This window comes from Amblyraja radiata, chromosome 1, assembly GCF_010909765.2.
Source record: "Amblyraja radiata isolate CabotCenter1 chromosome 1, sAmbRad1.1.pri, whole genome shotgun sequence".
In the NCBI taxonomy this organism is placed as follows: domain Eukaryota; kingdom Metazoa; phylum Chordata; class Chondrichthyes; order Rajiformes; family Rajidae; genus Amblyraja; species Amblyraja radiata.
Window position 1 is genome coordinate 34,462,715 of NC_045956.1, and position 144,179 is coordinate 34,606,893.

At 45.9% G+C, this 144,179-nt stretch overlaps 3 protein-coding genes and 1 long non-coding RNA gene across 5 annotated transcripts; 3 read left to right on the forward strand and 1 right to left on the reverse strand.

Moving 5' to 3' along the window:
- Positions 1-10,519: 10,519 nt before the first annotated feature.
- On the forward strand, positions 10,520-11,806 carry LOC116972569. The gene is made up of 2 exons (XM_033020390.1): positions 10,520-11,305; positions 11,488-11,806. Exons 1-2 carry the CDS (start codon positions 10,525-10,527, stop codon positions 11,502-11,504), a joined length of 798 nt encoding a protein of 265 aa, XP_032876281.1. The 5' UTR covers positions 10,520-10,524; the 3' UTR covers positions 11,505-11,806.
- Positions 11,807-25,847: 14,041 nt separating this feature from the next.
- Positions 25,848-80,642, reverse strand: LOC116972577 (ubiquitin-conjugating enzyme E2 D3-like). Of its 2 annotated transcripts, XM_033020397.1 has the most exons (7): positions 80,311-80,641; positions 71,832-71,895; positions 57,232-57,263; positions 57,074-57,151; positions 55,931-56,036; positions 51,626-51,719; positions 25,848-27,462 (listed from the first exon to the last, which is right to left on the reverse strand). In XM_033020397.1, the coding sequence occupies exons 1-7, from the start codon at positions 80,332-80,334 to the stop codon at positions 27,417-27,419; spliced, it is 444 nt and encodes a 147-aa protein (XP_032876288.1). In that variant the 5' UTR covers positions 80,335-80,641; the 3' UTR covers positions 25,848-27,416. The 2 variants fall into 2 exon arrangements, with proteins under 2 accessions (XP_032876288.1, XP_032876294.1); XM_033020403.1 differs by lacking the exon at positions 25,848-27,462 and having other exon boundaries at positions 51,622-51,719; positions 80,311-80,642.
- Positions 62,542-70,195, forward strand: LOC116972593. The gene is made up of 3 exons (XR_004411831.1): positions 62,542-62,554; positions 62,955-62,956; positions 70,139-70,195. It is a non-coding gene; the product is annotated as an uncharacterized LOC116972593 (long non-coding RNA).
- Positions 80,643-104,572: 23,930 nt separating the features above from the next.
- Positions 104,573-132,469, forward strand: cisd2 (CDGSH iron sulfur domain 2). The gene is made up of 5 exons (XM_033020419.1): positions 104,573-104,578; positions 106,195-106,202; positions 117,900-118,015; positions 129,274-129,488; positions 132,190-132,469. The coding sequence occupies exons 3-5, from the start codon at positions 117,913-117,915 to the stop codon at positions 132,277-132,279; spliced, it is 408 nt and encodes a 135-aa protein (XP_032876310.1). The 5' UTR covers positions 104,573-104,578; positions 106,195-106,202; positions 117,900-117,912; the 3' UTR covers positions 132,280-132,469.
- Positions 132,470-144,179: the final 11,710 nt, after the last annotated feature.

Here is a 144,179-nt window from a genome sequence, read left to right on the forward strand (position 1 = left end):
TATTGAGGGGGTATCTTATAGAAACGTACAAAATTCTTAAGGGGTTCGACAGGCTAGATGCAGGAAGATTGTTCCAGATGTTGGGGAAGTCCAGAACAAGGGGTCACAGTTTAAGGATAAGGGGTAAATCTTTTAGGACCGAGATGAGAAAAACATTTTTCACACAGAGAGTGGAGATTCTCTGGAATTCACTGGCACAGAAGGTAGTTGAGGCCTGTTCATTGGCTGTATTTAAGAGGGAGTTAGATGTGGTCCTTGTGACTAAAGGGATCAGGGGGTATGGAGAGAAGGCAGGTACAGGATACTGAGTTGGATGATCAGCCACGATCATATTGAATGGTGGTGCAGGCTCGAAGGGCCAAATGGCCTACTCCTGCACTTAATTTCAATGGTTCTATGTTTCCCTCTCTGCACCCCTCTCCCACCCATCCCTCTCTCCCCCACCCCCCTTCCCTCTCTACGCCACCCCTTCCTCCTACCCCTCTGTCCCTCTTCCATCACTCCCCCTACCCCTCTCCACCTCCCTCCCACTCTTCCACCTCTCCCCCTTCCCCCTCCACTCTCCCTCTCCACTCTTTCCCCTCTCTCCCCCACCCCTCTCCCCCTCCCTCCCTCCTCCCCTACCTCCCCATCCTCCCCCTCCCCCACATCTCTCTCCCCATCCCCCTCTCTCACCCCCTACCCCCGCTCTCCTTTCCCTCCCAAATCTGTCCCATTTCCTCCACCTCCTCTCCCCTTCCTCCCCTCTTCACATCCCCCCCCCCTCCCCCACCTGTGTGTTTGGGGTTGGTTAATATGAGTTTGATGCCGCAGCCCCCCCTCCCCCCCCCTGCAAAACGCCGTTGGGGAAACAGACCCAACGGGTCTGCACTTGGTCTAGTATTATATAAAAGTCTCGCCTCATCCGTCCGGCTGGCGTCCGGATCCCTTCCTGCCTTTCGATTCGTTCCCCGCCGTGCGATGTCACAATGCCCGATGCGCGCAGATGTCCAATCGCAATGCCAAATGCTCGCAGATGTCCAATCGGAATGGATCCATTTACATGTACGGCTTCCGACTGCATTTCTTCCTTTGATTCCCTGCAACTCCGAAACCAGACGCAGAATCGCCGACATCTTTTCCATTTCGGTAGAGATTTCACTTTTCTTTCTAAGTATCCGTTCCTCATTACATTTCGTCGTGTTTAAGTACACGTTTTTAATTAAATCCTTCCCCCCCCCCCCCAAAATTTCAAACATAAACTGGCTTCGCACCCATAGAAGCAGCACCAGCCCCAGCCCATGGTGAACGTTCCATTATGTGATGTCACAATGCCCGATGCTCACATATGTCCAATCGGAATGCATCCATTTACATATGCCTTTGCAGGAGCCCCAGCCCACGGTGAACGTTCCATCGTGTGATGTCACAATGCCCAATGCTCAAATACATCGTTGCCATAGAGGGAGTACAGAGAAGGTTCACCAGACTGATTCCTGGAATGTCAGGATTTTCAAATGAAGAAAAACTGGATAGACTCGCCTTGTACTCGCTAGATTTTAGAAGATTGAGGGGGTATCTTATAGAAAAGTATAACATTCTTAAGGGGTTGGACAGGCTAGATGCAGGAAGTTTGTTCCGGATGTTGGGGAAGACCAGAACAAGGGGTCACACTTTAAGGATAAGGGGGAAATCCTTTAGGACAGAGATGAGAAAAACATTTTTCACATAGAGAGTGGTGAATCTCTGGAATTCTCTGCCACAGAAGGTAGTTGAGGTCAGTTCATTGGCTATATTTAAGAGGGAGTTAGATGTGGCCCTTGTGTATGGAGAGAAGGCAGGTACAGGATACTGAGTTGGATGATCAGCCATGATCATATTGAATGGTGGTGCAGGCTAGAAGGGCCGAATGGCCTACTCCTGCACTTAATTTCTATTTTTCCCTCTCCTCAACCCTCTCCCTCTCCCACCCATCACTCTCTCCCCCACCCCCCTTCCCTCTCTAACCCCACACCCTTCCCTCTCTCCCCCGCCCCCTTCCCCTACCCCTCTGTCCCCTCTAACCCCTCCCTTCCCAACTCTAACCATTCCTCTCCCCTTACCCCAGCCCCTCTCCCTCCGTCCTTACCCATCTCTCTTCCCCTCCTGCCCACCCTTCCCCTCCCCCTCTTCCCTCTTCCACCACTCCCCCGTCCCTCTTCCACCACTCCTGCTACCCTCCCTCCCTCACCACTCCTTCCACTTCTCTCCCCTCTCTCCTCTCCTCCCCCTCCTCCTCACCCCTCTTCAATCCCTCTCTCTCCCACCCTTCCCCCTCTACCCCACCCCCTTCCCTCTCTCCCCTGCCCCCCTTCCCTCTGTCCCTCTTCCACCACTCCCCCTACCCCACCCTCTCCCACTTCTCTTCCCTTACCCCACCCCTCTCCCTCCTCACCTACCCTCCTTCCCCTCTCTCCCCCACCCTTCCCCTACCCCTCTGTCCCTCTTCCACCACTCCATCTGTCCCTCTTCCACCACTCCTTCTACCCCTCTCCCCCTCCCTCCCTCCATCCCCTCTCTTCCACTTCTCTCTCCCCCCACCCCTCTCCCCCTCCAATTCCACTCTCCCCCTCCCTCCACACTCTTCCCCCTCTCCCTCCTCATTCCCTTACCGTGCACAGTCTCTGTCTTTAAGAAGGAACTACAGATGCTGGAAAATCGAAGGTAGACATACAAAAAGCTGGATAAACTCAGCGGATGCGGCAGCATCTATGGAGCGAATTGAATGGTCAACGTTTTTGGCCGAAACCCGGAAGAAGGGTTTCGGCCAAAAACGTTGCCCTTTTCCTTCGGTCCATAGATGCTGCTGCACCCGCTGAGTTTATCCAGCTTTTTTGTTGTTGTAACAGCCTCTCTCTCTCTCTCTCTGCCCTTTTCTCTTCTCTCGACATGCACGCCCGCTCCAACCGCGCCCCCCCCCCCCCTTGACCTCTCTCCCCCATCCTCTTCTCCCTCCCCCTCTCCACCCTCCTCCTCCCCTTCCTCACAAAATATTTTTTGTGGGAGCGGGTCCTCAGTGTGTGTGACTGTTTGTGGAGGCGGCCACGCGCTCTCCATTCAAGAAGACGCTCATCTGTTTGTGGAGGCGCGTGCTTAGTATGTGACCAAAGATCTTATAGCGGAGCTCTCCGCTACAAGATCTTTGTGTGTGACCACACACGGTCCCCCCCCCCCCCCCCCTTGGTGCAGGAGGCGCGCGCAACATCTGAACGCTCAGCGAATTTTCGAATTCTTCACTAACCGTCATTCTGACTTTGCTTGTGAAGAGAAAAGTCCTGAATTGCATTTGTCTGATGCAGGAAGGTTGTTCCCGATGTTGGGGAAGTCCAGGACAAGCGGGTCACAGTTTAAGGATAAAGGGGAAATCCTTTAGTACTGAGATGAGGAAAACATTTTTCACACAGATAGTGGTGAGTCTCTGGAACTCTCTGCCACAGAAGGTAGTTGAGGTCAGTTCATTGGCTATATTTAAGAGGGAGTTAGATGTGGCCCTTGTGCCTAAAGGGATCAGGGGGTACGGAGAGAAGGCAAGTACAGGATACTGAGTTGGATGATCAGCCATGATCATATTGGATGGTGGTGCAGGCTCGAAGGGCCGAATGGCCTACTCCTGCACTTAATTTCCATGCTTCTATGTTTCCCTCTCCTCACCCCTCTCCCTCTCCCACCCATCCCTCTCTCCCCCACCCCCTTCCCTCTCTACCACCACACCCTTACCCCTACCCCTCTTTCACCACTCCCCCTACCCCTCCCTCCCCACTCTTCCACTTCTATCCCCTTACCCGTGGTAAACGGTACCTACCATGGTAAACGGTAGGGAATTGAAGAATGCAGTTGAACAGAGGGATCTGGGAATAACTGCACAGTTCCCTGAAAGTGGAATCTCATGTAGATACGGTGGTAAAGAAAGCTTTTGGTGTGCTGGCCTTTATAAATCAGAGCATTGAGTATAGAAGTTGGGATGTAATGTTAAAATTGTACAAGGCATTGGTGAGGCCAATTCTGGAGTATGGTGTACAATTTTGGTCGCCTAATTATAGGAAGGATGTCAACAAAATAGAGAGAGTACAGAGGCGATTTACTAGAATGTTGCCTGGGTTTCAGCAACTAAGTTACAGAGAAAGGTTGAACAAGTTAGGGCTTTATTCTTTGGAGCGCAGAAGGTTAAGGGGGGACTTGATAGAGGTTTTTAAAATGATGAGAGGGATAGACAGAGTTGACGTGGATAAGCTTTTCCCACTGAGAGTAGGGAAGATTCAAACAAGGGGACATGACTTGAGAATTAAGGGACAGAAGTTTAGGGGTAACATGAGGGGGAACTTCTTTACTCAGAGAGTGGTGGCTGTGTGGAATGAGCTTCCAGTGAAAGTGGTGGAGGCAGGTTCGTTTTTATCATTTAAAAATAAATTGGATAGTTATATGTATTGTATTGTATTGTATTCAAATTTATTGTCATTGTCTCAGTTAGAGACAACGAAATGAATTTCCCTTACAGGCAGTATCATAAAAATAAAAATAAATAAATAATAATAAATAATAAAACATATTAAAAATAAAATAGAATTTAAAAAAAAGCACAAACACTGAAAGTCCACGACACAACATAACACAGTGGCACCAAGGTGAGGAAGGCACCATAGTCCAGCCAGCCTCCCCTCCGTTCTTCCCAGATGTTCACCCGTGGTCGAGGCCTTCCTAGCACCCGCAGTCGCCGCCCCGGGTGGCCCGATGTTCAGGCCCTCACGCCGGGCTGGTGGAACGCCGACGCCGAACCCCGACGGTGAACATCCTCCTCCTCAGCGGCCCGGACCTCCCGATCAGCCGCCTCCCGCAGCCGGAGTCCGCAGCTCCCGAGCCGGGCAGAGTCACAGGACCCCGTGCTGTCCAGTGGACGGGAAAGGAATGGAGGGTTATGGTCTGAGCGCAGGTATATGGGACTAGGGGAGAATACGTGTTCGGCACGGACTAGAAGGGTCGAGATGGCCTGTTTCTGTGCTGTAATTGTTATATGGTTATATGTTATATATTGTGCAGTGGTGTATTTTCAACAAGTTTCGTTCAGACTGATGTTATATTTGACAAATTATCACATTTTTAAGTTTACAAAACCTCACTTTGAGAAAGATTTTTTCCAATCTCCACTGGCAGTTACCAGCTATGATGTCACAATGGGATTGTAGCCCTGCTCGCAACAATGTTGTTATCCCACTACACTGAAAACTTTACCAAGTGCAATTCAATTTTTTTTAACGTTTACAATGAGGGAGGGAGAATAAGGGGAAATTAGTCTGCCTGCACAGTTGGGGGCTATGGCTGAGTGGTGGAATATTTCGTTGAGGGAACGGGTTGCGTTGGGGGGAACGGGTGTGTGGTGGAATATTGCGTTGGGGAACGGGTTTGTTTTGGAGGACCAGGCCTCCCATGGGGGCTATGTGTGAGTGGTTGAATATTGCGTTGGGGGAATGGGTTGCATTCCCAGGCTTCCCATGCGACAGGGCCCACTTGGTCTTGAGTGTGAGTTTGCGTGTTTGTTTCTGATCGTGCTTTTCATTATCTGAACATATAGTTTGCACCACCTTATTCACAATTGTCTTGTTGTGTAGTGTGCCAAGTTTCGTTCAGATTGATGTTATATTTTACAAGTTATTAACATTTTTTAATATACAAAACCCCAATTTGAGAAAAAAAATATTTCCTGTGCTTACAGCTATGACGTCACAATGGGATTGTAGCCCTGCTCGCAACAATGTTGCTATCCAAATATGAGTCCTGCTCGCCCTCGCATGCGCAATTGCATTTTTTCAAGTTTTAAATGAGGGAGGGTGAATAAGGCGAAATAAGAAGCCCTTGAGCAGTTGGGGGCTATGGGTGAGTGGTGGAATTTTGCATTGGGGGAACATCTGCCGGAAATAGCAGGGGTCAAAGGAGATGGAGGAACTGAGTGAAATCCAGGTTAGTCGGATAGTGGTGTTGGGTAAATTGAATGGATTAAAGGCCGATAAATCCCCAGGGCCAGATAGGCTGCATCCCAGAGTACTTAAGGAAGTAGCTCCAGAAATAGTGGATGCATTAGTGATAATTTTTCAAAACTCTTTAGATTCTGGAGTAGTTCCTGAGGATTGGAGGGTAGCTAATGTAACCCCACTTTTTAAAAAGGGAGGGAGAGAGAAAACGGGGAATTACAGACCAGTTAGTCTAACATCGGTAGTGGGGAAACTGCTAGTCAGTTATTAAAGATGGGATAGCAGCACATTTGGAAAGTGGTGAAATCATTGGACAAAGTCAGCATGGATTTACGAAAGGTAAATCATGTCTGACGAATCTTATAGAATTTTTCGAGGATGTAACTAGTAGAGTGCATAGGGGAGAACCAGTGGATGTGTTGTATCTGGACTTTCAGAAGGCTTTCGACAAGGTCCCACATAAGAGATTAGTATACAAACTTAAAGCACACGGTATTGGGGGTTCAGTATTGATGTGGATAGAGAACTGGCTGGCAAACAGGAAGCAAAGAGTAGGAGTAAACGGGCCCTTTTCACAATGGCAGGCAGTGACTAGTGGGGTACTGCAAGGCTCAGTGCTGCGACCCCAGCTATTTACAATATATATTAATGATTTGGACGGGGGAATTGAATGCAACATCTCCAAGTTTGCGGATGACACTAAGCTGGGGGGCAGTGTTAGCTGTGAGGAGGATGCTAGGAGGCTGCAAGGTGACTTGGATAGGCTGGGTGAGTGGGCAAATGTATGGCAGATGCAGTATAATGTGGATAAATGTGAGGTTATCCTCTTTGGTGGCAAAAACAGGAAAGCAGACTATTATCTAAATGGTGGCCGATTAGGAAAAGGGGAGATGCAACGAGACCTGGGTGTCATGGTACACAAGTCATTGAAAGTAGGCATGCAGGTGCAGCAGGCAGTGAAGAAAGTGAATTCATAGCAAAGGGGTCAAGGAAAGAACGTTCACGTCGCGGCCCTGTTTCAACCAATCTTTCCACCACCACGCACAAGACGCACAAGAAAGACACCATTGTGCAGATGCCGAAAAGTGTGTTCAGCTCTGGCTGAACAACTTCTAATCTTGTGTGTGGACTCGATAAGAAGAAGATTCATAGCAAAAGGATTTGAGTATAGGAGCAGGGAGGTTCTACTGCAGTTGTACAGGGTCTTGGTGAGACCATACCTGGAGTATTGCGTACAGTTTTGGTATCCAAATCTGAGGAAGGACATTATTGCCATAGAGGGAGTGCAGAGAAGGTTCACCAGACTGATTCCTGGGATGTCAGGACTTTCATATGAAGAAAGACTGGATAGACTCGGCTTATACTCGCTAGAATTTAGGAGATTGAGGGGGGATCTTATAGAAACTTACAAAACTCTTAACGGGTTGGACAGGCTAGATGCAGGAAGATTGTTCCCGATGTTGGGGAAGTCCAGGACAAGGGGTCACAGCTTAAGGATAAGGGGGAAATCCTTTAAGACTGAGATGAGAAAAACATTTTTCACACAGAGAGTGGTGAATCTCTGGAACTCTCTGCCACAGAGGGTAGTTGAGGCCAGTTCATTGGCTATATTTAAGAGGGAGTTAGATGTGACCCTTGTGGCTAAAGGGATCAGGGGGTATGGAGAGAAGGCAGGTACGGGATACTGAGTTGGATGATCAGCCATGATCATATTGAATGGCGGTGCAGGCTCGAAGGGCCGAATGGCCTACTCCTGCACCTATTTTCTATGAATCTATGTAACAGGTTAGTGGTGGAATATTGCCTTGAGAAATGTGTTGAGGGACCAGGTTTCCTGTGGGGGCTATGGGTGAGTGGTGGAATGTTGCATTGGGGGAATGGGTTGCGTTGGGGGAACAGGTGAGTGGTGGAATCAGTGTTTCCACTTTGAAGGTATTTACCCAAAATTCAGGAAATTCTGGTTGTCTTCAGGTAATCTTAGGGAAATTAAATAATTTCGGGAAATTTCCGCATCCAGCCCGCGGGATGATTTGGGGGAAAAAAGTATATTTACGACCATCCGCGCCTGCGCAGTTGGGGGTGGCCCGGCAGGCGCGTCACAAGTGAAAATGGCGCCGGTGACGTGGTAGAGACACAAAATGACGCTGTCTCCCCGCGCGTGCGCAGTGGGCCCGGGCGGGATCAGATCGCCATTTTCACATACGTAGCCTCGTGTCGTGTATGGGTGAGTGGGGCCATGCGTTGGGGAGGGTCCACGCTTGTTTTATATCGGGTGTCAAACTACCTGAGATGTCCAATCTGGCCCGCGGGATGATTAGGGGAAAGAAAAGGTGTGCCCGGGGCTGTGGTGTCTGCCCGCCCGGTCCATCCTCGGCGTCGGACACCATTCTCCCGTCGCCAGGTGGAAGCGGGGACGACTGACTCTGAACCCAGTCCTGGCAGCGGCCGTGACCTGACAGCCATGGGCCCTCCAACGCTGTGAGGGAGGGAGAGTGAGGGGAGAGAAGAAGATAGGGGAAGGATAGGGAGGGGGAGAGGGAAAGAGAGCGAGGGGGAGGGAGAGAGAATGAGGGGAGGGGGGAGAGGGAGGGAGGGAGAGCGAGCGAGGTGGAGGGGGAGAGGGTGGGAGCCGGTAGTTTGGTTTGAGGCTAACTGTGTTCATTGTCTGTGTTTGATTGCTAGAAGCAGGTGAATGAGAATTAGGTGCAGTTGTGTAGCCAACATTTACAATTTGTTTAACATAGAAACATAGAAAATAGGTGGAGGAGGTCATTCGGCCTTCCGAGCCAGCACTGCCATTCATTGTGATCTGGAAGAGTTTATTTAATGTGTGCCAAGGTTATATGACAAACCCAAGGTATGCCAATGTGACCATATTCAGGATTGTGTCATTTGTATGTGTAGGATATTCAATTGCAACTCCTTGGAAGTACAGTTTTAGAGGTTCATACTGTTCTAGTATTCGGTCTACGCACATTTTCATTAAAGGCCACTTGGTTTGTCCTGCCCTGAGGATATTATGATTGTCTATGTCAAGGAAATCCTGGAATTCTCTGAAAGCATCACACCTCTGTGAGGACATGCGGAAATGAGAGTAAATGTTCCTGCACAAGTCCTCCATTGACTTTGGTAGCTTCAACGAAGCACGAGCCGCACACAGATGAATGAAATGACAAGAGCATTTACAGAGAAACAGACATAGAAACATAGAAAATAGGTGCAGGAGGAGGCCATTCGGCCCTTCGAGCCAGCACCGCCATTCATTGTGATCATGGCTGATCATCTCCTCTCAATAACCCGTGCCTGCCTTCTCCCCATATCCCTTGACTCCACTAGCCCCTAGAGCTCTATCTAACTCTCAAATTCATCCAGTGATATGGCCTCCACTGCCCTCTGTGGCAGGGAATTCCATAAATTCACAACTCTCTGGGTGAAAAAGTTTTTTCCAACCTCAGTCTTAAATGACCTCCCCTTTATTCTATGATGGTGGCCCTGGTTCTGGACTCGCCCAACATTGGGAACATTTTTCCTGCATCTAGCTTGCCCAGTCCTTTTATAATTTTATATGTTTCTATAAGATCCCCCCTCATCCTTAGTTAATGTAGTTTAGTTAAGTCTACATTTGTGTCTGCTAATGTTCGATTTCAAATGGTTTATTAATGGAAAGGGTGTGGCTCCAAAACCAATCTTAGGCAGAATAGTTAAGAAGGAACTGCAGATGCTGGAAAATCGAAGGTAGACAAAAATGCTGGAGTAACTCAGCGGGTGAGGCAGCATCAATGGAGTGAAGGAAAGAGGCCAGGTTTTCAGACTGAAGGGGCTCAACCCAAACGTCGCCTATTTCCTTCGCTCCATAGATGCTGCCTCACCTGCGGAGTTTCTCCAGCATTTTTGTCTACCTTAGCCAAAATAGCATCGGTTTTTCTCTCATCACAACTTTCTTGTTGCCTATAACTGTGTTAATACCAATCATAAAAGTAATGCTTGCTAGGCAATCTTCTTCATAAGAAACAAAATTCGTAAAGTGAAACACTTTGTAGTTATAGCAGACTGAGACACATGAGAGCAAGAGCAGGTTGAAAAAACGAAGGCAATGAAAGCTGTTGGAGCACGCATGCGTGCGTTCACGCGTGCACAACTGATCCGGCCCGCATGAAGTCGCATTTTGCCCAATCCGGCCCATGACCTAAAATGAGTTTGACACCCCTTCCTTACACATACACACACACAGAACATAACACGTACACAAACACATATTGCACATGCACACTTTCTCCATGTACTACTTCCACCCAATCAACATGCTGTCGTTGCACTGGCGTACAATATACGATTATACCTTTTGTATGATCATTACGTATGTACCTTGACTGGATGTCATTGGACCGGTCAGTTAACTGTGTTTGCATGGTATTTTTATCGAATGTTCTTGCTTAAACTTAAACTATTGTCTATTGTATTGAATGTGCAGTAATTTTGTGAAATGGATCGTTTTACAAAGAGTAAGACCGGGATTAAAGTGATTTCACAGGGATTGGATCTAATGAAAGTTCCAATGACGATCATATTCATGATGGACCTCGCGGTGATACACATTCAAGCAAGGATGGGGAACAGTCCGATGCACCAGATGCAGTACCATCGTGTTCGTCTGCCAAGAAGAAAGCTAAGTATGAAGCCAAGTTTTCAGATGGGTGGCTTCATAACCAGCTTTTTTCAGTGGCTACAGAAGAAGAAAGGCAATGCAGGGAAGTTTGTACCGTTTTGTAGCATTTGTAAAGTGGACATCACTATGGGGAAAAGTGCAATTATGAGACACAAAGAGAGCAAGACTCATCTGCAAGCTTCCAAAATAAGTGATGATCTGGCTAAATCACAACCTGGAATCCAGACGTTCTTTCAGTCTTCATCTGATGAAATTCTCAAGCATGCTACTTTAGGCAAACAGAAAGCAACCAACACAATCAGACAGGTGCTGGGCTTTCATTACATGATAGAGGGAGTTGAGCAACTGAAAGGTCACAAATTTTCGTTAACAATCGATGAGACAATGGACAAGTCAACAAAGAGTCAAATGGCTGTAATTGGGACATATTTTGATGCAGAAAGCTTCAAAAATGAATTGTATTTATTGATCTCATCGATCTACCGAATGGAAAGGCAGATACCATCTACAATGCAGTTATTCAGTATTTGCAGGAAAAACATATTCCAATGGAGACTGTCATTGTATTTTGTGCTGACCCCTGCAATGTTATGTTTGAAATCCATCATTCAGTTTCTCAGCTGCTTCGTAAGCATCACCCCTGGATCATGCCAATCAAATTGAGAGTTAGATAGAGCTCTAGGGGCTAGTGGAGTCAAGGGATATGGGGAGAAGGCAGGCACGGGTTATTGAGAGGAGATGATCAGACATGATCACAATCACCATTCCCGGCTGGCTCGAAGGGCCGAATGGCCTCCTCCTGCACCTATTTTCTGTTTCTATGTCTATGTTTCTCTGTAAATGCTCTTGTCATTTAATTCATCTGTGTGCGGCTCGTGCTTCGTTGAAGCTACCAAAGTCAATGGAGGACTTGTGCAGGAACATTTACTCTCATTTCCGCGTGTCCTCACAGAGGTGTGATGCTTTCAGAGAATTCCAGGATTTCCTTGACATAGACAATCATAATATCCACAGGGCAGGACAAACCAAGTGGCCTTTAATGAAAATGTGCGTAGACCGAATACTAGAACAGTATGAACCTCTAAAACTGTACTTCCAAGGAGTTGCAATTGAATATCCTACACATACAAATGACTCAATCCTAAATATGGTCACATTGGCATACCTTGGGTTTGTCATATAACCTTGGCACATTTAATAAACTCTTCCAGAGTGAGGTTCCTCTTCTGCCTGTTCTCAAATAAGTTTCAGTTGTTGGTGGGACTTTCATCAGATTTTATGGAGCTGTCATATGTCAGAATGTGTGACCGCTTAAAGCTCAATGTGTATGATGAAGAGCATCACATACCACTGTGATTAAGGCCTCAAGCACAGTTCAAAGTATTAGTGACAATGTTGGGACAGACCACCATGACATTACGTTGTTCCAGAATCACTGCAAGCAGTTTCTCATGAAATGTGTGAAACAGATCCAGCACAGATTCAGCAATCTTCAGGAACTGGATTTCCTGAGATGTCTCGACCCAGCAGTAGCATACTTGGCACAATTGTACCAAAAACTGCCATACCTGAAGGAAGTTGCATTAGTTCAAGATGTGACACTGAATGGAGGACACACTCTATGCACCCCACATTGAATGTCAGTTTGTCAGTATAGGCAGGGCCGGCCCTAGGCCGATTTGTCCAAGGGAGGCCCCGCGTTAATTTTCCGTATTTCATATGGAACTACAAATTCGCTTTGTTAAATAAAGATTTTTTAAAAAAAACATTCGCCATACGGATTTTTTTACAAAACTTACATGGTTTTGTACATGGAATACAAGCGCTGTACGGCTATCAGACACAAACGATGTGTTAACTACTGTAGCACTTGTATTAACAGCCAGTAGTGTTAACAGCCAGTAGTTAACAAGTAGTTATCCAATGCGTCATCAATGCATCGATCCATATTCCTCAGTAAATGTGTAATTGTGTTTTAGAAGAAGTATTAATGACGCTGCGTTCCTTTGAATACAATTCACGCGGTGTCATTAACACTTCTTCAAAACATAATTACATTTTACCGAGGAATGTAGATTGATGCATTAATGACACATTATGAGAATTTCTTAAAACTCACCATCATGAGTGAGAACGTCTTCTTGGTCTGCAGCAGGTTAGTCATTCAATTTACCTACCGACCCACGTTGTATCTCTCTGTCTTTCGCCCTCTCCCTCCCTCTCTCGCGCGATTTCTCCCTCTCTCTCTAGCTCTCTCGGCATACCCGGAAACATTGACGTTTTGCGGTATACAAAAATGCTGGAGAAACTTAGCAGGTGAGGCAGCATCTATGGAGTGAAGGGAAAATGCAACATTTTGGGTCGAAACCCTTCTTCAGACCCGGCTATTTCCTTCGCTCCATAGATGCTGCCTCAAGCCCTGTCCCACTGTGCGAGTTCACCCAAGAGCTTAAAATCTCTGTGTAGCATCTGTCCCTATCTTCAATTTCCCACTGAAATAAAATATAGTTTTCGACTTAAACATTTCGCAGCAGGATCGCGATTAGTCGATTCCCATGCATTTTCAATCATCGTTCGATTTAGTGTAATTTTCACACCTGGTTGATGTAGTTTTTTTTTAAAGATACAGTACCTTACAATAAATTGTTTCAAGCATACCCGGTACTAAATGCACGAACATCAAGGTGGTTACTGATGTTACTTATAAATGCATATAATTTCAAAGTGAAATAGGAGATTTCCGTCGAAAGAATATTTTCCCAGAATATAAGGTGAGGTCGCTGCAAAATGCTCACTTAAAACAATACGCCGTCAACTCAGGATTGTTTCTTAGCCCTCTGACAGGTGTGTCAATCTAACCTTGTAGCTCGCTGTTAATTGATTCATATGAATGAATGAATGAATGAATGAATGAATGAATGAATGAAAACTTTATTGTCATTCAGATATACACCTAGACACAGTGCACCTTGAACGAAATTTCGTTGCATTTGACTCCAAATCAGGTAAATAGTAAAAGTAAAAGTGCTAGGTGCGTCCATAAAAACGCCTCATGTGCATGGTTCTGTAAAATAAATATATATAAAAAGTTTTTAAAAAGTGTCGATATTTAAAAAGTTCTAGCCTCGGTTTTGTTGATTGTTCAGTAATCTTATGGCCTGGGGGATGAAGCTGTTGCAGAACCTGGTTGTCCCGCTCTTCATGCTGCAATACCTCCTCCCAGAGTTAAGCAGTATAAACAGTCCAAATTGTGGGTGTGTGGGGGCTCTGGTAATGCCCTTAGCTCTAATCAGACAGCGCTTGTACCCCATGTCCATGATGGAAGGAAGAGAAGTCCCAATGATTTTTTCCGCTGTCCTCACCACTCTCTGAAGGCACTTCCAGTCCGCAGCTGTACAGCTGCCGCACCACGTAGAGATGCAGTTGGTCATGACCGACTCAATTGTGCTTCTGTAGAAAGTGGCGAGGATGGGAGGGTGGAGGTGTAAACTTAACCTGCGGAGGAAGTACAACCGCTGCTGTGCCCGTTTTGCCAAAGATGTAATGTTTGTGGACCAGTTTAAGGTGTCCGTTATATGCACCCCCAGGAACTTGATCCTTTTCACCTGCTCCACTGCTGAGTTGTTGATGCAAAGTGGAGTGTGACTGGGCTGAATTTTCCTTCTGAAATCGACGACAATCTCCTTGGTTTTGTTCACATTTAGGAGAAGGTTGTTCCTGCTGCACCAGCTCACTAGCTGTTCCACCTCCTCTCTATATGCCTGGTCGTCGTTATTGCGGATGAGGCCCACTACTGTTGTGTCATCTGCGTATTTGATGATATGGGGGATGTTTAGGGGATGTTATCCGGTCCGGCTGCCTTTCGCTGGTCAATACCCTCCAGGATTTTGCGGACTTCAGCAGTTTCAAAAGACAGTGTCTGTTCTCCTGGTTGTGGCTCTAATTTCCTCACTGTAGTGGTGTTCAGTGTCTCAAACCTGCCGAAATGATTATTTAGTTCATTTAGAAAGTATGTGTCATCCTTACAAGACATCTGAGGGGCCTTGTAGTTTGTTATGGCCCGGATGCCTTCCCACATGTTCCTGGTGTTGGTATCGTCCTGGAAGAAACCCTGGATTTTCTGTCCGTGGGCGCGCTTTGCTTTCCTAATTTCGCGGTTGAGGTTGGCTCTCGCTGTTCTCAGAGCCCCCAAATCACCCGATTTAAAAGCCGCATTTCGTGCTTTCAGCATGGCACGCACCTCTGCAGTAATCCAAGGTTTGTGGTTGGCCCGGGTTGTGATGTTCCTGTTGACAGTGACGTCCTGCATGCACTTCTGTATGTATCCCGACACTGACATGGCATACTCATCTACATTGATGTTTTGGTTGTGAGTGGCTGCTGTCCTGAACATGTCCCAGTCCGTGCACTCAAAGCAGTCGTGGAGTGCTTCTGTAGCTCCCTCAGACCAGACTCTAACCTGCTTCACAGTGGGTTTCTCTCTGATCAGCAGGGGCTTATAGACTGGAATGAGCATTACAGAGAGGTGGTCAGAGGAGCCGAGGTGAGGCTGGGGTACTGCTCTGAAAGCCTGCTTGATGTTACTGTAGACCCGGTCCAGCGTATTCTCTCCACGTGTAGCAAAGTCCACATATTGATGGAAATGAGGGAGGATAGTCTTCATGTTGGCCTGGTTAAAGTCCCCAGCAACAATGACAACGCCCTCTGGATGATTTCTTTGCAGCTCACTGATGGAACGGTAGAGAATACGCAGAGCCTCCTTAGTGTTGGCTGCGGGGGGGATGTATACAGCAGTAATGCTAACCACAGTAAACTCCCGTGGCAGATAGAATGGCCTGCATTTCACAGTCAAAAACTCTATGTCCGGAGAGCAGTGGCTGGAAACAGCGGTAGCATTATTACACCAGCTGTTGTTTGTGTAGATGCACACACCCCCACCCCGGGATTTACCAGTCAAAACAGTGTCCCTGTCGAGCCGGAAAGTTGTTAGCCCCCCTAAGCTAACAGCCGCATCAGGTACAGATGGGTTTAGCCATGTCTCTGTCAAAACTATAACGCAGCAGTCTCTCACCTCCCTTTTTATTGTGAGATCCAGAGCTATTAATTTTCATTCCTGGTCCGTATCGAACTTCTCCAAATGTAAATGCTTCAAGTTACGCTTCTTGTGTGGTGGTAAGGGGGGGGGGATGCTAGGCTAAAATACCATATATTTGAATTTATATAGCGATCCTGCTGCAAAATTTTTGTCGAAAGTTGTATTTTATTTCAAAGTGGGAAATGGAAGATAGGGACAGAGATGCTACACAGAGATTTCGATAGGAAGGAAACGTTACAGCAGCTGAGTAAAAGATTAGTCAAATGGTAGGTTCAATGAAGATCGGGCGAGGGGGATTGGGGGTGGGGGAAAAGTATCTATAGCTTGGGACTTGCCTAAATGAGTACTGAGGTGGATTATCATTCCACACCAAATTTCTTAGACAATAATACATTTTATGCAATTATCACAACATTTTGTTGGATTTGGATCAACCTATGGTACATGCTCGTAAATTAGCAAAACAAATGTTCTGTTGTTTCTGGGATGGGATTACTGATAACAAATAACCTACATTCTATATTTTGTCATAATGTGGCTGAAAATGGCATATTTTGTGATATTTATTGAGATAGAAAGATACAACTGAGTTTGGGCAAGATATTACCTTGCAACATTCTGTATGTCTGATAGATATTGTGAAATGGAACTCAGAAATTATGGGAGGATTACATAAAACTACAATTCAAAGGTAATGAATATACAGAGTATTCTTATTTCCATCATGAACATACAATAGTGATATAGGACACCAGGTTCTACTACGGTAAACCCACAAGCTACTACGGTATGACTACGTGTTAAAAAGTATCAAATTTTTACATCCTGAGTATATTTTATATGTGGACATTTTTCAACATGTTGAAAAATCTTCACGAGTTACCACGCTTCCCGAGCACCTGCCGTTAGCGTTAAGAAATGGCATGTTGGCCTTTATAACAAGAGGAATCGAATATAGGAGCATGGAGGTCCTTCTGCAGTTGTACAGAGTTCTAGTGAGATCACACCTGGAGTATTGTGTGCAGTCTTGGTCCCCTAATTTGAGGAAGGACATTCTTATTATTGAGGGAGTGCAGCGTAGGTTTACATGGTTAATTCCCGGGATGGCGGGACTGTCATATGCTGAGAGAATGGAGCAGCTGGGCTTGTACACTCTGGAGTTTAGAAGGATGAGAGGATATCTCATTGAAACATATAAGATTTGTTAAGGGCTTGGACACGCTAGAGGCAGGAAACATGTTCCCGATGTTGGGGGAGTCCAGAACCAGGAGCCAGTTTAAGAATAAGGGGTAAGCCATTTAGAACGGAGACGAGGAAACACTTTTTCTCACAGAGTGTGTGGAATTCTCTGCCTCAGAGGGCGGTGGAGGCAGGTTCTCTGGATGCTTTCAAGAGAGAGCTAGATAGGGCTCTTAAAAATAGCTGAATCAGGATATGGGGTGAAGGCAGGAACGGGGTACTGATTGTGGATGATCAGCCATGATCACATTGAATGGCGGTGCTGGCTCGAAGGGCCAAATGGCCTGCTCCTGAACCTATTGTTTATTGAAACATACCGAGCTCCGACGTACCCGCTACGTTCATTCTACTTGTTTACCACGAGTTTTGATTTTTTTAAAACTCGGGAGAGCTCTTGGGTGAACCCGCACAGTGGGACAGAGCTTTACACCCGCAGAGTTTCTCCAGTATTTTTGTCTACCTTCGATTTTCCAGCATCTACAGTTTTGAGGTGATGGCTGCATCTGCGGTTCCTTTCTGTTGGGGGGGGGGGGGGGGGGGGGAGGAAGAGTCCTGGCCCGTGGCGGCTCCTGATAAGTGATATGTTCCCTCCGCGGGTGCTGCCTTGCCTGCTGAGTTCCTCCAGCACTCTGTGTTTTTTGTTTGGCTCTGAAGTTGAAGGTGGATCCCCGTGTGTCTACCTTCAACTCCCTGTCTGTGGTGGCTCAGTAGGACGGGCAGGGGCTCTGGGGAGTGGGTTTCGGTTCTGGTCGAGGCCCTTCTTCAGACAATCACAAGTACTCTCACCGACGAGAGTTCAGTTCAGTCTGAAGAAGGGTCTTCTCTCCAGAGTCGTTGCGCTGCCTGTCATGCTGAATACTCCAGCTTTTGTCTATCTTCAATTTCAGAGTTAAGATAAAGTTGCAGACTTGATTTTTAAAATCTCAAAATTGTAGTCTGTCCAGGGGTAAAGTTGCGGGGAGGGCAGGAGCGTTGAGAAGGAGGGGGTCGGCCGGGGATCATCCAGCTCAAGAGCGGGTCAGCGGGCGATGGATTACAGGACAGCGGGCGGTGGAGCTTACTCCATGTCTGTGTGAGTAACCTCAATTGATCCCTTGATCACGCTGACACAGGAGAAAGCTCCACTGCCCGCTGTGATGTTATCCATCACCCGCTAACCCACTCCGCTCTATGATCTTTGCTCTTGAGCTGGTCCCCTCACTGTTCAAACGGAGAGCACCGCCAGCGGTGAGCGGGCCGGCAGAAGGCGCTAAGATGGCAGTCGGTTCCGCTGGCCGGTGATGGAGGCCGCTTGTAGCCACGCGAGGTGCTTTCCTCCCCGGCCACAATGCGGTGACGCCTGGAGCGCCGCGGCAGCGGTGAGTGAGTGTTACTGGCATGAACCCGACCCCCTCCTTCTCAACGTTCCTTCCCTCCTCGCAACTTTACCCCTGGCTAGACTCCCCACACACTGTGAAAGGAACTCTCCCCCGAATTGTCATGTTACTCACGACACGTGACTCATTCATAATTATTTATTTATATTTCTACGAATATTTTTCCCAATTGGGCCCCGCACCTCCTAAGGCCGGCCCTGAGTACAGGAGTATTAGGGAGGAGTATCCACACAGAAAAATGCCTGTGCCAACCAAGTCCACCAAAATTTGAGCAAAATAATCAGTGTGTTGCTGTCATTTCCTTCCTCAAATGCTGCTGTTAAAAGGGTTTTCAGCCAACTCAAACTGATAAAGGATGACCACAGGGCAAATCGAAAACGAGAGAGCTTGCTTGGACTGCTGTTAATGAAACTAACATGACAGAAGGACAACAGCAAGCGGCACAGTTGGATCCTTGCAAGGAAATGCTCAAACTGGATGCAGGCTAATGCAGAGGCAGCTGAACTTCGCAGGAAATTCATGGCTGAGTTCTGCAAGTAAATTGTTAAATTATGAAATGTATTTTTTCAGTTCATCTTTCATACAATCCAAAGTTCCATTCCCTGTACATGTACTGTACCGTAGCTGCATGTTGCATAAAGTGTCTGAACCAAAGACCAGTAAAGAGACTGAAGTGAACAGTCAATGACCCTTGTTGTATTGAGTTTTTTGTGACACTGTATTACAGACACACACTGCACTGAACACACAATATGCATACCATGCAGGCTAGGCTACATCATCTGTGCACAGTGCATAATGCCTTGCATAACACTGTACAAGTGAGTAACAGAAGCAGGCAGATACAGTGTTGTCACATAGATCTGTTTTGCCTTGTTAACGTGTGTCCGCAAAAGAAAAACACCAAATAGCACGCAGGAAGCATTTTTGAAATTTTCAGGAAATACCATAAAATCCCAGGAACTTTTTTTGAGGTGTGGAAGAACTGGGCTGTGTCCTCTTCTTTCCCATTACTGGGAAACCTTCAAGTGAGCGCAGTATATGGCTGCCCCATCGACAGCCTGTCTCGTATTTTTCTTCTTTTGTTACTTTTACTTACGTTTTTAGTGTATCTTTAGTTTTTGTATTTTGTGAGGGGCGTGGGGGGAAACTTTTTTAATCTTTCCTCAACAAGGATGCAACTTTTTCATCGTATCTCCATCTGCACTGCGGCTTTAACATCGTGGAGTTGGCGGTCCCTTTGTTAGGGATCGACTGTGGGAGCTCCAACCCCAGGAGCTTCGATTGCCGTCTGCGGAAGTTTCGATTGCCTCGACTGCAGGAGAAAATAAGGTATATGTTTGTTTGCCTTCCATTACAGTGGGGAATGCGAGGTCGCCGAAAAAACAAGATGGACATGCTGCCTGCACTGGTGAGGAAACGGAGGGAGTGCTGTGATCTCAGTCTTTGCAGGGACATGGCTCCATGAGGACATCCCGGAGTCTAGTGCGAGTGTGGACGGCTTTCTGACTGTTCGGGTGGACAGGGACTGCAGAGAGTGACAGTGGTTGGTACAATTCTGTGTGTGTGGTCCGGACATTGAACTGTTGGCTGTGGGTCTTCGCTTATACTGTGTGCCCTGGGGATTCTCACACGCCGTTGTGGTGGCTGTTTAAGTCTAATTAAGTTTAATTTTATGTGATTATGTATCTTGGTGCTTTTTTGCATGACTGTTGGCAAATCAAATTCCTTGTATGTTTACATACTTGGCTAATAAATTAATTACAATTACTGGAAACATCCTTTCCACATCCACTAAGCATGCAGGTACAGCAGAGAAGAAAGCTAATGGCATGTTGGCCTTCATAATGTAACCCCACTTTTTAAAAAGGGAGGGAGAGAGAAAAAGGGGAATTACAGACCAGTTAGTCTAACATCGGTAGTGGGGAAAATGCTAGTCAGTTATTAAAGATGGGTTAGCAGCACATTTGGAAAGTGGTGAAATCATAGGACAAAGTCAGCATGGATTTATGAAAGGTAAATCATGTCTGACGAATCTTATAGAATTTTTCGAGGATGTATCTAGTAGAGTGGATAAGGGAGAACCAGTGGATGTGTTATATCTGGACTTTCAGAAGGCTTTCGACAAGGTCCCACATAAGAGTGTGCAAACTTAAAGCACACGGTATTGGGGGTTCAATATTGATGTGGATAGAGAACTGGCTGGCAGACAGGAAGCAAAGAGTAGGAGTAAACGGGTCCTTTTCAGAATGGCAGGCAGTGACTAGTGGGGTACCGCAAAGCTCAGTGCTGGGACCCCAGCTATTTACAATATATATTAATGATTTGGACGAGGGAATTGAATGCAACGTCTCCAAGTTTGCGGATGACACGAAGCTGGGGGGCCAGTGTTAGCTGGGAGGATGCTAGGAGGCTGCAAGGTGACTTGGATAGGTTGGGTGAGTGGGCAAATGCATGGCAGATGCAGTATAATGTGGATAAATGTGAGGTTATCCACTTTGGTGGCAAGAACAGGAAAGTAGACTATTATCTGAATGGTGGCCGATGGGAGATGCAACGAGACCTGGGTGTCATGGTACACCAGTAATTGAAAGTAGGCATGCAGGTGCAGCAGGCAGTGAAGAAAGCGAATGGTAAGTTAGCATTAATAGCAAAAGGATTTGAGTATAGGAGCAGGGAGGTTCTACTGCAGTTGTACAGGGCCTTGGTGAGACCACACCTGGAGTATTGTGTACAGTTTTGGTCTTCTGATCTGAGGAAAGACATTCTTGCCATAGAGAGAGTACAGAGAAGGTTAACCAGACTGTTTCCTGGGATGGCAGGACTTTCATATGAAGAAAGACTGGATAGAGTCGGCTTGTACTCGCTAGAATTTAGAAGATTGAGGGGGGATCTCATAGAAACTTACAAAATTCTTAACCGGTTGGACAGGCTAGATGCAGGAAGATTGTTCCCGATGTTGGGGAAGTCCAGAACAAGGGGTCACACTTTAAGGATAAGGGTGAAGTCTTTTAGGACCGAGATGAGAATTATTTTTTTTCACACAGTGGTGAATCTGTGGAATTCTCTGCCACAGAAAGTAGTTGAGGCCAGTTCATTGGCTATATTTAAGAGGGAGTTAGATGTGGCCCTTATGGCTAAAGGGATCAGGGGGTATGGAGAGAAGGCAGGTACAGGATACTGAGTTGGATGATCAGCCATGATCATATTGAATGGCAGTGCAGGCTCAAAGGGTGGAATGGCCTACTCCTGAACCTATTTTCTATGTTTCTATTGCGAGAATATTTGAGTTTAGGAGCAAGGAGGTCCTACTGCAGCTGGACAGGGCCCTGGTGAGATCGTACCGGGAGTTTTGTGTGCAGTTTTGGTCTCCTAATTTTGAGGAAGGACATTCTTGCGACTGAGGGAGTGCAGCGTAGGATTACGAGGTTAATTCCCTGGATTGTCAAATGATGAAATAATGGGTCGACTGGGCTTGTATTCACTGGAGTGAGAGGGGATCTTACAGAAGGATGAGAGGAGATATATAAAATTCTTAGGGATTGGACAGGCTACATGCAGGAAAAATGTTCCCCATGCTGGGGGAGTCCAGAACCAGAGGTCACAGTTTTAGAATAAGGGGTATGCCATTTAGGATGAGGAAAAACTTTTTCAGCCAGTTGTGAATCTGTAATTTTCTGCGCAGTGGAGCCAATTCACTGGATGTTTTCAAGAGTTAGATTTACCTCTTGGGGAATCAAGGGATGTGGGGAAATAGCAGGAACGGGTAACTGATTTTGGATGATCAGCCATGATCATATTGAATGGCTCAGGGCTGAATGGCTTCTATCCAGGCCTTTCATTAGTTGATAGATTTAAACGAGATAGTAACTCAGGTAGTTCCTCAACACTACCTGCCCCAATCTTCATATCATCTTCAAACCTGGCCACAAAGCCATCTATTCCAATTATCATAGTCTAATGATCATCCAGATCATTTACAAGTAGTGGACCCAATACCGACCCCTTAGGAACATCATGAGTCACCGATCTCCAACCAGAAAAAGCCTCCCTTCCTTCCCACTCTTCCCCATCTGCCAGTCAGTTAATCTTTTATCTATTCTCGTACCTTGCATCTAATACCATGGACTCCTAGCTTGTTTAGCACCCTCACATGTGGCACCTTATCAAAGACCTGAAAATCCAAGTTAACAATGTTCACTGACTCTCTTTTGTCTATCCTGCTTGTTAATTCCTAAAATAATTCCAACAGATTTGTCAGGCAAGATCTCCCCTTCACCAAACCATGCTCATTTTGGCCTATTTTATCACATGCTTCTAAGTAATGCAATATATCATTGTTAATAATACTCTAAAATCTTACCACCACTTGTCAGACTAACTGACCTGTAATTCCCTTTCTTTTGCCTTGCTCCCTTTACACATTAGTTACATTTGTGATTTTCCAGCCCTCTGGAACCATTTCTGACTAGTGATTCTTAAAATATCACTATTAATGCCTCCATAATGCTACCTCTTTCAGAAGTCTGGTGTGTAGTCCATCTGGTCCAATTAACTTATCCATCTTCAAATCTTTCAGCTTCTCCAAACACCTTCTCCTTCGACACAGTGGCTGCACTCATCTCTGCCCCGAGTTGAATGTCTACAATTACCAGAAGGCCACTCCAACCCAAATAGGTTCTTGGCCAAGCAATGTTACATTTTCAAAAAGGACAGTGACATTATGAAACTGGTCTGGACCCTTCCCCATGATATCCTACCTCTGCCATTGTAAAGTTTGCCTCCAGCTGTTCCAATCAATTTCAGTGTCTGAACAATTGCAACCAGAAAATGTACATAATACTGACATGGGAGGAGGTGGCGGTGTTGGGGCCCCAGAGGTAGTTAAATCCTCAAGACCTGGAGGACTGATCACAATTTATTGAGAGATTTGCGTCTTCTCTAACCATAGACGATGTCTCTCAAGACTGGACTTGAGATGTCCAGTCTTAAATATGTTCCTTATTTAAGGAGGAAAGTATTAAAATCCAGGGAATTATAAGCCGGGTAGCCTTGCGTCACAGTGAAAACTAATGGAAAGGATGCTTCTGGATAGGATAGAATTTATTCTCATTTGGAAGAGAATGGCTTTGTGCACAGCAGATCATGTCTTACTAACATGATCAAGTTTTTGGAGGTGATTGATGACGGTTGGGTTGATGTTACCTACATGGATTTTAGTGAGGAAAAAGTCCCCCATGCTCGGCTGACCCAGACGATTAAGATGCACAGGATTAATAGTGACTTGGTAGTAAGGATGCGGAACTGGCTTACAGATAGAAGACAGAGGATTGTGGTGGAAGGATAATAAATATTCAGGCTGGAGGTCTGTAATCTTTGTATCATCTACAAACTTATTAACCAGTAATTAAGCAGATTAGAAAATTTGCAGATGACATCAAGATTGCTGGGGACACAAAATGCTGGAGTAACTCAGCGGGACGGGCAGTATCTCTGGAGAGAAGGAATGGGTGATGTTTCGGGTCGAGACCCTTCTTCAGACTGATGTTGGCTGAAGAAGGGTCTCAACCTGAAAAATCACCCATTCCTTCTCTCCAGAGATGTTGCCTGTCCCGCTGAGTTACTCCAGCATTTTGTGCCCACCTTCGATTTAAACCAGCACCTGCAGTTCTTTCCTGTTCAAGATTGCTGGGGTCGCGGGCTGCGAGGAAGATTGAAGCATATAGCAGGATATGGATCAGCTACAGAAATGGCAGATATTAATCTGAGCATAAGGTGTTGCACTTTTGGGAGGCCAACTCCCAGAAAATGACAACACAAGTAGATAGTGGTAAAGACATAAGGCATGCTTGCTTTCATAGCTTGGAGTATAAATCATGATGCAGCTTTATAGGACTTTGGTTAGTATTGTGTGAAGTTCTGGTTGCTCCACTACAGGATGTGAAGGCTTTTAAAAAAAGGTATAGAGGTTTAGCAGAATTATTATTGGATTAGGGAATATTAGCTACTGGGAGAGGTTGGACGGACTTGAATTGTTTTTGCTGGAATGCCTGATTTTTCAGGGAGACCTGATAGAAGTATATATACGAGAGGCATAGATAGGGTAGACAGTCACTCCTTTTCCCAGGATAGAAAAGTCTAATACTCTAGAAGGCATGGCTTTAAAGTGAGATAGGCAAAGGTTAAAAGAGATGTGCGGGCATGTGTTTAAAAAAAAAAAAACACAGAGGGCAGCGAGTGCCTGGAATGCGCTGCCAGAGGTGGTAATTGAGGCAGATGTGAGACATTTTAGAGATTTTTGGATTGGCATATATATAGGGGATGGAGGGATATAGATCATGTGCAGATAGATGTGATAGTCTTGGCATTAAGTTCGGCATAGATATTATCTGTCAAAGGGCCTGCTCCTGTGTGGTAGTGTTCTATTTACAGTGTATAAATAAACATGCATAAAATCCACTGCAGGAGTCAATGTATGGAAATGTGTTGAATTAAATACTGATATCGTAGGTCACAGGGCAGTCATGAAACACAAAGACATGCTTTTCAGCCCAACTCACCCATGCCAACCAAGATACTCCATCCGCTTTTGGCCCATATTCCTCTAAACCTTTCCTATCCATGTACCCGCCCAAAAGTATTTTAATGTTGTTATAGTACCTGCCTCAACTACCTCCTCTGGCAGCTTGCACTATATACCCCCCCCCCCCCCCCCCCTTCCCTCCCTACCACCCCTTCCCCAGGTTCGTAGATATTCCCCAAGTTACCAGAGTCCATCCTTATCCCCTTACCTGCAGCATTGGTGATTTGGGTCCAAAATTGTTACATTTGGAACAAGATTACAGCTAAACTAGATCTAGGAGGATGATTTGGGAAGGGAAAAGAAAATATATTTCAGCCCTAGAAAATTCTGGCATTGAGAAAAACGTATTAATGAAAAGAGGAATGCAGAAATCTTAGATTTAAAGTAATTAAAGTCTTGCAGCACCTGACGACAATTTAGTCTGGAAAGCAGTAGTTAGAGCAAATCTGATCATTTAAACCCACGACATTACCGTTGTTTTTACACATTTGATGTTGCATCAAATTTCAGAATACTGAAGCTGCCGTATTGCTGTACGGGGAGAATTCTGGACTTGCACGGGAATATTTACCACATTGGGCAATTTGCCCAAAGCTATGGCAAGCATCCTGATAAACTACCATGTCACCTCATTCAACCCCCCCCCCCCCCCCCCCCCAAACAAGAGTTTTCCATAGGTTACAATATCTACAAATATGTGTGTAGGATTAAATAAAGTTGAAAACAAGAACTATGGACTAAGTTTACATAAACCATAGGCATAGTAATTGCCAGGAAAGAAATGAAATTAGCAGTACAAATTAAAACTCCAGAAATTAAGGCTAAATATTTGCAATGTTTGAAAGTAAAATCCAATTTTGCTAGTCCAGAATGCATTTCTAGATAGCTTTGAAACCCTTGCTGCATCTTTATTATAGTAACATTTTAATTACTGCCTTGAGATTTACAGTTTATATAAAAATCATGTTCCAAATTCTTATGCCAATAATATCTACACACCAAAAAGATTTAAAATTGAAGCACGTACTGATTTTCATAATTATCTTCCTTCTTCCTTGTAGACAAATTAAATCACAGATTCTTTGAGATTGTAAACACAAATGTGGAGAAAGTGAGCGACTGTTGAAGATGGGAACAGATTCATTTCAAGTTACAGTTTCTGGCTTCCAATAATCAAATCATTATTTAATAATAAAGAGCCAGTCTCTCAACAAGACTAACTGTAAACATCATCAACAATCCCATAATATAGCTTTGAGCAAGTATATAAAATATAGCAGCAGAAGACTGCATGTTACATGTTGTTCAATCTACACCCGAATCCAAACTATGCTTACAGATGACAATTTCTGGAACTACATTTTTCTTTAAATTTTCAACTAAAAAAATAATTATTGTAGCCCTATGTAGGCATGAACACAATGTATAATAGGATACTCCAAGAACCAAGAGAGAGCATTTAAAAATGACTGGCTTGCATTGTTTGGCAAAACTGTTCCAATGCACCATGACAAGCCGTTCAAGGTCACACCCAGTTTTCATAAGTAACCTTAAAAGCTATCAACTAAAGATATTATCACTTTATCATAGCTGTACCTTAAAAGGTTGTACCCCATTCATCCAGGCTGCTCAAACAATGATTTATGCAACTTTATTAAAAGAAAAACCCAATGAATACAAGCTATGAGTTGATCAGTCTACCGAAAGATGAAAACCGTAACTCAGTGCCATGTAAAAGTGTTGTGGAAAACAGATCAACTGATAGTTGTATTTATTTTTTTTAAAAAGCAGTACTGTAAATGAAATTTACAAAATGATTTGTTTGTTCGCTTGAGGAGGAAGATTAAGAGACAGTAACTTCCATTTCTATTCTGCGTAAAACCAACAAAAACCTTAAGTCATTCCTTTTATTAACATGCATAAAATACAGCATATATTTTAATTAATGCCGACGTTATAACATTCTGAACCAATCCAGCATCCATAACAAAGTTATGAGCATGAAGTAAATAGACTCAAATACCATTTTATTTGGGGAAAATGAAAGATGCTGTCCCATTAATGCAGCAATCCCTTAATAATGAAGATGACTCATTTAATTTCACATATAAATCAGGACTGTTATTTCAATGAGAATGTTTTAAAACTCATAACCAAGTTATTATGAAGGTATTGGCCACTTACCACATGCTCCATATATAAAGGAGGTCAAAATTTCAGATGATTGATGAAACTACATTAGAAGTCCAGAGTGGTCGTTCCAAGCACAAAGTACTAAACTGCCTTCTCACAAGAGCATGTGAATGGGGTGGAGCAGGAAGGGCAAGGAGAGGGCCAGGAGGGTTAGGAGGTGGAACGAGGGGCATGAAAGATGTGATCTTACAAGGGGGCAGCCAAATAGGAAAATCATAAATCAGTCATTTAAAAGTTTATTCCAGCTATGATGCAAGATATTTGAACTCCAATGTATCAGGTATCACATTGCATATTTCTGAGTCCATTCCCGTGCTAATCTGTTGTACCTGTAAGTAAACAAAAGAGGCATAATTTTACATTTTGATGGATTTCAATTAAAGACAAACACTTTACATCGTTGAACCTCTGAATTTAACCATAAATACTAGCACATCAAGGCAATAGAATACATTTAAGCACCAACATATAAAGGGGTGGTGGTTGAGGGAGGGGAGAGAGGGGTTGGGGAGGAAAAGATTCAATCATCTATTAACCAAAAGTGAAGGGAAAATTAAGGGCACCCAGGAAATGACTGCACCACAGCCATGCAGAATGGACAAAAATTAGTATTATCAGGCCACCAGTTACTTAATCCCAGCACATTGTTTCCATTGCTGAACCTCCTTGAAGTAGGATTCCACTTTCATTCCAAGCTATTCTCCCCCCTCATCATTTAACTTTTAATCAACATTCACCCGATATTCAGACCACGAGCCTCTTCATTACATAGAAAAGTATGTAATACTGTTAGGAAACTCCAGATTTAATAAGGGAACTCAAGGTAAAGTAGGAGGTAGTGAACATAATATGATAAGTTTGAATCTGCAATTTGAGAGGGTGAAGGTTAAATCAGAAGTGTCAGAGTTGCAGTTGAAACAAAGGCATGAGAGAGGAGCTGGCCAAGGTCGACTGGAAAAGGAATCTAGCAGGAATTAGGGTGGAACAGCAATGGCAGCAATTTCTGGGCATAATCCAGAAGATGCAGGATAATTTCATTCCAAAGAAGAAAGATTCTAAGGGGTGTAAGAGGCAACCGTGGCTGACAAGGGAAGGAATAAAACTAAAAGAAAAGGTGTATAACATAGCAAAGTGTAGCGGAAAGCTAGAGATTTGAGAAACTTTCAAAGGACAACAGAAGGTAACAAAAGGGCAACACGGGGTGAAATGATGAAGTACGAGCGTAAGCTGGCCAAGAATATAAAGAAGGATAGTAAAAGCTTCTTTAGGTATGTTAAGAGAAAAAGATTAGTAAAGACAAATGTGGGTCCCTTGAAGACAGAACCAGGGGAAATTATTATGGGGAACAAGGAAATGGCAGAAGAGTTGAACAGGTACTTTGGTTCTGCCTTCACTAAGGAAAGCACAAACAATCTCCCAGATGTACTAGAGGACAGAGGATCTAGGGAGACAAAGGAACTGAAAGAAACTTTCATTAGGCGAGAAATAGTATTGGCCCAGGGCCTGATGGTCTGCATCCCAGGGTACTCAAGGAGGTGGCTCTAGAAATTGTGGATCCTGTGGATTGAAGGGTAGTTATTTTTCAAGAAAGGAGTGAGAGATAAAACGGGGAATTATAGACCAGTTAGCCTGACATCGGTGGTACACAAAATTGCTGGGGAAACTCAGCGGGTACAGCAGCATCTATGGAGCGAAGGAAATAGGCGACGTTTCGGGCCGAAACCCTTCTTCAGAACAGCCTGACATCGGTGGTGGGGAAGATGATGGAGTCAATTATTAAATAAGTAATAACGGCACATTTGGATAGCTGTAAAAGGATTGATCCAAGTCAGCATGGATTTATGAAGGGGAAATCCCGCTTGACTAATCTTCTAGAATTTTTGAGGATGTGACAAGTAAAATGATGAAGGAGAGCCAGTGGATGTAATGTATCTGGACTTTCAGAAAGCCTTTGATAAGGTCTCACACAGGAGATTAGTGGGCAAAATTAGAGCACATGGTATTGGAGGTAGGGTATTGACATGGATAGAAAATTGGTTGGCAGACAGGAAACAGAAACATAGAAAATAGTTGCAGGAGTAGGCCATTCGGCCCTTCGAGCCATTCAATATGATCATGGCTGATCATCCAACTCAGTATCCTGTACCTGCCTTCTCTCCATACCCCCTGATACCTTTAGCCACAAGGGCCACATCTAACTCCCTCTTAAATATAGCCAATGAACTGGCCTCAACTACCTTCTGTGGCAGAGAATTCCAGAGATTCACCACTCTCTGTGTGAAAAATGTTTTTCTCATCTCGGTCCTAAAAGATTTCCCCCTTATCCTTAAACTGTGACCCCTTGTTCTGGACTTCCCCAACATCGGGAACAATCTTCCTGCATCTAGCCTGTCCAACCCCTTAAGAATTTTGTAAGTTTCTATAAGATCCCCCCTCAATCTTCTAAATTCTAGCGAGTACAAGCCAAGTCTATCCAGTCTTTCTTCATATGAAAGTCCTGACATCCCAGGAATCAGTCTGGTGAACCTTCTCTGTACTTTTATGGCAAGAACCTTCTATGGCAAGAATATCTTTCCTCAGGTTAGGAGACCAAAACTGTACGCAATATTCCAGGTGTGGTCTCACCAAGACCCTGTACAACTGCAATAGAACCTCCCTGCTCCTATACTCAAATCCTTTTGCTATGAATGCTAACATACCATTCGCTTTCTTCACTGCCTGCTGCACCTGCATGCCTACTTTCAATGACTGGTGTACCATGACACCCAGGTCTCGTTGCATCTCCCCTTTTCTTAATCGGCCACCATTCAGATAATAGTCTACTTTCCTGTTCTTGCCACCAAAGTGGATAACCTCACATTTATCCACATTATACTGCATCTGCCATGCATTTGCCCACTCATCCAACCTATCCAAGTCATCTTGCAGCCTCCTCACAGCTAACACTGCCCCCCAGCTTCGTGTCATCTGCAAACTTGTTGCATTCAATTCCCTCGTCCAAATCATTAATAAATTATTGTAAATAGCTGGGGTCCCAGCACTGAGCCTTGCGGTACCCCACTAGTCAAGAGTAGGAATAAATGGGTCCCTGTTAGAATGGCAGGCAGTGGCAATGGACACTAGGTGCAGCAGTAGGCCATTCGGCCCTTCGAGCCAGCACCGCCATTCAATGTGATCATGGCTGATCATCCACAATCAGTACCCCGTTCCTGCCTTCTCCCCTTATCCCCTGACTCCGCTATCTTTAAGAGCCCTATCTAGCTCTCTCTTGAAAGTATCCAGCAAACCGGCCTCCACCTCCCTCTGAGGCAGAGAATTCCACAGATTCACAACTCTGTGAGAAAAAGTGTTTCCTCGTCGTCGTTCTAAATGGCTTACCCCTTATATTCAAACTGTGGCCCCTGGTTCTGGACTCCCCCAACATCGGGAACATGTTTCCTGCCTCTAGCGTGTCCAAACCCTTAATAATCTCATATGTTTAAATAAGATGCCCTTTCATCCTTCTAAACTCGAGAGTATACAAGCCCAGCTGTTTTAATTCAGCCTGTTCAAATCGATCTTTGTCAGGCTGTTTAGTTGCTTAAGAAAAATCGCTCCGACTGCCGTTTTATTAAGTTTATTAAAAATAGCGCTGGATTATTTAATAGCAGGAGTAAAATTAAAATCGTCTTCTAAAGCCGTCGACGCCGACAACTGGACGGTTCTCACGTAGGGGACAAAGCAAGGCACGGCGTTTATTTTTACATATAAACGTGCTTCTTAGGATGCCTTTAATCACAATTTCACGTTGCGAAAAGGTGACAGGCCCCATACCAACCAGTAGTATTTTTCCTGCCGATATGTGGTTTAAATTCACCGCAAATGCAACGTTCCAATCGATCGCGTTCCACAAAATCCCACTCACAAGATGATTAAAATGGCCATTAATTTACAGGAATTAAACACTAAATTCCTTCCATTTGGCCTATAAATTCATGACAATGAGATTTAAAAATCATGTTATATTGTGAATTCTTGTGTGAATGTTATTTGGACACTTAGGCTATTTAAAAATGGCCTTTTCTTAAGAAATGGATAGATGTTTAGATCTAGTAATTGAATTTTGTAATTAGCTACAATTAGGTAACTAACTAATTATATGCTTTAATTTCAGGTCATCCAAGTAAGATTGTTTCATATTTGTTTCAGAATGCTTCAATCTATAATAACTGAAAATGTCATTCAGTCCTCTTAATTTTTAAGAAAGTTATGGGCTTTTGACTGTCCTTGATCACAGCTTTTGAGTTAAGTCAATGGAAAAGCAACAGGGAACAAGATGCTAATTTCCGAGTATGAAAATGGCCATAACCTTTTTAATACTGAAGATATGAAAGTGAATTAGGTGTCAAATTAAACTTATTTTTATGCTTTATCTGATGGTGTAAATTGCAGACTTGATTTTTTAAATCTCAAAATTTTGAAACATTGCTACAATATGCTAACTTGTTCAGACTGGACAATGTGGCCGAAGGGCCTATTTCCATGCTATACAGCTCTATGAATAATACTCCCGGCGTGGTCTCACCCAGGCCCCTCTATAAATTGCAATTAGACTCCTTTACTCTATATTCAAATTCTCTGGTAATAAAGCTAAATACCATTGCCTTGGTAGTCGCTCGGTACAATTACATATCATATTTCAGTGACTTGTGTACAAGCACAGCTCTGAATATTAATACTATCCAATCTGTCACTATTTGAAAAATAAAACAAAGTGGATGATCTCATTTCCTTCCATTTCAAATTCCACCAGGTTCTCATCTACTTGGTTTTTCTATATCCCCTTGCACCTCTGCAACCTCAACTATTTCCTCTGGCAGTTCATTCCAGACCCGATACAACCCCCCCCCCCCCCCCCCCCCCCCCCTCCCGAGTGAAGATGATCAGTGGTTTACTGCACTACGTGTGTAGCAAGGAACTGCATATGCTCGTTTACACCGAAGATAAAATACAAAATGCTGGAGTAACGCAGCGGTCAGGCACCATTGCTGGAGAGAAGGTATGGGTGACATTTCGGGCCCTTCTTCAGACTGAGAGTCAAGGAGAAGGAGAAATAGAGATATGGAAGGGTAAGATGTGAAAACACAGATCAAAGTGGACAAAGTTCAAGAAAAATATAGAATGGATCATTGTTAGCTGAAGGGAAGGCAACAATGAGGCATACAATCAGTAACATCTAATCAGTAGGACAATGAAACTAGCTGGAGAAGTAGGTAGACACAAAATGCTGGACTAACTCAACGGGACAGAGAGCTGCCTGCCCTGCTGAGTGACTCCTGCATTTTGTGTCTACCTTTGATTTAAACCAGCATCTGCAGTTCTTTCCAACACATAGTTGGAGAAGTAGGATGGGGGAGGGATGGAGAGAGGGAAAGCAAGGGTTACTTGAAGGTATAGAAGTAAATACTCATACCACTGGGTTGTAAGCTGCCCATGCGAAATATGAGATGCTGCTTCTTTGAGGCTTTGGGCCTCACTCTGACAGTGGAGGAGGCCCAGGACAGAAAGGTCAGTGTGGGAATAGGAGGGGAAGTTAAAGTGTTTAAAAAAACACTTTTATTTTAAATAAAAGATCATAAAAATGAGATGGTAATTGAGTAGTTGAACAGCAGTAATGAAGAAGATGGAGAAACACGACAGAGGAAGGATCAGAAGGATAAACAGAAAGAATTAGATAAAGAGTAGGAAGCAGCTCCAATGACTGTATACAAACAATTGCATGGACTAACTAGACCAAGCTGGCCTAGTCTGTGCTATTTAATCTTCTTATTAAGCTCACCTACAAGCCTCTAGATATACCAAGACAAATGACTTTTTAAAAAGTGTCAAGCTTCTGAATTATGAAATAGGAGTATCCTTTACTATATTCTACTACCCATGACTGCAGTAGAAAAATATAGATCAAAATGGTTAATCTATTACTTGCAGCAAAATTATCTACAATTATAATATTCACTTCTCATTGTGGAAGTGTCTAATCCTTGAGCCAAACAAAAAATTATTGGGATGTTGCATGCATAGGGCCTTAAACCGATTGTTCAATACACATTCCCACAAAAGCCTGCTTGCTCCCTTTTCTCTCCTTGCAGTTGTTCATACTCGGTATCTTAATGTACTATCAGATAGCAACATTTAGCACAATACGTAAGTCTTCCATTTATAAACCTTGGGTTTTAATGTTTGCAGGCTCCCCGCCCAAGAGTTTTGCATACTGTTCTATATATTCCATTGCTTAGTTTAGTTTAGAGATATACCTTGGAAACAGGCCCTTCGGCCCACTTAATCCACTCCAACCAATGATCACCCGTTTACTTGTTCTATCCTACACACTAGGGACACAGAGAGAATGTGCAAACTCCATACAGACAACACCTATAGTCAGGAATGAACCTGTGTCCCTGGCGCTGCTAGGCAGCAACTCTACCACTGCCTCATCCTTTTGCTAGTTTGTTAGACTGATTAACGTCGACAAGTATAAAAATTAGACCTACTAAATGTTTCACAATTTTTGGAACCATGGGATTTTGTAGTGTACCTTTAAGAACTGAGTATCAGACTGGTGTGATTTGTGGCATGTGATCTATTGATTTCCTTATCAGTCTCGTGAATATGTATGCGTATGCGCAGTGTACTTTAAAAAAATATAGACCGACACCGGCAACACTGGAAACCTGCGCTTTGTTTCTATCTACATGCCACTGCCGTAATATCTTACAAATGGCGATGAAGATTGGATGGCGTTTGTGAACTCAATCTTTAAATTCAGTGCAGGATTGTTTTGCAGTATGAGGTATTGTTTAACATTTTAAACAGCAAATATGGAGTTGTTTGTGAACTGAACATGATAGACAGCAGATCTTTCTATGCATGGGACTGTAGTGTAAAACAGCAGCTGTACGAATCATCTAGAGATAGTCAGGCTATATTTGTGTTGTATTTACATGCCAAGATGACGTCCTTGGGATACATCGGCCGACTTGGGACTTTCGACAAGAACAGGGTAACCTTTACTTCGAACTGTGAGCGAATGGAAATGTATTTTAATGCAAATTACATTAATGAAGCTGAAGAAACCGAGGATGGTGATCAAGTGCAGGTAAGAGCACACAGCCAGGGGTGCAAAAGGGCTATTCTATGAATTGAAATTGGTCCTGAAGTTTATGCAACTCTCACCAACATTCTAGCCCCAGAGAAAGCAAGACATGTTTCATTTGATTCTGTTGTTTCTACACTTGGTGCTCATTTCAACCCTAAGCCCATAGAAATTGCAGAAAGTTACAAATTTCACACAAGAAACCAGAAGTCTGATGAAACAGTGGGTGAGTACTTTATCACATTGAAGAACTTGTCTCTACACTGCCATTTTGGGACATTTCTGGATTGAGCTGTGCATGATAAATTTGTATGTGGATTGCTGGAAAAGCAAATCCAATCAAAATTACTGAACACACCAGCCCTTACCTTTGATTTGGCATGCAAAACTGCCTTGGCCAAGGAGGTGGCATCTCAAAGTGAAGATGAGTTTCAACCAACACATATTGGCATAGTCAAAAGGCAGTTCAAAACGAAAGCATGACAAGACAGGGAAAAGGCCTTCACAGCTAAGTTCTGGGGAAAGCACAGATAGGTGCTATCGATCCAATAGTCAACACAAACCGAACAAGTGCCAGTTGAAGAACTGCTGCAACTGTCAAAAGAAAGGCCATATTGCATCAGCATGCAGAGCACCATCACAGGACAAAGCAAAACAAAAGGCTCGACAAAACAAAACATATGGGTTTCATAACCCCAAAGAACATTCAGAGAGTGATGAACTGCCAATGGTGGGTCTGGAAAGGAAGACGTAAACCCCTGTCCCACGGTACGAGTTCATTCCAAGAGTTCTCCCGAGTTTGCCCTGATTCGAACTCGGAGATTAAGGTAATGGCCACTCGTCGGAACTCTCGTGGACATTTTTCATCATGTTGAAAAATCTTCACGAGTCTTCCCGTGCTTACCTGCCATTAACGAGCCCTCCCTAGTACCTGCCGTTAGCACTAAGAGACGTCCCTGAGCTCCGACGTACCCGCTACTTCATTTCCTCAGACTGCTGAGGAAATTCAGTCTCTCTGAGGATCCTTCAGTGCTTCTACTCGGGGGCTGTAGCAAGCATCTTGTCCGGCAACATCACAATCTGATTGGAGAACTGCTCTGCCTAGGACAAGAAGGCTCTGCAGAGAGTAGTGCGTTCGGCCGAACGCACTATGGGAACTCCACACCCCCCTGCAGGAACTATACATCTGAAGGTGTAGATCCAGAGCCAGCAACATTATGGGGGACCCCTACCACCCCAGCAAGACTGTTCCAGCTGCTACGGTCAGGCAAATGCCTCTGTTGTCATGCTGTGAAAACAGAGAGGATGAGACGGAGTGTCTTCCCACAGGCCATTAGGACTGTAAACTCTTATCTCAGCAGGGGCTAATTTACTGTACCAATTTACTGTTGTGTTGTGTCTTTTTAAAATTGTTGTTTTTTTCCGTAATATGTAAATACTGATTCTGTTCTATTCTGTTCTGTAGTTTTTTGCACAATCCGCAGGCATTGCCACTTTCATTTCACTGCACATCTTGTACGCGTATGTGACAAATAAACTTGACTTGACTTAGTTATCGCAAAATATGTCAATAGGCCAACGTTGATGTGCAAATATTGGCTCTGTGTACTGAACCTAGACTGAAATTCTATATTCCAAGTCGAAGCACAAACACAACTGGATTAGTTGTTGCAGAAACTGATGTTGCCATGTTCAAGGAGAGCTACGATGGCACAAAGGGTGAGCAAACACACACCAGGATTCTACCCGAAGAGGAACCTGTCTACTGCGTTTGACCTCTCCCTCCCTCCCTCTCTCTCCCTTCCCCTTTCCATCCCTCTCTTCCTGCCTCTCCTTCCTTTTTTTCTCCCACCCTCTCTTATTCCCTCCCTCCCCGAACAGTCTGTGACCCATAGCGCTATGTATAACGCCCATAGCGCTATGTGTAATGCCCATAGCGCTCCAGCTGGTAGCACTATTTTTAGAACCAGACAGCTCTTAGTTTAAATTCCCACGCGCTAAACTGACAGCGCTGTGTAAACCTGGAGCGGGAGAGGCAGATCAAAGCTTGACAAAAATAATCATCCAGATCTTGACATTTAAAATACTAATAGATTTAATCCACTATAATTTTTAGAGGTACAGTATTACTTATATCCTTGCATTTTTTTAAACAGCAAGATGAAACAGGAAGTCGGGCCGATTTAAAAAAAATCCGTATTTAACAAAGCAAATCCGTACATCCGTATTCTTATCGCATTTCCGTACAAAATACGGAAAATCCGTACTACTTGGCAGCTCTGTGGCTAAATGTTGATCGGCGGAGCCAACAGTACCTCACAATAAACACACACACGGGCATGTATTCCTACACCCACAGCACCACAAAGTCAGCACCACAAATATCTTCCAAGCTACAATGGACAAGATTCGGCAAGGAATAGCACATTGTTGGAGCAATCAGGATGACTTACTGATTGCGACTGCTACGAATGATGAGAATCTGAAGATACTCAGCGAAGTGTTGAAACGGCTTGATGATCACAATATAAAGTTGAAAAGAAGCAAATGTATATTCTTACAGACAGAAGTAGTGTATCTTGGTTTGAAAGTGGATCAACGTGGACTACAACCAGTGGAGAGAAAAACTGAAGCTATAACAAATGCCCCAACACCACAAAATGAGTCTCAACTTCGCTCCATCCTGGGTATGGTACAGTATTGCTCGCGCTTTTTACCGGAGTTAGTAACAAAGTTAGTAACAAAGCTAGCTCCTCTTCACAAGTTGTTGAAAAAATATGAAAACTGGGAATGATCTAAAGAGCAACAAAATGCTCATGATGCATGGTAAGAAAAGCTTGACCAGTGATGTATTACTGCTTCACTACGATACAAATCGTGAGTTGAAGTTAACTTGTGATGCATCTAGTTGTGGGGTAGGAGCTGTGATTTCACGTGTAATGGAACATGAACAAGCCTATACCATTGGCATCATGCACACTTACCAAGAGTGAGCGTAATTATTCACAAATCAGGAAAGCCCTTAGTATCATCTTTGGGATCAAGAAACTTCATCAGTCTGCTGGGTAGGAAATTCACCCCAGTTACAGATCATAAGCCACTTCTCACTATGCTTGGTCCTCTGTCAGCAATACCTACAAAGGCAGCCCCGAGAATGCAGCGATGGGCAGTTCTCCTGCCACAGCATTGACAATAGACAGTAGGTGCAGGAGTAGGCCATTCGGCCCTTCGAGCCCTTCACTGTGATCATGGCTGATCATCCACAAATCAGTACCCCTTTCCTGCCTTCTCCCCATATCTTTTGACTGCGCTATCTGTAAGAGCTCTATCTAACTCTCTGTTGAAAACATCCAGAGAATTGGCCTCCATTGCCTTCTGAGGCAGAAAATTCCAGATTCACAACTCTCTGGGTGAAAAAGTTTTTCCTCATCTCTGTTCTAAATGGCCTACCCCTTATTCTTAAATTGTGGCCCCTGGTTCAGGACTCCCCCAACATCGGGAACATGTTTCCTGCCTCTAGCGTGTCCAATCCCTTAATAATCTTATATGTTTCATTAAGATCCCCTGTCATCTTTCTAATCTTTGGGGTCTATCTTTGCGTGTCATGGCTTACCTGTAGAGCTTGTCACTGACAATGACCCACAATTTCATGCTACACTGTTTGAAAATTTCATGAATGTCACAGGGGCTAGCTAATTTTTTGCTCAAAATATCATACCATGCCACAATCTACCACAGGATTCACGCCAGCTGACCTTCTCACGAAAAGGGGCTCGGAACTAGATTGAGTTTAGTTTTACTTAACCTAAGGTTGAACACAAACACTCTGATCAGAAATGTCATAATGGTAGAAGTAAAAAAGAACGTAGGTTCAATACGTAGGTTTGTGTTCTCAGCTCACCTTACAAAGCAAATAAATGGGAGGTGGGAACAGTAGTTGAAGTGTGTGGTACCAGGAGGTACTTGGTAGAAATTGGAGGAAATGTGCACATAAACCACATGATCCCAGCAAGGGATGAACCAGCTCAAGAGCAAAGAATAGACGAATAAGCAGATTTGTCAGACTTTGGTATTATTCAAAGTTCAGATGTAAGATCCGAAGTTCCAAAGAATATGGAGACAAAGGTAAATGATCCGAAACTTGACTCACATTAGAGCCATAACTGACTCTCATTCAGAACCACAACAGGACACTCCCCCTAAACCACTCAGGAGATCAGAAAGAGTGCATAAACCAGTCATCAGATTAAATTTATAAAATTGTTCTTGTTTGGCTAATTTACAAGTTATTTTCTATTCTAAGGGAAGAGCAGTGTTGTGTACCTTTAAGAACTCAGTACCAGAATGGTGTGATTTGTGTCACATGATATATTCATTATCTTATCAGTCTCGTGAATGTGTGTGAGTATGCACAGTATACTTTTGAAAAACACACTGGCAACAACGTGTACAGAAAACCCGTGCTTTGTTTCTATCTACATGCCACTGCCATAATAATATATTGCAGATTTTGTGATAGGTGGTGCAACAATCTCATACTAAGCTACAGGACCTAGCTACAAATGTTTCATTATACAGTCAATGCTATATAGTAGGTGGCAGTTACAGCAAATAAAAACACATAGCTGTTTATCCCTGCACAGAAGCTGCCTGACCTGCTGAGCCTTTCCAAGCTTTTCTGTTTTATCTTCCAGACTTTGTGAATTTTCAGAATTTTATTTAATCATAGAAACATAGAAAATAGGTGCAGGAGGCCCTTCGAGCCAGCACCGCCATTCATTGTGATCATGGCTGATCGTCCTCAATCAATAACCCGTGCCTGCCTTCTCCCCATATCCCTTGATCCCACTAGCCCCTATAGCTCTATCTAACTCTCTCTTTAATCCATCCAGTGACCTCTGTGGCAGGGAATTCCAAAAATTCACAACTCTCTGGGTGAAAGTTTTTTCTCACCTCAGTCTTAAATGGCTTCCCCATTATTCTAAGACTGTGGCCCCTGGTTCTGGACGCCCAACATTGGGAACATTTTTCCTGCATCTAGCTTGTCCAGTTCTTTTGTAATTTTATATGTTTCTATAAGTTATTTTATATTGTAATTTTATATGTTTCTATAAGATAAGAGAGTTCATCCTTCTGAACTCCAATGAATACAAGCCTAGTCTTTTCAATCTTTCCTCATATGACAGTCCCGCCATCCCAGAGATCAATCTCGTGAACCTACGCTGCACTGCCTCAATCACAAGGATGTCCATCCTCAAATTAGGAGACCAAGACTGGACACAATACTCCAGATGTGGTCTCACCAGAGCCCTATACAACTGCAGAAGAACCTCTTTACTCCTATACTGAAATCTCTGGTTATGAAGGCCAACATTCAATTTAGCTTTCTTCACTGCCTGCTGTACCTGCACGCCAACTTTCAGTGACTGGTGTACAAGGACGTCTACGTCTCGCTGCACCTCCCCCTTGCCTAACCTAACCCCATTGAAATAATAATCTGCCCCCTTGTTTTTGCCGCCAAAGTGGATAACCTCACATTTATCTATATTATACTGCATCTGCCACGTATCTGCCCACTCACTCAACCTGTCCAGGACACCCTGCAACCTCCTAACATCCTCTTCACAGTTCACACTGCCACCCAGCTTTGTGCATTCTGCAAATTTGCCAGTGTTGCTCCTAATTCCCTCTTCCAAATCATTAATATATGGTAAACAATTGCGGCCCCAACACCGAGCCTTGCGGCACTCCACTCGCCACTGCCTGAAAAGGACCCGTTCACTCCTACTCTTTGCTTCCTATCTGCCAACCAATTTTCTATCCATGTCAACACCCAACCCCGAATACCATGTGCTATAATTTTAGTCCAGTGACCCGTGCGGGACCTTATCAAACGCTTTCTGAAAGTCTAGATACACTACATCCACTGGCACCCCTTCATCCATTTTACTTGCCATATCCTCAAAAAATTCCAGAAGATTAGTCAAGCATGATTTCCCTTTCATAAATCCATGTTGACTTGGATTAATCCTTTTACTGCCATCCAAATGCCCCATTATTACCTCTTTAATAATTGACTCCAGCATCTTTTCCACCACCGGTCAGGCTAACTGGTCTGTAATTCCCCTTTTTCTCTCTAGCTCCTTTCATGGACTCAATATACAAATACTTTTTATGAAGAAACGATCAGTAATCGTTCTAGCCATGCAAAGGGAATAAGGGGAGAGGCAATGGAAGATGAAGAGAGAAAATGCTGAACTGATCAAGTCAGGTAATATCTGTGCAGAGAAGCAGATTTAATGTTTCAGGCCCAACATCCTTCATTTGAACTAGAAATAGGTTGAAAATGTAATTTGCAGAGAAGATGGTGGGAGAACTGGATAGGACAAAGGGAATGTCTGTGAAATGTCTTCAATCTAAAACGGTAACTGATCTGCTGAGGGTTCTCAGCATTTCCTGTTTTCATTTCAGATTCCCAGCAACTGAAGATTATTTTTTTTAAATATATTTTTATTAGAAGCAGGTATACAAATAATTGTATTGTATTGTATTGTACAAATAATAGTAAGCGACAATTTAATTACAAATTTCTTACATAGCTTCAGTTTTTTATACATTATTTTTTTTAAAGAATAAAGATAAAGAGAGAAAAAGATGAGAGAAACTAATAGAGAAAAAGAGGTGACGCAAAAGGAAACTACCAATAACAAGATTGTGGAGATAGATCCAGGAAATGTTGAATATCACTATTCATCCAATCCCAAACTCAGTTTTCAACCCTGATTTTGTGTTAAACCAATTCACTTTTTCAAAAATTCAATAAATGGAGACTATATTTGAACAAATAATTCTGGTTTGTCAATTAAGACAAATCTTATTTTTTCCAAATGCAAGGTCTCAGTCATTTCCGTAATCCACATTTTAATTATGGGGACTGCTGGTTTTTCACAAAATTTTAGTATTAATTTTTTTGCAGTTATTAGACTGTAATCAAGAAATTGTCTCTGACTTATTGTAAAGTTTGTGCTATGCTCTGATACTCCTAATATTATTAATTTTAGCTCTGGGTCCAGTTGGATATTGATAACTTCAGAAATAATTTTTTAAATGTCCGCCCAAAGATTTTGGATTTTTATACGTTACAAAGGTATGCGTATAGGTTGGCTTCTTGAAATTGACATTTATCACAGAGGGGAAATATTTGGAAAAATCCTATTTAATTTTGCCTTCGAATAATGTAGTCTATATAATATTTTAAATTGTATCAAGGAGTGTCTAGCATTTAACAAGCTGTGATTTATATATTGTAAGCTTTCATCCCACGTGTCTTTTATTATGGGTTGAGCCAACTCGTCTTCTCATGCTCGTCTGTATGATTCTGAAGACGGAACCTCAGTATCTACAAGATACAAGATACATTTACTTATCACATGTGCCAGATGACACAGTGAAATGTGATCACCACACAGCTATACACTAAAATAAAGAACACAACACACGATAGATTTAAACATAAAACATCCCCACGCAGCAGAATCAAAGGTTTCCCACTGTGAGGGAAGGCACCAAAGTCAGTCTCTTCTTCGATGTTCACCCGTGGTTGGGGCCTCCGGAGCCCTTCGCAGTCGCTGCTACGGGCAGCCCGCCGCTCAGGCCCGCTCGCCGGAATGTTGGCTCTTCGACGTCGGGACTGGAGGCCAACCTCAGCGGCTTGGACCTCCAAAACGGCCGCTTCCCACCAGAGTCCGCAGCTCCTGACGTCCCCAGGCCGCGATGGGCAGAGACTCAACACTGGCGGCCCTCGGCAAAGGGTCCCAGGACTCCGCGATGTCGGCCAGCGCCTCCCGTGTAGGGATCTCCTCGAACCACAGCTCCATGATGTCGATGCTGCAGGCCCAACACTCCGGAGCTCCAAACGGCGATCCAGGTAGGTATCGCCCGCTCCTCGGTGAATCCAGCGCCGTGCCGCCGCTGTAGTAGCTCTGGTCCGGTCTCCGGTAGGAAAGGCCGCTCCGATCCAGCTGGTAGGCCATGAGGAGGGGGGAGGCGAGGATGCTTCTCGGAGAATTAGTCGCATCCTCGCCAGGAAGCAACTAAGAAACAATTTCCCCCTTACCCTACCCCCCTCCCCCACAAACTCATCACCAGACTCCTAGTCCTAGGAGTCAGCACTGACCTCTGCCACAGGATCCTTAACTCACAGACCACAGTGAAGAGAGGTGACACCTCCTCCTCCACATCATTCTTAACACCCGTGTCCCACAAGGACACCGTGCACCCTCAGTCCCCTACTCCACCCCCTGTACACTCATGACTATAGCCAAAATTGGCTCTAACTCTATCTACTAGTTTGCAGATGTGGTGAGCCGAATCGCAAACATTGAAGAGGCAGAGTACAGAAAGGAGATAGTACTCAGAACAATATCGTATCCCTCAATGTCAGCAGGATGAAGCAGCTAGTTATTGACTTCACAATGCATGGTGGGATTCACGCCCCAATTAGCATCAAGTAGAAATGGGTAAGAGCTTTGTTCCCTGCACTATTCACCATTGATGGTCAGCGTGGAGGTCTGTCAGTCAAAATATCAATCTGCCACCTTCAGATGAGAACGTGCACTGGGGCATATACATAACTAGCCTGGGGGAACATAGACCTCTAGTTTTGGATTCCCTTACTTTGGGATAAAGACTGCATGTAGTCTATCCCCCTCATGATTTTATACACCTAAGTTCACCTCAGAGCTTCCTCACTCCAAGGAACTAAGTCCAAGCCTGCCCAACCTCTTCTCATAGCTCAGGCCTTTGAGTCTTGCCAACATCCTAGCAAATCTTCCCTGCACTCTTTGCATCTTAATGGCATCATTCCTGTCGAAGGGTGACCAAAACTGAACATAACACTCCAGGTGCCGCCTCACCAATGTACTGTACAACTGCAAAACAATGTCCCAACTTCTATACTCAATTCCCTAACTGAAGGCCAGCGTGCCACAAGTCTTCTTGAACACGCTTTCTACCTGGATTGCCACTTTTGGGGAATTGTGTCCCTCTACTCACCAACATTTCCTAGGGCTCTACCAATTAGTTTTGTGAAAGTCCTGCCCTAGTTTGATCTCACGCATCTCTGAATTAAACTCTTTTAGCCCTGTAAATTATCCCTAGTGTGGGTCGGATACTATTAATGTGCAATATTATCCCTGGTCAATGCGGGCTCATTGCACCAAAGGGCCTGCTTCTGCGCTGTATCTCTAAACTAAACTAAAGATCCCACTGTAATTCATGATAACCATCTTTACCATCTCTACCACATATTTTAATGTCATCCGCAAATCTGTGAATCATGCCAGGTACATTAGGCAGGTACATGGATAGGATAGGTTTGGAGGGAAATGGACCAAGCGCAGGCAAATGGGATTAGTGTAGCTGGGGCATTGTTGGCCGGTGTGGGCAAATTGGGCCGAAGGGCCTGTTTCCACACTGTATCACTCTACGCCAATGTTTACATTTTCATCTAAAACATAATCAATGAATAGTATTCTGATGCAAATGTTCTTATTCATCTACAACTGAATGCAGTGCAAGATTTTGCTTTAGAGAGTCATAGAGTTTTAGTGTGGAAATAGGCCCTTCGGCCCAACTCACCCAATATCAGAATCAGAATCACACTTTATTCGCCAAGTATGTTTTGCAACATACGAGGAATTTCATTGGCCAGGTCAGTCGTACAATTAAACGCAACAGATCACTCAAAAAACACATTTTAACATGAACATCCACCACAGTGACTCCCCCACGTTGACCAACATGCCCCATCTACACCAATCCCACCTGTCTGCATTTGGCCCATATCCCTCTAAACGTACTCTATCCATATACCAGTCTAAATGTTTCTTAAAAGTTGAGACTGGCCCTGCCTCAACCACCTCCTACCCAAGCAGATTATGAGGTGCTGTTCTTCCAGTTGTGTGTGGCCTTCCTCTGCCAATGGAGGACCATGACAGAGAGGTCGGTATGAGACACGGAGCCAGAGCGAGGACATATGCAAACTGAAGGGACGACACCTCATAATTTGCACCTCATGGTAGCTTGCATCCCAATGGTATGAACATTGAATTATCCAATTTAAGGTAACTCAGCTACAAGCAGCTAAAATAATGAAGCATTTACTGGGGAAAGACTGAACACAAATGCTGGGGAAAGTGTGTACAAGGATATCCTGGATCCCACAATGAATCGGAAGCAGAGACTGCAGCATACTTTAAATACTCATGGAAGGTGTAGGACAGTAAGATCATCAGTTTTTGTTTGCTAACTAATTAGGCACAATATTTGATGGGTCAAATTAGCCATGAACAATGATCATGAAGTCTGCAGGCAACTTAGCAAAGCTCATTTTAACTATTTCATGCTATAACATCAATTTCAAATTTGTTGTAGGACTCCCAGTAAAACCCACTGGAATCTTTCACATACTTAAATCGAGATTTACTTGATGTAATTTTCCAACCTTGAGTATGTAAAATTATGTTCTGACTTGACTGTTTAACAGGATAACTCCGTATCCACAGGCAAGAAAACCCAATTCACAAAACACCTAAAAATGCAAAGGCAGCCTTTTAAGCAGGTTCCAATTACTGGTGATAATCAAAGAGGTGATTAAGAATTGGCACAGGATGAAAGAGCAGAGTTACCAAAAGCAATGAGAGATAAGGCAGAATTTAAACGCTTGAAACCATGCAATGTAAATTTGATCTCCTTTAAACCCTCTTCTATGCTTTCCAATTCTGTCAGTCCATGAACAACCAAACAATGATTCAGTAGAACTGGCCACTGTGATGCAAGTATTAGGTCTGTTTTCTCTCTCCATTAGCACACCCTGACCGACTGGACCTTTTCTACAGCCTACATTTAGAAATACTACACTAACACTAACCTTCCCTACTGTCACTTAAACTGCTTACTGTCACTTCCTGGTCTCTCTTTTTCAGATATTCCTTTGTCCCCTCTCCCTCTGCTCACCTTCTTAGCAACTTAAAACTTTGATTTTCTTTCAATCCAAAACGTAAAGTATTTCTTCCTCCATAGATGCTAACTGACCTGCTCACTGCTTCAGCATGCATGTTTATTTCAGTCATTTGTTTCAAGTACCGAGCCATGATAAAGGAGATGACCCCCCCCCCCCCCCCCGGCACACCTGTATTCAAGAGCAACCTCAGCTCAGTCACTTTGGGAGGTGACAGTGGTGGAAGCCCGATTTGCTGGGAAAAATCAGCTGCTGCCTTTCGTGACATACCATTCCCAGGACAGACATACAATCTCCAATAACCAGCCTCAAGCAAATTAACAGGTGAATCCTGGATTGTCAGTTATTAAAGGACTCAACAAACTGCATGGAGGAAGGTCTCAGGCCCTGCCTGTGAGGTCAAGACACAAGAGTCACAAAGTAGGAGAGTCTAAAACTAGGTGTAAAGCGAAAGGGGAGTGTCGCCAACACAGAGGATGGTGATATATGGAACGAGATGCCAGAGGAGGTGGTGCGGCAGTGCAAATATCACATTTAAAAGACATTTGGACAGGTACATATGCAGGAATGGTTAAGAGGGATATGGGCCAAACACAGGCAAAAGCAGATACAATGAACTGCAGATACAAGTTTACAAAAAAAGACAAAGTGCTGGATTAACTCAGCGGGTCAGGCATCATTTTGGGAGAATGTGTATGGGGGGGGGGGGGGGGGGGGGGGGAGGAGGAGATTGACATTCTGAACCTTAATTCTCTTATTCAGTAGCAGCCACCCTCTGGCTTCTAAATACCGTGCTACCATATCCCAACTAAATTCTGTATCAATGAGTCACAAGTCAGTCTGAAGAAGGGTCTCGACCCAAAACGTCACACATTCATTCTATCCAGAGATGCTGCCTGTCCCACTGAGTTGCGCCAGCATTTTGTGTCTATCTTCGGTGTAAACCAGCATCTATAGTTCCTTCTCACACAATCACAGGTGTGTAATCCCAGAGGTCTATGAATGAAATTACATAAACCTTGGATTTTAAAACAAATCAAAGAACAGTGAGAGCATTAGATTATTGTCTGAAGAAGGGTCCTGACCCAAAACTTCACCTATCCATGTTCTCCAGAGAAGCCGTCTGACCCGATGAGCTACTCTAGCAGTTTGTCTTTTTTTGCAGGCAAAAAGGACTGGCTCAGGAAGCCACTTTGGTCAGCATGAAGGTGGGCTGAAGGGCTTCTTTCCTTGCTGTGTAACTATAATTTTAACTCTCAGTACAAGGTAAAGCCATTTATCACTGAGACACAATCATGGACAAGAAGAAATGTCTTTATTCAGAGAGAGGTCCATGGTTGGAGAGCCATGGAAAGTTCATTCAAAACAGAGCTGCAGGGTTCTGCTTATTAAATCAAGGCAAGTGTAGAAAGTGATGCTGAGACAGATCAGCCATAATCTCGATGATCGGCAGAAGAGCCTCGAAGGGCCCATTCTCATGGTTGGGAAATGAAATGAGAAAGCAAGTGTTTTTGCTTCAGGGGGGCTGCTCTTTATTCCGAATGGAGGCAATAACATTGCCGGCAGTCGCGATTTTTTTCAACGACTGCCGGCGTCATATCAGGGTTGCCAAAAGAATTTGAACATTTCAAAATCCAGCGGCAACAAAAAAAGTTGCGACATTTGAAAAAACATCGCGAGTCAATACGTCATCAAGCCGCGCCACGCTGCAAAATTTTCAGTGACCTGCTACGTCACTGAATTCTTAGAATAAAGGGGAGGTCATTTAAGACTGAGGTGAGAAAAAACTTTTTCAGCCAGAGTTGTGAATTTATGGAATTCCCTACCACAGAGGGCAGTGGAGGCCAAATCACTGGATGGATTTAAGAGTGAGTTAGATCAGTGGTTCCCAACGTGGGGCATACGCCCCACAGGGGGGCAATTTGATTTTTAAGGGGGGCAATTGAGCGCGACTGAGGAGGTCTGGGTCCAAATGTTTGATTTTTATTTTTTGGAATTTTCCATCAGGTAAGCATATGTAGTTTATGTTTCAGATGTTATTCTGAGTAAAATATTTTTGGGGGGTAAAAAAAAGGGGGGGGGGGGGGGGGGGCATCAGGATTTTAGAGGTGATTAGGTGGGGCATGGCCAAAAAAAGGTTGGGAACCACTGAGTTAGATAGAGCTCTAGGGGCTAGTGGAGTCAAGGGATAAGGGGAGAAGGCAGGCAGGGGTTATTGATAGGGGACGATCAGCCATGATCACAATGAATGGCCTCCTCCTGCACCTATTTTCTATGTTTCTATGTCAGTCAATGATGCCAACAGTCGCCGAAAAAAATCGCCAAGTGGGACAGGCCCTTTATTCAGTAGCAGCCTCCCTCCAGCTTCTAACCACAGTGCTCCTGTACCCCAACTACGTTCTTCATCAGTGGTCCAGACTCACAAATGTTTTATTCCACCAAAGAATTCAACTCATTACATAAACTGAGGAACAATGAGACAATTAGATTATTGTAAAATCCACAAGGCTAACTAGACCATTACAGTTCACCATCCTTGCTCATTTCAGCCATTACACAATTCTGAACCAACTTGCGTGATTGATCAGACTATCTGCACATTTCAGGGACAATAACGGCTCTCACTTAACTTTTTTTCCCTGTTGCCAGCCGGGCAACCTAGGCAGCTTTTTAGATTGACAAATGACAGTTTAGGTGGTAATTTAAGACAGTTTGCATGACGCGTGCGATAATGTGCTCGGACGAATTGCGTAGTTACCAGTCGGAATTATGCTCAATGAAGCATTCACATATTATTTCTGCTTCAAATAATGTCACAAACTAAACATATTCACCAATCAAGACATGATATATACCACAATGACATGCAGCAAAATTATAATACAGTATCTCAACTCTTTTTACACATTGCAATTAATGCAATTTCTATTAGATTTTTCCACTTCCAAACAAAAATGTGGTTGGATTATTCAGCGTATGATCAACCTGTGTCAATAAACCTGGACCATGGTAACATATCTGCTTAACCATGCACACTACAGGTTGATGCAAGCATGTTTTCTGTGAAGGACCGAAAATTACCATGACATGGCCATAGCATGGGTCGTTATTGCTATTGGTACAGAAACACTCTCGTTTCCCACATAATTTATCCATAACAAAATATACAGGTTGCAAGGAAATTTCTAAAGGCATTTTATGATAATAGCTGTTAAAACCGACTATACCCATCTGACAGGTTAAACATTACACTAACTGACAAGAGATGGCCAAAGGACATAACTGCAGCAAATGTTCTTTTGGTAATATGTTTAAAGGTGTCAAAACGCCACATTACCGGACATTCAGATTAGATGAATGGGGGTAGACAAAAGTGCTGGAGAAACTCAGCGGGTGAGGCAGCATCTATGGAGCGAAGGAAATAGGCAAAGTTTCGGGTCGTGACCCTTCTTCAGACTGTTCCCCGATTCTTCTTGAATGGGGGGATCAGTACAGGATGGATGGGGTGGGGGATCAGTGCAGGATGAATGGGAGGGGTCAGTACAGCATGAATGGGGGGGGGGTGGGGTCAGTACAGTGTGGATCGGACGGTCTGTGCAGGATGAATGGGGGATCACTACAGGATGAATGAGGGAATCAGTACAGGATGAATATGGTCTGAATAAATAAAAGTACTGCATAAAATGCCACAGAACACAAGCTGATCAGAGTCGAACTTCGCAAGATGAGCATTCACTGGAGGTTTAAGCTGGAAAGAGTGCAGAGATGTAGGTACGCAGAACAAGCTACCGGAGGAAGTAGTTGAAGCAGGTACGATCTCAACATTTAAAAGACATTTGGACAGGTACATGGATAGGAAACGTTTAAATGGATATGGGCCAACCGCAGGCAAGTGGGACTAGTGTGGATGGGGCATCTTAGTTGGCATGGGCAAATTAGGCCGAATTAACATGCCATGCTGGATGACTATGACTATTATGGGAATAAACCAAAACTAACTTTATGGAGAATCAGTTCTCAATGCATCTTAAAATGGCAACTTAGTGATGAACATCCTCTAAAATATTTTTAAAAATAGAAAGACTCCTTTATACATTATATGGATGTAATCATTTTATATAAAAACTAGACCCGTTGGGTCCCTGTCACACGGGAGGCCTGGTCCCACAATGCAACCCATTCCCCCAACGCAATATTCCACCACTCACCACCAGCCTCCAGCGCAGGGGCAGTTCATTTCCCCTGTGATTTGCAACATTATAGACTTTGATTTTTTTTACAGTGAGAAGTGAAAAGATAAATTTGTAAAGTTTAAAATGTGAATAAAATATACCATCAATCTGAAAGAAACTTGATGCAACACACCACAGGGCAATGGTAAGTAAGGTAGTCTATAAATTGTAGAGACATCTTGTACCGTTTTGGCGTAATTCAGGGCATGAATCGCAGACAGGACACACTGACTCACAAACAAACAAGATGAGAGTTTTAGTAATATACTGGACTAAGTGGGACCCGTTGGGACCCATGTTCACACGGGAGGGCTGGTCCCCCGACGCAATATTCCACCTCTCCACCAATTCCAATATTGGTGGCCTGTGGGGGGGGCTTTCTGGAGCGCTGGTATGAGTTCTTGGGGTGGCAGCTCAGTCCCTCAAGCCTGATGTGCAGGCAGCTCGCTCAAGCTTGGCAGTTGACTCATGCCTATTCCTAGAAATTCCATTTCAAGCAGGGTGCAAGGCCACCAAATTCAAGTGCAGTTTCCTACCACTTCAAGCTGGATCCAAGGCCCCCAAATTCAAGTGCAGTTTCCTACCACTTCAAGTAGGGTGCAAGGCCACCAAATTCAAGTGCAGTTTCATACCATTTCAAGCAGGGTGCAAGGCCACCACATTCAAATATAGTTTCATGCCATTTCATGCACGGTGCAAGGCCACCACATTCAAATGCAGTTTCATGCCATTTCAAGCAGGGTGAAACCACCATAAAACCAAACAAAACACCAAACTCACAGTTCAGTAGACATTCATAGAAACATAGAAAATAGGTGCAGGAGTAGGCCATTCGAGCCTGCACCGCCATTCAATATGATCATGGCTGATCATCCAACTCAGTATCCTGTACCTGCTTTCTCTCCATGCCCCCTGATCCCTTCAGCCACAAGGGCCACATCTAACTCCCTCTTAAATATAGCCAATGAACTGGCCTCAACTACATTCTGTGGCAGAGAATTCCAGAGATTCACCACTCTCTGTTTTTCAGTGTGTTCAGTTGGTTCACAGCTCAGACAGAGTCGTGACCTCTCCCTCCCCCATCATGCAGAGACTGAGCCACACCCACACTTCCGGGTATTATAACCCCTCCCACCGGAAAAGGTGTGGCCTTCATAGTGTGATTGACAGGAGAGAGATTCTCAACATTTTTTAAGCACTAATAACACTTTTATTTTTCATTGATGGGAAGAATCCTCTGCACCTGCTGAGCGGAGGGGGACTGAGTAAGATGGCCAAAAATCACAGCCATAAGTGGTAGCGTTTTATCTAAAATCAATATACAGTGCAAACAGGAAGTTACCCAAAGCACCCAAACCACCATTTGCAGTAGTGCTTTTTAACTTCGTCAAAGCACCCAAACCACCATTTGCAGGTGCCTTTTAACATCAAGCCAAAGCACCCAAACCATCATTTGCAGGAGTGTCTTTTAACTTCAAAGCACCCAAACCACCATTTGCAGGAGTGCCTTTTATCTTCAAGCCAAAGCACCCAAACCACCATTTGCAGAAGTGCCTTTTAACTTCAAGCCAAAGCACCCAAACCACCATTTGCAGGAGTGCCTTTTTACTTCAACCCAAACCCCCCAAATAACCATTTGCAGGCAGTGCCTTTTTACTTCAAACAAACTATATTTTCATTTTCAAACCACATGAAGGGGACTCACAGTTGAGTAGACATTTGTTCAGTGTTATTCAGAGCTCAGAGAGACGTGACCCTTTGGCTTCATCCATCTTGCAGAGACTTGAGTGAGGCACACCTCTTCCTGGTTTTATAGTCCCTCCCCCTCCCTCCAGCAGGGGCAGCAGAGAGAATGGTGATTGTCTTTTAAAACATTAATATCTCTCTGATCTGTCATAGATGGGAAAAATCCTCCGGTCCAGGAAGGCGGAGAGGGGCTCTGAGCGAGGTGGCCAAAAATGACGGCCGTAGGTGGCAGCGTTCTCTCGGAAATCGCAGCACAGTGGGCCAAAAGCGGTCAAGATCAGACTTTTAGTAATATAAGATAGAGAAAACCAAACACCAGTGTCAAAGACTTCATTCAAACATTATATTGAACGGTTACTCACTTTTCTCTATCTGTTTTGTAGATACGTGCAATCTCTGGCACTAGTGGGTCATCAGGGTTTGGGTCACATAACAGTGAACAAATGGACAATAGAACTGAAATAGATATAGAAAGAAATTCAGTTTGGTTCCTCAACCAAAATCATTTGCCTTGCTCCTCCAACATTATTTAAAGGAGCTATGAAATGTAACCAATTTTTCTTGGGAAATATCCATATAGTTGCATACTATCCAGAAGGCTACTGCAGGTACACTAATCATGGCTGAAATGAACATTTCCCAACATGTTAAAACTTGAAGAACATTTACTGAGCTATTCATTAAATCGGTGAAACAGACAAACTGTGACATCAATTGGTAACAATGTACTGATGCATATCCCTTCCCCTTGACCCAAACAATGGACGGAGGAAGGAATGTAGATGGAAGGGGAGGGGGGGGGGGGGGGGGGCGGGGGGGAATTATATGCATGTCTAGGTGGGGCACACGGTGGGGTGAATGAGGAAGAAGGAGACGGGGAGGAGTTTTGTAGTTACCATTGGGTTGTAAGCAACCCAAGCAGAATATGAGGTGCTGTTCCTTCAGTTAGCATGTGTCCAGGAGGAGGCTCAGGATACAGAGGTCAGTATTGGAGTTTAAATGGTCAACAAATGGGAGATCAGGTGAATTGCTTGGGATCCATTGATGGAGGTGAGGGTGGAGTATAGAGACATCGTCTGCGGTTGCAAGGGAAAGTACGGGGAGGGGGTGGTTTGGGTAGGAAGGGATGAGTTGCAGAGGGAGCGGTCTCTGCGGATGATGGAATGGGGTGGGGATGGGAAGACGTGACAGACGGTGGGATCATGACAGAAATGTCAGAGGATGATTTGTTGGATGCGGAAATTACAAGGATTAGGGAAACTCCATCCTTGCTCTAGGGCAGGGGGAACGAGAGCAGAATTACAGGACAAAGAGGAGACACATGAGGGATCCATCAATGACAAATTGGGAACGTATGGATGATGTTAAAGGGAAGGACAGCACAGGAGAGGTTACTGAAGTCTACATCAGAGGTAATAAGACAGAAAGTTTACAAAGGGTTAAGAGTCCAAGACCAGGCAAAATGCGGGCCAATTCGCGAAGAGGGGTGGTGAACTAAAGGTGTTATATTTGAATGCCCGCAGTATACGAAAGGTAGAGTGCTGTTAGAAATTGGTAGGTACGACGTTTGTGGGCATCAGAGATGTGCTTGAATGATGTCCAGAACAAGGGGTCACAGTTTAAGGATAAGGGGGAAATTTTTTAGGACCGAGATGAGGAAAACATTTTTCACACAGAAAGTGGTGAATCTCTGGAATTCTCTCCCGCAGAAGGTAGTTGAGGCCAGTTCATTGGCTATATTTAAGAGGGAGTTAGATGTGGCCCTTGTGGCTAAAGGGATCAGGGGGTATGGAGAGAAGGCAGGTACAGGATACTGAGTTGGATGATCAGCCATGATCATATTGAATGGCAGTGCAGGCTCGAAGGGCCGAATGGCCTACTCCTGCACCTATTTTCTATGTTTCTATGAAAGAGGATCAGAATTGAGAGATGAACATCCAATTCATCCATGTGTATTGATATACATCCTATCAAAAAGAAAGACGTGAGCAGAGGTGGTGGCTCTGCTCGTAAGGAATGAAATTCAGTCCTTGGCATGGGATGACAAAATTATCAGAAGATGTAGAATCCTTGTGGGTAGATCTAAGAAACTACAAGAGTAAAAAGACCCTGATGAGAGTTATATACAGGTCTCCCACTAGCAGCCAGGATAGCAGCATGTAAACATTAGAAAATACAATCGGCATGGAAGAAAGGCAATTTATGGTGGTCATGAGGGATTTCAATATGCAGGTAGACTGGGAAAATTAGATTGGTACTGGATGACAAGAGAATTAATTTGGAGTGCCTACGGGATGGCTTCTTAATGCAGATTGTGGTTGGGCCCATTAGGAAAATGACAATTCTGGATTTGGTGTTGTGTAACAAATCAGATTTGATTGGGGAGCTTAAGTAAAAGGTAGTGACCATAATGTGATAAAATTCAACCTAGTTTGAGAAGAAGATGAAATCAGATGTGTTGGTATTACTGTTGTGTAAAGGCAACTACAGTGGCATGAGGGAGAAGATGGTAAAGTTGATTGGAAGGCGATCCTAGCAGGAATGACAGTGGAGCAGCAATGGCAGGAGTTTTTGGGAGTAACTCAGAAGACATCGCAGACAGGAAGAAAGATGCTGAGAGGAGAATGAGGCGACTGAGGGCTGAAAAAGAAGATAAAGGCAGCATAAAAGTAAAGAAGGCATATAATAGTGCCATTATTAGTAAGTTTCAATGAGGTCCCTTCTCATCCTTCTAATCTCCAGCAAGTACAGGCCCAGAGCCATCAAACGGCCATCATACATTAACCCGATCATCTCCATAGGGCACTGGTCAGACTGCATTTGGAGTTTTGTGAACAGTTTTGGGCCCCATATCAGAGGAGGGATGTGCAAGCATTTGAAAGGGTCCAGAGGCGATTTACGAGAATGATCCATGGGATGAATGGGTTAACGCATGATGAGCATTTGATGACTCTGAGCCGAAACTTGCTGGAATTTAAGATGAGGGTGGATCTCATTGAAACTCACCAAATAACAAAATGCCTGAATTGAGTGAATGTGGAGAGAGTGTTTTCACTAGTGGGGAGTCCAGGACCAGAGGGCACAACTTCAGAATAAAAGGACATACCTTTGGAAACACATGGAGGAATTTCGTTAGTCAGAGTGTGGTGATTCTGTTGAATTCATTGACATAGGCCGTTTGGGGTATTTTTAAAGTGGAGAGTGATAGGTTCTTGATTAGTAAGGGTGTCAAGGTTACGAGGAGAAGGCAGGAGAATGGGATTGAGGGGGAATGATAATCAGCCATGATTGAATGGCGGAGTAGACTCGAGGGGCCGAATGGCCTAATTCTGCTCTGATGACACGGCAGCAGAGCAGGGGTGGGGGAGATTACATTTATTAAGAAAGAGGACATCTCAATGTCTTGGACTGTAAAGCTTCATCTTGGGAGCGTGTGTGGCGGAAATAGAGGAATTGAGAGGAGGGGATAGCGTCTTCGCAAGAGGCAGAGTGGGTCCGGATAGCTGTGGGTGTCGGTAAATTTGTGGTAGACGTTAGTCGATAGTCTGTCCCTTGAGATGGATACAGAGAGATCGAGAAAGGAGAGAGAGGCATCAGAGGTCATCCAAGTGATTTTGAGGGCAGCGTTGAAGTTAAAGATATCAATGAATTCTATACGGGTGCATGAGGCATCCCCGATGCAGTTGTCGATGTAGTGGAAAAAGAGTTGGGGATGGTGCCAGAATACTGCCCGAAACAAGAACTGTTCAACATGACTGACAAAAAGGCAGGTATAGCTGGGGCCCATGTGAATGCCCATGGCGACACCTTTAATTTGAGACAATGTGGTATGGAGCAATAAAATGACATTGAAATATGCAAAGATCATTTAAGGTAAGAGGTAAAATCAATAAGGGGTTTAAAAAGGTATACAGGATGCTTACCTTTGCCATCCAAGCAACAGATTACAAGAGAAGGTGATTATGTGAGATGTACACATCAAACGAAAGCACAGGTGCACGCAGTGCAAATGTGGTCACGGCAGCAAGGGAAAACCAACTGCACTGGTGGTGGCAAAGGAGATATAGCATGAAGCTGCCAAGACCAGAAAATTACAGCCGATGAAAAAAGATTAAATGAGCTGTTATTTTTCCTGGAGCAGAAGAGGCTGAAGGCAGGCGTAGGTGAGGTGTATAAAATTATGAAGGGATTGAGGCAGGATACTTGGGAAGCACTCAATTCCCCGAGCAAGGACTATGAGACTTGTGTAAGAAGGAACTGCAGATGCAGGTTTAAACCAAAGATAAGACACAAAAAGCTGGAGTAACTCAGCGAGACAGGTAGCATCTCTGGAGAGAAGGAATGGGTGACATTTCGGGTCGAGACCCTTCTTTAGACTTCTGTGAGACTTGGATTGCTATCAAAACCGCAGCAATGGACTGGAACGGTTCCACGTGCAGGGTCACCACCACCCTTGCAAGAGCAAATAGTGACGGACAATACAATCTAGCTCTGCAGCAACAACCATACGCAATGAACCAAAACACAGAACATAGCCAATGGCCTGGATGACTACCACATGATCAATTTTATATCCCAACATCTGTGAGGATCTTAGACGACACTCCCTTGATTTGGCATGTGCAAAACAGATGAAGAACTTCAAACAAATTAAAATGTCACTGTACCTTTAGAAATAGTTAACGCAGGGGACCATTGCGACCGGAGAATATCAAGGCAGATGCTGCCGTTACTGTTAATATTTGGGTGATAAATTCTTGTTGTAAATGCAACCTGAAAGCAAAAAAAAAAAAAACAGAATAATATTCCACTGGTACTAATGTACATCACAATGCCCAAACACAAGAAAAACAAAGTAACTCAGTGAGTTCAGCAGAATCTCTGGAGAACATGGATCAGCAATGTTTCGGGTCTGGATCTTTCTTCAGATTCAGGCAAACTTTTCTTCTGTAAGCAGTACTTACAATTCCTTGCACCTCACTATGCACATGGTTTACCTAATTTTATTGAAATAACCAATTAAACACGATTCAGTATAATAAAGTCAATATAGTCAATATAATTGACTTTAACCAGTCAAACACCAAAACCATGCAAAACTCAATTGCTACAACTTCAAAAATATACATTTTTGAATCTGAGCTGATCTGGTGATTCTGAAGAATTGAGCAAGTAACTGTAAACTTACAATTAACCATCAATAGAGTGAAGAGGAGAGGAAGGTTCTGGTGTCCAAACAAACACACCTCAGCTCCACAACAGATTAGTCAATCACCTTACTCTTGTTGAGATACCTATTGTTTGACCATGTTAAAACAAAACAATTACAACCAACAGTTGTAAGCTTCAATAATCCAATATTTGGTTGGCCAGAAACTCCCACACCCCCTTTAAACTCAACAGGTTGACTGGAAAATGTATAATACTGCAAAACATAATTAAGAGAGGGTCTCCCAGGTCCAAAGGGCGTTGGGCTCGCAGTTTTACTGTATCTAGAAATGATTTGAAAAGGTAGATGTAAATTATGTAATAGTATGCTACCACAACGTTAGTTTTATAGCTCGTGCTTCCATGAAGGAAACGGTAACACGCAGAATGTAATTTTTTAATTTATAAAAATGTCCATGGGGCAGGTATTCAGGTGCGAGTCAGTGTCTAGCGGGAGGGGTTTCCCATGCCCCATGCCCAGGAGAACCATTAGTCCCCAAACTGCTTACATTAAAAACATTCAATCTGTCAGTGCTTAAATAGTTTTTAAAAAGCTAACACTTTGACGATTAATTTTAATAGATGACAATAGCCATACTTGCCTTAGGTGGTTTAAAAGGATAGTCCGTAGGAAAATGAATTGTCAAGAAAAAGACTCCACCCTGATACGGACTGTCATTCTACAGAGAGGTAAATACAATTAATTATACAATCCTTGAACAAATAGCATTTATATATCAAACTTTGAACGAATACTTACAGGTCCCATGATTGTTGCTTGCCAGTGAAATACTAATAAAGAGAGAAAAAAAGGGATCATTAGTATGAAATACAAATAAACCGGGACTATTGCAAACTCCAGATCCAGAACAGGTAAACTAAAACAAATGAATGTGTTTGTACAATTGCATCCTACAGTCAAAGCTTAGTCTACAGGCAGCTGAAATGAAAAAATGCTGAGGGAAATTTGAAACACCCAACATCTGTAGAAAGGGATGAAGAAATTTCAACCTAAAATGTTAACTCGTTTTCCCTTTCCACAAATGTTGCCTGATCGGCTGAGTTCCTGCTTTTATTCTGGTCAAAAGCCATGCTGACAAACTTCATCCCAGAGATTTCTGCAATGTTCCACAGGATTCTACAATGTTCTCTTCTCCACATGGCCCACCTTAAGTAACCACTCAACACAGCACAATCAATGTCTAACAAAGTCATTGCCAGAATACAGGAATGTTCTGTAATTGAATGGATAATTTTAAGACTGAAGCCTTACAATAGAACAAATTCCAAGGCCAATCCAGCAAACACACATTGAGAAAAATATAAGAACACTTCCAAGGACACCACCGACTGCCCAGTATAGGAAGCACAGACCTGTCACCAGGTTAAAAAATAATGCCAACAGCTGCAACACTATTTATTTAATTTCAAAGCCGCAATTTTACAAATCAATCTCCACAATGTAACTCGGTGTACCATTGAGGCAAATTTATGTATGTGAAATCCACGTACAGTGCGGAAGCTAGGACCAAAGACTGCATCAGGTAGTCTTTCCAAAGTCTGATCTTGTGAACTGGCATAACAGCTCTAAATTACCCATGTCAAGATACCATTGCTCCCTCGAGGGTTTTAATTAGCCTTATGTACAAAGAATCATTATGTTAGAAATGAAAAATGTTTTTGTTGAACATCTGAAGCACAGAAAATGCAAGACCATATCCACGGAAAACCATATCATATAGACATAAGCTACTGTAGATGCTGGTTTACAACAAAAAAACTGTGGATTAACAGCGGGTCAGACAGTATCTCTGGAGAACATAGATAGGTGACGTTTTGGGTCAGGGCACTTCTTCTGACAGCTAAAAAGCTGTGAGGCAAGGCAGGACAAAGCCTAGCAAGTGACAGGTAGTCACAGGTGGGGGGGGGGGGGGGGGGGGGGGTGATTGTTTGATGGGTGGACAAAGGACAAAACAATACGTCTAAAGCCTCTATGGAAAATAAGATTAAATTAAAACAAAGCACTGGAGGAACTCAGCAGGTCAGGCAGTATCTGTGGAGGGAATGGATTGGTGACCAAAGCTCCTCTATAATCTTTGCTGGTGACGTTCAAGAGAAAGGGTCCCACCCTGAAACATCACCTATTCATTTCCTCCACAGATGCTGCCTGACCCACTGAGTTCCACCAGTGCTTTGCTCAAGATTCCAGCATCTGCAGTTCCTTGTACTTCATAAAATTAATATGAACTAGGTTTGGTGGATAGGGAACAGCAGGAGTCATGTGAATTATTCTGTCACCAAGACCAAAACACTATATTTGTACACAACATATTGATGCCTACAATGGAGGGAGCTATCTTCAAAGGTAATGGACTCCCAAACTGGACAAATAATGTATTCATATTTTATGCATACAATAATACAGGTAAATGTATGCCGGGCTTAATAATTCTGAACATACCCAAACAGAAATCTGCTTGTACAGTAAGAGTTGTACAGCAAGGAAACAGGCCCTTCAGCACATCTTATCCCTACTAACCAAGTTGGCATACCGGGCCCGTCCCATTTGCCTGCATTTGGTCCATAGCCCTCTAATCCAATCCCATACATACAGTGCCCTCCATGATGTTTGGGTCAAAGACCCATCATTTATTTATTTGCCTCTGTACTCCCACAATTTGAGATTTGTAATAGAAAAAAATCACATGTGGTTAAAGTGCACATTGTCAGATTTTAATATAGGCCATTTTTAAACATTTCGGTTTCACCATGTAGAAATTACAGCAGTGTATAGTCCCCCCATTTCAGGGCACCATGTTTGGGACACACATCTTCACAGGCATTTTGTAATTGCTCAGGTGTGTTAAATTGCCTCCTTAATGCAGGTATAAGAGAGCTCTCAGCACCTAGTCTTTCCTCCAGTCTTTCCATCACCTTTGGAAACCTTTATTGCTGTTTATCAACATGATGACCAAAGTTGTGCCAATGAAAGTCAAAGAAGCCATTATGAGACTGAGAGACAAGAATAAAATTGTTAGAGATATCAGCCAAACCTTAGGCTTACCAAAATCAACTATTTGGAACATCATTAATAAGAAAGAGAGCACTGGTGAGCTTACTAATTACAAAGGGACTGCCAGGCCAAGGAAGACCTCCACAGCTGATGACAAAAGAATTCTCGCTATAATAAAGAAAAATCCCCAAACACCTGTCCGACAGATCAGAAAAGCTCTTAGGAGACAGGTGTGGATTTGTCAATGACCACTGTCCGCAGAAATTCATGAACAGAACTTCATGAACAGAAATACAGAGCAGGGCTCGAAATTAACGGTTGCCCAGGTGCCAATCCGTATCCGGGCCGCCGGTTCTCCACTCTCCGACCACTCCTCATCCGCTGGCATTGCCAGCCGCCTTGCTCATGCGCACTCCCACGGCCTGCACATCCTCCTCCAGCGAAGGAAATAGGTGACGTTTGGTGACGAAATAGGCCTACGCTTGGTATCACCGATGTAGAGCTGCTGACACCTAGAGCAGCGGATGCAATAGATGAGGTTGGAGGAGGTGCAGGTGAACCTCTGCCGCACATGGAAAGACTGCTTGGGTCCTTGAATGGAGTCAAGGGGGGGAGGTAAAGCGACAAGTGTAGCATTTCCTGCGGTTGCAAGGGAAAGTGCCAGGAGGGGGGGTGGTTTGGGACGAATTGACCAGGGAGTTACGGAGGGAGCGGTCTCTTGCGAAAGCCGACAGGGGAGGAGATGGGAAGATGTGGCCAGTGGTGGGACCCCGTTGGTAGACAAAAAAGATGGAGAAAATCAGGTGAGGCAGCATCTATGGAGCAAAGGAATAGGCGACCATTCGGGTTGAGACCCTTCTTCTGACTGATGTCGGGGGGGGGGGGGGTGGGGGGAAAAAGGAAGAGGCGGAGAGAGTAGGCTGTGGGAGAGCTGGGAATGGGAGGGGAAGGAGGGAGAAAGCAAGGACTACCTGAAATTGGAGAAACCAATGTTCATACCGCTGGGGTGTAAACTACCCAAGCGAAATATGAGGTGCTGTTCCCCCAATTTGTGGTAGGTCTCACTCTGACCATGGAGGAGGCCCAGGACAGAAAGGTTGGATTCGGAATGGGAGGGGGAGTTGAAGTGCTGAGCCACCGGGAGATCAAGTTGGTTATTGCGAACTGAGTAGAGGTGTTGTGCGAAGCGATCGCCAAGTCTGCGCTTGGTCTCACCAAGGTTGATCATGCGCTGAATAATCCAACCACATTTTTATTTGAAAGTGGAAAGAAATAAAATAAATTGCATTCATTGCAATATATAAAAAGAGTTGAGATACTGTATTATAATTTTGCTGCATGTCATTGTGATATATATCATGTCTTGATTGGTGAATATGTTTAGTTTGTGACTTTATTTGAAGCAGAAATAATATGTGAATGCTTCATTGAGCATAATTCTGACTGGTAACTACGCACTTCGTCCGAGCACATTATCTCACGCGTCATGCAATCGGTCTTAAATGACCACCTAAACTGTCATTTGGCAACCTAAAAAGCTGCCTAGGTTGCCCGGCTGGCAACATAGGAAAAAAAGTTAAGTGAGAGCCCTGCAGAGGCTACACTGCAGGATGCAAACCACTGGTTAGCAGCAAAAATAGGATGGCCAGATTACAGTTTGTTAAGAAGTGCTTAAAAGAGCAACCACAGTTCTGTAAAAAGAACTTGTGGACAGATGAGACGAAGATTAACATATCAGAGTGACGGCAAGAGCAACGTTTGGAGGAGAGAAGGAACTGCCCAAGATCCAAAGCATACCACTTCATCTATGAAACACGGTAGTAGGGGTGTTAACCTAGATGAGACCACACCTGGATTGTACAGTTTTGGTCTCCTAATCTGAGGAAGGACATTCTTGCCATTGAGGGAGTACAGAGAAGGTTCACCAGACTGATTCCTGGGATGTCAGGACTTTCATATGAAGAAAGACTGGATAGACTCGGCTTGTACTCGCTAGAATTTAGAAGATTAAAGGGGGATCTTATAGAAACTTACAAAATTCTTAAGGGGTTGGACAGGCTAGATGCAGGAAGATTGTTCCCGATGTTGGGGAAGTCCAGAACAAGGGGTCACAGTTTAAGGATAAAGGGGAAATCTTTTAGGACTGAGATGAGAAAAACATTTTTTACACAGAGAGTGGTGAATCTCTGGAATTCTCTGCCACAGAATGTAGTTGAGGCCAGTTCATTGGCTATATTTAAGAGGGAGTTAGATGTGGCCCTTGTGGCTAAAGGGATCAGGGGGTATGGAGAGAAAGCAGGTACAGGATACTGAGTTGGATGATCAGCCATGATCATATTGAATGGCGGTGCATGCTCGAAGGGCCGAATGGCCTACTCCTGCACCTATTTTCTATGTTACTATGTGTTATGGCCTGGGCATGTATGGCTGTTGAAGGTACTGGCATACTTATCTTCATTGATGATATAACTGCTGATGGTAGTAGCGTAATGAATTCTGAAGTGTATAGACACATTCTATCTGCTCAAGTTCAAACAAATGCCTCAAAACTCATTGGCCGGCGGTTCATTCTGTAGCTAGACAATGATCCCAAACATACTGCTAAAGCAACAAAGGAGTTTTTCAAAACTAAAAAATGGTCAATACTTGAGTGGCCAAGTCAATCACCCGATCTGAACCCAATTGAGCATGCCTTTTATATGCTGAACAGAAAACTGAAGCGGACAAGCCCCCAAAACATGCATACACTAAAGATGGCTGCAATACAGGCCTGGCAGAGCATCACCAGAGAAGACACCCAGCAACTGGTGATGTCCATGAATTGCAGATTTCAAGCAGTCATTGCATGCAAAGGATATGCATCAAAATACTAAACATGACTACTTTCATTTACATGACATTGCTGTGTCCCAAATATAATGGTGCCCTGAAATGGGGGAGACTATGTATAAACATTGCTGTAATTTCTACATGGTGAAACCGAAATGTTTAAAAATGGCCTTTATTAAAATCTGACAATGTGCACTTTAACCGCATGTGATTTTTTCAATTATAAATCTCAAATTGTGGAGTACAGAGGCAAATAAATAAATGACGGGTCTTTGTCCCAAACATTATGGAGGGCACTGTATGTCTGTCCAAATGTCTTTTAAAACATCATAATTGGATCTGCTTCCGAATTGGACCTGGGTTTTTATCCGGTTTTTTGCCTCCCCCAGGAGATCACGCGGTTCTTGGGGTGGAGAGGGGTGATAGCGGTATGAAGGGGAGGGTAGTGTCTTGTGTTCTGTGTCTTGTGTCTACTGTTTGTGGGTAAGTGTGTCTGTTTAGTGTTCAGCCATGAGCGAATGGCGGTGCGGGCTCGACGGACCTGGTGGTCTACTCTCGCACCTACTTTCTATGTTTCTATGTTTCTATAGTTCCCTCTGGCAGCTCTTTCCAGAGATGGACTGCCCTCCGAGTGGAAAAAGCTGTTGAGGTCTCTCTTAAATCTCTTCCCTCTCACTTCAAAGGTCAAAGGTTTAAAGGTCTTTTATTGTCACGTGTTCGGCCGCAGTGCGGACGGAGAAACGATACGGAAAAAAAATCACATCTCCGTTGAGGTAAGAGATTGGAAAAAGTTTCCCCCAACTCCCCCCACACCCCACATAAAACATGCTAAAGAACACTAAAAACATACATTTAACACATACAAACAAAGAAGGAAAGGGCAGGCAGACTGTTGACGAGGCAGCCATTGCCGGCGCCACCCGATGCTTTCTAGTTTTAGATTACTCTACCCTGGGAAAAACACCCAGAGTGTGAAGAGCGTTCACTTTATCCACGCCCTTCATGATCTTGTACACCTCAATAAAATCACCCCATTAGCCTCCTACGCTCCAAAGAATAAAGTCCCAGCCCATCCAACCTATAACTCAAGCTCCTATGTCCAGTAACAACTTGGTAAATGTTTTCTGCACCTTTTCCAACTTAATATCATTCTTCCGAAAGCTGGATAACCAAACTACACAGTACTCTCATCAACGACTTGCTGCATCATGATGTCTCAACTTTTATACCCATCTCCATGAAGGCATGCGAGATAAATGCCTTCTTCACCGCACTATCCATCTGACTCAGCACTTTCATGGAACCAAGGACCTACACTTCTGGATGTCTGTTCTAAAACACTCTCGGGCTCCACCATTTATTGTGCAAGGTATGCCCTAGTTTGCAACTCTATTTAAGAAGGTTTGCAAAGAAAACCTGGGACCTACTAGCCTAGCATCTGTGTTAAGAAGGTTGCAAGAGTGGATTCTGAAGGATATCTATTTGCATTTGAAAGGCCAGGGGGTGATAAGTGATAGTCAGCTTGGTTTTGCACATGGGGAATTGCGTCTCACAAATTTCTCGAAGTAACCAAGGAGGTTGATGAGGGCAGTGACTGCATTAACTTCAGCCAGGCCTTTGATTAGATTCCACATGGAAGTCTGCTCTGGAAGATTAGATAGGACTGATTTGGCTTAACAGGAGTCAAATATTTAAAAATTAGTAATACTGGGCACCAAATCACGGAACAATGGCCAGTTAGCAATTTGTAAGCAGTTTTTATAGAACATAGGACACCGCAAGAACAGGTCCTTTGACCCACAATGAGCGCCGAACATAAAATCAATGAGCACATAATGCATTTTCCTTAATTGCCTGCATATCCACCTGCCCATCCAAACATCTCTTAAATGCCACTATCGTTTCTCCCTCCACTACCACCTCCGATAGCACGTCCCAAATACCCACTGTGTAAAAACACTTGCCCTGCACTTCTTTAAAATTTGCCTCTATCAGCTTAAAGCTATGCCCTCTAGTATATATTTTTTCCATCCTGGGGAAAAGGTTCTGATTGTCTACCCTATCTATGCTGCCCATAATTTTATGTCCTTCTATCAAGTCTCCCTGTAACCTCTGGCGTTCCACAGAAAACAATCCAAGTCTGTCCAGCCTCTCCATCAATTCTTTTAAGGGCGATGCCATTAATTGTATAGTTTCTCCTTACATTTGACCTCCCAAAGTGCTAATATCCCCCAAACCAAGCATTTTTCCGGTAAAACTCCTCTGTACCCTTTTCAAAGCCTCCACATCTTCCTGTAATTGGATGACCGGAACTGCACACAACTCCAAACGTGGCCTAACCAAAGTCTGATAAAGCTGCATCACGACTTCCTGACTCTTATAAGCAAGCATACCATAAGCATTCTTTACCACTCTATCTACATGTGTTGCCATCTTCAGGGATTTATGGACTTGGATCCCAAGATCCGTCTGTACATCAATGTTTTTAAGGGTGATGCCATTAATTTTATAGTTTCTCCTTACATTTGACCTCCCAAAGTGCAACACCCCATACTTGCTCGGATTAAATTCCATCTCACATTTCCTCGCCCATTTCTGTAGCTGATCTATAAGCCACTGTATACGACAGCCTTCTTCACAATTCATGACCCCAGCAATCTTGGTGGCATCTGCAAACTTACTTACCACACCCTCTATATTTATGGCCAAGTCATTTATATATATATCACAAACAGTAGATCATAAGGTCATAAGAGCAGAATAAAGGGCCTGTCCAACTTGGAAGACCTAATCGGCGAGTTAAAAAGAGTGTCTTCGACCTTCCAACTCGAGGGCACTCGCCTGGAAAGCCTCGAGCTTGATCGACCGTCCGGGGTGAAACCGTGAGCTGAATCGACCCATCCACGTTGAAACCGCAAGCTGCATCGACCGACCGCACACAAACACATCGCGATGAAGATGAAGGTAAAACGGCTGCACAGTAACGGTAAATCCTTTAGAGAGCGCGGGGGGGGGGGGGGGGGGGGGGGGGGGGGGGGGGAGGGAGGGAGGAGAATGAGTGGACACACTTTTAAGAAGTATAATAAAGTTTGTGGGCATTTCCCTACCGGTCCTGAAAACTCCAATGAGCCTATCAAAATGCCCAGTCAGCGAAAGAGATTGCCTACGGCTGCCCTCGAGTGCCTGTAAATAGCGAACCACACCATTGCACTAAGAGGTAAGAAGACCCATGCCGACCAAATTTTACCCGCGGAAATTTGGGAACTTCCCTCGAGCGGAAAGCGTAGGAGCGCTGTCTGCGCGATGAAGATGGAGGGAAAACGGCTGCACAGTAACCACTGGACCCTCTCCAGAGTCGGCACATCCTTCCTCAGATATGGTGCAGGGCTCGAAATTAGCGGATGCCCGGGTGCCAATGACCACCTAAGTGCCGCCGGGCAATCTAAATGCCGAGTCATTTTGCCCGGCTTGGCACTGCAGATGCTGGTTTATACAGAAGATAGACACAAAAAACTGGAATAACTCGGCGGGTCAGGCAGCTGGAGAAAAGGAACGTGACGTTTCGTGTTGACGGCGGCAACAAGCTGTAGTGCGGGTCAAAGATACTAGGTGCGGGGTGACGGAGAATCGGAGCAGCGACAGCGGCTCCTCCTCACGTCCCCCACCCGTCCTGATAACGGCCGCTGCTTGCTACTCCGCCAGCGGCGCTTTCAAAATTACCCCTCCCGCACGCCGAGGCCGGGAGGAGGCGAGTGCAGGAGAGCAGGTGGCCCCCTTCCGCTGTCTGAAGCATCGGCACCGCACCTTCCTGTTGGCTGGCGGAGAAGGGGAGGCGGTGGCGAGGAGATCCCAACTGCCTCCCCCTTTGGCGGCGGCATTTGACGGTGGGCAGGGAAGGAAAGGCAGCGGGGCAATAATGCCGGTGTTGTCTGAGGAGCACTGACCTTCCTTCCTTCCCACCTCCTGTCTCTCCCTCTATCCATCTCCCTCTCCCCCTCTGTCCCTCTCTCTGTCTGTATCTGTCTCCCTCTCTCTCTCCCCCCTCCCCCCCTTTATCCTGGGACCCCTCCTCTCAATCCCACTGATCCCCATTCCCACCTCTATTCAGTCCTCACTGACATCCCCTGTGCTCCCCTCCCCATCTACCCCCTCTCATTTATTCATCCTGCACTGATATCCCTATCTACCTCACATTGATTCTCCTGCCACCTCCCATCCATCCTTTTGCATTTTTTCTGTATTTGTATTCTTTTTTTTTGTTTTGGATTTTGTATTCTGGTCCTGTTGCAATAAATGCTAGCATTGTGTTTGCCTTCCTTACTACCGATTACCTTTTTGGGAATCCTGCACCAGCACTCCCAAATTCCGTTGCACCGATTTCTGGATTCTCACCCCCATTTAGAAGCGATGTTACAAAACCTACCTTCAGCGGCGCTGCAGATCTGCCACTGGCCGTTTGGCCTTTGAGGTGGGGGGGGGGGGGTGGGGTGGATTAAAATGATGTTTTGTATTGCTTGTCGGAGAGGGATTTCCTCGGGCTGCTAGTCGATGAAGAAAAATTTATCGGACTTCCGTTCCCGGTTTTTTTAATTAAAAAAAGCGCTGGACAATTTAATAGTTGTAAAAGGCGACTTCGAACGCCCTCAACGCCTACAACGTGCCGGATCGTAATATCAGGACAAAATAAAAGGCAAGTCGTTTATTTCACATATAATCTTGCTTCTTGGGGTGGCTTTAATCTAATTTTACGACGCGTAAATGTTATTTGGGCCCCATACGAACCGGCAGTGTCTTTGCTGTCGATATGGGGTTTAAATTCACGGCAACGTTCCAATCGATCGCATTCCAGAAACACCCACTCGCAAGATGATTTAAATCCTCATTTTTTGGGGACAATCATGTCATGCGAGCATCTAAATCGTCTATATTTTGTGTAATTGTCTATCCATAGTCAATATTCACCACAGTTTTAGCCAGAAGTATTGTGCAAAAAATAATAATTTTGATTATATTGAGAGTGGATGTTTCTAGATTAATTTAATTCCTTCCATTTGGCATATATGTTCATGACAGTGAGATTTAAAAATCATGTTATTTTGTGAATTCTTTTGTGAATGGGATTAGTTTGTTATTTGGATACTTAGGCTATTAAAAAAAAATATCCTTTTCTTAAGAAATGGATAGATGTTTAGATCCAGTAATTGAATTTAGATTGATTAGATGAAACTGATGAATATGATTTTTTTGTTGGGTATTTACTATTTGTTTTAGCGTTTAACTTTATCATTTCTACCTTTTTCTAAAACTGCAAATAATAACTTGTTTCTGTTAATGCTGTTGAGTGTTTTTTTCCCTTTACATTTTAAACAAATGTCTCTGAAGAAGAAATGCAAAATTGTTAATCCAAATGCCCAGCAACAGAGACTGATTTAGACAGCACTCACAGAGATTATCCAAATTTGGACTACTCCAAATGTGATGATCTACAGGACATTCTTAATGGGAAAGTAGTGGGCAGAAAGGCTTGTCATGCGTGGTTTGAAGAGCAAAAACTTGAGTTTACAATGCCAAAATTGAAAAGTTGAGGAAAAGCAAGGTGTACAGAGTTGTTTATCGGTTACAATCTGAGAATGATGATGCTACCAGGGCTCGAAATTAGCGGTTGCCCGGGTGCCAACGACCACCCAAAGGGCCGCCGGGCAACCTAAATGCCGAGTCATTTTGCCCGGCTTGGCACTGCAGATACTGGTTTATACCGAAGATAGACACAAAAAGCTGGAGTAACTCAGCGGGTCAGTCAGCATCTCAGGAGAAAAGGAATGTGACGTTTCTTGTCGTCGGCGACCCTGTCCTGCGGGGCAAAGATACGGGGTGCAGGTTGACGGAGGGTCGGAGCGAATGACGGGCCCCGCACAGCAGCGGTGGCTCCTCCTCCTCCTCCCTGATAGCGGCCGCTGCTTTCAAAACAAACCCTCCCGCACTGCGAGGCTGGGAGGAAGGAGTAAGTAGGAGGCCTACTTCCGCCGTCTGAAGCTGCTGCGGCCCCGCACCTTCCTGTTGGCTGGCGGAGGAGAGGAGCTCCCAACTGCCTCCCTCTTTGGCGGTGGACAGGGACGGCCAAGGCAGCGGTCCGTGTCCGATGAGCGCTGACCTTCCTTCCTCCCCACCTCCCTTCTCTCTCTCTCTCTCTCTCTCTCTCTCTCTCTTGTACACCCCCTCCACCCCCCTTATCCTCGGACCCCTCCTGTCCATCCCGCACTGACCCCCATTCCCGCCTCTATTCAATCCTCACTGACATCCTCTGTGCTCCCCTCCCCATCTACCCCCCCCCCCCATCTATTCATCCTGCACTGATCTCCCTATCCACCTCGCATTGATTCTCCTGCCACCCGCCATCCATCCTACTGGTCCCCCAATTCATCCTGTACTCCCTTCCCATCCATCCTGCACTGCCTCCCCCCATCCATCCTGTACTGATCCCTTCATTCATCCTGCACTGATCCCCCCCCATCCATCATGTACTGACCCCCCCCCCCCCCCCCCATCCATCGTGTCCTGATCCCCCCCCCCATTCATCCTGCACTGATCTCCCATCCATCCTGTAGTGATCACCCCCATTCATCCGGCACAGACACTCCAATCCACACTGTACTGCCCCTCCCATTCATCCTGTACTGATCCCCCATTCATCCTGTAGCGAGCCCCCCCATTCATCCAGTTCTGATCCCCCCCATCCATACTGTACTGATCCCTCCACCCATTCATCCTGTACTGAGCCCTCCATTCATCCTGCACTGATCCCCCCCATTCATCCTGTACTGATCCATCCATTCATCCTGTACTCATCCCCCCCCATTCATCCTGTACTGATCCACCCATCCATCCTGTACTAACCCCCCCCCCCATTCATCCTGTACTGAACCCCCCCATCCATCCTGTACTGATCCCCCCCATCCATCCTGTACTAATCCCCCCATTCAAGAAGAATGGGTGTTCAGTCTGAAGAAGGATCGACCTGAAACGTTGCCGCTCCATAGATGCTGCCTCACCCGCTGAGTTTCTCCAGCATTTGTCTGCCCCTAGTCATCCTGTACTGATCCTCCCATTAATCCTGTACTGATCCCTCCCCCGTCAATCCCGTACTGATCCCCCCATTCAACCCCACTGACATCCCCCGCACTCCCCCCTCACAATTTTACCTATTCCAACCAACACGCACTAATTCCCCAGCCTCAATCCATCCATCCCGCAACCGATTGCCTTCTCACCCCCCCACCCCCCCCCCAAAATGCCAAGTTTGGTCAGAGCATTTCAGTATTCTAGTACCTGAAAATCAGTATTTTGCTGAGGAAATCAGTATTTTTACACGGTGCCATTTTGCTGAATTTTTTTTTAAATGTAATGTGCGGTCATACCAATGTAAGAGTACAAGAATGCAAAACTTGTTTATTGTGTATTTGTAATAGTTTACTGTGTATTATATGTCATAGCTGCTTTCTTGCATTTGTCCAGACGTTATCATTGAAAGTCTTTTGGTAGCAACGTTTCCCCATAGCCTGGGGAAACGTTAAGAGGCTGGAATCTCTCTATATCTCGTTCTTTCTCTCTCTCTCTCCCCTCCTTCCCTCTCTCTCTCTCACTCCCTCTCTCACTCCCCATCTATCTCTCTCATCTCTCTCGCTCTCTCACTCCCTCTCTCTCACTCTCTCACCTCAGTATTTCCAGAATCATTTGGCATTTTGCAAATACAACTGCATCTGCAGTTCCTTCCTATTGAAGAAGAACCCTGGCCCGAAACAACTCCTACAGGCCTATTCACCCCCAGAAAAAAGATATTCACCTCCAGAAAAAAAGCAGGAAGTATTGGCCGGGGTTCCAGGAGGCCGGTTAGCCCCCCCCCCCCCCCCCAGTGTGGGTTCAGGGGGCTCCTGCATTTTCAAAAAATTGAAAGTGATTCTCAAAGCTTTCTGCTTAACAGAAGCTTAGAATTTTTTTAACACATAACCAGTAAAATAACCCCCAAAAGATAAATATTTCATGACATAAATAACTACATACAGGTAAAAAAATCTTTACAAAGAATGTTACCTGAAATGTCTCTTTGCCTAACACTGTGTGCAACAGCAGAAAAATAGCGTTGGCTGCAGCCATCTTCTGCTTCAGCAAGGGAAGCTGGTCAGTGATTGACTGCAACGTCCCTCGGAGACTGCGTCTGATTGGCCGCCGAGTGAACAGCCCATTACGTGATTGGACACAATGCCCTTGGAGACAGCGGCTGGTTGGACGGGGATTTTAAGGGAAGCCGGTTGGTGATTGGATGCTACCCACTTAGGGACAGCGGTTGATTGGCCGCCAAATAATCGGGCAACAAAAAAATCGACAAATAGGAAAACAAAAAAAAATCGCAATGTCGATTTAAATCGGAAGAATATTGCCAGATCTTCAGTTCCTTCCTGTTGAAGAAGAACCCTGGCCCGAAACTCCATATTTAACAACGCAAAATCTTACATCCGTATTCTTATCGCGTTTCTGTACAAAATACATAAAATCCGTACTACTTGGCAGCTCTGCATCTGCCATTTCTCTGCCCACTCTCCCAACACAGGAGGTTCCAGCACGGATTCTGCGGAACTCCACTAGTCAGACCTCCAGCTTAAATATTGATGATCCACCACAAACCTCTGTCAGTAAGCCAGTTCCGAATCCATACAACCACGTCACTGTTAATGCCGTGCGCATCTTGATATTGTGGATCAGTGTACCATGGGGGATTTATCAAATGCCTTACTAAAATCCGTATAAACAAAATCCATCACCCTATCCTTATCAATCACCCGTCATTCCTCAAAAAACTCAATTAAGTTGGTATGGCACAACATACTATGTACAAAGCCATGCTGACTGTCCCTAATTAACTAATTATCTTCCAAATGGGAGTAACTCCCATTCTGAAGAATCCTCTCCATTAGCTTCCCTACCACTGACATGATGCTAGACTTCTCTTCTTAAATAAAGGAACATTAGCTACTCTCCAGTCCTCTGGGACCTCGCCTGGGTCTAGAGAAGATGTAAAGATCTCTGTCAAGGCTCCCACAATCTCTTCTCTTGCCTCCCTCAATGCTCTTCAAGAGACCACAATACCAACGCCTTCTTCATTTCAAAATGTCCCTGCATGCATTATATTTGGAGATCATTTTAAAAAACCTGTCAGCATTGACCAATGTTTTTTTTAAAATGCTACGTCTTCAAGAGCAAAAGCTGTTTATTCTTCAGGGAAGGTCAGTAGTTAGGGTGTTCATCTCAGCCACACACTTGGTGAGGATTCTAAGTGAGCCCAAGTGTGAAAGATGAGTGAACAATACCTGATGAAATCAGGGCACTTTAAGTATGGGATATATCCATTGAGAAGTTTCCCATTTCCAAATCAACTTCAATTACTGCACGATGTATGATCATACATTTATAAGATGACAAATTAATGCAGACTTTTTTTTAAAAAGTTCATTTTAAATACTCACAATCATCTCCAACTGGACCTGCAGAACACTGTGCTGGCGGATCACGAGCCAAGTCTAGAAGCTCCTAGATTCAACAATGAAAACAATTGGTTTCAGGAATTAAAAAGAATCGTCAAAAGTAGTTGGACATTACCTTACACGTTACATATTTTTTAACATAATACAGTAAAAATTGATCAACATTAATATAAAACGGTTAGTGAAACACAGGTTCTGCCAGTTTCGTGGTCACTTTTGCGCCACACCAGGTTATTTTTCCTATAGGAGTGCTGCTCTCCAGGCATTATTTACCCTTGATATACACAAGTGGTGCATACTTAGTTATCCTGTGCATGACGACATGTGGTAACTTAGGCAAATGGATAGACAGGTAATAGCAAAAGGTATGTGGAATATATTTACTGCAGAATAAATACAAAATGTTGCCTTTAGAACATGGAAAACAGTACAACACAAGAACTGGCTCTTCCACCCATGTCAGCACTGAATATGATGCTAAGATAAACGGCCTGCATTTGACCCCGTGCCCCATCACAACCGTGTGCCCATCTAAAATCCTCAAATCCACTATCATATCTGTGTAAAAAAGCTTGCCCCACACATCTTTAAACTTTGCCCCTCTCACCTTAAAGGTAGTGTTGGACATTTCCATCTTGGAAAAAAGTTTTTGATTGTCTCCCATAATTTAATACACTTCTATCAAGACTCCACTCAACCTTCAGGATTTGAGAAAAATATCCATTATATAAAACCATACAATGTACACTTGTACATTGATTCTAAACTGCAAAAACCACGACCTGGAAGGGCAATAAGGCAGATTCAAAAACTTCCAAGATCTGCTTGCAAAACTCCAAATTCACAACGGAATGTTAATTGTGATGTCCATATCGCAGAAGGGGAAGCTGGAGGGCTCAAAACAAATAAAGGTAGGTCAATTCCTGGAACATGATCAAGTTTATCCCAGGATGTAAAGGAAAACTAGAAAATGAATGCTGGCCAAAGCAGAGGTATAATAGCAGAAACAAAAAAACTGCAGATTTACAAAAAAGGACACAAAGTGTTAGAGTAACTCAGGCAGTATCTCGGGAGAACATGGATCAGAGAACATTTCCATCAGAAGAAGGTTCGCAACCCAAAACGTCATTTATCCATGTACTCGAGATGCTGCTTGACCCTATGAGTTCGTCCAGCATTTGTGTGATTTTCAGAGATATTTGATAATCGATAGCTACAAATGAAGTGAGAAAGACTGAACAGCGGCTAACCGATTTATTAAAAAATGTTACCAAGAAAAGCCTGGGAATCACAGCACGGTCATCAGTGGTGAAAAAGTTAATGGAGGGGCTTCTGAGTGACACGATTTACATGCATTTGGAAAGGCAAGCACTAAATAGGGATAGTCAGCGTGGCTTTGAGTGTGGGAAATTGTGTCTCTCAAAATTGATTTGAGGTTTTTTTTTTGTTGAGGTGACAAAGATTAATGAGGGCAGTACAATGGACATTACACTTCAGCAAGGCTTTTGACAAAGTACCACATGACAGATTGCGTTGGAAGGTTAGATCACATGTAACCCAGGGTGAGCCAGCCAAAGGATACAAACTTGGCTTGAAAGCAGGAAAGAGTTATGGTCGAGGATGGTTTTCAGACTGGAGGCCTGTAACAAGTGATGTGCAGTTTTGGTTTACCGATATTACATATATTTTCGATTTGGATGAGAATGTAGGTGGCATAGTTCATAAGTTTGCAGATGACACTACAATTGGTGATACAGTGAGTGGACTGTGAAGGTGTCAGTGGGCGGAGGAATTGTAAATGGAGTTTATGTTCAGATAAATGTACGGTATTGTATTTTGGCGAGAGAAACTAGAGCAGGACTTACACATTTAATGGCAAGGCCCTGGGGGGTGTTGTAGAACAGAGAAACCAAGGGGTGCATGTGCGTAATTTCTCGAAAGTGGTGACACTGTGTGGTGAACGTGGACTTTAGTACATTTGCTCTCATCAGTGGGGCAAGGGTGACCTGTACAAAAAGAACAGGCTGCACCTTAACTGGAGGGGGACCAACATCCTAGCAGGCAGGCTTGCTAATGCTACATGGGAGGGTTTAAACTAGATTGGCAGGGGGGTGGGATCTTGTACAGGACAGAGGCACTTGAGAGGCTAGAGCTTGGCATGGAGGGTGGTGTGGGTAAGGTTGGTGGACAGAAAAGGCAGATGAAAGGCGTAGAGCGAGCAAGGTTTGGTTTCAACTGCACATATTTTAATGCAAGGTGCCTGACGCGTAAGGCAGATGAGCTCAGGGCATGGATAGGTACGAGCGACTGGGACATTGTAGCCATGACTGAAACCTGGTTAAGGGAGGTGCAGGACTGGCAGCTCAATATTCCGGGGTACAGGAGCTTCAGGAGAGGCAGGGGTGAGGGAAAAAGAGGATGGGGTTGTATTGTTGGTTAAGGAGGATGTTACGGCAGTGATCAGAGGTGACATTATGGACAGTTCGTCTAGTGAGGTGGTCACGGTGGCACAGCAGTAGAGTTGCTGCCTTACAGCAAAATGCAGCACCAGAGACCCGGGTTCGATCCCGACTACGGGTGCTGTCTGCATGGAGTTTGTACGTTCTCCCCATGATCGGCATGGGTTTTCTCCGAGATCTTCAGTTTCCTCCCACACTCCAAAGACGTACAGGTTTGTAGCTTAATTGGCTTGATAAAAAAAAAAGTAAAATTGTCCAAGTTGGCGATATGCAGAGTACTGCCTGCCGACTACAAAATTCAGACGGTTAAGGTTTATGGGTGGAGCTGAGGAACAAAAAGGGGATGATCTCCTTGTTGGGGCGTTCAACAGACCCCCGAATAGACAACAGGAATTAGAAGAACAAATGTGCCAGGAGATTCTACACAGCTGCAAGTCAAATAAGGTTGTTGTAGTGGGGGATTTTAACTTTCCCAATATAGACTGGGAAAATCATAGTGTGAAGGGTTTAAATGGGGTGCAATTCCTCAAAAGTATTCAGGAGAGTTTTTTTAACCGGTATGTAGAGGCCCCCACATGTGAGAGGGCCACGCTGGATCTAGTATTGGGAAGGGCAAGTTAATGCAGTGTTTGTGGAGGAGCCTTTTGGGATCACTGACCACAGTTGGATTGGGTTTAAGATAGTTATGGATAGGGACGTAGAGGATCCATGTGTTAAAATGCTCAACTGGGGTAAGGCCAGCTTTGAGGGTATGAGAGTTCTCGCTCAAGTTGACTTGAACAGGTTATTTGAGGGGAAAGGAATATCGTGTGTCGCATTTTGGGACATCGAACAAGGGCAGTAAATGGTAGGCCTCTAGATAGCGTTGTAGAGGAGAGGGATCCCAGAGTACATGTGGACACAAAATGGTGGAGTAACTCAGCGGGACAGGCAGAGAAGAAATGGGTGGTACACAAAATTGCTGGAGAAACTCAGCGGGTGCAGCAGCATCTATGGAGAGAAGGAAATAGGCGACGTTTCGGGCCGAAACCAGTCTGAAGAAGGGTTTCGGCCCGAAACGTCGCCTATTTCCTTCGCTCCATAGATGCTGCTGCACCCGCTGAGTTTCTCCAGCAATTTTGTGTACCTTCGATCTTCCAGCATCTGCAGTTCCTTCTTGAACACGAGAAGAAATGGGTGATGTTTCGGGTCGACTCTTCTTCAGACTGATGTCATGAGAGTGGGTGGGACAAAGATAGAATGTACTCAGAGACAGTGAGACTGGTGGGAGAACTGGGAAGGGGGAGAGGATAGAGAAGGAAAGCAAGGGCTATTTGAAGTTAACTGGAGTACAGGTGAATGGTTCCTTGAAGGTCGAGTCGCAGGTGGATAAGGTGAACAAAAAGGCTTTTGGCACTTTGGCCTTCATCAGTCAGAGTATTGAGTACAGAAGTTGGGAGATCACGTTGCAGTTGTATAAGACGTTGCTGAGACCGCATTTAGAATATTGTGTTCACTTCTGGGCACCATGTTATAGGAAAGATATATGTCAAGCTTGAAAGGGTTCAGAAAAGATTGACGAGGATGTTGCCAGGACTAGAGGGTGTGAGGTACATGGAGAGGTTGAGTAGGCTGGGTCTCTATTCCATGGAACACAGAAGGATGAGGTGTGATCTTATAGAGGTGTATACAATCGTGAGGGGAATAGATCGGGTAGATGCATAGTCTCTTGCCCAGAGTAGGGGAATCAAAGACATAGGTTCAGGGTAAAGGGGAAAATATTTAATAGGAATCCGAGGGGTAACTTTTTCACACAAAGGGTGGTGGGTGTATGGAACAAGCTGCCAGAGGAGGGAGTTGAGGCTGGGACTATGCCATCATTTAAGAAACAGTTGGACAGGTACATGGATAGGACAGATTTGGAGGTATATGGACCAAGCGCCAGTTAGTGGGACTAGTGTAGCTGGGACATTGTTGGCCAGTGTGGGCAAGTTGGGCCGAAGGGCCTGTTCCACACTGTATCACTCTATGCCAAACACATTTTCATCCAAAACATAGTCAATGAATAGTATTCTGATGCAAGTGTTCTTATTCATCTACAGCTGAAAGCGGTGCAAGATTTTGCTTTAGAGAATCATGGAGTTAGTGTGGAAACAGGCCCTTCGGCCCAACTCGCCCACACCGGATAACAATATTCCAGCTACTCAGTCCCACTTGCCTTATCTGTGTGGGTATTGGAACAGGATTTGGGAAGCCAGGGTTCAGCTGTACAACATGTGGGGAAGGCTACATTTGGTGTACTGTGTATAGTTCAGGTCACCTTGCTATACAAGGATGTCATTGAACTGAAAAAGGTACAAATAATGTTTTAGTAACCAAAGGCTGGAGGGTATGTGTTATAAGTAGAGGCTGGACAAGCGAGGACATTTTTCCATAGGAGCTTGAGGAGTGACCTTGTAGAGATTTATAAATTCCCGAGTGGCATGAGAGAAAAGGTGAATAGCCAGACGAGGGTATCTAAAACTAGAGGGATTAGGTACAAGCTGAAGGGGGTACTTTTTTACTTGAAGGTGGACATGAAAATAGAAAGGTAGCATCGGCAACTGCTGCGTCAGCTTCCCGTGACTGTGAGCCTCACATCACATGGGTCTGACTGCAGAAAATTTACCGTTGGGTTGCATCACAGTTTGTTTCTGAACGGTCCCTCCATAAGCTAGGGTACTATCTGATTCACCACTACCCCATTGCAGACATTGGACTGTCTCTGGAACTGTTGTGCTAATGCTGAGGACTATATTTTCCTCTTCTCTCTACGTACAGTACTCGTTTGACTTGATGGTCTTTATGTAGTATCAAAACAGATTTTCACTGTACCTCAGTATACGTGACAATAATAAACCTAAACCATGCAAGGAAAGCAGATGTTTTCATACCCTGCATGAAAACATACCCAGTACCCTGACGGGCTGCAAATGTTTGGAACATTACTCCAGAAGCCTGTATATTCTCAGCTGTGTGCAGTGGCAAGATTGCAACTGAAGGAAATAGAAAATAGGTGCAGGAGGCCATTCTGCCCTTTGAGCCAGCACCGCCATTCATTGTGATCATAGCTGATCGCCCCCAATCAATAACCCGTGCCTGCCTTCTCCCCATATCGCTTGATTCCACTAGTCCCTAGAGCTCTATCTGACTCTAAATCAAGTGATTTGGGGAAAGCGAAGCAAGACAAAGGCCCAAATACCTTACCTATACTCCAATACTTTGGAATGATAATACTTGCTCAACGTGTTTTTTCAGCTAATTGTAGTGCAGTATAAATGCTACTTCCTCATTCTCTTTACTTCTTTAATCAGTCAGAATATTTCCAGAGAGTCCTGTTTTTAAACATCCATTACACTTTGCTTTTTCTTTCACCGTTCCTTTAAGTATTTACAGTAAACACTTTTTATAAGGGACCATGGGGGGGGGGGGGTGAATTGTCCATTATAACCGAGTACGTTACTGTCTGAAACACCAACTGCAAATGTTGGTAAATACATAAAAGAGACACAAAGCGCTAGAGTAACTCAGGTCAGGCAGCATCTCTGGAAGACATGGATAGGTGACGATTGGACATTTCTTCTTCAGTCTGCCGAGTAACTCCAGCACGTTAAAAACTAGGAGCCAAAGGCTAATTTAAAATGGGCCCTTCACCCTTTCACATGACTGTTGTTGCAGCGCCGTAATCCCAGGGCCAGTGCTTTCTTCAGGCCGCTGCCAATGACATGACACTTTGTCACAGTAATGCTTTCTCCACTCTTACCAGCTGCCACTTACAAGGCGGAGTATGTCAGCGACTTCAGGCAAGCAGCAGCTCGGGGGGGGGGGGGGGGGGGGTTTGAGGCCAAGTGGACAGAGCGATGGTAGGTGGTGGCAGCGGGGAGCGAGTGGTGACAAAGCCACCATCGGCGTCAAGAAAGGCGGGAGCTCCACGGTGACCGAGCGCGTCTGTCATTGATAGTGGCCCAAAGAAAGCGCAGTCCCCAGGGGCTACAACGTGAGCTGTAACAATAGCCATGTCAGCAGACCGTGCGGTGGACAAAGGGCACGCTGGTGTACCTTGTGAGTCGAGGATGGGGTTGATGCTTGGGCTCTAAACAACCAGGGAGCCGGCAACGTGTCAACAAGTCTGTCCACTATATCCAAAATCAGTTATAAAGGGGTCTGTTAAAACAAGGGTTCACTGTATATACTTGTTGAGGAAACCGTGGATAAGCTAAGATATAGCTCTATACTTTGCACAAAACTGAGAGGTGTTCCGGGGGAATATAAATTCATAGCAGGCTTCGAATAGATACACTGACTTTTGCCCTTATTGCCCCTATAGGGGCACTTTTCAGAATTTCCCCCTTCAACCCTCCACTCCAAGAAGCATGTCATTGAGTTTACTCAAGCCAGCTCCTTGAAATGTTGAGGAAGAAATTAGAGGACATATTAGTTCATGGAAGCAGCACAGACGAAAAATATCAGCCATGATCGAACTGAACAATCTGGCACACCCTCTAGTGTTTTTATTCTTTATGTAACAGGCAAAATTCACTAAAGAATGAGAAATCAAAATATTTGCTATATTATCCCTCAAAATCCTAGCTTCCATGTTAGATTAAAAACTTGCAATAAAACCATTTAAATGGCTCTTCCACAATTATCAAATAGAATTTCAAACTGTAACCAATTTGCAAGGGTTTATAACCTAGCATTCCATGAAAATTGACATTTCCAACTTTAAAGAAAGATTGAATTAAGATACAAGATCTCATACAATCTTTAGAAAACCTTCTGGCAGACTACACCAAAGAGAAATTGAAACCTGTCCCCCTACAAATAATGTTCAAGCATTCATAGGCAGGCAGGTAGACTTGGGGTCAATGTACTGATCATACTGAACCCATCCTTGCATGTCATCCACAAACACTCTCAGCACCTAATCATAGTCCTTAACACTGAGCAACCAAAAGCAGCAGGAACAAGTTCCACAAACTGAGATATCATCTCACTTCACATTTGAACTCTATACTTCAGCCCTGATGTAAGAGGAAGTTTGAAGATTTATATGATTGGCTCCGATATAATAATGCGTTGTTTCAGTCTGGTTATTACTACTAAAGGATTCCCTAACATGCCACATATGCCAGAAATATGGAAGAAATAAAATGTTGGAAATACATAGTAAGTCAAGCAGCATCTGTGGAGAGAGAAAGAAAGTTAACATCTCAGGGTCATGACATTTCAGAGTCCTGAACATGTTCACTAGAGATATGTGACAAAACAAATACAGGTGATGCCATGGGTGGGTGGGGGAAGAGATGGTGAGAGAATTGGCCTGAAGCAAGAGAGGAGCCCAGGGGGGGGGGTGAAAGTGAGAGTAGCCTGTGGGTGAGGATGGGCATAGGGTGAGGGTTGGGGGGGGTGAAGGTGAGAGGAGCCCGTGGGTGAGGATGGGCATAGGGTGAGGGTTGGGGGGGGGGTGAAGGTGAGAGGAGCCCGTGGGTGAAGATGGGGGGTGGGTGATGGTTGGGGGGTTAAACTGAGAGGGGCCCATGGGTGAGGATTGTAGGATGGGCGAGGGTTGGGGGGGGGGGGGGGGGTGAAGGTGAGAGGGGCCTGTGGGTGATGGTTGCGGTGTGAAGGTGAAAGGGGCCCGTGGATGAGGATGTATGGGTTTGGGGTGAAGGTGAGAGGAGCCCGTGAGTGAGGATGGGAGGCGTGTGTGTGAAGGTGAGTCTGTTCGTAAGGGGGGAGAAGGGGACAGGCAGCCCTGGGGGCGGGGGAGAAGACACCGTGGGGGGGGGGGGGGGTGTTTAGCGGGCCTGGTACCGGGAGGGGAGAGGGGTACTCGCTCCTCTGGGCCCGACGGCGGTTCCGGCCGCGCCCTCCGGCGTGGGCTTGGCACTCCGTCATTCCCTCCCTCCCCCGGCGAGGCCCGGGCCCACCTCCCCGATCCCAGGCCTGTGGCCCGCGGCCGCGCCCCACTCACTCACTACCTTGTTAATCCGCTTCATCGCCATCCCGCGGGCCGGCGCCTCCCGCTCAGGCTCGGGGTTGATGTGTTGAAAGCGGGCGTCTGCTGCTCAGTGTGTGCGTTTGTGTGTGCGTGTGTTGAGCGGCCTGAGCCGCGGCGGGCGGGACGTGCCGGGCTTGGGCGGCGGCGGCTCCGCTGCGCTGTCCGGCGGCCGGGGTCGGGCGGCCCGAGGCCACACTCCGTCTCTGTCTGTCTGTCGGTCACTCGGTCCCCGCACTCACTTCGGCGCCGCCGCTGCTCCTCACCACAAGATGGCGGCCGCCGGAACTACTTCCCGCCCAGGCTGCGCGCGCACCCATCGGGCTGGGGGGGAAACCGCCCGGCCGCCGCTGCACTCCGCACACGGGCTGTACCCCTCCGCCACAGCACTCCGCCCGCCGCCCCTGCGGCCGGGACTGGCGACAAACCCCAATGCGCAGGCGCTACGCCCGAGCGCCGCCCGCTGGCCAGAAGTGGTCAAAGTAACCGGTGGCTCGAGAAACTGGCGGGTGGTCGTTGGCAGCAATGGAGGAGATGTCCCCTCTGGAGATGTCCATCAGTCCCTGAGGAGATGTCCACCCGTCCCTCTGGAGATGTCCATCAGTTCCCGAGGACTAACACTAGGTGATGAGAACTTTAGGTTCAGGTTTATTATTGCCACTTGTACCCAGGTTCTTGGTTCCTTGGTCCTCCAAAATATTCCAACTGGAATTTAAACTGGAGGTGGTGAAGGGAGGGGTTAAGCCAGAAAGGGAATAGGGATGTTACAAGATTTTGAGGATAAAAATCAAGCCTGTAATTTATCCCATCAGATAAAGCACAAAAAGAACTTTAATTTGATACCTAATTCACTTTTATATCTTTAGTATTTAAAAGGTTATGGTCATTTTCATACTCGGAAATTAGCATCTTGTTTCCTATTGCTTTTGCATTAACAACACAAAAGCTGTGATCGAAGACAGTCAATTGACGTAAAAGGCCATAACTTTCTTAAATATTAAGAGAACTGAATGAAAATTTAAGTTATTACAGATTGAAGCATTCTGAAACAGATATGATACATCTTTTGGATGACATAAAATTAAAGTATATAATTAATTAATTGCCTAATTAAGCAGCTAATTTTAAAATGAACCGTTGTGACGGAAATAGTAATAAACACCCAGGCTGCCTTGAAAATTCAAAATGTGATATTCTCAAGATCAGAACTTTAATATTATTGTATTACCCAAACACTAAAGAAGATATTCTTTCTTCTGTATGGTGCTGTATGGATCAGCTTTACATGACGCTGCAGGTAGCGATCAATCAGAAACACCTTGTTACATCCTGGGTGGGGGCAAGGTCATTCGCGCACCTCTTCATTTTGCTCTTTTATGTGTTTCTTAAGCCCGTCAACTCCTCTGTAAACAGCACAGCAACCCTTATACTGACATCGATACACGGTGGGGAAATCTTCCCTTTCCAAGTTTGACTTTGGTAACCGGCCAGATTGTTTCTTCACATCCTTAATATTGCACTTCTTAACTGGTAACTTACTCTTCTTCTTCCAATATGCTTGAAAAGATATATCTGAAGAGCCATTCTTAACTTTTATTTCCCTGTCATCTTCACTTGATAAATACCTTTCAGAAAGATCACTGGACTCCAATCCATCCACAACATCATTTCTTATAGAACAAGAAGCTTCATTGCAGTTAACTGTTTTTTTTCACAGTTAATGGTTGATTTTCATCTTGTTCCTGAACTTTTTCCCAAGAGCACTTTGTATATTCAGGATCTGAGTACAAGAACATATCCTTCTTCAATGGGGATTCCCAGTTGTCCACATCCACCAACCGCAAAGTGGCTCCACTGTATGTACAAGGCTGAAAGTCTGCTAACACTGGGACAGGTTGATGCTTCGCTACATTATCACCCTCACCATTTTCAGTCACTGTTCCATTCCAAGGTGAAAGGGCTATTGAACCATCCAGAACTTCCTCCATTGAGTCCTTATTTCTACTAGATGGGCACTGTCTCTTATTCAAAACAACGCTGTGACTTGAATGCATGTCCAGGATGTAACTGTGGCCCTCTGTTATCAGAGTTCTGAACAGTCCTTCCAATTGCTCGGATTCTGACTAATTCACCTCTACCCCATTGCAGACATTGGACTTTGTCTCTGGAACTGGTGTGCTATAATTGCAGTGCGTATATAAAACTATGTTCTCCACAATAACCTTTCCTTTGCTCTACCTATTTTATGTGAGCCTGAATTGATTACATTTATTCATGTTAATCCTTTGTGCCTTGCTGACATTGAAAAAGGATGCAAGATACTTTAGACTCATCATTTAGCTGTTGAATAACTATTAACTGGGTTCCTACATAATTAATGTTTCCAAACTTAGCTGACTTGATTCAAGTTCAATAGGTTTGTTTTTATCTGTATTCTGGGTCAAGGGATGAACCATGGACATATGAACATGCAAATTGTGAGCCTTCTCGAACCGCTACTCAAATTGGTCACAAGCAAATTCAAGTTCAGCTTCTGCTTGGTCATATGGTATTTCAAGGATGCTCTTTGCCTGCACTGGAAACCACAAACTTCACACTTCAAAGGTTTTGCTCCAGTATGGCTCATTTGTTGAACTGACAGTTGTTTCTGCTGTTTGAAAGTCTGTCCATATTCATCACAAATGTAGTTTCTTTTCACAAATCGAGTCGTTCTTTCTCCCAAGTTGTCCATCAGCGAGTGAAACCAGCATTCTTCTTCCTTCTCCATCAATGCCAACTGGTTGTCTGATCCATCCCAACTCAGCTCCTCACTCGTCAGTGCCCGTCAGCTCGTTCTGTAGCTCCGGGATAAGCTGCTACCTTTTTCTGGTTACTTCAAGAACCTGTGGTGATGGATCCATCTTGGTCAGTGTTATAAACGTAAGGACAGTTGTCAGCCTTATTCAGGATGACTTGGTACAGGGGTGTTTCCCCAAGTCCAGCCCATCTGGGCCAACCTCAGGATAAAAAGTAGGGTCAATAGCCCCATTGTCCTTTCTTGGTTCTGCTACATTTACAGTATCAGATGTCTCCAACGAGAGTAATCTTCAATCTTCATGGCGGTTGGTGTCATAGTAGCATCTGGTACAGTCCCCTCCAACATAGTCCCAATTATGTCCTGTATAGGGTGATTTCACTAAAGGTCACTGGAGCGTAGATCCGCACCCACGTGACCGCAAAATTTAACTGGAGTACATGCGTCACTGAAATAAATTTTACTCAAATGCAAGCTAAGGAATGGGATAATTGTCAGCTGTTAGTTGGACAAAATTAGGACATTTTATTATTTGCCAAAATATATTTCTCAATGTTGTTTAAAGCCTGCACAATCAGTAAAATTTATTTCAAAACGCATTGATAGTTTACGATTATTTAAATGGTAAATGTAGCTTCAAAAGCGTTTTCATTTTGCATGTTAAAACCAACCTGAGAACCATGGGCGATTTTGCAATTTTACGGACGGATTTTTCACTTTTAATACTTTTCATATAACAAATGAATAAAGATAAAACGTCAATAATGCCTTACTTTTAACGAAATGCAGCGAGCAAACGCGATAATTCCCGATATTTTCGATCTTCAAATCTCCACGGCAAATGTTCGCTAAGCACTTCCGCTGTTTTTGCACCTTCAACTCCCTCTTGAATTTACCTTAGTTTCTATCTTTTATTTGGACTGTAAATTTAGGTAGCTGTGCCTCACGGTCACCCCGACTGGCACAGTTAATTGCAGCTCAAAAACGGGCCGTTTTCGATGTTTTTAACGGGTGTGAAAGTGCGTGTTTTCCCATTCACTAACATGTACCGGAAGTGACGCATGTACTCCAGTTAAATTTTGCGGTCACGTGGGTGCGGATCTACGCTCCAGTGACCTTTAGTGAAATCATCTTTTAGTATGGCTGCTCAGCCTGCAGCTGTCCGTTTTTTCATCTCTTTTTTTAATTTTTAGTTAGTTAAAGTGTTTTTGTTCTGGAGTTCTAGTCTTTTTTATGTGGTGGGGGGGGGGGGGGGGAAAGGGGGGAAAGGGGGGAAAGGGAGAAACTACCTTTCAGGGTCCCTACCTGGTCGGAGAGGCCTCTTTTCTCCGGGCTGCACTTTCGACCCGTCCTCGCGGCCTACCAGCGGGCCTGGAGCGGCGTTTCCTGAGGGGACCGCCCAGAACCTCGGCTTCGGCAGCGGTACAGCGCTGGAGCGCTATCGCGGAGCGGAGCGGGCGATGCCTTGCCTGGGTCGCCGCGCTGGAGCTCCGGTGAGCTGGCCGCTCCACAGACCAGCGAGTAAAACATCGTGGAACTGCGGGTCTGTGGAGCGGCCAGCTGCGGGCGGCGGCGCTGAACTTTTCATCGGGAGCCTGGGATCTCTTGCCGAGATCGCCAGTGGTGGAGCTCCATCCGGCGCGGCCTTGTTGGCTTCGGAAGCCGCGGTCTCGAGTAAGGAGGTGGCCGTTCCAGGTGTCCCATGCCGCAGAGAGGATTCTCCCGACGCCCGGCGAGAACAGCCTGGAACATCAGGCCTCCGTAGCGGCGACTGCGGAGGCCTCAATAGGCCCGACTATGGGTGGACATGGGGATGGGTCTGGACTTGGTGCCTTCCCTCATAATGGAAACTATTGTGGGGGGATGTTTTTTATGTTAAAGTTCTTTATTATTGTCATGTTTGTATTCTTTTTTTATGTGCTGCATTGGCAACAAGCATTTCACTACACCTAGGTGTATGTGACTAATAATGAAACTGAACCTTTGAAGTTGTATGGTCTGTGTCTGTGTTCAACTGGCAGTGGTTTCTGCGTTTTCAACCCCTGTGAATGCTAGACTGACAAGGTTGTGTTTAATTGCTGTGCGTATGTAATTAATTAATTGCGGTGGGCCTGTAGGTCAAAACTAACTTCCACACTCTTTAGTGTCCTATTCATTCCCTCCACTAATCCAGAATTCTACGGGTGGTGGGGGATGTGAGATCACTCTTTAACTACCTATAAGGCAGATCCTTTTAAAATAGATCATTATATTAAAAAAAACAATTAAAAAAATATTCCCAATTGTTCCAATCTATCTCCCCAAATTTACAATTTCAAATTAACAGATTTTGTTCTGAGATAAAGCATCTCCAATGTAACAATGTAACTTTGTAGTCTGCCGTGCCCAATCCTTTAATTGTGACAAAACCTCTTTAGTCTGCCGTGGCCAATCCTTTACCCATTTCCGATACGCAAGCCAATCCTTTACTCATTTCCAATACACAAGCCAATCCTTTACACGTGGTCTTATCCTTTACTACGGGTGGTGGGTATGGTATGGAGTGCATACTGTCGTTGTGTCCTTGGGCAAGACACTTCACCCACCTTTGCCTGTGTGTGAATGTGTGTGAGTGATTGGTGGTGGTCGGAGGGGCCGTAGGCGCAGAATGGCAGCCACGCTTCCGTCAGTCTGCCCCAGGGCAGCTGTGGCTACAGAAGTAGCTTACCACCACCGAGTGTGACTGAGGAGTGAATGAATAATGCGATGTAAAGCGCCTTGAGTATTAGAAAGGCGCTATATAAATCCCATCCATTATTATTATTATTATTATCTTCGCTGTTTGCTTCTAAGGATCTTGTCTGGAACCAGGCCAATCTCAGACTGAGGGACGAAGTTTAAGAAGGAACTGCAGATGCTGGAAAATCGAAGGTACACAAAAATGCTGGAGAAACTCAGCGGGTGCCGCAGCATCTATGGAGCGAAGGAAATAGGCAATGTTTCGGGCCAAAACCCTTCTTCAGACTGATGGGGGGGGAGGGGGGGGGGAGAAGACAGGAAAAAGGAGGCTGAGGAGCCCGAGGGCTGAGGGAGAGATAGGAAGGGGAGGAGACAGCAAGGGCTAACAAAATTGGGAGAATTCAATGTTTATGCCCCCAGGATGCAGACTCCCCAAGCAGAATATGAGGTGCTGTTCCTCCAATTTCCGGTGTTGCTCGCTCTGGCCATGGAGGAGACCCAGGACAGAGAGGTCGGATACGGAATGGGAAGGGGAGTTGAAGTGCTGAGCCACCGGGAGGTCAGGTTGGTTAATGCGGACCGAGCGGAGGTGTTCGGCGAAACGATCGCCAAGCCTCCGCTTGGTCTCACGATCTCAGCTGATCTACATAGGTGAGACCAAGCGGAGGCTTGGCGATCGTTGGCGAGGCTTGGGGAATCTGCATCCTGGGGGCATAAACATTGAATTCTCAAGTTCAAGTTCAAGTGAGTTTATTGTCATGTGTCCGTGTATAGGACAATGAAATTCTTGCTTTGCTTCAGCACACAGAACATAGTAGGCATTTACTACAAAACAGATAAGTGTGTCCATATACCATAATATAAATATATACACACATGAATAAATAAACTGATAAAGTGCAAATAACAGAAAATGGGTTATTAATAATCAGAGTTTTGTCCGAGCCAGGTTTAATATCCTGATGGCTGTGGGGAAGTAGCTATTACTGAACCTGGTTGGCACAGTCTTCAGGCTCCTGTACCTTCTACCTGAAGATAGCAGGGAGATGAGTGTGTGGCCAGGATGCTGTGGGTCTTTGATGATACTGCCAGCCTTTTTGAGGCAGCGACTGCGATAAATCCCCTCGATGGAAGGAAGGTCAGAGCCGGTGACAGCAGGTCAGAGCCGGTGATGGACTGGGCAGTGTTTACTACTTTTTGTAGTCTTTTCCTCTCCAGGGCACTCAAATTGCTGAACCAAGCCACGATGCAACTGGTCAGCATGCTCTCTACTGTGCACCTGTAGAAGTTAGAGAGAGTCTTCCTTGACAAACCGACTCTCTGTAATCTTCTCAGGAAGTAGAGGCGCTGATGAGCTTTCTTAATAATTGCATTAGTGTTCTCGGACCAGGAAAGATCTTCACAGATGTGCACGCCCAGGAATTTGAAGTTCTTGACCCTTGATATAAATGGGGCTGTGGGTCCCCCTCCTACTCCTTCCAAAGTCCACAATCAGTTCCTTGGTTTTGCTGGTGTTGAGGGCCAGGTTATTGCGCTGGCACCATATGGACAGTTGCTCGATCTCTCTTCTATACTCTGACTCATCCCCATCAGTGATACGCCCCACAACAGTGGTGTCGTCAGCGAACTTGATGATGGAGTTCGCACTGTGACTGGCTACGCAGTCATAAGTATAGAGTGAGTACAGCAGGGGGCTGAGCACGCAGCCTTGAGGTGCTCCCGTGATGATTGTTATCGAGGCTGACACATTTCCACCAATACGAACAGACTGGTCTGTGAATGAGGAAGTCGAGGATCCAATTGCAGAGGGATGCGCAGAGACCCAGTTCTGCGAGTTTGGTAACCAGCTTGGAGGGGATGATTGTGTTAAATGCCGAGCTGTAATCGATGAATAACAGCCTGACATATGAGTTTTTGTTGTCCAAGTGGTCCAGAGCGGAGTGGCGGGCCAGCGAGATTGCATCCACCGTTGATCTGTTGTGGCGGTAAGCGAACTGCAGTGGGTCCAGGTTTTTGTCGAGGTAGGAGTTGATTTACTCCATGATCAACCTCTCAAAGCACTTCATCACCACCGGCGTTAGTGCCACTGGTCGATAGTCATTGAGGCACGTCACCTTACTCTTCTTGGGCACTGGTATAATTGATGCCCTTTTAAAGCAGGTGGGGACATCAGACCTCAGAAGTGAGAGGTTGAAAATGTCCGTAAAAACTCCAGCCAGTTGGTCCGCACAGATTTTTAGAACACGACCTGGTATACCATCAGGTCCAGGTGCTTTTCGGGGGTTCACCCCTCTGAAGGATTTCCAGACGTCGGCCTCTGTGACTGAGACTGAAATGCCATCACAGCGAATGGGGGATCAAAGCGTGCGTAAAACGCATTGAGCTCTTCAGGGAGTGATGTTTTGCCGACATTCGAGCTGCCTCCTGGTTTCGCCTTGTAGGAGGTGATTGCATTCAGGCCCCGCCACAGCTGCTGAACATCTGCCTCATCCTCCAGTTTGGAGCAGAAGTCCCTGATGGCCTTTTTGATGGCCTTACCAAGGTCGTATCTGGACTTCATGTAGGCCACTGTATCATCGAAAGTGAATGCCCTACATCTGGACTTCAGAAGAGTGCGGATCTCAAAGTTCATCCAAGGTTTCTGACAAATCTCCCAATTTTGTTAGCCCTTGCTGTCTCCTCCCCTTCCTATCTCTCCCTCAGCCCTTGGGCTCTTCCTCCTTTTTCCTTTCTTCTCCCCGCCCCCCCCCCCCCCCCCCCCCATCAGTCTGAAGAAGGGTTTCGGCCCAAAACGTTGCCTATTTCCTTCGCTCCATAGATGCTGCTGCACCCGCTGAGTTTCTCTAGCATTTTTGTGTACCTCAGACTGAGGGACCTTAGTTTTTTACCGGGAGCTTCTTCGGGAGGCCAGACTCAAATGGTCCGATTGGAGCTCAGTTTTCTCCCCTGCAGATCTTACTCAGTCATCTGTTGCTGATTCCAGCTAGATCCCTGCCGACTATAGCCAAATGTGAAAGTTTGTTTCTTAAAAAGCAGATAGCAACAAACTTTTAAGGTAGACCATGGCAATCTTTAATTGATTTGTCAGACGGGAGTGGCAAAATATCTACAATGAGCACATTGCTCAGTGCTTCTTGGGCTCCGACTCATAGAAACATAGAAAATAGGTGTAGGAGGAGTCCATTCGACCCTTCGAGCCAGCATCGCCATTCATTGTGATCATGGCTGATCGTCCCCTATCAATAACCCATGCCTGCCTTCTCCCCATATCCCTTCTCCACTAGCCCCTAGAGCTCTATCTAACTCTCTTTTAAATCCATCAAGTGATTTGGCCTACACTGCCCTCTGTGGCAGGGAATTACATAAATTCACAACTCACTGGGTGAAATAGTTTTTTCTCACCTCAGTCTTAAATGACCTCCCCTTTAATCTAAGACTGTGGCCCCTGGTTCTGGACTCGCCCAACATTGGGAACATTTTTCCTGCATCTAGCTTGTCCAGTCCTTTTACAATTTTATATGTTTCTATAAGAAACCCCCTCACCCTTCTAAACTCCAGTGAATACAAGCCTAGTCTTTTCAATCTTTCCTCATATGACAGTCCCGCCATCCCAGGGATCAATCTCGTGAACCTACGCTGCACTGCCTCAATCACAAGGATGTCATTCCTCAAATTAGGAGACCAAAACTGTACACAATACTCCAGATGTGGCCTTACCAGAGCCCTATACAACTGCAGAAGAACCTATTTACTCCTATACTGAAACCCTCTTTTTATGAAGGCCAACATTCCATTAGCCTTCTTCACTGCCTGCTGTACCTGCACGCCAACTTTCAGTGACCAGTGTACAAGGACACCCAGGTCTCGCTGTACCTCCCCCTTACCTAACCTAACCCCATTGAGATAATAATCTGCCCCCTTGTTTTTGCTGCCAAACTGCATCTGCCCACTCACTCAACCTGTCTAGAAACTCTTAAGCGGTTGGACAGGCTAGATGCAGGAAGATTGTTCCCGATGTTGTGGAATTCCAGAACAAGGGGTCACAGTTTAAGGATAAGGGGGAAATCTTTTAGGACCGAGATGAGGAAAACATTTTTCACACAGAGAGTGGTGAATCTCTGGAATTCTCTGCCACAGAAGGTAGTTGAGGCCAGTTCATTGGCTATATTTAAGAGGGAGTTAGATGTGGCCCTTGTGGCTAAAGGGACCAGGGTGTATGGAGAGAAGACAGGTATAGGATACTGAGTTGGATGATCAGCCATGATCATATTGAATGGCGGTGCAGGCTCGAAGGGCCGAATGGCCTACTCCTGCACCTATTTTCTATGTTTCTATGTCACCCTGCAACCTCCTAACATCCTCTGCACAGTTCACACTGCCACCCAGCTTTGTGTCATCCGCAAACTTGCTAGTGTTGCTCCTAATTCCCTCATCCAAATCATTAATATATATGGTAAACAGTTGCGGCCCCAACACCGAGCCTTGCGGCACTCCACTCGCCACTGCCTGCCATTCTGAAAAGAACCCGTTCACTCCTACTCTTTGCTTCCAATCTGCCAACCAATTTTCTATCCATGTCAACACCCTACCCCCAATACCATGTGCTCTAATTTTAGTCACCAGTCTCCCATGCGGGACCTTATCTTGACTATTAGATTTGACTATTAGCTCTTTCATTCCCTCCTTTTTATCAAATGTGATAACATTCACAGACCTCGTCACACAATGGTCGCAAGTATTAGAGCAATGATTAGCTGAATGATAGAGCCATAATGTATCACAGTACCACAAAGACCATCCAACCAAAGGTATGGAAACCAGTTCAATAGTACCCCAAAGTCCATCAAACCAATGGTATGGCAACAAGTTCTCATTCTCTTCATTGACAACCATCCTGATGAAGCTTGTTTAGGGTTAATGGATCAGGTGCTACCTGTAGGCGGTGTAATCCTTTCAACCGATATTGGGGTTGTGCCATAAAGTTCACACCTGTCCGAGGGTGTTGCCATCTCTTCGTAGATCATTCAGCTAATAGTCAAATCTAATACATACCTTTTGTTTTGTCATGAACTTGCAATCCATGATTTTGAAGGCGTTGAAGTTGGGCCCAACTTTCATCCAGCGATTCAATAGTCAAGCAATGTTATTTTTTTATCGCGAACGTGATGACAGAACAAAATTTCCTCATAAGCTTCGTACCAGGAAATCCCTTCCTGATAACCAAAACCTGCATTTTACTCCCACAGCCTCTCAAATCGCACGCACAGGCAGTGGGCAGATCTGGAGCGCCACTGATGGCAGGAATTTGTAACAACGCTACAGTATAAAGCTTTGTTTTGCATGCTACCCAATCAGATAAGATAATACTATACAAATACAATCGTCGATTTCAAGTACAGTAGGTAAATCAAAGGGGAAGATACAGAGTGAGAATATAGTTTTCACCATTGCAGCGCATCAGTTTCAGAGACAAAGTCCAATGTCCACAATGGGGTAGAGGTGAATTGAACAGTATCCTAACTTGTGGAAGGGCCAATCAGAAGCCTAATAACAGCAGGGAAGAAGCTGTTCCTGAGGCTGGTGGTGTGTGCTTTCAAGCTTCTGTATCTTTTGCCCTCCGGGAGCTTAGAGAAGAAGGAATGACTGGAATGGGACGTCTTTGATTATATTGGCTGCTTTTCCAAGGTAGCGTGAAGTGTAGATGGAGTCAATGGTGGGGAGTCTGGTGTGTGTGATGGACTTGGCTACTTCCACAACTGTGAATTTTCTTGTGGTCTTGGGCATTGACTACAGTGCCCTCCATAATGTTTAGGACAAAGACCCATCGTTTATTTATTTGCCTCTGTACTCCACAATTTGAGATTTGTAATTTAAAAAATCACATGTTGTTAAAGTGCACATTGTCGGATTTTATTAAAGGGTATTTTTATACATTTTGTTTTCACCATGTAGAAATTACAACTATGTTTATACATAGTCCCCCCATTTCAGGGCACTTTTATGTTTGGGACACATGGTTTCACAGGTGTTTGTAATTGCTCAGGTATGTTTAATTGCCTCCTTAATGCAGGTATAAGAGAACTCTCAGCACCTAGTCTTTTCTCCAGTCTTTCCATCACCTTTGGAAACTTTTATTACTGTTTTTTAACATGAGGACCAAAGTTGTGCCAATGAAAGTCAAAGAAGCCATTATGAGACTGAGAAACAAGAATAAAACTGTTTGAGACATCAGCCAAACCTTAGGCTTCCCAAAATCAACTGTTTGGAACATCATTAAGAAGAAAGAGAGCACTGGTGAGCTTACTAATCGCAAAGGGACTGGAGGGCCAAGGAAGACCTCCACAGCTGATGACAGAATTCTCTCTATAATAAAGAAAAACCCCAAAACACCTGTCGGACAGATCAGAAATACTCTTCAGGAGTCAGGTGTGGATTTGTCAATGACCACTGTCCGCAGAAGACTTCATGAACAGATATACAGAGGCTACACTGCAAGATGCAAACCACTGGTTAACCGCAAAAATAGGATGGCCAGGTTACAGTTTGCCAAAAAGTACTTAAAAGAGCAACCACAGTTCTGGAAAAAGGTTTGTGGACAGATGAGACGAATATTAACTTATATCAGAGTGATGGCAAGAGCAAAGTATGAAGGAGAGAAGGAACTGCCCAAGATCCAAAGCATACCACCTCATCTGTGAAACACGATGGTGGGGGTGTTATGGCCTGGGCATGTATGGCTGCTGATGGTACTGGCTCACTTATCTTCGTGATGATACAACTGCTGAAGTGTATAGACACATCCTATCTGCTCATGTTCAAACAAATGCCTCATGTCTCATTGGCTGATGGTTCATTCTACAGCAAGGAATGATCCCAAACATACTGCTAAAGCAACAAAGGAGTTTTTCAAAGCTAAAAATGGTCAATTCTTGAGTGGCCAAGTCAATCACCCGATCTGAACCTAATTGAGCATGCCTTTTATATGCTGAAGAGAAAACTGAAGGGGACTAGCCCCCAAAACAAGCATAAACATACAGACCTGGCAGAGCATCACCAGAGAAGACACCCAGCAACTGGTGATGTCCATGAATCGCAGACTTCAAGCAGTCATTGCATGCAAAGGATATGCAACAAAATACTAAACATGACTACTTTCATTTGCATGACATCGCTGTATCCCAAACATTATGGTGCCCCGAAATGGGGGGGACTATGTATAAACACTGCTGTAATTTCTACATGGTGAAACCAAAATGTATAAAAATGGCCTTTATTAAAATCTGACAATGTGTACATTAACTACATGTGATTTTTTCTATTACAGATCTCAAAAGGCCAATTCCCGTCTCATACCTTCAAAGTCTCCTTTCTTTCAGTTCAGGACCCTAGTCTCTGAATTAACCGTGTCACTCTCCATCCTAATGCAGAATTCCACCATATTATGGTCATTGTTGCCCAAGGGGCTTTGCACAACAAGATTGTTAACTAATCATTCCTCATTACAAAATACCCAGTCAAGGATGGCCTGCCCTCCAGTTGGATCCTCTACATATTGGTTTAAAAAACCATCCCGTATACATTCCAGGAAATCGTCCTCCTCATTTGTTATATATTGGGCCAACCAATTTGGTTTGCCCAATCTATATGTAGATTAAAGTCACCCATGATAACTGCTGTACCTTTGCTACATGCATCCCTAATTTCCTGCTTGATGCTATCCCCAACCTCCCTACTGCTGTTTGGTGGTCTGTATACAACTCCAACAAGCGTTTTCTGCCCTTGGCTATTTCGCAGTTCTACCCATATCGATTCTACAGCATCCAAGCTAATGTCTATCCTTGCTATTGCATTAATCTCCTCTTTAACCTGCAATACCACCCCACCTCTTCCTTTCTGTTTATCCTTCCTGAATATTGAATACCCCTGCATGTTTAGCTCTCAGCCTTGGTCGTCCTGGAGCCATGTCTCCGTAATTCCAACTATATCATATTCCATAACTATTAACTGCACATTCAATTCATTGTGGCGCCACCTAGTGGTTAGGCCACTTACTGAGTGAACTCTCGGCACTTGTGCTGATAGGGTCACTTGACTGTGCTTGGTGGGAAGGAGTCATGGTTAGTGGGTGTGCCCTGGTATATACAAAGAGCCCTGGGAAAACCCTCCCCAGTCGTGTGTGTGCTGTTCTCTGTATTACCTCAATAAAGATCACTTTGATTCTCAACGTGTGGCTCACTATAGTGGTGACCCCGACGATCCAAAATTGTTATTTTGGATTTGCACAATGGTAGCAGCCAACGATCAACCCCTGCAACACGGCTTCGCCGTCGATCCGACCCAACAGAATGCCGTCTCACTTAAGCTGCCCATGTTCTGGACATTGCAGCCCCAAGTGTGGTTCCAGCAGGCCGAGTCCCACTTCTATATTCTACGCATCACGGCCGATGACACCAAGTACTATTACGTGGTCGGCGTGCTGGATCAGGAGACGGCCGGTCGCCTGGTCCATCCACCTTATTACAAGTGCTCCCTGCATTAAGGCACGAAGCTTTCAGGTTTGTTTTTCTTACCACCCTTCTACCTTTTGCTCCATTCATGTCCCTCTGTCTCCTTGCATTGGTTTCCATCCCCCTGCCCTGTTAGTTTAAACGTGACCTTTCCTACACTCTTTCCCGTTAACTACACGCATACGCTTCCACGTTGTTGACTCCAACCCCCCACTGTTTAGTTTAAACCCACCTGTGTAGCACAAACCTCCTCCACTACCCCAGGCAGTGCTTTTCTGGCACTCACCGCCCTCTGTGTAAAAAATGCCCCACACATTCCCTTTATACTTTGCCCGTATCACCTTAAATCTAGGCCCCGTAGTCTGACATTCCCACCCTGTGAAAAAGGGTAGATATTTCCACCATCTGCCTATCTACCCTTTATATGCCTCTCATAATTTTATATACCCATCAGCCTCAGCCTCTGACGCTCCAGAGAAAACAGTTTATGTCTGTCCAATCTCTCCTTTATAGCTAATACCTCTAATCCACTCATTATTGGTAAACCTCTTCTTTACCCTCTCCAAAGCATCCCATCATTCCTATAATGAGGTGACCAGAATTGCACACAGTACTCCAGGTGTGGACGAACCAAAGTTTTATAAAGTGTACAAGCGTTTATATTTGTTCCATGCACTAAAATTTTGTCTTTTTTCATGGTCTTTTACTTTTCACTGCCTTGTCGAATTTATATATAATTTGTTTCTGTGTGTTGTCTGAGTCAATGTGCCTGTGATGCTATTACAATCAAGAGTTTTATTGAACCTGTACCTCACCGCACTTGTGCACATGGCAATTAACTCAACTTTACTTCTCCCAAGGGGACCCTTTATTCATTCAGCTATCACCTGATTGAGATAGCTAGTTCCTGTTTGGCTCCATAACTTATTGGGCCTGGAAACTATCATAAGCACTCAATACATTTTTTTTTGTAGCTACTTTTTCCAACTTGACTAACCCAATCTATGTGAAGAATAAAGTCTCCCATATTTATTACACTGCTCTTATTGTAAACGTCCGTTATTTGTCCATGTTTACCCTTTTCTGAAATAAAAATAAAGAATGCTTTGGATTATCAGCAGGTCAGGGAGTATCCGAGCAGACAGAAGTAGTTAACATTTCAGATTGGTGACCTTTGATCAGAGCAATGATCTTACAGAAAATACCTTGAGGCTCTTTACATTTATTGGGAAAATAATCCATGCAGATGATATAAGGAGAAATGAACACAGTGAGCCATTGTGTACTCAAAGCATCATATTTTAAAGAATGTCTTCAAGTCGACAGGAGGGAGGTTTAAGGTGGGAATTCCAGAAGTCATGGTTGCAGATGATCATAGTAAAATTGTGGGAATTGAGGCTACAGTGAAAGGAGCGACGGGATTGCAGTGGGTTTTACTGCTGGGGTTTTACCCGAGATCATTCAATACAAGAGTGAGGAGCTAAGTACTGAACTGCAGCAGTGGCAGATGGGGGAAGTATAGTTTAGAATACAGAACATCTCCCTTTTTCATAAGTAACTGCAGATGCTGCTTAACATAAAAAATCAAACTGCTGGAGTAACTCAGCGGGTCAGGCATCTCTTGAGGACATGGATAGGTGACGTTTCTGGGCAGGACCCCTCTTCAGACTCTTGAAGACCTTTGCTCACCTTTCAATGGGAGGTTCCAGAAAATTCTGAGCAGGTGATACTTATGTGATTTGAAATGTGACTTCTGACCCAAACTAAAATCTTAATATACAAAATCATATACAAGATAGTTAAGGAGATGGAAATAAGGTAATCACAATTGGGTTTTTGGAACGGGATGGGTTCAGGGCATTTGTAATTGATTATTTAATTCAAATTGTCTTCATGTTTATTCAGGGAAACTTTCAATGCACAGCTTTAGCAAGTCACAGATATGGATAACATTAATTTAATAACTTAACAGTTTTCAGTTCTCATTGTCCATTGCCTTTCTTGGCATTTATCAGAATTACTCAGAATTCCAGAGTAATATCCAAGCACAGAAGGAAGTCATCTTAACCCATTGCCACTGAACTTATGTTGAAGCTATCCACGGTCCAGTTCACCTGTCCTTTTCCTTATTCCTTTTATTAGTCTTACTGGTCAGTCAAATGGGCCTGTCCCACTTAGGTAACTTTTTAGGCTACTGCAGGTTCAGCACAGAAACAGGCACTTCAGCCCAACTTGTCCACGCCATGCAAGATGCCCCATCTCAGCTAGCCCCAACTGCCTGCATTTGGCCCATATCCTTCCAAACATTTCCTACCCATGTACCTGTCCAAATGTCTTTTAAATGTTTTGAAAGTACTTGCCTCAACTACAGTATGTACATCCTCCAGCAGCTCAGTCCCCATTGTATCTTTGCACTCTCACCTTAAATCTATGTCCTCTTTATAGGTTTAGGTTTAATATTGTCATATGTACATAGTCAGCGAAAAGCTGGTGGGGGACCAGCATTCTGGCAGGCAGGTTTGCCACTGCTACACGGGTGGTTTTAAACTGAATAAGGGGGGTGGGGTGTCGAATGGGATAGTGGAGGATGGAGTTAAAGGGAAAGGGTTTCTTAAATGTGTGAGCGTAGAGACAGAGGGGTGTAAAATGAGGGTAGAAGCAATAGGTAGCAAGGTGAAAAGTAAAAGTGGCAGGCAGACAAAACCAGGGCAAAAATCAGAAAGGGCCACTTTTCAACATAATTGTATAAGGGGTAAGAGTGGTGTAAAAACAAGCCTGAAGGCTTTGTGTCTCAATGCAAGGAGCATTCGTAATAAGGTGGATGAATTGAATGTGCAGATAGCTATTAATGACTATGATATAGTTGGGATCACGGAGACATGGCTCCAGGGTGACCAAGGCTGGGAGCTGAACATCCAGGGATATTCAATATTCAGGAAGGATAGAGAGAAATGAAAAGGAGGTGGGGTAGCGTTGCTGATTAGAGAGGAGATTAACGCAATGGAAAGGAAGGACATTAGTTTGGAGGATGTGGAATCGGTATGGGTAGAGCTGCGAAACACTAAGGGGCAGAAAACGCTGGTGGGTGTTGTGTACAGGCCACCTAACAGTAGTAGTGAAGTTGGAGATGGTATCAAACAGGAAATTAGAAATGCGTGCGACAAAAGCAAAACAGTTATAATGGGTGACTTCAATCTACATCTGGTCGGTGTGGCAGCCTTTTCTCCGGGCTGCCCGTCGACCCGTCCTCGTGGCCTACCAGCGGGCTTGGAGCGCCGTTTCCTGGCGGGGACCGCCCAGCACCTCGGCCTCGGCGGCGGCACAGCGTTGAAGCGCTGGAGCAGAGCGGAGTGGAGCGGGCGACGCCTTGCCTGGATCGCCGCGCTGGAGCGACGAGCTGGACCGCCGAGAGCAAAATCTCCGGGATGCGGGTCTGCAGAGCGGAGAGGCGGCGGTGTGGAGAGGCGGCAGTGCGGAGAGGCGGCGCCGACTTTTTCATCGGGAGCCTGGGAGCTCCAAACCGGCGCGGCCTTGTCGGCTTCGGCAGCCGCGGGCTCCAACCAGGAAGCGGCCGTTCCAGGTGGCCCAGCCGCCGAAAGGACTCTCCCGACGCCGGGGCAAGACCACCCGGTGAGAACGGCCAGGGACATCGGGCCTCCGTAGAGGCAATTGCGGTGGCCTCAATAGGCCTGACTTTGGGGTGAACATGGGGTGGGGACTGGACATTGTGCCTTCCCCCACAGTGGTATCCATTGTGGGGGGATGATTTTTTTGTCTAATTTGTAGTCCTGTAGGTCTGTGTCCAAGATGGCTGCCGTGAAGGGAGAGTGGACGCTGGCGCGCTTTGGCTGCCGCTGCTCTCTCTTCACACTGTGTTTTTGATTTTCTGTTTTTGGATTGAATTCTGTTTTTAATTTGTGTCTCTGTGATGTCTTTATTACTTGTTATATTCCGATTATATGTTATTCCGATTACTATGTAAGGTGTCCTTGAGATGTCTGAAAGGCGCCCATTAAATAAAATGTATTATTATTATTACATATAGATTGGGTGAATCAAATTGGCAGGGGTGCTGAGGAAGAGGATTTCTTGGAATGTATGCAGGATAGTTATCTAAATCAACATGTAGAGGAACCAACGAGAGAGCAGGCTATTTTAGACTGGGTATTGAGTAATGAGGAAGGGTTAGTTAGCAGTCTTGTTGTACGTGCCCCCTTGGGCAAGAGTGACCATAATATGGTTGAGTTCTTCATTAGGATGGAGAGTGACATTGTTAATTCAGAAACAATGGTTCTGAACTTAAAGAAAGGTAACTTTGAGGGTATGAGACGTGAATTGGCCAAGATTGACTGGCAATTAATTCTAAAAGGGTTGACGGTGGATATGCAATGGAAGACATTTAAAGACTGCATGGATGAACTACAAAAATTGTTCATCCCAGTTTGGCAAAAGAATAAATCAGGGAAGGTAGTCACTAGGTCACTAGTGGGGTACCGCAAGGCTCAGTGCTGGGACCCCAGCTATTTACAATATATATTAATGATCTGGATGAGGGAATTGAAGGCAATATCTGCAAGTTTGCGGATGACACTAAGCTGGGGGGCAGTGTTAGCTGTGAGGAGGATGCTAGGAGACTGCAAGGTGACTTGGATAGGCTGGGTGAGTGGGCAAATGTTTGGCAGATGCAGTATAATGTGGATAAATGTGAGGTTATCCATTTTGGTGGCAAAAACAGGAAAGCAGACTATTATGTTAGCGAATGGTATGTTAGCTTTCATAGCAAAAGGATTTGAGTATAGGAGCAGGGAAGTTCTACTAGAGTTGTACAGGGTCTTGGTGAGACCACACCTGGAGTATTGAGTACAGTTTTGGTCTCCAAATCTGAGGAAGGACATTATTGCCCTAGAGGGAGTGCAGAGAAGGTTCACCAGACTGATTCCTGGGATGTCAGGACTGTCTTATGAAGAAAGACTGGATAGACTTGGTTTATACTCTCTAGAATTTAGGAGATTGAGAGGGGATCTTATAGAAACTTATAAAATTCTTAAGGGGTTGGACAGGCTAGATGCAGGAAGATTGCTCCCGATGTTGGGGAAGTCCAGGACAAGGGGTCACAGCTTAAGGATAAGGGGGAAATCCTTTAAAACCGAGATGAGAAGAACTTTTTTCACACAGAGAGTGGTGAATCTCTGGAACTCTCTGCCACGGAGGGTAGTCGATGCCAGTTCATTGGCTACATTTAAGAGGGAGTTAGATGTGGCCCTTGTGGCTAAGGGGATCAGAGGGTATGGAGAGAAGGCAGGTACGGGATACTGAGTTGTATGATCAGCCATGATCATATTGAATGGCGGTGCAGGCTCGAAGGGCCGAATGGCCTACTCCTGCACCTAATTTCTATGTTTCTATGTTTTGTTTGCGTGCTATCCATTCAAAACAAAACAAAACATTTTTTTTTTTTTTTGACATTGGTTGGAAGCTGCATACCAAATCTCGTTGCACTGATGTGCAATGTCAATAAAATATATTATTATTATTATTATTATTATTATTATTATTATTATTATTATACAATACATGAATACTATCAGGCCAAGCACAAGGACAACAGAAAGAGCAAAGGGATAGAAACCAGAGTGCAGAATATAGTAAAATAGTGATCATTTATAAGTGTAAAAGAGATTTAAAAGAATGGAGCATTTGTATTGGATAACAGTAGACTTTTTTCTGGAACTAGCATATAAGGAGTCGCCACACTCCTGCTCCTTCTTGGAGATCCAGATTCTTGATTCCCCTACACTGGGTAAAATACTCTGTGCATTCACTCTATTTATCCCACACATGGTTTTATACACCTCTATAAGGTCACCCCTCAGTTATTCCAAAGATTAGAGCAAACCTGTCCCATCAGTTATGAATCGTTAGTTGGCGGAGGAGCCTCAGAGAGTGTCCCCATGCTGAGAAACTGTGAGTTCCACACAGCAGCCGCTGTGTTTGCTGCCACCTTCAGATGCAAGTGCTGGGCAGCTGATCCACCTCAGTCCAGACCCTCTCCATCATGGGAGACCATTTGATTCACTGTACGTGGCAACAAGCAATGGCTGAGAACAATGGTTGTGACAATGGTACTGAAGCCATGCCCTCCAGAACCAGCTGTGCCTCTCATCAAGCTGTTCTCATTCAGTCACCTTCTGCATCTACCCAACCCATGGGGAACATGGTGCCCAACCATTGCAACAAAAAGTAGGAATGATCCAAGCTGGATAATTTATTCTCCATCAGACTACACGCTGTCATCTATGAAGTGAAGAAAGTGTCCCCAGCATGAGGCAATTAATCATGAGTGGAGAGTCCATTTTATATCGGCCCTTGTAAGTTGCTGTGTTTGAGTAAACATGATTCACCTCTACCCCATTGTGGACTTTCTCTATGGAGCTGACGATACACAAAAAGCAGGAGTGACTCAGCGGGTCAGACAACATGGCTGGAGAAAAGGAATAGGTGACATTTCAGGTCGAGACCCTTCATCTCGTCTTCTCTCTGGAACTGATGCCCTTCAATGCTGAGAAAGATATTCTGCACTCTCCTCTTCACTGTACCTCGGCAAATATGACAATAATAAACCTAAACCTAAAAAGCTTTGCCGAGCCACAGTAACTTCACTCTTAAGACTTCAAATAGGGGGGACAGCTCAGGTAGTGATATGCTCTTCCTGCAGGAATGTTCCATGTCTCTGGAATGCTGGAAGTTGAGAGGACACCTAATAGAAGTATATAAAATTATGAATGAATAAGTTTATTTGCCAAGTATGTACATATACAAGGAATTTGCCTTGGTGCTCTGCTCGCAAGTAACAACACGACATACAGTAAACCATTAAGAATAAACATTAAAACATTAAGAATAAAACATTATAATTTAATCATGAGAATGAAATAAAATACCAGAGCAAAAGTATGCTAAAGATTTTTGGTTATTGAGTAGTGCTACCACTCATGGGGAAAAAGCTGTTTTTATGTCTGGCTGTGGCGGCTTTGACAGTCCGGTGTCGCCTTCCAGTTTGTGGCCAGGGTGAGAGGGGTCAGAGATGATCTTACCCGCTCGCTTCCTGGCCCTTGCAGTGTACAGCTCATTGATGGGGGAAAGGTTGCAGCCAACAACTTTCTCAGCTGATCGAACAGTTCGCTGCAGCCTCCGGATGTCGGGCTTGGTGGCTGAGCCAAACCAGGCCATGATGGAGAAGGTGAGGACAGACTCTACTATGGCAATATAGAATTGGACCATCATTGCCTGTAGCAGATTCTGTTTCCTCAGCTGCTGCAGGAAGTACATCCTCTGTTGGGCCCTTTTGACTGTGAAGTCGATGGTGCCCCCCACTTAAGGTCCTTGGAGATGATGGTTCCAAGGAACTTAAAGGACTCCACCGGTGTGACTGTGGTGTTGTTGATGGTGAGGGGAGGGGGAGCTCTCCTAAAGTCTACAATCAATTCCACTGTTTTAAGAGCATTGAGCTCCAGGTTGTTGCGATGGCACCAGGACACCAGCTGTGTCACTTCCTATCTGTAAGCAGATTCCTCCCTATCCTGGATTAGTCTAATCAGGGTTGTGTCGTCCGCAAAATTGAGAAGCTTGACAGAGGAGTCTGTGTTGGTGCAGTCATTGGTGTAGAGAGGGTAAAGGAGAGGGCCATGTGGTGCTCCTATGCTGAAGGTCTGCGGGTCTGGGATGTGCTTTCCCAGGCTCACATGCTGTTTCTTGTCTGTCAGGAAGTTGGTGATCTACTAACAGAGGGGTTCAGGCACAGTCAACGGAGAGTTTGGAGTGTAGTAGTTTTGGCACAATGGTGTTGAATGCAGAGCTAAAATCAACAAACAAAATCCTTGCATAGGTCCCCTGGCGGTCTAGACGCTGGAGGATGAAGTGCAGGTCCAGGTTGACTGCATCATCCACTGATCTATTGGCCCAGTATGCAAACTGCAGAGGTATTGTGATATTTTTCAGCTGGGCCAGCATGTCTTTCAAGGGCCTTCAGGACTACAGAGGTCAGTGCGACATGCCTGTAGTTATTAAGACCAATAATCCTTGTCTTTTTGGGTACAGGGACAATAGTGGAGACTTTGAAGCAGGCAGGGACAGTACAGGTTTACAGGGACTGGATGAAAATGTCTGTGTAAACCGGCACCAGTTGTTCGGCACGGAGCTTGAGGGGGTGGGTAGTGGACGAGGGCCCAGTCTTTGCAGACTGGAGTCAGGCTGTAATTGGGTATTAAGTGGTGATTAGAGAGATGGGTGGGAAAGGGACCAGTCTTTGCAGACTGGAGTCAGGCTGTAGACAATAGACAATAGGTGCAGGAGTAGGCCATTTGGCCCTTCGAGCCAGCACCGCCCTTTCAATGTGATCATGGCTGATCATCCCCAATCAGTACCCCATTCCTGCCCTCCTCATATCCCCCGACTCTGCTATCTTCAAGAGCCCTGTCTAGCTCTCTCTTGAAAGTATTTAGAGAACCGGCCTCCACCGCCCTCTGAGGTAGAGAATTCCAGAGACTCACAACTCTCTGTGAGAAAATGTGTTTCCTCATCTCCGTTCTAAATGGCTTACCCCTTATTCTTAAACTGTGTCCCCTGGTTCTGGACTCCACAAACCTTTAATAATCTTATACGTTTCAATAAGAACTCCTCTCATCCTTCTAAACTCCAGAGTATACAAACCAAGCCGCTTCATTCTCTCCGCATATGCCAGTCCCGACATCCCGGGAATCTGGAATGGAAATCGCTATCAAAACATGCGGGACACACAATTTCTTGGCGGCCGCGCACGCCCATGCGCACACACGCGAGGCTTCGGCCCTGGCCCCTGGGGACGGTAACATCGGGAGCTGACCTGGTTGGTGACCGACTCCGAACTCCACCAACAGCAGCTACGTCCACCCCGAATCATGGGGCTTGAATCAGCCCGTTCACGGGGTCTTTCATCGGCCGGCAAGGGCTAAAAGGCCCCGCTAATGGGCCGATTCAGCCCTTAGAAAGAAGTCCGGATTACAAAACATGGTGGGGGGATTGCCCCCCACCTCTCAAAGTGGGGGGGGGGGGGGGGGGGTGTCCCCCTGTCCCTCCAACGATTTTCGCCCATGCCGGGAATTAACCTCGTGAACCTACGCTGCATTCCCTCAATAGCAAGAATGTCCTTCCTCAAATTAGCGGACCAAAACTGCACACAATACTCCAGGTGTGGTCTCACTAGGGCTCTGTACAACTGCAGAAGGACCTCTTTGCTTCCTAACATGGATATGAAGGGAATGGAGGGATGTGGATCATGTGCAGGCAGAGGAGTTTATCTTAACTCGGCATCATGTTCAGCATGAACATTGCTCCTGTGCTGTACCCATCTATGTGAATGGCAATTGAATTAAACTTTAATCGGACTTTATCTTGCACTAAACGCTTGATAGCAATCATGTAGGAAGGAACTGCAGATGCTGGTTTAAATCAAAGATAGACACAAATCATCATCATCATCGTTGAAAACATCAACGGGCAACGTTACAATGCCGTGTGCGACAGTGATCACATCTTCTACTGAAGTGTGGACGGCCGTTGGTTCGCAAGGAGCTCATCTGCCCTTTGACAGGTCTTGTTTTTGGTTCACAACCCCCTCCATACCTGGCAAACCAGGTGAGGGAGACGGTTTAGTCGCCAACTATCCAATCATGGAGCAGGTAGCACAGCATTACATGGTACCCGTGGTGGAGGGAGCTCCCCCCGACCTGACCTGAATGCTGAATGTCAGCGGGACAGGCAGCATCTCTGGAGAGAAAGAATGGGTGACTTTTCAGGTCGAGACCCTTCTTCAGACTGAATCAGGGGAGAGTTAGATACAGAGATAAGGAAGTGAAAGGTGTGAACACGAGACAAAGGGGATGCAGTTCAAGAAATATGTACAATAGATAATTGTTACCTATAATAATAATAACTTTATTTATAGAGCACTTTAAAAACAACCACTGTTGCAACAAAGTGCTGAACATGACTAATCATGGAGAAAAAATTATTACACGACAATAAAAACATTAAAAGAGAGTAAAAACAATAAAAAAAACAACAAAAAAACCCCATTAAAAACACTAAAACAGGAGCAAAGTCTCATGCAGGGTCAAAAGCCAAGGAATAGAAATGGGTTTTAAGATTGGTTTTGAAGATGGACAGGGGGCCTGTCTGATGTGCAACGGCAGAGTGTTCCATAACGCCGGAGCAGCAACAGAGAAGGCTCTATCCCCTCTGAGCTTCCGCTTAGACCTCGGTACCTCCAGGAGCAGCTGATCAGGGATGAAGCAGCTCAGAGAGGTAAGGCGGGGCGAGGCCATTTAAAGATTTAAAAACAAATAAAAGAGTCTTAAAATGAACTCGAAAGTACACCGGGAGCCAGTGGAGGGAGGCCAGAATTGACGTTATGTGCTCCCTCTTTCGAGTTCCAGTTAAAAGGCGAGCAGCAGCATTTTGAACCAACTGGAGACGAGCCAGGGAAGATCGAGCAACTCCAAAATAGAGTGCGTTACAGTAATCCAGCCTAGACGTGATAAAGGCATGGATTACTGTTTCAAAATGCTGCCGCTCAAGAATGGGCTTCACCTTTGCCAGCTGCCTTAAATGAAAGAAGCTGGACTTTACTACCGCGCCTATTTGATGATCTAATTTAAAATCACTGTCCATCTTAAAACCCAGGTTCAAAACTGTTGGCTTCACATACCGTGCCAGGGGACCCAAGTCAATAGGGGGAGGTTCACGGCAGCCATTGGGACCAAACAATATCACCTCTGTCTTCTTTTCATTAAATCCTAGAAAGTTTAGGGCCATCCAGGATTTAATGTCATCAAGACATGACAGAAGTGATTTGACAGAGAATGCATCTTCCTTCCTCAGCGGCATATATAGTTGGCTATCATCAGCATAACAATGAAAAGAGATGCCATGCTTTCTAAGAATGGAACCCAGAGGAAGTAAGTACAGTGAGAAAAGCAGGGGCCCTAAAATTGAGCCCTGTGGAACCCCATATGACAGAGGAGCGGAGGAGGATTCAAAACCAGCAAGGTTTACACACATAGTGTTCAAAAGGGAACTGCAGATGCTGGAATATCGAAGGTACACAAAATTGCTGGGAAAACTCAGCGGGTGCAGCAGCATCTATGGAGCGAAGGAAATAGGCGACGTTTCGGGCCCAAACCCTTCTTCAGACTGATGGGGGGTGGGGGGGGAAAGAAGAAGGAAAAGGGGAGGAGGAGGAGGAGCCCGAGGGCGGGCGGATGGGAGGGTGGGAGGAGACAGCTAGAGGGTTAAGGAAGGGGAGGAGACAGCAAGGGCTAGCAAAATTGGGAGAATTCAATGTTAATGCCATAGGGACGCAAGGTCCCCAGACGGAATATGAGGTGCTGTTCCTCCAATTTCCGCTGTTGCTCACTCTGGCAATGGAGGAGACCCAGGACAGAGAGGTCGGATTGGGAATGGGAGGGGGAGTTGAAGTGCTGAGCCACCGGGAGTTCAGGTAGGTTATTGCGGACTGAGCGGAGGTGTTCGGCGAAACGATCGCCCAACCTACGCTTGGTCTCCCCGATGTAAATCAGCTGACATCTAGAGCAGCGGATGCAGTAGATGAGGTTGGAGGAGATACAGGTGAACCTTTGTCGCACCTGGAACGACTGCTTGGGACCTTGAATGGAGTCGAGGGGGGAGGTGAAGGGACAGGTGTTGCATTTCTTGCGGTTGCAACGGAAAGTGCCCGGGGAGGGGGTGGTGCGGGAGGGAAGGGAAGAATTGACGAGGGAGTTGCGGAGGGAGCAGTCTTTGCGGAAGGCAGACATGGGGGGAGATGGGAAGATGTGGCGAGTGGTGGGGTCACGTTGGAGGTGGCGGAAATGGCGGAGGATTATGTGTTGTATTTGCCGGCTGGTGGGGTGAAAGGTGAGGACCAGAGGGACTCTGCCCTTGTTGCGAGTGCGGGGATGGGGAGAGAGAGCAGTGTTGCGGGGTATGGATGAGACCCTGGTGTGAGCCTCATCTATGGTGGCGGAGGGGAATCCCCGTTCCCTGAAGAACGAGGACATTTCCGATGCCCTGGTCTCCTCCGCTTAGCGGAGTTGGTCCTCACCCTCAACAACTTTACATTTGACTCCTCCCATTTCCTCCAAACACAAGGCGTAGCTATGGGCACACGCATGGGCCCCAGCTACGCCTGCCTCTTTGTCGGGTACGTTGAACAATCCTTGTTCGAGACGTACCAGGGCCCCATCCCCGACCTCTACCTCCGTTACATTGACGACTGCTTTGGTGCCACCTCCTGCACCTACACACAACTGACTGACTTCATCCACTTCACCACCAACTTCCATCCGGCACTCCAATACACCTGGACGATTTCCGACACTTCCCTACCATTCCTTGACCTCACCATCTCCATCGCAGGGGACAAACTCCTGACCGACATACATTACAAACCCACTGACTCACATGGCTATCTGGACTACACGTCTTCCCACCCTGCCCCCTGTAAAGACTCAATCCCCTACTCCCAATTCCTCCGCCTACGCCGCATCTGTTCCCAGGATGAGACATTTCATACCAGGGCATCGGAAATGTCCTCGTTCTTCAGGGAACGGGGATTCCCCTCCGCCACCATAGATGAGGCTCACACCAGGGTCTCATCCATACCCCGCAACACTGCTCTCTCTCCTCATCCCCGCACTCGCAACAAGGGCAGAGTCCCTCTGGTCCTCACCTTTCACCCCACCAGCCGGCAAATACAACACATAATCCTCCGCCATTTCCGCCACCTCCAACGTGACCCCACCACTCGCCACATCTTCCCATCTCCCCCCATGTCTGCCTTCCGCAAAGACCGCTCCCTCCGCAACTCCCTCGTCAATTCTTCCCTTCCCTCCCGCACCACCCTCTCCCCGGGCACTTTCCGTTGCAACCGCAAGAAATGCAACACCTGTCCCTTCACCTCCCCCCTCGACTCCATTCAAGGTCCCAAGCAGTCGTTCCAGGTGCGACAAAGGTTCACCTGTATCTCCTCCAACCTCATCTACTGCATCCGCTGCTCTAGATGTCAGCTGATTTACATCGGGGAGACCAAGCGTAGGTTGGGCGATCGTTTCGCCGAACACCTCCGCTCAGTCCGCAATAACCTACCTGAACTCCCGGTGGCTCAGCACTTCAACTCCCCCTCCCATTCCCAATCCGACCTCTCTGTCCTGGGTCTCCTCCATTGCCAGAGTGAGCAACAGCGGAAATTGGAGGAACAGCACCTCATATTCCGTCTGGGGACCTTGCGTCCCTATGGCATTAACATTGAATTCTCCCAATTTTGCTAGCCCTTGCTGTCTCCTCCCCTTCCTTAACCCTCTAGCTGTCTCCTCCCACCCTCCCATCCGCCCGTCCTCGGGCTCCTCCTCCTCCTCCCCTTTTCCTTCTTCTTTCCCCCCCCCCCCACCCCCCATCAGTCTGAAGAAGGGTTTCGGCCCGAAACGTCGCCTATTTCCTTCGCTCCATAGATGCTGCTGCACTCGCTGAGTTTCCCCAGCAATTTTGTGTACCTTCAGGCTTACACACATAGTTCTGTCTGCCAGATAAGACCTGAACCATCCCAGGGCACTGCCACAAATGCCCACTAGGTGCTGTAACCGGGATACTAAGATACCATGGTCCACTGTATCAAAGGCGGCAGATAGGTCCAGCAGGACAAGAACCACATAATTACCAGAATCATTAGCTAGGAGGATGTCATTAAAAACCCTTAGCAATGCTGACTCTGTGCTATGCATAGTTTTAAACCCAGACTGGAAAAGTCAGACTAGTCGGAGAACTGGGAAGGGGAGGGAGGGAGAGAGAGGGAAGGCAAAGGTTACTTGAAGTAAGAGAAGTCAATGTTCATACCGCTAGGTTGTAAGCTGCCCAAGTGAAATATGAGGTGCAGTTCCTCCAATTTGTGCTGGGCCTCACTCTGACAATGGAGGAGGCCCAGGACAGAAAGGTCAGATTGGGAATGGAAGGGAGAGTTAAAGTGCTGAGCAACAGGGAGATCAGGTAGGTTTAGATGGACTGAGCGGAGGTGTTCAGCGAAATGATTGCCGAGCCTGCGCTTGGTCTCGTCGATATACAGGAGTCCACACCTGGAACAGGGGATACAGTAGATGAGGTTGGAGGAGGTGCAATGAACCTCTGCCTCACCTGAAAAGACTGTTGAGGTCCTTGGTCGAAGTCAAGGGGGGAGGTAAAGAGATAGGTGTTGCATCTCCAGTAGTTGCAGGGGAAGGTTCCTGGGGAGGGGGTGGTTTGGGTGGGAAGGGATGAGCTGACCAGAGAGTTGTGGAGGGAACGGTCTCTGCGGAAGGTGGAAAGGGGTGTAGTTGGGAAAATGTGGCTAGTGGTGGGATCCCGTCGGAGGTGGCAAAAATGTCGGAGGATTATGTGCTCTATGCGACGGCTGATGGGATGGAAGGTGAGGACAAGGGGAACTCTGTCCCTGTTACGAATCAGTGGGGGGAGAGCAAGAGCGGAGCAGCGGGATATAGAGGAGACCATTGTGAGGGCCTCATCTATGATGGAAGAGGGGAATCCCTTTTCCTTAAAGAATGAGGACATCTCAGATGTCCTGGTATGGAACACCTCATCTTGGGTGTAGATGCGGCATTGACAGAGGAATTGGGAGTAGGGGATAGAGTCTTTACAGGAAGCAGGGTAGGAAGAAGTGTAGTCAAGGTAGCCGTGGGAGTCAGTGGGTTTATAATAGACCTCAGTCGATAGTCTATCTCCTGTGATGGAGACTGAGACCAAGAAACGGTAGGGAGATGTCGGAGATGGTCCAAGCAAATTTGAGCGCAGGATGGAAATTAATAGTAAAGATAATGAAGTCAGTGATTTCTGCATGTGTGCAGGAGGTAGCACCAATGCAGTCGTCAATGTCTTTTTAAGATAACTTTGCAAAGATAACTTTTCGTTATCTCGCTCTCCCCTAATTCAGTTTGAAGAAATGTATCGACCTGAAATGTCACCCATTCCTTCTATCCAGAGATGCTGCCTGTCCTGCTGAGTTACTCCAGCATTTTGTGTCTGTCTATATTGATTGCAATCATGTATAGTCTTTTTGCTGATTGGACAGCATGCAAGAAAGCTTTTCACTGTACCTCGGTGCATGTGGCAATAATAAACTGAACTAAACATAGCTACTCTGCATTGGCTGCAACAGCAATGCTCTCTATCATACACCTGTAGATGTCCGACAAATTAAATCTCCTTCTAAGGTAGTAGAGGCATTGATGTGCTTTCTTTGCGATTGGATCGATGCTGGGCTCACACAAATCTTCAGAGATGAGCACTCCCAGGAACCTGAAGCTGTTGACTCTCTTTACCATGTTCCTGTCGATGAAGACAGGTTCATGGATGCTACTGAAGTCAACCCTAGTCTTACCAACATTGAGAACAAGATTGCTGTCTGGCACCACTCAACAAGATTTTCGATCTCCCTCCTTAAATTGACTTATAGGTACTCGTCCAGCAATAGTGGTGAATTTAAAGATGATGTAGGAGCTGTATCTGGTTACGTAGTCATGGTGTAGAGGATTCATTCCATATGATACAGCTCAGAGTTATCTCTCTCCCCCTCTCTCTCCCCTCTCTCTGTCTCTGCCCCTCTCTCTCTGTCTCTGCCCCTCTCTCTCTGTCTCTGCCCCCTATCTCTCTGCCCTCTCTCTCTACCCTCTCCCGACACGCCTGCGAGTTGGGGGCTATGTGTGGGGATGGGGTAAAAGGAGCGAATGAATAATATTAATATAATATCAAGGGGGATGTTAGTGTGTGTGTGTGTGTGTGGAGGGTGGTTAGTGTGTGTGTATGTGTGCGGGGGGGGGGTGGGGGTGTGGTTAGTGTATGTGTGACGCCACGGGCCACCCCCCCTCCCCCACACCTGGTTGTGGAATGAGTGATATAGGTCACAGGGGAGGGCACAGAACACAGGCAATCGGCCCTAGACTGGTGGAGGAATGTGCTCTTATTGCTGGTGTTCAGTTCAGAGATTATGGAGGTCCTACAGCCACGAATGATGACGTTTCAGAGGAGGACAAACCAAACACCCGGAAAGAACACCTTAATTAAAAGCCTTCAGAAATTTCCAAGAGCTACAACTTTGGTGCAGAGATCTGGAGGAAAATAATGTGGTCAGAATAAAACAAATGCTTTTCATTGTACCGTGGTACACATGACAATAAACTTAAACTAAACGAACACCAAATTTAAAATCACCAGCAAATAGATTAGTTTATTTTAGAGATACAGCGCGGAAACAGGCCCTTCAGCCCACTGAGTCCGCATCGACCAATCCCTGCACATTAACACTATCCTACACACACGAGGGACAATTTACACTTGTACAAAGCCAATTAACCCACAATCATGTACGTCTTTGGAGTGTGGGAGGAAACCAAAGATCCTCTCTCCCCTTCCTCCTCTCCCCCCTCCTCCTCCTCTCCCCCTCCCTCCTCCTCTCCCCCTCCCTCCTCCTCTCCCCACTATTCCTCTCCCCCCTCCTCTTCCTCCTCCCCCTCCCTTCCCCCTCCCTGTCCCTCCCCCTCCCCCCTCCCCCCTCTCTCTCTCTGCCCATCTCCCTCAGTCTCTGCCCTCTCTCTCTACCCCCTCCCTCTCTAGACGAGCCTGCGAGTTGGGGCCTATGCGTGAGTAAGAGCTGGGATTGGGCAAAAGGAACGATTTAATAATATTCATATAATATCAAGATGTGTGTGTGTGTGGGGGGGTGGTTAGTGTGTGTGGGGGATGGTTAGTGTGTGTGTGGGGGGGTGGTTAGTGTGCGTGTGATGTTGCAGGACGCTCCCCCCCTCCCCCCCCCACCGCAACCGCGCGTTGAGGGGACGGGACCCAACCAATCCCACTTGGTCTAGTCTCTCATAAACTTTATCCCTCATCTTAAAGCTATGCCCTCAAGCCTTTGACATTTCCAACATTGGAAATAGGTGCAGACTACCCTACCACTGCCCCTCATCATTTTCTATACTTCTATCCTCCCTTTAACTTCTGGTTTGAGAGAAAACAGTCCCAGTTTGTCCAGAGACACAGGATGATCAGCATGGCTCTGATAACTCTCTCAACTTCTACAGAAGCACTGCAGAAACTGTACTGGTGGGTTGTTTGGTTTGGGAACAGTTCTGCCAAGACCGCAAGAAATTGCAAAGTTGTGGATGTGATCCAGTCGATCACACAGACCAGACTGTCCACCATTGGCTCCATCTACACTTAACTCTGTCTCACCAGCCAACATCATCAAAGACCATTTTCACCAAAGGTCATTCCTTGTTCTCCCACTCCCGTTGGGCAGAAAATTCAAAAACATGAAAGTGCAACACCACCAGCTTCTTCCCCCCAGTTATCAGATTACTACACACATGAGCTAGGGTGTGGACCTGACCTTCCAGCCTACCTCATTGTGGACATTGGACTTTCTCTGTAACTGTAACACCACATTGTTACCACAATATGTTCTGCACGTTTTCTCTTTGAACTACCTGTTGTACTTGTGTAGGACTTGTGTATGATCTTCTTTTTCTTGCGTATGGCGTGCACAGCCTAAAGTTGTAGGACAACTTGTTCTATTTGATCTTATCTGATTGTCCACGCCAGGTTGATTGCATTCGTTGAAACAGGGTGGACCAAGTGAAGGTTGCAATCTCCCACCCCGTGTATGAAAGGAAGTAGAGATGATTTATCATGCAGGTAGACTGGGAAAATCAGGTTGGTACTGGACCCCAAGTTTGTGGAGTTCTTCCGAGATGGAAAATTAGAGCAGCTTGTACTGGAGCCTACCAGGGAGAAGGCAATTCTGGATTTAGTGTTGTGTGATGAACCGGATTTGATAAAGAGAACTCAAGGTAAAGGAACCATTAGGAGGTAGTGACCATAATATGATAAGTTTTAATCTGCAATTTGAGAGGGAGAAGGTAAAATCAGAAGTGTCAGTATTGCAGTTGAACAAAGGGGACTATGGAGCCATGAGGGAGGAGCTGGCCAAAGTTGGCTGGAAAGGGACCCTAGCAGGGATGACAGTGGAACAGCTACAAACTACAAAGGGAAGTCAATGACAATATAAAAATAAAAGAGAAGACCTATAACAAAGCAAAGATGCGGGAAGCCAGAGGATTGGGAAAGTTTTAAAGATCAAGAGAAGGTAACTAAAAAGACAAATCTCTGCGAAAAGATTCCACCGGGTGGCGCCGTCAACCGTCTTTTTGTCTTTTGTTATTTTTAATGTGTTTTAAAAGTTTGTGCTAATGTTCTCTGGTTTATTTTATGTGGAGGGTGGGGGAGGGGGTCGGGGGAAACTTGTTTTCAATCTCTTACCTTGCCGGAGATGCAATTGTTTCCGGATCGTATCTCCGGTCGCTCTGTGGCCCAACATCATGGAGCTGGAGGCCTTGCTCGGGACTGACTTTGAGCCCCACCGCGCGGACGTGGACTTACCATCGAATCCTGCGATCCCATGCCTGGGATCGATGCTCCAACAGCGGCTTGTGGATTCCAACATCGAGGGACTCGCAGTCTCGGGTAGAGACCGATGTCGGGAAGATCCAAACGACGCAGAAGGTTTTGACCAGCCCCAACGTGGGGTCAGATCGCCAAGTACGGGAGCCAAGATTGTCCCGTCAACAGAAGGCTCGAGGCCCCTGACCGCGGGAGAACAAAGAAGGGAAGAGATTGAACTTTATTTTTTCGCCTTCCATCACAGTGACGAGTTGAACAGGTACTTTGGTTCTGTCTTCACTAAGGAAGACACAATCTCCCAGATGTACTAGGGGACAGAGGACCTAGGGTGATGGATGAACTGAAGGAGCTCCTTCAGACATTAGTCAGGAAATTGTGTTGGGTAGACTGATGGAACTGAAGGCTGATAAATCCCCAGGGCCTGATGGTCTGCATCCCAGGGTACTCAAGGGGATGGCTCTAGAAATCGTCGATGCATTGGTGATCATTTTCCAATGTTCTATAGATTCTGGATCAGTTCCTGTGGGTTGGAGGGGAGCTAATATTATCCCACTTTTCAAGAAAGGAGGGAGAGAGAAAGCAGGGAATTATAGACCAGTTAGCGTGATATCAGTGGTGGGGAAGATACTGGAGTCGGTTATCAAAGAAGTAATAGCGGCGCATTTGGATAGCAGGAACAGGATCGGTCCAAGTCAGCATGGATTTATGAAGGGGAATCATGCTTGATAAATCTTCTGGAATTTTTTGAGGATGTAACAAGTAAAATGCACAAGGGGGAGCCAGTGGATGTAGTGTACCTGGACTTTCAGAAAGCTTTTGATCAGGTCCCACACAGGAGATTAGTGGGCAAAATTAGAGCACACAGTATTGGGGATAGGGTATTGACATGGATAGAACATTGGTTGGCAGACAGGAAACAAAGAGTAGGGATTAACACAGCTCTTACAATATATTGTGCATTAATGATTTTGATGAAGGACATTAGCAAATTTGCAGATGGGTGGCAGTGTGAACTGTGAAGAGGATGTTAAGAGGATGCAGGGTGGCTTGAACAGGTTGGATGAGCGGGCAGATGCATGGCAGATGCAGTATAATGTGGATAAATCTGATGTTGGCCATTCTGTTGGCAAGAACGGGTAGGCAGATTATTATCTGAATGGTGTCAGGTTAGGAAAAGGGGAAGTACAATGAGACCTGGATATCCTAGTACATCAGTCACCGAAAGTAAACATACAGGTACAACAGGGAATGAAGAAAGCTAATGGCATGTTGGCATTCATAACAAGAGGAGTTGAGTATAGGAGCGAAGAGATCCTTCTGCAGTTGTACACGGCCCTGGTGAGACCACACCTGGAGTATTGTGTGCAGTTTTGGAATCCTAATTTGTGGAAGGACATTATTGAGGGAGTGCAGCGTAGGTTCACGAGGTTAATTCCCAGGATGGCGGGAATGTCATATAATGAAAGAATGGAGCGACTGGGCTTGTATTCACTTGAATTTAAAAGGATGAGAGGGTATCTTATAGAACCGTATTAAATTATTAAGGGATTGGACACGCTGGATGCAGGAAACATGTTCCCGATGTTGGGGGAGTCCAGAACCAGGGGCCACAGTATAAGACTAAGAGGTAGGCCATTTAGAATATAGATGAGGAAAAACTTTTTCTCACAGAGAATTGTGAATTTGTGGAATTCTCTGCCTCAGAAGGCAGTGGAGGCCGATTCACTGGATGCATTCAAAAGAGAGTTAGATAGAGCTCCTAGGGTTAGCGGAATCAAGGGATATGGGGAGAAGGCAGGAACGGGGTACTGATTATGGATGATCAGCCATGACTACTTTGGTTCTGTCTTCACTAAGGAAGACATAAATAATCTGCCGGAAATAGCAGGGGACCGGGGGTCAAATGAGATGGAGGAACTGAGTGAAATCCAGGTTAGTCGGGAAGTGGCGTTAGGTAAATTGAATGGATTAAAGGCCGATAAATCCCCAGCGCCAGATAGGCTGCATCCCAGAGTACTTAAGGAAGTAGCCCCAGAAATAGTGGATGCATTAGTGATAATTTTTCAAAACTCTTTAGATTCTGGAGTGGTTCCTGAGGATTGGAGGGTAGCTAATGTAACCCCACTTTTTAAAAAGGCAGGGAGAGAGAAAACAGGGAATTACAGACCAGTTAGTCTAACATCGGTAGTGGGGAAAATGCTAGAGTCAGTTATTAAAGATGGGATAGCAGCACATTTGTAAAGTGGTGAAATCATTGGACAAAATTAGCATGGATTTATGAAAGAGAAATCATGTCTGACGAATTTTTCGAGGATGTAACTAGTAGAGTGGATAAGGGAGAACCAGTGGATGTGTTATATCTGGACTTTCAGAAGGCTTTCGACAAGGTCCCGCATAAGAGATTAGTATGCAAACTTAAAGCACACGGTATTGGTGGCTCAGTATTGATGTGGATGGAGAACTGGCTGGCAGACAGGAAGCAAAGAGTAGGTGTAACTGGGTCCTGTTCAGAATGGCAGGCAGTGACTAGTGGGGTACCGCAAGGCTCAGTGCTGGGACCTCAGCTATTTACAATATATATTAATGATTTGGATGAGGGAATTGAATGCAACATCTCCAAGTTTGCGGATGACGCGAAGTTGGAGGGCAGTGTTAGCTGTGAGGAGGATGCTAGGAGGCTGCAAGGTGACCTGGATAGGTTGGGTGAGTGGGCAAATGCATTGCAGATGCAGTATAATGTGGATAAATGTGAGGTTATCCACTTTGGTGGCAAGAACAGGAAAGTAGACTATTATCTGAATGGTGGTCGATTAGGAAAAGTGGAGATGCAACGAGACCTGGGTGTCATGGTACACCAGTCATTGAAAGTAGGCATGCAGGTGCAGCAGGCAGTGAAGAAAGCGAATGGTATGTTAGCATTCATAGCTTAAGGATTTGAGTATAGGAGCAGGGAGGTTCTACTGCAGTTGTACAGGGCCTGGGTGAGACCACACCTGGAGTATTGGTACAGTTTTGGTTTCCTAATCTGAGGAAAGACATTATTGCCATAGAGGGAGTACAGCAAAGGTTCACCAGACTGTTTCCTGGGATGGCAGGACTTTCATATGAAGAAAGATTGGATAGACTCGGCTTGTACTCGCTAGAATTTAGAAGATTGAGCGGGGATCTTATGGAAACTTACAAAATTCTTAAGGGGTTGGACAGGCTAGATGCAGGAAGATTGTTCCCGATGTTGGGGAAGTCCAGAACAAGGGGTCATAGTTTAAGGAGAAGGGGGAAATCTTTTAGGGCCGAGAAGAGAAAAACATTTTTCACACAGAGAGTGGTGAATCTCTGAAATTCTCTGCCACAGAATGTAGTTGAAGCCAGTTCATTGGCTATATTTAAGAGGGAGTTAGATGTGGCCCTTGTGGCTAAAGGGATCAGGGGGTATGGAGAGAAGGCAGGTACAGGATACTGAGTTGGATGATCAGCCATGATCATATTGAATGGCGGTGCAGGCTCGAAGGGCAGAATGGCCTACTCCTGCACCTATTTTCTGTTTCTATGATCACATTGAATGGCGGTGCTGGCCGAAAGTCACATCAGTGGTAGCCAAATTATTGGAAAAGACTTAGGCAAAGTATATGGAAAAGGATAGACCTATTAGGAATAGTCAGCAGGGCTTTATCTGCACGTCATGCTGAACAAACAATGAAGACTTTTGAGGAGGTGACAACAATGATTGATGAGGTAGGGCAGTGGGTGTTGTCCACCTGATCATAATCATACTTTATTAGCCAAGTATGTTTTGCAACATACGAGGAATTTGGTTTGCCATACAGTCATACCAAAAAAAGCAACACGACACACAACTACATAAAAATTTTACATAAACATCCACCACAGCGGCTCCTCCACATTCCCCACTGTGATGGAAAGCAATAAAATCTTACCTTCGCCCGCTCCGAGATGTTAAGGTCCGCAGGCTCCACGGTTTTGGAGCTCTAGAAGTCCCAAACAAGAGGCTGCCAACTCCACGATGATAGACGCAGTGCAGACAGAGATATGACATGGAAAAAGTTGCATCTCCGTCGAGGAATGAGATTAAAAAAAGTTCCCCCAACCCCCGCCACAAATACAAAAACTAAAGATAAGTTAAAACATACATTTTACAACAAACTAAAAACACAAAGACTGAAAAAGACGAAGACAGACTGTTGGCGAGGCAGCCATTGTGCGGCGCCCCATTGGTTTCTCCAGGTTCCCTCATCCAGATTAGAGTGGATGGAAATATGGCAGATTGGTTTAAAAACTCTCAAGATTCAAGTTTCAAGAGAGTTTATTGTCATGTGTCCCAGATAGGACAATGACATTCTTGCTTTGCTTCAGCCCAACAGAATATAGTAGGCATAAATAAATACAGAACAGATCAGTCTTACCATATACCATTGAATATATATATACACACATAAATAATCTTGGCCACAGAAGACAGAGGGTAGGGGTGGAATTCTGCCTGGAGCTGTGCGACAAGTGAGGTTCCACAAGGATCAGTACTGGGACATCTGTTGTTCGTGATGTACACATACAGTATTTATAAATCATTTGGATAAAAATGTTGGTGAGTTGATTAGTAAGCTTGCAGACGGTGCAACAATTGGTGGAGCTGTGGACAGTGAAGGAAGTTGGCAAAAGAGCCATGTTCGTGGAAATAGGCCAACTCATCTTTGCCAACCATTGAACCGCCAGCCAATCAGGAGCAAAGATCATAGAGCTCTGCTCTATAACCTTTGATCAGGAGAGGCCATCCATCGGCGGGGCGTCACTGGCGAGCGGCGTGGCGGCGTGACGCCATGACGCCATGACGCCATGACGCCATGACGCCATGACGCCATGACGCCATGACGCCATGACGCCATGACGCCATGACGCCATGACGCAGGGTGGGCGGCGACGGCATGACGCAATGACGCTGGATGGGCGAGCGGCGTGACGCTATGACGCTGGGTGGGCGCGATGGTGACGTGACGCGTCGCACTCGGCAGCCATGGTGCTCGACGCTCTGGCGCGCATCGTCAAGGTGCAGCTGCCCGCCTACCTCAAGCGCATCCCCCTGCCCAGCTCCCTGCACGGATTCACTCAGCTCACCGGTACGGGCACAGCGGGGCCGGGGGAGGGGTTGGGGTTGGGATTGAAGGGGGGGAGGGTCTGTGGGGAGGAGGGTCTGTGGGGAGGGGGGGGAGGGTGGTGTCTGTGGGGAGGAGGGGAGGGAAGTCTGTGGGGAGGGGAGTGGAGAGGTTGTGAGGACAGGGGCCTCACAGCTGTGAGGTAGGTAGGGGGGAACCACATGGCCTTCCCACCTCCCTGGCAGCAGGTGAGTTGCCAGCCCAGGGGGACAGTAGTGGGCATTGAATAGTGTTGACCTGCACTGTTGCCTGTCCATTCGCTCCTCAGATGCTGCCTGACGCACTGAGTTCCTCAACCTTTCAGCATCAGCATTTCCTTGTGGCTGTCTCTCAGTCAACTTGTGTTAAGTTTATTGTGATATGCACAAATATGATGAGGAATAACCTCGGATTAGGGTTGTGAGGGTCGGTTCAAGAACCTGATGGTTGTAGGAAAGTAGCTGTTCCTGAACCTGGGGGTCTGGTAGCAGTGAGAAGAGGGCACGGCCTGGATTGTGCGGATCCTTCATGATAGATACCACAGCCTTGGGGCAACGCCTGGTGTAGATGCTTTCGATGGTGGGGAGGGCTGTGCCCGTGATGGACCGGGCTGAGTCCACCACTCCCTGCATCCTTTTGTGTTCCTGTATGTTGGAATTGCTGTACCAGGCCGCGATGCAACCAGTCAGGGTAATGCCTACAGTGCATCTGAGGAGGTTTGTTGGTAATCATCGATATGTCGAATATTCTAACAAACAAGGCAGACCTGATGCAGGGCCAAGCAACATCTGTGTGGGGGGGGGGGGGAGAATGGTTGACGTTGTGGATCAAAACCCTTTAAGTCTGATCTAGTCTGATTAAGTGTGAACAGGGAAGGTCCACTGTCCCTTTCCATCACAGATAATGTCTGTGCTGAGCTCTTCCAGCAGATTGTTTGCTGCTTACTCTATCACTTATTTTTTCCCTTTTTGTCATCCTTTGGGAAATTTTAGACACCAACATTTTTCTGGCTTACCACCAATCTTCTCCATGTTGTTACCTTCCTTTCAATTTGATCCAATCCTTGACTTAAACATGGATGACCTTATTTCAGTCTTCGTTTCTCAGTGGAGTCATCTTTGAGATGAACAAAATGTCTCTTTAAATGTCTGCCACAGCTTATTTGCATCTTTCCTGTAATGTGATGGGCAGAATTCTATGCAGGCTGTAGTTTAATTAACAAATACAGTTTTAGCACAACATTCTTGCTTATTCTGTGTTTTGTCTAATGAAGAAAAAGTCCCATGTCCTTAAGCCGTACTAACCTTCCTGCTACTTTTCTAAATATTTGGATATACACTCCAAGGGCTCTCTCTATTCTTGCACTTCGCAGGTCAGGATCTTGGAGTGGATGAGCACAATTCCTTGCCTTATACCTTCCCAACTCATTGTTTTGCATTTCTTGGGTTAAGTTCTATTTGTCACTTTTTGGTCCAAATATTCTGCACTTTACTGTAGTCTCTTGCGTTTCTCAACACCAATCTCACAGCCGTTTTTTGTTTTATTGGCAAATTTTATCATGCCCCCTGTGTTTATCTAATTCAGTAACACTTACTGCCAAAAAAAACAAGATGATTGCTGATGGGTAAAGACACCATGAGGTGACATGGCTGAGGTGAGACTACAGGACACTGTCCAATTATGGCGTTAGTGATAAAAGACGTGTCTGCTGCCGAGGTGGAGCAGTGAATACTCGCCAGACCGGTTCTCAGGGAGTTTTCTTTTCTGGAGGGCTCACCAGGCTTGAACAGGAGTGAGATCGATAGTGTTCTCTGCGTGGAATGCATGAATTGGGGATAGGGCAAGGAAGTGGTGAGACAGAAGATCAACTTAGTGTGCAGCAGGCAGCTCGAGATAAAATACAATACAATACAATTCAATTTATTGTCATTTGGACCCCTTGAGGTCCAAACGAAATGCCGTTTCTGCAGCCATACATTACAAACAAATAGACCCAAGACACAACATATTTTACATAAACATCCATCACATTGCTGTGATGGAAGGCCAAAAAAACTTTTCTCTCCACTGCACTCCCCCCCCCCCCCGATGTCAGAGTCAAAGTCAAAGCCCCCGGCGGGCGATGGCGATTGTCCCGTGGCCATTTAAGCCACTCCGGGTGATGCAAGGTCGCACACCGGGTTCTTGATGTTAGAGTCCCCGGCGTGCGCTCGCAAACTCCCGCGGCCATTCCAAGTTGTCCTGCTGATTCTGTTCCAAGCAGCTGATGTCCACACCACTTCCCACTGAAAGATCGCCCAGTGCTCTGAAGAAAAACGTGTGCTTTGCTTTGTTATAGAACATGCAATGTGACCCAAGTGCCCAGGTAATCATGTATTGTCTTTCTGCTGACTGGAGAGCACACAACAAAAGGTCTTCACTGTTCCTCGGTACACGTGACAATAAACTAAACTAAAGTACAGCGGGTAGTTCAGCTGTCATTGAAATAATGAGATGGTGGGTACTAGAGCAGAGTGCAGTACGGCACAGAAGCAGGCCCTTTGGCCGACAATGGCTGTGCCAAACATGATGCCAAGACCATCACTGCCTGCACATAATCCATATCTCTCCTTTCCTGCATATCCATGTACCTATCCCGAAGCTTAAATACCACTGTGGTAGCTGCCTCAGCCTTTTCCCCTATTAGCAATTCACTGAGGTGTACAGTGAGAGGCAGTGGATGTATCAGTAGATGAGCCTGAGGTGTACACGTGTCTGGGTTGGTCTGATCTAGATTCTGCTGTTTCCTTTGAAGTCGTCTTCACTATCTGCAACTCAGCAAATATTTGTATGGTCTGTAAATTTGCCAACCGACCCATCTCAAGTCAAGTCAAGTCAAGTTTATTTGTCACATACACATACGAGATGTGCAGTGAAATGAAAGTGGCAATGCTCGCGGACTTTTGTGCAAAAGACAAACAACCAAACAAACTATAAACACAATCATAACACACATATTCTTTTACATAATAAATAATGGAAGAAAAAACGTTCAGTAGAGTTAGTCCCTGGTGAGATAGGCGCTTACAGTCCGAATGGCCTCTGGGAAGAAACTCCTTCTCAACCTCTCCGTTCTCACTGCATGGCAACGGAGGCGTTTGCCTGACCGTAGCAGCTGGAACAGTCCGTTGCAGGGGTGGAAGGGGTCTCTCATGATATTGTTGGCTCTGGAGTTGCACCTCCTGATGTATAGTTCCTGCAGGGGGGCAAGTGAAGTTCCCATAGTGCGTTCGGCCGAACGCACTACTCTCTGCAGAGCCTTCTTGTCCTTGGCAGAGCAATTCCCAAACCAGATGGTAATGTTCCCGGACAAGATGCTTTCCACCGCCGCTGCGTAGAAGCACTGGAGGATCCTCGGAGACACTCTGAATTTCCTCAATTGCCTGAGGTGGTAAAGGCGCTGCCTTGCCTTACTCACGAGTGCTGAGGCGTGTGATGACCATGTCATATCCTCGGAGATGTGGACTCCCAGATATTTAAAACAGTTCACCCTATCCACAGGATCCCCATTTATCCTCAATGGAGTGTATGTCCTCGGATGACGTGCCCTCCTAAAGTCCATGATCAGCTCCTTCGTTTTTTTGATGTTCAAGAGGATGTTCACAGACCTCCAGCCAGAGAAACACCCTTCCACCACAACCCTCTGCATTTATGTCCAAGTCATTTACATATCTCACACAACAGAGGTCCCAACACAGTTCCCTGCGGAACTCCTCTGGTCACAGACCTCCAGCCAGAGAAACACCCTTCCACCACAACCCTCCACTACTATGAATAAGCCAGTTCTGAATCCAAACTATCAAGTCGGCATGGGTCCCATGCATGTAAATCTTCTGCATCAGCCTACAATGAGGGAACTTGTTCAATGTTGTGTTAAAATCCATGTAGTCAATCAGCTGTTGGTCAATATTGGGGATGTTAGTTACCCACTACAACAACCCTGTGGCTTTGGCATCTGTCGACATATCTGTTCCTCTATCTCCGGCCAGCTATTGGGAGCCGGTAGTATAATGCCATCAGAGTGATTGCTCCTATCCAGTTTTTGAGCTCTACCTATCTTGCCATAATGGATGACTTTGTTTTAGTTTTTTAGTTTTAGAGATACTGTGCAGAAACAGGCCCTTCAGCCCACCGAGTCCGCACCGACCAGCGATCCCTGCATATTAACTCTATCCTTCACACACTAGGGACAATTAATATTTTCATACAAAGACAATTAACCTACAAACCCGTACGTCTTTGGAGTGTAGGAGGAAACCGAAGATCTCGGAAAAAATCCATGCAGTCATGGGAAAAACGTACAAACTCCGTACAGACAGCACCCGTAGTTGAATCCGGTTGCCGCTGAAAGCGCTGTAAGGCAGCTACTCTACCGCTGCGCCACCGTGCTGGCCGTTACTTGTCCTTGAGTAATGTTAGGTTCATTGGTTCCATTTTCTCACCAAGATCTGAGTGCAATTGAACAGAGAGAAAATTGGTGGACAATTGAGAAGTTTTTTAAAAAGGTAGAATTGGTCATAAGTGAGATCACAGGAAAAGCCTGGGTACTATAGACCAGTGAATCTTACGTGTGATAGGCAAGTTACCAGAGATGTTCTGAGGGAAAAGATGTATATATGAATTTGAATATGTAAGAAGTGAAAGAAAGAACTGCAGATGCTGGTTTAAATCGAAGGTAGACACAAAATGCCGGAGTAACTCAGCGGGTGAGTCAGCATCTCTGGAGAGAATGAATGGGGGAGGTTTCGGGTCGAGACCATTAGTCACGACCCAAAACGTCCCCCATTCCTTCTCTCCAGAGATGCTGCCTCACCTGCTGAGTTACTCCAGCATTTTGTGTCTACCTATGTATTTGAATAGACAAGTGCTGATTAGGGATAGTCAGCATGGTTTTGTACATGGGAGATCATGTGTCTCAGATTTGATTTGAGTTATTTGGAAAGTACTAGGAAGAGTGACACGGGCAAGGCCATAGACATTGTCTATATGTGAGGTCTTTGAAGTTCCTCGTGGTAGGCTGCTCTAGAAGGTTAGATCATCATATAGCATATATGGTCTATGCTATATAGAAACATAGAAAATAGGTGCAGGAGGAGGTCATTCGGTCCGTCGAGCCAGCACCGTCATTCATTGTGATCATGTCTGATCGTCCCCAATCAATAACCCGTGCCTGCCTTCTCCCCATATCCCTTGATTCCACTAGCCCCTAGATCTCTATCTAACTCTTTTAAATTCATCCAGTGACTTGGCCTCCATTGCCCTCTGTGGCAGGGAATTCCACAAATTCACAACTCTCTGGGTGAAAAAGTTTTTTCTCACCTCAGCCTTAAATGGCCTCCCCTTTATTCTAAGACTGTGACCCCTGATTCTGGACTCACCCAACATTGGGGACATTTTCCCTGCATCTAGCTTGTCCAGTCCTTTTATGATTTTATGTTTCTATAAGATTCCCCTCATCCTTCTAAACTCCAGTGAATACAAGCCTAGTCTTTTCAATCTTTCCTCATATGACAGTCCCGCCATCCCAGGGATCAATCTCGTGAACCTACGCTGCACTGCCTCAATCACAAGGATGTCCTTCCTCAAATTAGGAGACCAAAACTGTACACAATACTCCAGATGTGGCCTTACCAGAGCCCTATACAACTGCAGAAGAACCTCTTTACTCCTATACTGAAACCCTCTTTTTATGAAGGCCAACATTCCATTAGACTTCTTCACTGCCTGCTGTACCTGCACGTTAACTTTCAGTGACCAGTGTACAAGGACGCCCAGGTCTCGCTGTACCTCCCCCTTACCTAACCTAACCATCTGCCCACTCACTCAACCTGTCCAGGTCACCCTGCAACCTCCTAACATCCTCTTCACAGTTCACACTGCCACCCAGCTTTGTGTCATCAGCAAACTTGCTAGTGTTGCTCCTAATTGCTTCCAAATCACTAGTATATATGGTAAACAGTTGCGGCCCCAACACCGAGCCTTGCGGCACTCCACTCGCCACTACCTGCCATTCTGAAAAGAACCCGTTCACTCCTACTCTTTGCTTCCTGTATGCCAACCAATTTTCTATACATGTCAACACCCTAACTCCAATACCACGTGCTCTAATTTTAGTCACCAGTCTCCCGTGCGGGACCTTATCAAAGGCTTTCTGAAAGTCTCGATACACTACATCCACTGGCACCCCTTCATTCATTTTACTTGTCACATCTTCAAAAAATTCCAGAAGATTAGTCAAGCATGATTTTCCTTTCATAAATCCATGTTGACTTGGACTAATCCTTTTACTGCCCCATTATTACCTCTTTAATAATTGACTCCAGCATCTTTCCCACCACTGGTCAGGCTAACTGGTCTGTAATTCCCCGTTTTCTCTCTCGCTCCTTTCTTGAAAAGTGGGATAACATTAGCTATCCTCCAATCCACAGGAACTGATCCTGAATCTATTGAACATTGGAAAATGATCACCAATGCATCCACTATTTCTAGAGCCACCTCTCTGAGAACCCTGGGATGCAGACCATCAGGTCCAGTGGATTTATCATCCTTCAGTCCCATTAGCCTACCCAATACTATTTCTCGCCTAATGAAAATTTCTTTCAGTTCCTCTACTCCCTTAGATCCTCTGTCCTCCAGTTCATCTGGGAGATTGTTTGTGTCTTCCTTAGTGAAGACGGATCCGAAGTACCTGTTCAACTCTTCTGCCATTTCCTTGTTACCCATAATAATTTCACCCGTGTCCGCCTTCAAGGGACCCACATTTGACTTTGCTACTCTTTTTCCCTTAACATATCTAAAGAAGCTTTTATTATCCTTCTTTATATTCCTGGCCAGCTTCCCTTCGTACTTCATCTTTCATGTTTCCTTCTGTTGTCCTATGAAAGTTTCCCAGTCCTCTGGCTTCCGGCTACTCTTTGCTGTGTTATACATCTTTTCTTTTAGTTTTATTCTATCCCTAACTTCTCTTGTCAGCCACGGTTGCCTCCTACTCCCCTTAGAATCTTTCTTCCTTTTTGGAATGAAATGATCCTGCGTCTTCTGGATTATGCCCATAAATTCCTGCCATTGCTGTTCCACTCATTCCTGCTAGGATCCCTTTCCCATCTCCCTTGGCCAGCTCCTCTCTCATGCCTTCATGGTCCCCTTTGTTCAACTGCATCATTGACACTTCCGATTTAACCTTCTCCTTCTCAAATTGCAGATCCAATTGCAGACACACTGAACTGTTCTGTATTTATGCTTACAATACTCTGTTGTGCTGCGGCAAGCAAGAATTTCATTGTCCTATCTGGGTCACATGACATTAAACTCTCTTGACTTGACTTGACTTGACATGGCAGCCTGGATAGAAAAGGCTCAATGGAAGGAAGCAGAGGGTGATGGTGGAAGGTTGTTTTTTGGACTGGAGGTCTGTGACTAGTGGTGTGCCTCAGTGTTTGGTGCTGGGCCCATTGCTGTTTGTGGCTTATATCAACAATTTGGATGAGCATGTACAAGTGATGACTTGTAAGTTTGCATATGCCATTAAAGTAGTTATTGTAGACGGTGAAGAGGGTTGTCAACATAACAGCGGAATGATCAGCTGGACAAGTGGGCTGAAGAATGGCATTCAATGTGGATAAGTGAAGTGGTGCATTTTGGAAAGTTAATGGTGAGTGGAAGGACTCTGGGGACTGTTGTATGGCAAAGGCATCCCGGAGTGGAGGGACATAGTTCCCTCCAAGTAGCGACACAGGTGGAGAGGGTGTAAAGGTGGCTTTCATAGAAACATAGAAATTAGGTGCAGGAGTAGGCCATTCGGCCCTTCGAGCCTGCACCGCCATTCAATATGATCATGGCTGATCATCCAACTCAGTATCCCGTACCTGCCTTCTCTCCATACCCTCTGATCCCCTTAGCCACAAGGGCCACATCTAACTCCCTCTTAAATATAGCCAATGAACTGGCCTCGACTACCCCCTGTGGCAGAGAGTTCCAGAGATTCACCACTCTCTGTGTGAAAAAAGTTCTTCTCATCTCGGTTTTAAAGGATTTCCCCCTTATCCTTAAGCTGTGACCCCCTTGTCCTAGACTTCCCCAACATCGGGAGCAATCTTCCTGCATCTAGCCTGTCCAACCCCTTAAGAATTTTGTAAGTTTCTATAAGATCCCTTCTCAATCTCCTAAATTCTAGAGAGTATAAACCAAGTCTATCCAGTCTTTCTTCATAAGACAGTCCTGACATCCCAGGAAGCAGTCTGGTGAACCTTCTCTGCACTCCCTCTAGGGCAATAATGTCCTTCCTCAGATTTGGAGACCAAAACTGTACGCAATACTCCAGGTGTGGTCTCACCAAGACCCTGTACAACTGCAGTAGAACCTCCCTGCTCCTATACTCAAATCCTTTTGCTATGAAAGCTAACATACCATTCGCTTTAATCACTGCCTGCTGCACCTGCATGCCTACTTTCAATGACTGGTGTACCATGACACCCAGGTCTCGCTGCATCTCCCCTTTTCCTAGTCGGCCACCATTTAGATAATAGTCTGCTTTCCTGTTTTTGCCACCAAAATGGATAACCTCACATTTATCCACATTATACTGCATCAGCCAAACATTAGCCCACTCACCCAGTCTATCCAAGTCACCTTGCAGTCTCCTAGCATCCTCCTCACAGCTAACCCTGCCCCCCAGCTTAGTGTCATCGTTTCGATACATTGGCCATCATCAGTTAGGGTATTGAGTATAAAAGTTGGTCTGCAGTTGTACAGATGTTGGTGAGGCTGCATAAGGTGAGTTAGATAGAGCTCTAGGGGCTAGTGGAATCAAGGGATATGGGGAGAAGGCAATCACGGGTTATTGATTGGGGGTGATTAGTGTCATTTCTCTAATGTGGATGGCACGGTGGCAAAGCGATAGAGCTGCTGCCTCACGATTGCTCACGATTCCAGCATCTGCAGATAGACACAAAAAGCTAGAGTAACTCAGCGGGTCAGACAGCGTCTCTGGGGAGAAGGAATGGGCAAAGTTTCATGTCTCAACCGTTCTTCAGACCCTTCTTCGAGACCCAAAATCTTCAGACCCTTCTTCGAGGCCTTTTCCTTTTCTCAAGAGACACTGTCTGACCCACTGAATTACTCTTGCTTTTTGTGTCTATCTTCGGTTTAAACTCTCATCTGCAGTTTCTCATGTCTCCATCTAACTGTAACGTTAACATCATGGGCGTGTACCTCTCACAGGACTTGAGTTCATGCAGAGGGTGTGATGTTGGGTGTTGCTGGCGAATATTTCAGCTGGGGGGAAACACTAAGATGCAAGTTTGATTGCAATAGAAGTTGCAGTTTGTGCAGGGGACGGAGAGACCCGTTACTTTTGAAGCAGAGTCAGAAGGCAGCTCCCTGATTCATTCCTGACTGAGCAAAACCATAAGACAGGAAGAATGTATTTAGTGCCCATCATCATGCAGGGGAAGAAATATAGTTAAAGGAAGCAGCATCTGTAGTTACCACGCTGTGAACTGTTAATTTTCTTTCTCATCACCTCTCCACCTAATCTGCTGAAGGTTTGCAGAACTTTATTTCTAGTTCTGATTTCCAGAATCCCTACACTTTGTTTATAAACCCTACGGGAATTAGAATAAATGTACTGAGCTTCTAGTTATCCATTTTAATATTTTGGAGGTTCTTTAAAGTGGAGAAGAAAATTGTAGTTGGGCTGGTTTCTACTCTTGAGAAAGATAAATGTTTATTTGTTAAATTACTAATTTAAAACCGATGAGCAGGACCTGTAGGTCTGTCTCTGTGGGTTAAGGCACTGCTGGTAAATTCAGTCCAGAATCTGACCAAGAATAGATCTTTTCAGCTCTCCTTTGACTCCTCCCACTTCCTCCAAGTCCAAGGCGTAGCTATGACCACCCGTATGGGCCCCAGCTATGTCTGCCTCTTTGTAAGGTACGTTGAACAATCCCTGTTCCAGGCGTACACTGGCTCTATCGCCAAACTCTATCTCCGTTACATTGACTGCATCGGTGCTACCTCCTGCACTCATGCACCGCAACTCCCTGGTTAACTCATCCCTTCCCACCCAAACCAACCCCTCCCCAGGATCCTTCCCCTGCAACCGCAGGAGATGCAACACTTGTCCCTATACCTCCTCCCTCGACTCTGTCCAGGGACCCCGACAGTCCTTTCAGGTTAGGCAGAGGTTCACTTGCACCTCCTCCAACCTCATCTACTGTATCCGTTGTTCGAGACGTGGCCTCTTATACATCGGCGAGACCTAACGCAGACTGGGCGATCGTTTTGCGGAACACTCAGTCCGCATGAACCAACCTGATCTCCTGGTTGCTAAACACTTTAATTCTCTTACTGTCACAGACCTTTCTGTCCTCGGTCTCCTCCATTGTCAGAGTGAAGCTGAATGCAAATTGGAGGAACAGCATCTCATATTTCGCTTGGGCAGCTTACAGCCCAGTGGTATGAATATTGATTTCTCCCACTTCAGGTAGTCCCGCATTCCCTCTCTCTCTATCCCACCACCACCCAAGTCACACTAGATTCTCATTTTCACCCAACAAACGGCTAACAATGGCTTGTTTCCTTTACCATCGTCACTTTTTTTGCATATCTTTCATTCATTGTTCTTTATCTCTCCATATCACCATCTATATCTCTCGTTTCCCTTATCCCTAACCAGTCTGAAGAAGGGTCTCTACCCGAAACGTCACCCATTCCTTCTCTCCAGAGATGCTGCCTGTCCTACTGAGTTACTCCAGCTTTTTCTGTCTATCTTCGTTTAAACCAGCATCTGTAGTTCCTTCCTACACACTTTTCAGCTCACAATGTCTGTGCTAAACATGCTGAACAAATTAAATTAAATTAATCCTTCTGCCTTCATGTGCCACCCCCAGCAGCACTTTCCAGACAGTCACCACCCTGTGTGTGTGTAAAAAAAAAAAAAATACCCCACACATACTTGGACAGAAACATGGATGGAAGAGGTTTAGAGGGATAAGGGGAAAACGCAGGCAGGTGGGACTATCTCAGATAGGGCATGTTGATCGGCATGGATGCATAGGGCTGAAGGGCCTGTTTCCGCTGGTATGACTGTTTAACAGTAGAAGTTTAATTTCAGGCCCTCGTATTGTTGATGTAATCTCTGCCTCTTTCGACCACTGGAAATCCAGTCTAGCTTCTGTTTGATGTGAGCGTTTTGTTGCTTCCAGTTGTAGAATGGCTGCGGCTGCTGCCGTTTCTCGGTGTCCTGGCACTGCTGGGGTACCTGGCCATTCGGCCCTTCATTTCCCGGAAGAAGCAGCAGAAGGATAGCTTGATCAACCTGAAGATCCAGAAGGAAAATCCCAAGGTGGTGAATGAGATCAACATCGAGGACCTGCAGTTCACCACGGCAGCCTACTGCCGGTGTTGGCGATCCAAGACGGTAAGGAGAGCTCTGTGAACCTGTTTTCTCACTGCAGATCAGACGCCCCCATCTGCCCATCTGAGCTCGGGCATGTTCCTCACATTCGAGACTAAAAACCCCAGCTTGGGATTTAATGCAAGAACACTTGCCCATATGCATCCTCAGTACAGCGTCCATGTGATGACAGGAACAGGGAAAACATGGTTCACCCACGGTAAGCTTGGCCTCCTGTCCCTCCAGGATAGAGCCGTGACCTACTAGCCCAATATGCTGACCATTGGCATATTGGACTAGTCCAATTTGCCTGCATTTGGCTCATATCCCTCTAAACTCGTTCCTATCCATATATCTGTCCAAATGTATTTTTTAAAATTATAATTGTATCTGCTTCTATAGCTTCTTCTGGCAGCTCGAACCAGATTCAAACTATCTTCTGAGTGGAAAGGTTTCCCCTGAGGTCCCTCTTAAATCTCTCCCTTCTCACCTTAAGCCTGTGCCCTCTAGTTTTAGAATCCTCTATCCTGGGGGAAAAAGACTGAGCGTTATCCATGCCCTCCTGATCTTGTACACCTCCATAAGGTCACTCCTCAGCCTCCAACGCTCCAAAGAGAAAAGCTCCAGCTTATCCAACCTCTCCCCATGTCAAGCCCAGGTAACATCCTGGTGAATTTCTTCTGCACCCCTTCCAACTTAATGGCATCCTTCCTGTAGCAGGGTGACCAGAACTGCACACTTTACTCCAAGTGTGGTCTCATCAACGACTTGTTCAGATGTATCGTGATGTCCCAATCTTGTACGAAGTACCCTTCCCAATGAGGGCATTCCCTTCCCTCTGCATTTAATGATAAAGCCAGCTGACCTGCTACACTGGGTTCAGGAAAGATTTCTGAGATGGACTGAACGGGTTCCATCTATGCCTGGTATTACCTATACAAGAAAGTTGAGAGTAACACTTCAACTGTGAAAGCAGTCCAGGGCAGTGGCGCAGCTACCTTGCAGACCACAGAACCGGGTTCTGTCTGTATGGAGTTTGTACATTCTCCCTGTGACCGCATGGGTTTTCTCCGGGTACTCCGGTTTCCACCCGCATGCGGGTTTGTTTGTAGGTTAATTGACCCTCTGTAAATTGTCCCTAGTGTTTAGGGAATAGATGAGAAAGTGGGATAATATAGAATTAGAATGAACGGGTGATCGCTGGTTGGTGTGAACTTGGTGGGATGAAGGGCCTGTTTCCATGCTAAATTATGGGATTGGGGGTAATATATTAGCATGGGTAGAGGATTGGCTAACAAATAGGAAGCAGAGAGTGGGGATAAATGGTTCATACTCGGGATGGCAACCGGTAACTAGCGGGGTTCCGCAAGGGTCGGTGCTGGGACCCCAGTTGTTCACAATTTATATAAATGATTTGGAGGAGGGAACCAAGTGTAATATATCAAAATTTGCGGACGATACAAAAATGGGAGGAAAAGTAGGGGATGAGGAGGATAGGAAGAGTCTGCAAAAGGATATAGATAAGCTAGGTGAGTGGGCAACAACTTGGCAGATGAAATTTAATACTAATAAATGTGAAGTCATTCACTTTGGGAAAAAATGATAGGGCAAGTTATTTTCTAAATGAGGAGGAGCTGCGTTGTAATGCAACGCAAAGGGATCTAGGGGTATTAGTACATGAATCACTAAAAGTTAGTATGCAGGTGCAGCAAGCAATCAGGAAGGCCAATGGAGTTTTGGCCTTTATTGCTAGGGGGATTGAGTATAAAAACACGGAGGTCTTGCTGCAGCTGTACACAGTATTAGTGAGACCACATTTGGAATACTGTGTACAGTTCTGGGGTCCATACTTAAGAAAGGATGTACTAGCCCTGGAGGCAGTGCAGCGAAGGTTTACAAGATTAATTCCTGCAATGAGGGGATTGACATATGAGGAAAGGTTAAGTAGGCTGGAACTCTACTCTTTGGAGTTTAGAAGAATGAGAGGCGATCTCATTGAAACATATAAGATCGTGAGGGGCCTTGATCGGGTGGATGCACCGAGGATGTTCCCAATGATCGGGGAAACTAGAACTAGGGGACATAGTTGCAGAATAAGGGGGGGCTCTTTTAAAACTGAGATGAGGAAGAACTTCTTCACCCAGAGGGTGGTTAATTTATGGAATTCACTGCCCCAGGGAGCAGTGGAAGCAGAAACTTTAAATATATTTAAGACTAAAATAGATGGTTTTTTAGCTGCCAAGGGGATAAGGGGCTACGGGGAGAGGGCAGGGATATGGACCTAGGTATGGTTAGTATAGTAAGACCTGAGTGATCTCCTGGACAAGTGTCGATCGCCTGGATTGGGGTCGGAGAGGAATTTCCGTGATTTTTTTCCCGAATTGGACCTGGGTTTTTATCCGGTTTTTTGCCTCCCCCAGGAGATCACGAGGTTCTTGGGGTGGAGAGGGGTGATAGCGGTATAAAGGGGAGGGTAGTGTCTTGTGTTCTGTGTCTTGTGTCTACTGTTTGTGGGTAAGTGTGTCTGTTTAGTGTTCAGCCATGAGCGAATGGCGGTGCGGGCTCGACGGACCTGGTGGTCTACTCTCGCACCTACTTTCTATGTTTCTATGTTTCTATCTCTAAACTAAACCAAACTGGTCATTCATTACCTTGGGGCACTAGAAGAAGGTGTGAGCCTGCTTTGAGCTGGGACTGAATCTGAGTGGTTTCATTTATTTTCTAGTTTCCTGTATGTGACGGGTCTCACAAGAAGCACAATGACCTGACCGGAGATAACGTGGGTCCATTGATAATTAAGAAGAAAGAAGTATAAACATTTTTATTTTCTTTAGTACTGTGATGTGTTGATCATGTGATGTAAAGATTTTCTAAACTGCAATCTTGAATATTCACTGTCCAGTAAATATACCTTTACAAGTTGTAAAGCTTTGTCACTAACGTCAGTTGTAACTATAATTGGTGCATTCGATGGTTTTTCATTAAAAAATTACTGATTAAACCTGTGTTGTGAGTTTAGTGATACCTTTGAATCTATATTACTAAAAGTTTTATCTTGACTGCTTTTGGCTCGCTGTGCTGCGATTTCCGAGAGAACGCCGCCACCTACGGCCGTCATTTTTGGCCACCTCGCTCTGAGCCCCCCTCCGCCTTCCGGGACCGGAGGATTTTCCCATCGATGAAATGTCAGAGAGATATTAATGTTTTTTAATAATTTGCCATTCTCTCTGCTGGAGGGAGGGGGAGGGACTATAAAACCAGGAAGTGGTGTGCCTCACTCTGCAAGATGGAGGAAGCGGTCACATCTCTCTGAGCTCTGAATAACACTGAACACATGTCTACTCAACTGTGAGTGCCCTTAATGTGGTTTGAAAATGAAAATATGGTTGGTTTGAAGTAAAAATGCACTGCTAATGAAGTAAAAATGCACTGCTAATGAAGTAAAAATGCACTGCTAATGAAGTAAAAATGCACTGCCAACGAAGTAAAAATGCACTGCCAACGAAGTAAAAATGCACTGCCAACGAAGTAAAAATGCACTGCTAACGAAGTAAAAATGCACTGCTAATGAAGTAAAAATGCACTGCTAATGGTTGTTAAGTGTTTAAAAAATGTTGAGAATCTCTCTCCTGTCAATCACACCATGAAGGCCACACCTTTTCTGGTGGAAGGGGGAGGGATTATAAAACCCGGAAGTGTGGGTGTGGCTCAGTCTCTCTATGATGGGGGAGGGAGAGGTCATAACTCTGAGCTATGAATCAACTGAACACACTGAATGTCTACTGAACTGTGTCGTGTTTTGTGTGGTTTTATGGTGGTTTCACCTGGCTTGAAATGGTATGAAACTGCATTTGAATATGGTGGCCTTGCACCCTGCATGAAATGGTATGAAACTGCATTTGAATGTGGTGCTGTTGCACCCTGCATGAAATTGTATGAAACTGCATTTGAATTTGGTGGCCTTGCACCCTGCTTGAAGTGGTGTGAAACGGCACTTGAATTTGGTAGTCTTGCACCCTGCTTGAAGTGGTATGAAACTGCACTTGAATTTTGTGGCCTTGCACCCTGCTCGAAGAGGTAAGAAACTGCACTTGAATTTGGTGGCCTTACACCCTGCTTGAAATGGTAGGAAAATAAATTTGAATTTGGTGGCCTTGCACTCTGCTTGAAATGGAATTTCAAGGAATAGCCGTGAGTGAACTGCCAGCCCACCAGCCGTGAGTGAGCTGCCAGCACATCGGGCTTGAGGGACTGAGCTGCCACCCCAAGAATCCACTGCTAATGAAGTAAAAATGCACTGCTAATGAAGTAAAAATGCACTGCAAATGGTTGTTTGGGTTGAAGTAAAAATGCACTGCTAATGGTTGTTTGGGTTTTAAAAATGTTGAGAATCTCTCCTGTCAATCACACCATGAAGGCCACAACTTTTCCGGTGGAAGGGGGAGGGATTATAAAACCCGGAAGTGTGGGTGTGGCTCAGTCTCTGTATGATGGGGGAGGGAGAGGTCACAACTGTCTGAACTGTGAATCAACTGAACACACTGAATGTCTACTGAACTGTGTTTGGTGATTTGTGCGGTTTTATGGTGGTTTCACCTTGCTTGAAATTGTATGAAACTGCATTTGAATATGGTGGCCTTGCACCTTGCATGAAATGGTATGAAACTGCATTTGAATTTGGTGGCCTTGCACCCTCCTTGAATGGTATGAAACTGCACTTGATTTTGGTGGCCTTGCACCCTCCTTGAATGGTATGAAACTGCACTTGAATTCGGTGGCCTTGCACTCTGCTTGAAATGGAATTTGAAGGAATAGCCGTGAGTCAACTGCCAGCCCACCAGTGCAAGAATCCATTTGGCCCACAATGTCCATACCAGCCCTCTACTGGAGACCAGTAGTCCCTGCAGCCCAAAACACCCATACCAACCCTCCAGAAAGCCCCCCCCCCCCCCCCCCCCACCACTGGCCACCAATATTGGAATTGGTGGAGAGGTGGAATATTGCGTTGGGGGACCAGCCCTCCCGTGTGAACATTTAGTCTAGTTTGTACTAAATGTATGCTGACTGATTGGAATTACAGGTAACAGCAATGTGTCCTGACACAATCCTTACCACAAAATCTGTGGAATGGGGTAAAAATGGACTCTTACAAAACCTATGTGAAAAAAATGCTATCTTCTCAACTCATGATGCAAATGGCATGGCTTCACATTACGGAGAATCCACAAAGGTCACGGGGAGAACGTGCAAACTCCGTACAGACCGCTCCTGTAGTCACGATTGAACCAGGTCTCTAGCGCAGTGAGGCAGCAACTCTACAGCTGTACCACTGTGCCGCCCCTATGTGCTACCGTGTATGGAGCTTGTACATACGGATGAGTTCATGGGAGTCCAGCAGGATGCATTTGACCCCTACTGTGGGACTGCAGGCAACTGGGAACTCAGCTTGTGTATCCACTTTGAACCTGAGAGCCGTTCGGGTTACAGTTCACAGGAACAGAATCCTGCGTAAACCTGGGAAGGACATGCAGAATCAGCGTGGTTGTAACTGAGAAACTAATAGGAAGGCCCTGGGGGTCATCTACAGGCATGGTGTGTGCGGTGAGGAATTAACAAGGGGATGGTGTTGCAGGTGCACACGGTGATGAAGAAGGCTTGTTTTGGTATGCTGGATCAGTCAGAATTGAATACACAGTATAGAACCCTCTGCTGGAGTAACTCAGTTAGGCAGCATCTCTGGAGGATGTGAATAGGCAATGTTTTGGGTCGGGACCCTTCAGACCTGACTAAAACGTTGGGAGGATCAGTTGCAGTTGTACAGAATGTTGGTGAGGCTGCACTTGGAGTATTGTGTTCAATCTTGGCCACCCTGCTGTAGGAAAGATGCCATTAAGCTGGAAAGAGTGCAGATAAAATTTAGGGGGATATTGCCTTGTAAAAGCAAGCATACCATACCTACTTGACCAGTCTACCTGTGCCATCACATTCCGGGAACTATGGACTTGTACTCTGTCTCTTCAATAACACACCCCAGGGTCCTGTCATTCACTGTGTATGTTCTGCCCAGGTGTAACTTCCCAAAATGCAGCAAATCCCACTGGTCTGAGTTGAATTCCACAAGCTATTCCCTTGCTCACTTTTGAGTTGGATCCTGTTGTAACCATAAACACTCTTCTTCACTGTCCACATACCACCAATGTTGGTGCCTAAAGTTATTTTGTAGAATAGATGAGGGATTACCAGTGGCCACGAGTGTTTGGATTTTCAGAAGTCCCACATGGGAGGTTGTTGAATGAAGTTGAAGACTGGAGTTGGAGACAATATCCCAGTGTGGATTGAGAACGGATGGAAAACAAATCTGTTTTAAAAGGTCAGTGTTTTTTCTTATCACATGAATTGAGTGATTTTTTTTTTTAATACAGTTCAGTAAAGTATTGCCATACCTAACTAAGCACAATCTCTGATGAGTACAAAGTGCATAGACATAGTCCATTGAGACCGCAGGCTAGAGTTGCCATGTTTTGGCACCATTTTCAGAGTCTAGTTCTATTTGCACGCTCGGTCTCCTGGAGCGGTGCACGGTCGAGGCGAGCCCCAGGCTGCTGCAGGGCCTCCATCCATCTCCTCGCCCGCCCAGGCCTTTGTGCCCTGGGGCTCCTCCCGCAGCCGACCTTGAGGGTGAGGAAGGCAAGATCCCAGCTCATTCTCCTACCGGTCCTTGGTCTTGTGACCACCATCGCCTACTTCCTCCATCCTTCTCTCCTGCACTCGGGTCGAGCAGGAGCAGCAGCTCCATCTACAGGCTGCGGTTCACTGGTCCTTCCTCCTGGCCATGTAGCCCACCGGTCCTTCTGACCCTCCTTAAAATGGGCCCCTGTTGAGTCGAAAGACTGACTAGTGGGGTCTGAAGGACTTGGAGGTTGGGGCCCCAAACTTTTCACAACCTATACTCAACAATTTGGCTGAGGGACCAGCTAACATTGCAAGGTTTGCTGATGAAAAGTGGGAGTGCAAGTAGGATGCAAAGACCCTTCATGAGCGCTTGGCCAAGTTGAGTGAGTTGACTACAATGTGATAGGTGGGGTACAGTGTAGAAAAGTGGGGGTGACCAACCGCAGAACAAAAATCAGAAATGCTGAGTTTTTAAAATAATTATGACAGTTTGGGAAACAATTGTCAAAGTGTTCCTATTCGACCAACTGTGGAAAGCTTAAAGGTATGTTTTTATGAGATTTTGAGTTCATGAATTATCTATACAGGTGGACAACCTTTTATCCGAAAGCCTTGGGACCAGACACTTTTCATAATTCGGAATTTTTCGGCCTTCGGAATGGAAGATTTTTAGCGTAGATTTTAACGGCTGGCTCATATCCGCAAGGTCGCGAGTTTGCGCCTCGATCCCGGCAGTTACTCGGTCGTGAGTTTGAGTCTTCAATGTAGTTTTTTCTTGCAGAATAAATGTTTGTATGAAATGCAGTGTAGGAGAGGTGTACTGACTGTGTGGGCAGAACTTTGGAAGTGATTGCCCACCAGTCTTAAAAGCCGCTGTGTCTCCCTGTCCCTGGGATAGCAGGGGGCGATCAAACAGCACAATACCTCCCTCCCCCTCCAACTCCAGAGGAACCCGCTCCCCGATGGGCCGCTACGGCGACAAGTGGCAGTTCGCCCACAGCCCGAGCTGCGCCACCCCAAGAACAAGACGTACCTTGCACACCATCAGCTTCTGCCCCTACTGCCCCTGCCTCTGGAGTTGGAGCGGGGCTGGGCTGGAGTTGCTGATCTGGGATCTCCGTGCTTGCAGTGGGCCTGGGGGTCGGTGTCCCGATGAGGGGGCGCAGCTCGGGCTGTGGGCGAACTGCCACTTGTCGCCGTAGCGGGTCATCGGGGAGCGGCTTCTGGTGGTCCTGACGTCTCCGGCCAGTTTGCAGTTTTCCTCTGGAGTTGGAACGGGGCTGGGCTGCTGCTGGCTGTGGGTCTCTGGGATCTCCGTGCTTGCAGTGGGCCTGGGGGTCGGTGTCCCGTTGGTCCTGATGTCTCCGGTGACTGGCACTGACCTGCTGGCATTGCCGACGTGAAGACAGTGCAAAGCCCCCGCGCCGGTGCAATGGGCGGGGAGCTGGTGAGGGGAGGGAAGCAGAGGAGTGTAGGTGGGGTGAAACTGAAGGGAGCGACAATCTGCTGCTGCCTGCCCGCAGAGTTAAAAAGTTCCCACGCAAGACTCACGATACACTGTGTATCGTGAGTCTACCGTGGGAACTTTTTAACTCAGCGGGCAGGCAGCAGCAGATTGTCAATTATTAACCCTCCCGCGCAATATACCCTCACCTTCTCTTTTATGAATGGGGATTTAGTTCCCCTTTCTTCGAGGACCGACCGGAGGTTCCGCTGTCACCTCTGCGGGCCGCCCTCGGTGAACGTCTTCAAGGACCTTTCTTCAAGGACCGAAAAAATGTCCGCTGTTTGGAGCTTTTTGTTATTTGGATCTTCGGATAAAAGGTTGTGCACCTGTATTACTAAAAGTCTGTTCTTGACCGGTTTTGGCTTTCTGTGCTGCAATTTCCGAGAGTACGCCGCCACCTACGGCCGTCATTTTTGGCCACCTCGCTCAGAGCCTCCCTCCGCCGCTTGTGTGCTGAGGATTTTTCCCGTCGATGAAAATTGACAGAGATATTAATGTTTTTACAAAATTCCCCATTCTCTCTACTGCCCCTGCACAAGAGAGGGGGAGGGACTATAAAACCAGGAAGTGGTGTGCCTCAATCAGTCTCTGCAAGTGGTGTGCCTCAATCAGTCTCTGCAAGTGGTGTGCCTCAATCAGAGCTCTGGATCACACTGACAAATGTCTACAGCACTGTGAGTACCCTTAATTTGGTTTGAAAATGAATATATGGTTAGAGGTAAAAAAGCACTGCCTGCAAATGGTTGTTTGGGTTTGGGGTGAAGTAAAAAGGCACTCTCTCCCCACCCCCCCCCCCTCCCTCTCCTCTCCCCCCCTCTCCTCCTCTCCCCCCCTCTCCTCCTCTCCCCCCCTCTCCTCCTCTCCCCCCTCTCCTCCTCTCCCCCCTCTCCTCCTCTCCCCCCCTCTCCTCCTCTCCCCCCCTCTCCTCCTCTCCCCTCTCCTCCACTCCCCTCTCCTCCCCACCCCCCTCCTCTCCCCCTCTCCTCCTCTCCCCCACTCCTCCTCTCCCCCCTCTCCTCCTCTCCCCCCTCTCCTCCTCTCCCCCCCTCTCCTCCTCTCCCCCCCTCTCCTCCTCTCCCCCCTCTCCTCCTCTCCCCCCCTCTCCTCCTCCCCCCCTCCTCTCCCCCCCTCCTCCTCTCCCCCCCTCTCCTCCTCTCCCCCCCCTCCTCTCCCCCCCTCCTCTCCCCCCCTCCTCTCCCCCCCCTCCTCTCCCCCTCTCTCCCCCCCTCCTCTCCCCCTCCTCTCCCCCCCTCCTCTCCCCCCCTCCTCTCCCCCCCTCCTCTCCCCCCCCCCTCCTCTCCCCCCCCCTCCTCTCCCCCCCCTCCTCTCCCCCCCCCTCCTCTCACCCCCCCCTCCTCTCCCCCCCTCCCCCCTCCTCCTCTCCCCCCCCCTCCTCTCCCCCCCTCTCTCCCCCCTCCTCCTCTCCCCCCCTCCTCTCCCCCCCCTCCTCGCTCCCCCCCCTCCTCTCCCCCCCGCCTCCGCTACCCCCCTCCCTCCCCCCTCCTCCCACCCCCCTCCTCCTCCCCCCCTCCTCTCCCCCCCTCCCTCCTCCCCCCCTCCTCTCCCCCCCTCCTCTCCCCCCCTCCTCTCCCCCCCTCCTCTCCCCCCCTCCTCTCCCCCCCCCTCCTCCCCCCTCCTCTCCCCCCCCTCCTCTCCCCCACCTCCTCTCCCCCCCTCCTCTCCCCCCCTCCTCTCCCCCCCTCCTCTCCCCCCCCTCCTCTCCCCCACCCTCCTCTCCCCCCCCCTCCTCTCCCCCCCCTCTCCCCCCTCGCCTCCTCCCCCCTCCTCCCTCTTCCCCCCCCCTCTCCTCTCACCCCCCCGCTCCTCTCCCCTCCCTCTCTCTCTCTCTCTCTCTCCCCCCTCCTCCCCTCCATTAGCGTGAGTGCGGGGGGGGGGGGTAGTTAGTGTGTGACGCTGCATGTGACTCTCCCCCCCCCCTCTCTCCTCCCCCCCCCCTCACCTCCCCCCCCCTCTCCCCCCCCTCCCCTCTCCCCCCCCTCTCCTCCCCCCCCCCCCCTCTCCCCCCCCCCTCTCTCCCCCCCTCTCCCTCTCTCTCTCTCTCTCCCCTCCTCCCCTCCATTAGCGTGAGTGCGGGGGGGGGGGGGGGGGGTAGTTAGTGTGTGACGCTGCATGCGCCTCCCCCCCCCCCCCCCCACAACTGCACGTTGGGGGAACAGACCCAACGGGTCTGCACTTGGTCTAGTATCTTACTATAATTATAAAAAGCCTTGGTGACATCACACCTGAAAGATATATATTTATTTTGTCCTTACCAATGCATGCACTTGACAAAGTCCAATGAATGACCAGCATGGTTGCTAGGATGGTGTGTTTATCTTTTGATGAGAGATAGTGTGCCAGGCCTCTCTGGAGTGGAAGGAATGTGAGGTAGCCCACAGTCAATACATAATTCTTGGAGGGACACAAAGTGCTGGAACGATTCAGATGGTCAGGCAGTATCTGTGGAAAAACGTTTCTGCAACTCTTGGCGGCCTCATTGTGGTAGATACAGGGAGTGTGACCAGTGTGTCAGAGGAGTCTGAACAAGGGCTCATCATTTAGGACGTGACGAGGGGTAATTTCTTGACTTGAAAGGCCAGTGAATGTTTTGGCTTCTAACCTGGACATCTCGGGCTCAGTCAAAGCTCAGGCCAATACATTTCCAGATATCAAAGAATCGAGAAATATTGGGGGTGGGATGTAAACTGGTGCCAAGATAGAAGATAAGGTGTAACAATGAATGATGGAGCAGCTGAGAGCAGGAAATGGTGACTCGCGTTTCTATTTCTCACATTCGTAGGGAGTGGGTTCTGCATTTTATTACCCTTCAGTTAGAGAAAAATGTTGTTGTGCAGGAAAAATGTTCTTCCTGATTTTCACTCACAAACACTGGCTCTATATCCCTCGGCAAGAAGCCATAGTTTCTTTACGCTAGTGAAAGATATTTTAAATACTTGGTTAAAATTGCCTCAACCTAACCCAAGGGGATGAAAATACACAGAGTGCTGAGGAAACTCAGCAGATCCGCCAGAATCTCCGGGGAACATGGATTGGGGAACTTGCTTTATATCTCTGCAAAGCACTTCCTGGTTTAAGCAAGGAACCATTTCCTCAGACAGCAGTAACATTGTGGGAGGTGCAGACCCAGAGAGAGCAGCCCTCTCTGTTACATCAGTGTGTTACATCAATAGACACTAGGCACCAACTCCAGAGATGAGTGTGAGGGTGTTACACCGACAGACACTTAGTCTTAACTCCACGGATGAGTGTGTTACACCGACAGACACGAGACACCAACTCCAGGGATAGCGTGTCACATCAATAGACAGTGGGCACTAACTCCAGGGCAGTGTCTGAATACTTATTACCAGTGGGGAAGCAGAGTGATACAAAGATACATGGGCTATATGTGCAGGAGTTGGCCATTTGGCCCTTCGAGCCAGCACTGCCATTCAAACTGGTGCCAAGGTAGAAGATAAGGTGAACAATGAATGATGGAGCATACTCGGACTCCACCATCGACTCCACAGACCCTCGCCACTCCACCGCTCTCCAACACACTGCAGCCGTCGCCTAACCTGAGTCCGAGACTCAGTACCGGGCCTGAAGTCTCCATGCTGCAGACTCTGCCACCACGGGCTCTGAATGTGCTGGGTCCTAGTGCTAGTACCCCCCCCCCCCCCCCCCCCCCCCCCCCCAACCCAGGGAACCTCAGTGGTCCACTCGGTCTTCCCCTTCCCCCTCAAACCATGTCACCCTAGCTCTTCCCCACCCACACTATAGTCCTCATACCCCCTTCCTCTGCGTGAAAAACATTTTTCACGCAGAGAGTGGTGAGTCTCTGGAACTCTCTGCCACAGAAGGTAGTTGAGGCCAGTTCATTGGCTATATTTAAGAGGGAGTTAGATGTGGCTCTTGTGGCTAAAGGGATCAGGGGGTATGGAGAGAAGGCAGGTACAGGATACTGAGTTGGATGATCAGCCATGATCATATTGAATGGCGGTGCAGGCTCGAAGGGCCGAATGGCCTACTCCTGCACCTATTTTCTATGTTTCTATGTTTCCTCCTTGACCACCCACCACCCCGCCACCAGACATCGCCTTGGCCTCAGTCCACTCACCTGCCTTCCTCCGGCCCCAACCCCCAACCTTGCCGTGTTTACCATCCCCCCCTGACCTCCCCCTCTGATACCGAACTGTCTATCCTCAGCAGAGGCCTTACCTTCGTCCCCCTCCGTCTCCACCTTAATGAGTTCCGCGCCCACCACGACTTGGAGCTCTTGTTCTGTTGCCTCCGCCTCAAAGCGTTCTTCCATGGGAAGGAGTCCTCGCCCCCCTGTGATGACCCCTTCTCCCGTCTCCAACGGACCCCCTCCTCTTGGACCCCCCCCTCATGGCCATCTACCGGCTTTAGGCCTTTTTATTTTAAACTGCCGGCGGGACATCAACCGCCTCAACTTCTCCACTCCCCTGTCTCACTATAACCTCTCCCCCCATGAACGTACAGCCCTCACTCCGCAAAAACCCACTGGGTTATCAAACCCGCTGACAAGGGAGGTGCCGTGGTAGTCTGGCGCGCTGATCTCTACAAGGCTGAGCCCACGCGCCAACTCTCAGACACCTCCTCCTACTTACCCCTGGGCCATGACCCCACAGACGAGCACCGGGCCACTATCTCTAGCACCATCACTGACTTCATCAACTCCGTCTCCCTGCCCTCCCAAGCCTCCACCAGCACCGCATGGCCCGATTTTACCTTCTCCCCAAAATCCACAAACCCGACTGTCCTGGCAGACCCATTGTTTTTGCCTGTTCGTGTCCCACCGAACTTATTTCCACATACCTCGACTCCATCCTATCTCCCCCCCCCCTTCCCCCCCGGTTAAATCCCTACTTACCGATGTTCAAGACACCTCACACGCTCTTCGTCTATTCCAAGAATTCCGTTCTCTAGGCCCCCATCCCCTCATCTTCACCATGGACGTCCAGTCACTCTACACCTTCATCCCCCACCAGGAGGGCCTCAAAGCCCTCCAGTTCTTCCTCGACTGGAGAACCAACCAATCCCCGTCTACAGATACTCGCCTCCGCTGGTCCTTACCGTTAATAACTTTTCATTTCCTCCAAATACAAGACGTAGCTATGGGCACGCGCATGGGCTCCAGCTATGCCTGCCTCTTTGTTGGGTACATCGAACAATCCTTGTTCGAGGCGTACCTTGACCCTATCCCCGAACTCTACCTCCGCTACATCGACGACTGCATTGGTGTTACCTCCTGCACCCATGCAGAACTCACTGACTTCATCCATTTCACCACTAACTTCCATCCGGCACTCAAATACACCTGGACCATTTCCGACATTTCCTTACCATTTCTTGACCTATCTATCTCCATCGCAGGTGATAGACAACTGACCGACATCCACTATAAACCCACTGACTCCCATGGCTGTCTGGACTACACTTCTTCACACCCTGCTTCCTGTAAGGACTCCATCCCCTACTCCCAATTCCCCCGTCTACACTGCATCTGCTCCCAGGATGTGTATGTGTGGGGGGGTGGGAGAAACATAGTTTTAGTCTCTTCCTTCGGGGGGACGCAACTTTTTCTTGTCGTGTTCCCGTCTCCGTCTGCGCTGAGGCCTAATGGCGGAGCTGGCGGCCTCAGGGCTGTGGCGGTGGCCCGACTTGGAGCTGTGGCGGCGTTTCGGCGGTGGACCCGACTTCGGAAGCTCGGCAGCGGGCCCAGTGGACGACATCGTCGGGAGGTCACAGTTTGTTGACCTGCTTCTCTGGAGCTCCCGCAACAACAGCTGCGTCCGCTGGACTGGAGGGCGGCAGCTTCAGCAGCTTCGACCGCCCCGGGCCGCGGAGTTTGAACCGGCCCGTTCGCTGAGCACGGTTGAGCCGCGGGACTTACTTATTTACCATCACCCGGCGGGGTCACGACATCGGAAGCCTGGATCGCCTCAGCGCAGAGGGAGAACAAGGAGGGAAGTGACAAAGACTTTAAGACTTTTGCCTTCCATCACAGTGAGGAGGTGCCTGGTGAGCTCACTGTGGTGGATGTTAAATTTGTGTTTATTGTGTGTTTTTGTTATTTTTATTATATGTATGACTGCAAGACAACAAAATTTCGTTCAGACCGAAAGGTCTAAGTGACAATAAAGGATACTTTGATACTTTTGATGAGGTGTTCCACACCAGGGCATCGGAGATGTCCTCATTCTTCAGGGAACGGGGGTTCCCCTCTTCTACTATAGATGAGGCTCTCACCAGGGTCTCTTCTATTCCCCGTGACTCTGCTCTCACTCCCCATCCCCTCACTCGTAACAAGGGCTGAGTCCCTCTTGTCCTCACCTTCCACCCTACCAGCCGTCACATACAACAAATAATCCTCTGACTTTTTCGCCACCTCCAACGTGATCCCACCACTTGCCACATCTTCCCTTCTCCTCCCCTGTCTGCTTTCCGCAGAGACCGTTCCCTCCGGAACTCCGCGGTCAATACGTCCCTTCCCACCCGAACCACCCCCT

Excerpts from the sequence above, each read along its gene's own strand:
- cisd2 (XM_033020419.1), top strand. The coding sequence starts at position 117,913 with ATGGTGCTCGACGCTCTGGCGCGCATCGTCAAGGTGCAGCTGCCCGCC. Across the intron at positions 118,016-129,273 it reads CGGATTCACTCAGCTCACCG|TTGTAGAATGGCTGCGGCTG; the intron begins GTACGGGCACAG and ends TGTTGCTTCCAG. Across the intron at positions 129,489-132,189 it reads GGTGTTGGCGATCCAAGACG|TTTCCTGTATGTGACGGGTC; the intron begins GTAAGGAGAGCT and ends TTTATTTTCTAG.
- LOC116972569 (XM_033020390.1), top strand. The coding sequence starts at position 10,525 with ATGAAAGTTCCAATGACGATCATATTCATGATGGACCTCGCGGTGATA.
- LOC116972577 (XM_033020397.1), bottom strand. The coding sequence starts at position 80,334 with ATGGCGATGAAGCGGATTAACAAG. Across the intron at positions 71,896-80,310 it reads CGATGAAGCGGATTAACAAG|GAGCTTCTAGACTTGGCTCG; the intron begins GTAGTGAGTGAG and ends TGTTGAATCTAG. Across the intron at positions 56,037-57,073 it reads ATCCTTTTAAACCACCTAAG|GTTGCATTTACAACAAGAAT; the intron begins GCAAGTATGGCT and ends TTTTGCTTTCAG.